The 144,179-nt window shown below is 40.7% G+C and overlaps 1 protein-coding gene across 1 annotated transcript; it reads right to left on the reverse strand.

Annotated features, from left to right (window-relative positions):
* Positions 1-24,967: 24,967 nt before the first annotated feature.
* Positions 24,968-72,831, reverse strand: ANKRD55 (ankyrin repeat domain 55). The gene is given in 12 exon segments (XM_027709359.1): positions 24,968-25,729; positions 30,907-30,969; positions 30,972-31,007; positions 36,421-37,082; positions 38,391-38,558; positions 41,118-41,302; positions 59,135-59,263; positions 60,878-60,938; positions 64,237-64,346; positions 66,432-66,562; positions 68,184-68,306; positions 72,486-72,831. Coding segments are annotated over 12 exon segments (1,962 nt in total). The 5' UTR covers positions 72,526-72,831; the 3' UTR covers positions 24,968-25,475.
* Between the last annotated feature and the right edge of the window lie 71,348 nt (positions 72,832-144,179).

A 144,179-nucleotide genomic window follows, 5' to 3' on the forward strand; every position in this document is an offset into this window, starting at 1 on the left:
TTCTTCATTCAATAACCCTGAAAAAATGACTTTTGTAAATCAGATACTAACATACCCTCTTCATTCCAGATGGCTTCCAGTTCAGGAGTGAGAAGAAACATGTTCCAGTGCCACGCCACAGACTTTGATGGTGCTGAGAGTGTCAAAGGAGGCTCGCTCTAGTCAGGAAAGCCCCAGACATCACTGATGCATGCCCGAGTTGCTTCCTGCCATACACTTTAGGCTTTTGCCCATTCACTTCTTAAATTATTTTTGGGCTTGAGTAGGATATGAGCTGTATTATATTCTTAGTTACATCTTTAAAGGAGTGGGCAGATTCGCTAGACAAATAGGGCATCTAGTTTAATACCCTGTTTCAAGCACTGGCATGAGCTGCTAATGAGAAAAGATTAAGAATTTTGGAAAAAAAAAAAGTGGAAGATAACCTATTTCTTGTGTGTTTAGTACCAGTCTGTGATTATTTTGGTTTACTTTCTGTGATGGCTTAATATCCCCAACAAAAATGTGTTGCTTACTCTGAGAATGTTGGATATTTTCTACACAACAAAGTAGAGCTGGATGGACACTTCAAAAGTCATTTAGTTCCTCTGCTTTCCTCAAGACAAAACTGTCTATACTTAAATAGTGTCTGATAGGTATTTATCCAACCTGCAGGTTAAATTTATTACTCTATGTCCCTGCTCACAGCTGATGCTCTTCCTAGTAACCTTAGATCCTATAGATGCTGCTGTTTCTCCCATTGGTGGTCTCTACACTCAGTAGTCTCGGTCCTTTCCATTTTCTCCTACAGGGCTTTTGATGTTCAGGCCCTTCTTAATGTATCAGGACAACTGACATCTGGGAATAAGTTTCACACGTTTTTCATTATGAAACAAACAATTTGTCACTTTTGCTTTCTCTTCAAATTGTGGTTGGTGTGTCTTTGATTCTGAGGATTACAGTCTGAGATTGTACAAGTATGGTTCAATTGTATAATTGGCAGATTTCAATCTGTATGGATATGCCTGCTTCAGCACCCTCAAAAATTGGTATTTGGCAACAAAGGTTTAAGTGGAACCAGGCTCTAACTAGAAGGACCGAAAAAATAATGTTGTGGGCTTTTTTTCCTCTTGTTTCGGCATGTCTTCTGTGTCTTTTAAGATCACTTGAGTTCTGCTGCTAAATAGACATTTCAGAGTAGACACTCCACTCTCCCCCCTCCCCCAGCTGACAGAAAGCCTTTTGTGACATTCTTATTCTGAAATCCTATAGCCTGAAGCCATTCCTGGTACATTGCCAAAGCTTGTAGAGTAACCCCCCCACTCCCTTTAAAACTCAGGCTTCACTTACCTACTACATGTATCGTAACTCGTCAAATAAGCAAGAGCTCTTGTATTTCACAGGCTGTTTATGAACTCGGTGTAAAACTATTTACACATAGCTGAAGTTTCACAGAAAACCAATATTATTTGTTTGCAACTGTGCTTAATTTTTTTCTGTATTGGCACAAAATATCATTTATTCAGTAACAATTTAGTTGTCAAGAATCTGACTTGTGTTCTTAGACATTAGGCATTTTCTGTTACAAGCAGGTAAAAAGTTACTATTATTGCAGCTGCCACTTTATAAAACTGGAATATTTGGGATCCCTAGAAGAGAAAAGAATTAAGCCCTTCAAGCATGTTGTGAAGTGCCTTTTCTGCACATGGACCATTTCCTAAAAGACTCTTCAGTTTGATTTACTGCTTTATAGTCTTCCCTACTGAAACACATTATACAGCTTTGTAGTGTACTGTATATGCAGCATAGTACTGGTATATAGGAAATATAAACACCAGTAATTTAAAGTTTTTAATACCCAGAGAAGTGCAAAATTCTGGCCGCATTTTAAAACGTTCCTTCAAGCTAGTGTTTCAATCTGCACATTGAATGAAGCATTATATTAAATGTTTATATATTTAATGAAATGTTTAGTCATATAATTCCTAAATATATGAGGCAAGAATAAAAAAAGGTTAATTATCAGGAATTGGACGGTCTTTGACATTAATTACTTATCTGCTTATTTAGACTGCAATTTGTGTTCCAGCACAGTGTTCAGATCAGGGCCATAGAGGATATTTCCAAGCTCCCACAATCTACAGCTAGGATATAAGTAGGTGGAGCATGCCTTCACACCCTCTGCTTTTTCAGCCCCAGGAAGAAGAGGATAGCCTGAGAGTGTGGAGGTGGGCAGTGATCCTTGGAAAACATTTAGTGATTAGCAAAGGTTTCTAGGTAGCTACTTGACTGTGGGATCAGAGATATTTTTAGAGATGCTCTTAGAGATTGCCAAGGAACAAACTTGTACTACTCTTTTTGGATATTTGAAGCAGTTTTGTAACAAGCTGTGACAAGGTTTGCAGTCAGTGCAAAATCTACTGAATCCTACAATAGATATGCCACAGAAAGGAAAATATATTTCTGGAAATTATTATTATCTTGTTATAAGGACATGAAGCATCCTACAGATGCATCAGGGGTGTGAAAAGATTCCTCAGTCTGTATACATGTGAGTTTTTTTTGAGACGGGTTGCTGTTGGGAAAGATTCCCAAAGTAAGGGAGAAGCTGAATAACAAGACCCTTCAATGGCAATGTTCTGACCCATGGCAAGTCAAAGTAATTTTCTGTGAGATGGCTGAATTGCTACATAGAATTATTTGCCTGTAAGGCTCAGTGAAACATCCAAACCTCTTGCTGCAGTGATGATGTTATCTCTCTCCTGAACTTGAACTTAGGATCTCCAGGTCTGACATTCGTTAACATGAAGAAGAGTCACTTTTTTCCCACCCTCAAGAGTGGAGAGGACTAGTCCTTTGGCCTGAGTTGTCAGAACAGTAGCAGACTGTTGTGTTGAAGCATAATCTTGAGATCATGAAGTTATGGTAAAGTCCTTTCAAAAAGTAGGGAGGAGGCAGGCTGGGGGGCAGCAGCAAGGAAAAAAATGGCTGATGTAAGTGTTGGAAATGATTTAGTGACAGTTACAGCATTTCACAGCCTTATAACTTAGCAAACATGAGCTGCTCCATGGCAGGAAAAAATAGGCTTGTTAATTCATTACTTCCTTTTGAGGCACATGGGAGTATATTTCTTTTTCTTAAGAGCAAGTAGGTGTTTGTCACCCTGTGAAAAAGGGGTAAAGTTCACTGATCCACAAGCAGCCATTATTGCAAACAAACAAATACGTACAGCTTGGTACTTGATGGCATCTGTTTCATGAGGGAATGAATGATGCATATGGCAACAGGACTGCCCTCATTCCTTAGCATCGCTATGCCCAGTAGGTTGCTAAAATCTGGGGCTTTGGACAAGATCTTGAAAAATTCAATTAGGGTCTGTAGAGTTGCAGCTAGAGTTGCAGGCTTCAGAACTTCAGGAAGATCTTGTGATTGTTGGAAAAAATTAGGAATGGGGATAGTTGACTCCTTCACATGTGATATACTTAACAGGAAAGCTTTGGGCTGTTGAAGAGGACTGGACCCAGTTCTTTGTTGTTTTTTTTCAGCAATAGAAATGGTAACATCATGAAGCTGCAGCAGGACATATGGAAAAGAAAGGGCATTAGTTATAGCCCACTTTAAATTAATGGCACATCTAACAGAGCAATGTGGAACCTAGCAACCTGTTTGTTTTTCTGGAGTGGAAATCATACAGCTAATGTCATTTTAGACCTAGGCGGTAAGCTTTGACTAATGGAACATGTTGCTGGGGGTGTTTTTTTCAAAAGGATGGTGGGCAGGACAATCCTAAAATAAGGGGTCTGGTCTTGATAAACAAGACCAAAAGTGAGACCAGAAAAAGGAAAACAAATATGAAATTTCAATGAAGATAAAATGAAAATACTGTAAAGGAATAAATTAATCAAACATAAAAGATGATTAAGTCAGAATGAGCAATACTGTTCACTGTAAAGTGCTGATTCAGAGCTAGGATGAGGTGAAGGTGTTATGACATGCTGCAGTCACTTATGCCACATGTGTGAGCTGCCCATGAATTTAGTATGCTTTTGGCAGCTATTGGAGCTAAAATGCCTTTGGAGTGATTCTGCACCCACAGACTGAATGTAGGTGTATCCTTGCACAAATGCTTAAGGCAGAACTCTTGGACGTGGGCAAGAAGACCCAATTAGGAGTAGCAGAAGATGATGAAAAAGAAGAGGAAGATGACTTCAGAGTGAGGGGAATTGTCTTTCCTAATTGGCCACAAAGATTTTCATAAGCAGTGTAGCCAATAACAAATATGCCAGAAAATGTCAGTCCTTTTTTGCCAAAGTAATCTAGTGTTTGAATGAAATAAAATGTCATGTGTGAAGAAAACTGAGCTGGGCTGGAATATTGGGCTGACAGAAGGGATACTAGCAGTAGAAAAGAGCATTCTGAAACGGAGGCTGTGGTTCAGTCTCCTCTGTTACGGGAAGCCAGTCTGTGTTATATAGATGTAACCGTGGATTCCTTTCTGGTGTTGACCTCTTAAAAACATATAAGTGGTGCTTCCTGTCCTTTCCAGTGGGTGAGGGAACAGTTCTAGTCAGCCAAATTATCATTGGCCATGGTTCTCCATGCCTTCCCCTTGCATTTTGGGCAGGCTATAACAAGGTTCAAGTCTATGCAGATCAACATCATGTGACTTGCCTCTTCAGGTTGTATGAGAACTGGCATACAAAGTGCAGAGCTACAAAAGGAGCTTGTGTTCTTTGTCCTCAACTGCAGAACACAGCAAGTACAGCACAGGGGGTGCCTGGCCCCAAACTAGACACTGTGGTTGCTCCATCAAGCAGTGGAGTCTCCAGACTAATGCTAAAACTTGTCTGTATGAGGGCTGGTCTTAGGTAGTGGAATGACTCTAAACACAAAGAGTGTGTATGAGTTAAGCTTTGTTATGGTTGGAAATGGCTTGGCTTTCGGATATTACAGCTTGTGCCTTCTCAGTGTAAGATGGTAGAGATATATTGAAGAAACTGTATATGGAGCTTACAGAGAAGAAATAATCTGCAGGCAAACTACTGACAAGTCCTTTTTGTAATTTTCCCTGCTATGCGTATTGTTCTACACTATACCACTGAAATCAGTCCAGTGAGATACCACTTGATTGCCTGGAAGAGAGCTATCAGCAATGATATATAATTTCCTTAAAGTGACACATTTTTAAAAAATGGTCTTGACAGCTTTGTGCTTGAAGTTTTCTGCTTGAGCTGTTAGAAAACACGAAATGCTGGAGCCTGTCTCACCACATGCCGTAACAACTGCTTTGCAGTCAAAATTTGGCAAACAAAAATGATGGTGGTCATGCATAAGGTATAGCCCAATCAAGCCTGGTTTCTCAATACTGAAGCTCCTCCACAGTGCCAATAGCAGCAAAAGCTTGCTTGAAGAGGTAAGCCAGATCCTTTTGAATCACAGTCTGAGAGCATCTCCTATAGTGAGCTGTAAAAATTCTCTTTAGAGCCCAGGCCCCAGTATAGAATTTGTCATTGTTACTTGGAATTCTGGTATGAATATTTGTAATCAAGCTTTAACTTCCAAGAACAGAATTTTGGAGGTTTTGTGTTTTGTATTTGGTTTTGTTGCGGCACTCAGATTTCCCAGACTCGAGTAGGAACACGTTGTCTTGCTGATGTATAAACGTATGGAAAAATGTAGACCTTCTCCAGAATCAGGGATCCTAATGGATAAAAGAAAACGGCAGACAAACATTAGTGGTAAGGGATGTAACACACACCAAACCATTATCATAATCATAGACTAATGCTCTCTCATTCTTTACATTATCATTGTCTACTCATTTCTTTTTCACTTTCCTGACTCTTTTCTTTTGCCCTTACTTTCTTCTGTCATCAAAGCCACTTGTTATTCAGTCTGTAAAGGTTGACTTGAATATATTTTGTCTATAGTTAATTAAGCAGTGGGAAAATCCTCTTGGAGAGATCTGCATACTCAAGACCAGGTTCAAGTCATGTCAATGTCAATATATCCTGAAACATGAACGGCTGCTGTTCATATTTCAAGGCTTTGTCTGAATAGATCCTTTATGGAACAATTTGCTAGTATCTGCTCCAAAGTTATAGTTTCTTGTGTTACTTGAATTTTGTTATATGACTCTCTGTGACAATCAATAGCAACTAAAAGAATAATTCATTCACCAACGATACTGTGTTGAACAAGAGGCATTAAAATTTTAACTATCCTGATGTTTAATAAGCAGTCCTTAGCAATGTGAATAAATGTATTTCAGAAATGCTTATAAATTCTTTTGTCACTCATTATGGCCTGATAAACTTGATTCAGAAGGAGTAATGAACAAATTACTTTTAATGCATTGGATTTGATGAAAATTTCTCAGGTTATGTTGACATTCTTCTGGTAGTTTCCTCTTGACAGTTCTGTACTGTGTATTACATGCATGTCACCATGTAACAGCAATAATATAAGTAGGTTCAATAAATGAAATGTTTGAAAAACATTAGTGTGAAGTTGGGTAATCTCATCTTTGGATATGTTGAGTGCACTGTTCTCCCATGAGCTGATGGTGGATAATATGAGCTTTGAGAGGAGGGTGGAACCACAGTGCCTCCAGAGCTTGTTTTCTAAATAATTTACTAAACTATTTTTCAATTCCATGGTAATCAATAACTTATCACTAATGATTGGGCTATTAGCCCATATATTGTCCAATGTGTCTACTATTTACAGGATTACTGGAATATATTCAACATGCCTTCTTATATTTTTTTTAATGATACATTTATGCCTACCTACGCTAATACAAGTTTAATTGTGTGTCACTGATAATATGAATGATTTGTAGAGACTTAGAGGACCATTAATGCCTGGAAATACAGCAATACACTCACAATAAGCAACCGTCTCCTTTGGAGCGATTCCCTGTTTAGTGTCAAGATGTATTCTGCATCTCATTTTGAAAAAAGCTGCCCTGTAGTGTTGCCACTCCTCGTGCTGGAAAAGCTTTTCAAATGTTGTGTAAGCTATGGTCTAAAGTTGCTTTACAGATTGTTTGTAGCTCAAGGTTTCTTAGAATACTCAGTGTTCTCAGGAATGACCTGGTGATCGCTGCTCTCCTGCAGTTTCAAGTGTCAGGCTGTCCTTTTCGTGCCTTGTCTTCCTCCAGATCTTCTTGCTCCACTGCATTTCTTTCCCCTGACTTTTGCATCTGGATTTGTTTGGTGTTGTCCAGAGCGTGTCTCACCATCAGGAGGCAAATTTGGTTAGGTAGGTTGGTATCACAGCCTGTGATTTATGGGAACCCTTGCTACTGACAGAAGTCCTAGAGGAGACACAGACAGGGAAGAAAAGGAAGCTGTGGTTAACAAGCTGCTGTTCTCAGTACCCGAGTTAGGACTTGATGGTGGCCTTACTTGGCACTGGTGAGGCCACACCTTGAATCTTGTTCCGGTTCTGGGCCCCTCACTACAAGATAGACATTGAGGTGCTGGAGTGTGTCCAGAGAAGGGCAGTAGAGCTGAGGAAGGGTCTAGAGAGTAAGTTATACAAGGAGTTTTGGAGGGAGCTGGAGTCTGGGGAAGAGGAGTTTCACTCTCTCCAGCTACCTGAAAGGAGGTTGTAACCAGGTGGGGGTTGGTCTCTTCTTCCAGGCAACTAGTGTCAGGACAAGATGAAATGGCCTCAAACTGCACCAGGGGAGGTTCAGGTTGGACATCAGGAGGAAGTTCTTCAAGGAATGGGATACCCAAGGAGATGGTGGAGTCACCATGCCTGGAAATGTTTAAGAAATGACTGGATGTGGTAGTTAGTGCCATCGTATAGTTGACAAGGTGGAGATCAGTCAAAGGTTTGACTCGATAATTTTGGAGGTCTTTTCCAGCCTAAATGATTCTGTGATTCTGTGAAACTAGTACCTCGTGTACAGATGAGCTATTGACTGTATGGTGATGGGATCTTGTCCCTTGGAAAGCTGCAGTTCCTGGCTCCTGCTGAGTTCCTTCCAGCAAGTTCAACCACTGAATTAGAAAAGAAAAATACAATCTGACATATAATCCTTGACAAGTTGCTGACCCTTGTATCTGAGGGATGAGAGGAAATTATTCTCTGTGTTCACGCAGTTCTTTTCTCTGTAAACAGCAATTCTTCATCCACAGCCTTAAGAAAAAAAAGAAGTCTGGGTTGAAGGCAGAAAGTTCAGTCTCATTTCTGAGTGTAAGAAGTCCCTTTTACAGATGATTGAATTCAGCCATGTCCGGAGTGAATGTAACAATTGCTTAATAATGTGAAGCCTTAAATTATATCCAGCAGATTCTGTAGGGAGATTTTGCAGGCAGGAAGAAGTTAATTATTCAAAGCTGGATCCAGATCAAGGTTTATTGGCTTATACACTGTAAACTTGGTAGCTCTAAAGTGGTAACTGACATACTTTTTTTTAATGTAATTTGTGAGCATGTGCAATGGTGTAAGAAGATGTTTTTCCAGCAGGTCAAGAAAGAACTTTTTGCTTGCTCATTAATCAATTACACTTTTCTTGAGAAAAGGCATGTAACCTAACATAATATTCCAAAGTTTACTGGAAAAAAAAATCCAAGTAGAAGCTTTTCAGGTTATGATTAAGGATTCCTTTTGCTTGTTTGTTGTTTTTTTTCCCCCTTGAAATAGTCAGAGTCAACATGACCAGTATGTTTTCAGGTAAGAGAAACCTTTACTTCAGCAGCAGCCTTCTTATCCTGTATGAGACTTTATACTGTTAATGCAGAGTATCTGTGTTAAATGAGTTTGATCTTGTTATTTTTTTTTCCATAGATAAGTCTAAAATGCAGACAAAAAAATTATACTTCCGGCAGACAGAATTAATTTTCTGCAAGGGAGTTTCATCTATTTTGCACACCAAAAATGTAATGCTGAAATAACATTTTGTGACATTGCTATGTACAAAGGCAGACTGAAAAATCGTGTTTCCATGGAAAAGTTTAATGTATAAAAGAAGAAGTAGAGGGAAATTGTGTTCTCAGTGAAGTTAATTTTTTCTCTTTTTTTTCACAAGGTCAGTTTTCATCTCAGTTTTCTAAAAATATGCTACCCAGTGAGTAAATGCAATCTAACGAAAAATGTAAAGAAAAGCCACAGTAACAGAGGTCATCTACATTTTCAGCTTTTAATGGTACCTTTCTTACAATGTGTACCTTTTCAATTACTGTTGATTTTTGAAACATACCTTGATTTTTGGAACGTTGATAACAATACTAGTGTCAATTTCTTTGTGAAATGAAGCTCCATATAATGGTGAAGTCAAATGGAAAATCAAGAAAACAAGGACAGGATGCAAACTGCTTGACTGACTGACACATGGCTTGAAAGGAAAGGACACAGAGCGAATTCGCTTCCTATTTGAATCAAACCCTAGTGCTAAAAAAAGAACCAGTGATTGGAACAGCAAAGTAAGTTACTTGAAAGGGGCCACAAGTTGTCAAGGTAAAAAGGAGGAAGATAAAAAGATTATTGGAGAGATACAGAACACATTGTGTCTCTGTCAGTGATATTTGGGGTACTGTATAAATTTTAACTATTGCAAGAAAAGAGGAACTATCTTTTATTGTTTAACTTACACAAATAATGCTTCAAATAAATTTCTTTAAGCAATAGATTGCCTTAAAACCCCACTAAAATTCAACATTTAGTCTTCTCTATTTCTAAATTTTCTATTTCTAAAACCTCTGGGGTTTCTGTTGGCTTTTGAATACATTTGCAAAATGGGTGTACAACTCACTCTTCTGTGAAATCAAACATATTTCTCTAATTATTATGAATGTGTTATATTTCCTAGGAAATATAACGCATTTGCTGATTTTTCTAAGGTATATTAGGTGACTTTCTTAGGTAGAGCAAGTGTTGTGTTGTCTAATGTAGGTATGGGAAATGCTTCCTAGCCCAGTAACTAATAACACAAGGAGGAGATTTGATAATTGTATCATCTTACTCTAATGTTGGTTGTGGTATACCAGTAGTAGAGTCACTGTTCCCCTCAGATACAAGTCTGTTAAGGCTTTTCCTACCAGCCTATATTTCCTAGACAGCAATCAACATTTAATCAAGGTCTTGCATTTAAATGAAGGGTTTGAATTTGTGAGCCAGGCTGTATAAATTTACTGTCACTAGACCTTTCAGAATCTGTACAATTTTCATTTTTTTGGAGACATCTGTTACTTTGCCAAGCCTGATCATCAAGCAAAGCCCTTTGTGTTCTTCACTAACCATGATTAGCCATCTGGCAGCTATCTGTAGATTTAGTTTCCCAAACCGTAATTTCTTTCCAGTGCTAAGCCTAGACGCATGACTAGGGGCCTCCATTGGCGTCTGCTTTTTTGTTATTTTAAAAAATTACTTCCAGTATTTCTGCCCAGTACTTAGCACCCTTGTTTACTTTAGAGTATTTCCAGCAGATGGGGAAGAATGTTCCATTTTCCTTACATTCAGCACATTTCTAAAGAATGCTGATTTCCTTTTCTTGATCTATAATGGAGCAAGATACCACTGGAATAACATGTTTCAAAAGGGGTTTCTTTCATGTTTTTACTTTTTGATGATCCTAGAGATCTCTTAGATGCCACTGTTTGTCATGTTGCCTCATGTTGCTTTGACTATGCCATAAAAGCAGAAGCATAGTCTGTAAACTGCGTCTGGTCTAAAGAAGTACTCCACTGCTTCATATAGCTCTGCATTCATGAAAACCATGCTAACTGAGAAAACAAACAGCTGCTCCAGATTACAGGAACAGGAAATTAGTGCTCAACTTTAAGATAGGAATGGGTAAAAAAACCCCAAAAAAACAAAAAAACCCCACCACCAAAAAAAAACCAACAAAAAACCAAAGCCCAATTTATCTGTAGTTTTTCTTCTGGTTTGAAAGAGTGCCAAATTTTCATGATATGGAGACTTGTAGAAGCTTTGAGTTACAAAGACTAACAATGGTTTTGGTAGTGCTTTACGCCAGTGACATGGCTTCCACACCCTCAGCTCAATATACAGGGTTTATATTCTAAGTATATTAATCAATACCACTGCAAGGCTGGAAAGCACAAACTCCTCATGCACTTAGCAGTCCTGGGAAACCAGTGAAGCTAAGTTAAAGTTATGCTGATGTGGTTTACTTTTGAGGGTGATGAGGATGGTGCTTTACTTCACCTTTGTAATGCAATGTCAGAAAAGAGAAAAACTGCTACTTTCCACTTACATATTTTGTGGCTCACTCTCAAATTTTACCTAGGTAAGATTATTTTAAAGAGTGTTCTCAGCAGACAAACTACTACATTGCATTGAAACATTCAGTTCCATGAGTACAGAAAAGAAATAATATAGAAACATTCATTTAAACTCCGTGGTTAAATAATTATTGGTAGCAGGAAGTCTGCCTTCCTATTTTTTTCATCAGCCGATTCATCTAGATCAGATCTTATATCAGTTTTGAATGGACTGAAGTCAGTGTAATTTACAAAGCTGTCAGGGTTTCTGAACCTTTTCAATCTTACGTAAAGAAAGTCTGTGGGTAGTGTAGCTGAATGATAGGCCTCTCTGTATGCACAGAAAATTATTATGCAGGACACAGAATATGCTCAAATAATGGTGGGGAAAGTCCAGGGAAGGATCGTGGGAATATATCATGGTTTCTAATCTTTTCAGGCTGCAACAGGCAGAAGCAATAGGCAGAAGCTATTTCAGAGTTTATTCTGGAAAAGAGGGTGGGGAAGGTCGTGTTCAAGGAGCTCATAATTCGGCAGGTGAATTCCCCCTTCACAAACGTGCTCATAGCCTGTAGCTCCTGACATCTTGCCTGTTTTTCTGGTTTGAAATGGGAGGGGTGAATTTCCATGTATAAAAGTCCTTCTGTCTACAGGTCACCTCAAATAGTTGGTAAAGAGCTGCCACACTTCCTAACTGGCCTTAAGCCTCAAACTCTATGACTGAGAAACTTTTTTTTCTAAAGGCATGGGGGGGACATAAAATATTTTCTTTTTAAAAAAATTAAAAAAACAACAAACATTTGAACTACATTGGAAATATTGTTCAGATACAAATTGGACTTTCTCCTAAAGATGGCAAGAAATGTCTGGGGAGAAAGATGTTTGTATTTCTGTTTTCACTTTCTACATTAAATCATTCAATGGGTGGGTGCTGATTACAGCATTTCCTCTTTACTTCTTGTAATGCTGTAATTGAAATACTCATATAAACATTGGAGCAAATAGCTCTGGCATGTATTTCTTTTTTCTTTTCACCTAAGGATTGTAAATGTGTAAAATTCTAAAAAATGCTTTATAATACTAACAAAACAGGTGCTTGTGACATGAGACAAAAAGGGTTCTGAAAGTCCTGCTGCACTTATCTACTGGTATGTTTTGCAGTCCAAGTGCATCCTAGGGCTCTATGTTTTAGAATTGACTGGAACATTTGAAGAATCACTTGCTTGATTCTGACTGGCCAAATGTTCATCTACAATGATTTCACACTTGTATATGCAAGAATTCTAACAGCTGTACTTTTCCACTGGCCTTGCAATCTTCCATTTTAGAAAATATGTTTAAATCTCTGGTTTCTAAAAATAGTAATAGGAATGAGGTGAAGGGTGAGAGATGCTCTGCAGGAAGATTAAAGACCACTCTGTAAAAGATTCTTAGAAAGACTGAAGCTCTGTAACTCTTTAAAGAACAGAGATTCCTTATTTTATATAGATTGCTGACATGATTGGAGGAGCACAGGCTCTTATTATTAATTTTTAAATAGTCAGTAGTTAGAGAAAGTCTAGGGAATTAAACTTATGTGATAATTATGTTTTATCCAATGCTAAAATGCAGCCCCTTCCTAGGGTGCAACACAGTAACTGTTAAAAGGACTTATCAATGCTACAGGGATTTTACGTGTCTGATAACCAGAGTGAGTGATATTAATGGATGACTTCAGAATACCACAATTTTCAGTCATTTTCTGCAAATGGGCATCATGTTTTCAATCTTAAAAAGCTACTAACAGTGTGTATGGCTGAATCAAGAAACCAACCAAGATATCTTTGCTGTATCACCTTGACAAAAATTGTTTCATTTTTCTGCTCTCTGTGTAGCCTGCTTACTTCAGCTATAAATTTTGGGATTATAGAGTCTACTTCTTGTAACATTTTTGAACAGTAAGAAGCACAATGAGGTTTAAATCCTCACTGGAATGCCTAGGTGCTACTATGATATGAGTAAATAAATTACACACAGTTAAATAAGTAATCACATTTTAAGATGGACTTTAGTGCAATTGGAGTCTAGTGGAACAAGAATGAATATCAAAAGATTTGCCTGCAGCTTGGGAGAGGATGGATGCAGTCTGAGACAATGCTGACTTCTGCCACAGGCTGTATTTCCAGTTATGCTGACTGCAAAGTGAAAGAATATTTTGCATAATGGAATTTGCCTTTTTTTTTCCTCTATGAGCCAACCACACAAATCACACCCTAAATTGGTCTTTTATAAATCACAGTACAAATTACTATCACGTGCTGCTCAGTGACATTCCTCTCTCTTATAAACATATTTATTGCTTACTTTCTTAAACTTCTGCTAGAGACTACTAAAAGTACTTACCAGTAAGATCTTAATTTAAACTGGATAAGTATTCCCAGAAAGTCAAACTGTTAGCATAGTCCTTGCACTATATGGCACAGCTGTATGATGCTAAACAATTTGGATGTATATAGAACACATTCCTGAGGTGGTGCCTCAGCCAGCTGTGTTGGTGCTGGCCAGTATGAATAGGTGGTGTGAAAATCAGTGTATGTTCATAGCAGAAGGTGGCCAGGAATTCAAGAGAAGGGAGAGAGTCACTGTTAGGATGACAATGGTAAGAGAAAGAATAAGGTCCTCTGGCTCTGCCTGGAAAGCAGGTCCCTGTTTTGAATACAGAAACTGGAACTGTATTCTAGTGCTTGTTTCTTTATATGTAGGAAGCGCAACCCTGCAGATATTCTTGAAAAATAATCAGATCAAGTCAGAGACCATGCTGCTTACCTTTCATGTATCTTATTTAGATTTGTTTGCTAGTCACTTTGGATCCACGCAATAGTTGTTTTCACAACTACTGTGAATACCTCCCTGAAAACTCTTGATTTAACTCAAATTGCACTGTGAGGTTCACCTTGGAAATGGGGCATGGTGTGGTTGTTCCTTGGTTCCTTCCTTTGCCCTTGCAAGAGCTTTCCAGCCTGCTTCTGTTTGGGCAAATGGGACTTAGAGTCCAACATACTGAGTTTCATTTTGTTGCTCTGCTCCTCTGTTCTGTTGAACTGGGCTCTACTATTTCCTGTTTGCAGAGGGTTGGAGTGGCAAGTGCAAGCCCCAGGAAGCAACTGCTGATTTTAAAATAATGTACCTTACTAATCCGTTGAAAAAATGAATGTAACATACCATTTTTATAAAGAAAGTGACATTTTTTTCAGAGTACACAGCAGTAATTAACTGGTGATCTGAGACAATTGTTTTTGTTTTCCTTCAGCCGACACTCCTCCACCACTAAAAACAAAACAAAAAAATACCCAACCATCTCATATCACCAAGTACTCTTATTCAATGTTTTCTTAGTCATCGTACAGGACAAGACTACACACTCTGGGAGATCTGCCCAGGAAGATTGGATAATCAGTTTAAAAATGACAAAAATGACAGACTGAGAGTTTTAGTCCAAAAACGTAGTACCTGAACAAATACTTGTCATTACAGTGAGGTGGTACACCATATGCTGATGCACTGCAACTAATTACAGCCATTTGATGTGACATGGCTGTTTGAGCAAGTTCATGTGTTATAATTTCAAATAATGCATCACAATTACTCTGTGTTGTTGGCATTAAGGAGTTACCACTCTTCATTCTACTACGTAAATAACAATTCAACAGCTGGAGGATCAGTGTGGGCTACTTTCAGGAATCACTCATACGCAAAAGAAAAAAGTACTTCCCTGGAGAATTCAGACTCTTGAAGAAATCCAAACTATTTCCAAAACAAAAATGTCATAGAATCACAGAATTTTCTAGGTTGGGAAAAAACCTTAAGATCATTAGTCTGACTGTTAGCCCAGAACTGCCAAGTCCGCCACTAAACCACGTCCGTAAGTGCCACATCTACGCGTCTTTTAAATAACCTCAGGGATGGTGACTCCACCACTTCCCTGGACAGCCTGTGCCAATGCTTGACATCTTGTTACCTGGGAGAAGAGACTGACCCCTACCTGGCTACAACCTCCCTTCAGGGAGTTGTAGAGAGCAAAAAAATCTCTCCTGAGCCTCCTTCTCTCCAGGCGAAACACCCTCAGCTCTCTCAGCCACTCCTCACAGGACTTGTGCTCCAGACTCTCCCCCAGCTCCATTGCCCTTCTATGGACTCACTTCAGACCCTCAATGTCCTTACTGGAGTGAGGGGCCCAGAACTGGATTTGAGGTGCAGCTTCACCAGTACTGAGTACAGAGGGATGATCACAGCCGTGGTCCTTCTGGCCACACTGTTGCTGATCCAAGGCAGGATGCCCTTGACCTTGCCACCTGGGCATGCTGCTGTCTCATGTTCAGACGCTGTTGACTAGCACTCCCAGGTCCTTTTCCACTGGGCAGCTTTCCAGCCATTCTTCCCACAGCCTGTAGTACTCCCTGGGATTGTTATGATCAAAGAGCAGAACCCAGCACTTGGTCTTGTTGAACCTCATAAAACTGGCTTCAGCCCATCTATCCAGCCTGTCCTGATCCCTCTGCAGAGCCTTCCTGTCCTCCAGCAGATCAACACTCTCACCCAACTTAGTATCATCTGTGAACTTAGTGAGGATGCCCTCGATCCCCTCATCCAGATCATTGATAAAGAAATTAAACAGGACTGGCTTAAATACTGAGCCCTCTGGGACACCACTAGTGACCGGCTGCCAACTGCATGTAACTCCATTCACCGTCAATCTCTGGGCCCGGCCATCCCGACAGTTTTTACCCAGTGAAGAGTGCACCTGTCAAAGCCATGTGCTGCCAGCTTCTTCAGGAGAGTGATGTGGTGTCAAAGACTTTCCTGAAGTCCGGGTAGACAGCATTCACAACTTCTCCCTGAGGAGATCAGGTGGGTCAAGCAGGACCTGCCTTTCCTAAACCCATGCTGGCTGGGCCTGATCTCCTTGTTGTCCTGCATGCGCTGAGTGATGGCACTCACACTGATCTGTTCCATGACCTTCCCAACACCAAGGTCAGGTTGGCAGGCCTGTAGTTCCCTGCATCCTCCTTTCGGCCTGTTTATATGGGGACATCACATTTGCCATCTTCCAGTCAACTGGGGCCAGCCCAGTTAGCCAGGACTGCTGGTAAATTATGAAAGTGGCCTGGTGAGCTGTTGCACCAGCTCCCTCAGTACCCTTGGGTGGATCCTATCTGGCCCCATAGACCTGTGTGTGTCTAAGTGATGTAGCAGGTAATTGACCGTCTCCCCTTGGATTATAGAGTCTTCATTCTGCCCATCTCTGTCTTCCACGTCAGTGGGCTGGGTATCCAGAGAACAACTGGTATTACTATTAAAGGCTGAGGGAAATAAGGCATTAAGTTCCTCATCTGCTTCCTCATCCCTTGTCACAATATTTCCCTCTGTATCCAGTAAAGGATAGAGATTCTCCTTTTGTTGCTGATGTATTTTTAGAAACACTTTTTCTTATCTTTTACAGCAATAGGCATATTAAGTTCTAGTTGAGTTTTGGCCCTTCACTAGGATGTTTTTCTCTGTAAAAATTCTTTTTTGAGCTGAGACATGATTTCTGTTATGAAAATATATTTAAAAATAGCCTGAAAGGCAGTTTCTCAGACTAAGACTGAAATTGTTGGTAGATGTGCTTGAAAGGAAGCAGTTCACACCTGTGGCGACTTTTTTTGTAGGGCTCTTTATTTAGAGAACATTTTGACACAGATCTGACATCTCTCAACTTCAGGCAGCTGAGGGGATTAAATTTTTTCTTAAAAAATGTTTGGAAAAAAAAATCAACTTGACTGTCAATGTAATATTTTTACACAGGTAAATAATACAATGTAATTATGCATAGCAACAAACAGACCCCCCCCCCCAAACTGTTATGTGGAAGGCAGAATTTATCACACTTTTAGAGACTGGAAATTTGCAGAAATGCATATGAATGTGAGAATTAGCTTGATGTCTGACAGCATTGAGAAGATGGGCCAGGAGATGAGTAAAGCTTCGACTCATGTTAAAGCATGTAAACCATAAACAAGTGACATTTAGTGCAGAGACAAAAGTCTACAGGCTTTATTCATGTTTTACATTAGCATATTTTAAGTCATCACTTGAAGCAATTTGTACTTGTTAGTTTGAACTGGCCCAGTTGTTGAACTTAGCCCAACATTTGGATAACTAAACTTGTATTATGGAGTTTAGAATGTTAAACAAGGGAGTTATGCTAATGTGGATTTTATTTTAATGGCTGTGTGTATTTGGTTGGCAAAACAAGAAACTTTTCAGACCAGTTTGTTGGCAGAAAAGAGTATGTCATTAAGAACTGAACTCATCCTATAGCTTTCCAGTGGCCTCTGTAGTTTGAGTTGATGATTTTGTTCAGCTCACAGAAGCCAGTTGTGTAAGCACTGTTAGCACTGGCCTTTTAAATCTTGAAGACATGACAACCCCACTGTGTCCTCATCACTTTGCTATGTTTAACCTGTAAATATAGCTCTGCATTCCCAAGTGCTGTTAACCCAGCATCTTGTTTGGGTGAAAATGATGTGCCGAGGTGCTTACCAAATGGTACTGCCCAAAAAAGGTTGTGCTGACCACATGTACCATATCCGCTGTCCCTTCATGGGTGGTACTAGAGGGCAACATTTTCATTTGGATCAGCTAGAGGATGTGAAACAAAACTGTCCTCTATGACGATGAGTATTATGTGATGAATTCAGTTAGAATTTTCAAAACCTGTCAGGAGAGCAGCTGGAACATACTCTTTATGTACTAACTTGTTTAATCTCTTTTCTGTAGTTTGGGATGTCAGAGTGCTACTGTGACTCCAAAATCTCTGCCTATTCTCTTCCATCATCTAAGAAAATTAAGGAGATGAAAGGACAAAGAGGATCAAGGAGACAAAAGTAGAGCTAATCTCAGCTGGCAGCTCTACTTTCCTAACCTGGAGAGTAATCACACAGAGTAACTGCCATGAAGAAGGCTGGTACTTCATTTTCATGAAGATAAAGGCTGTTTCTCAGTCCTTTCCTTCTGCTCTGAAGCTGCAGTTCCTGGCCAAGACTCCCAGTGCCCTGCATGAACTGTCCCTAGCCATGGATAATGTTGCCTTTCAGTCTGTCAGTGAGAGCACTGTGACTACTACACACTCCCCAGCAGAAGCCTTGCAGCTGAGCTGGCCATGGCAGATTTTTGCGAAGAATAAGCATAGTCCAGTGGCTAGGATAGACTGCTGTTAGACTCTGTGTTTACATTGAGCCCTGAGAGCAGCCACTTATAATCTTTACTTTTCAGCCCTTAATTTGCTTCCTGTGTTCCTCCACCTGATTGTCATAAATACTGAACACTCAAAACAAGTTCCTGTAAGGAGGGAAAATAGAAATATTTTGGACAGTTAACACCTGAGCAGTGAAGTTAGTCTCTGTCAGCCCCAGTTCTAAGAAACCACTATTGGTAATTTAGTGTCTCATCTTTCTGCCATATGTGCCATTGGGATAATTCTATTTACTAGCCTACTGGGAAAGTTTCAGTGATGGAATGATTACTTTTTGTTAAGTGCTAAATTTCATTAGAATGTGTAAAAATATCCTCCAGTTTGCTACAAGATCTCTGTGGATTTTAGGAAGTAGGTGCTATCCTTGCATAAAGGCTGAGAGGAGAATAAAAGCTCTGTGAAAGCAGACTATCTTCCTGTTTGCCACCTTACCAGAAAACACCAGAAGCAAGTAAAAACTGGTGCTTGCTTTTTTTCTTCCCCTCGTTTACACAAAGAACTTACCCTGGTTCCTGCCACAGTTTTATGGTATGCTTTTTACACTTGTCTGACGTGGTGATCTTATATTTACAGAATATTGAAAACTAGTGTTGAAAGATCTGACAGTCAAATGCAATTCTCCTTGTGAACAGTAAGTTAGAAAAGTATTTCTTGCTGTTTTGTGTGACAATTATCACAATTAAGAAGGTGGTGCTTGAATTATCAAAAACTACTCCAATAAAGGAGTAATATAGCTGAAAGTCCTGACATATTGATTTTTGCATTTCTGAAACTAAGTACTATGAGCTCTGCATCAGTGTAGGAGAGGCTTGACTTGTGCTTTTAAAGTGCCTATAAATGCAGCATTTGATTCACTGTATAGTAGGTGTGTATATACGAGTGAAAACAATAAAATCCTGATGTGAATTCGTCAGGCATAAAAAACCTCCAACATAACAGAAGGAAGTAGAAGGACGGCAAGGACACAAATTGCTCCTCGTGACCTATGCCACTGACAAGTCACTACATCTCAGTGGAAATTTCCATGTATATTAATTATAATGAACCCTTTTAGTGGACATGATTTTGTTTTCATGAAGAAACCTAAGCAGTGGCAAATCAGAGGCAGCTTTCATGTCTTAGAATCCACAATAAAAATAAGATGGGAATTTTTTTTACAGGAAAATCAATCTTTTCAAACTGTTTAGCTGAGAGAGAAAGACTACAGAGATAATGACAAACTTCAAGTGGCTTCAGCCTGTAGTTTCTAGGACATTATGGAAAAATGGCCCAAATCAATGATGGGAGGAAAATCTTTGCAAGGTCAACATAGTGAGCTATGGAAAAAACACTAGACACTGTAACAGGAGAGTCAAAGCACAAAAAATATTTTTAGTTTCAAGAATTAGAATTTTCAAAAACATTCAACTCCTTTCTGATAAACTCCCTACACGGAATGTCTCTTTGGGTCATCAGCTGGAGGGTGAATGAACCTTTAGGAAACTCCATACCTCCAGATCAGAAAAAAAAAATCACATCTCTTGTGTGCTAGGAGTTGGACAGAATGGGAGACAGAGCCTCCCCCTGGGTATACAGAATCATTTAATAATTTGGTTTAGCTGTTCTTACTAATAAATCTCTGCCTATTTCCTAGAGTCCAAGAGTCACTTCAAAACCAGGACAAGACTGACAAATTTTAGAAACTGAAAATGTAGTCTTTACAACTGTATATTTAGTATAGCCTTTCCGGTTAGACTTTATATTTCTTCCTTCCTCAGGTGATATTTACCCTCATCCGTTGCATATGAAAGATACAGCCCCATTTCTTTCAATTATTTAAGTGCACTGTGGGAAGGTCTCCCTTCATAGTTTTCAGAATATGTGCAAAGCTACTTTCAGCTAAGTTGGCAAGCTGAAAATATAGCTGAAGGTTTTGGCACTCTGTTTGAGCAGGGGATCTGCTTCTCCTGCCCCTTCCCCTCACTCCCCATCTTTCCAAACTCATCTTCCTGATGTAATCTTGCTAGAAAAGGCTGTGACTGTGGGGTAGTGATGATTGTGGCTACAGCCACACAAGCCTTTTCTTAGTGTGTTGATGTGTTCAGGGAGTTTCAGCCTGCTCCTGTGTGATGCATTTGTCCACCATATTCTTCTTCCAGAGTATGGAATTCCACGCACTGAGCACAGAAAGATGTGCAAAGGTGCAGGAAGGCACATGTGCATGGAGTTAAGTAATCCTCTTGGACAGGTATGGACATGCCCTTGATTCTGTGGGTTCTTCTTCATGTAGGCAGAGCAGCAGAAAGTCACACAATGATGCCAAGTGCCATAAAGCACCACCAGTGAGATGGGGAATGGAAAGTTACTGCAGGAGGCTGTGCCATGTAAGTGAGCAGGAAGGTTGAACCAGATGACCCGATGTGATCCCTTCCAACCGGACCCTGTCTGTGATTCTGTGCCCTTACCAGGCACAGCAGAACCTGCATCAGGTAAGGCCCTTGTCAGTATTGACTGTCTGGGTCATAACTGTTGGACTTTAGGATCCCAACGGGAATGGAATTCATTTTTTGGCTCTTTGTCAAGAGCTTCACATAAAGTACTACTCTTCGTCCTTGGTCAGAGGTGGCTTTGAGGCTGGACACCTGACAACCTCTGGTCTAAAGTGCCTCTGTCATAATGCTGAGCTTTTCCACCAATAGGGCCAGCACAGAAAAATCTCTGGATCTAAGGAACATAGGAAAACACAATGAAAATAATGAGAAAAAATTCCACTTTTAAAATACAAAGGCAAACAATGTATATATTCAATACTTCTTCTAAATCATTATTATAATGCAGGTGCAGAGGAGGAGTGTTAGTCATGATGACAGTATCATCAGATGAGCTCTTATAGTCCTCTTACAATTGTTTGAAAAGTTGCTATGCTTTTATGTCCCAAAGGGGTAACTATGATGCTTCTAGTGTTTTGCATTGGCAAAACATTTGGATTGTGCAGACATTTCTGTAGTGATGGTAACAATATGCAGTGTATTAAGGAGTAAAGGGACAGAGACCTCTACTTTTAGCAGTGATAGGGGCATTTAAAATGCGTTATTAGGACTGAATTTTAGAGGATATAGCTTCCTCTTTGGGTATTTATACAAGAAAATTAACCTACTGATCAGATACTCTGCTCATCAATAGAAAAGCCTGTGAAGGATCCTAATACTGGATGATCCTTTGTTTTACATATGAACATTTTTCTCTGTTTTATGGACTAATGCTAATCCCCTGCACAGTTTACTGTTTACTCAATTCAGTATAAATGTATAAGTAAATGGTCCACTGGAATAAAGGCTGCACCATTTTAAAAGCATTTTGAAATGACATTCATAAGAATGATATAAGGAATATAGAGAGTTTTCCAGTGAGGAAATATAGTTTGTTTTGGTCATAGAATATATCCTGTATGTGTATGTATTTTCTTAGCTCTCTGTGCCACGTGAAACTCCCCAGATACCCGAGTACCGCATGCTCCATGAGTAAACACTCCACTAGTGTCACAGAAGAATGTGCCAGGGATATTTAATCTAGACAAAGGGGGAAAAAAGTCTGTGTCATGACCTACTGACCAGGCATTTCTTGGCAATTGGTAATCAACTGTGTTAGCCTTTTATTGTCTCTCCTGCCATTATCTTCCAGGAAAGGTCTGAGCAAAAGGTCAGAGTAGCATAAGTAGGTATTGGTTCATTTGTTATCTTTCATGCAGTATGCTGCAGTCAACAGTGTGGTCTCCTCTGAAGGTGAAAGACTTCAGCTTAATTTACCTTGTTTATTTAGTGTAGAATTTGGCTACCAAACCCAAACAATAACAACGGTTTCTGGTGATATGAATAGTTTCTCATTTCTGAGAATAATTTTTAATTCTTTCTGTGAACATTAAATTTTAAAAGATCTGTATTTGGTAAAACATGAACTCCTTCTTTATTGACAGCCTACAGAAGAAACACATCAGAACAGTGACCTGGATCTTAGTTCAGATTACCATTCATTTAAGACTCATTCTATTCACGTAAGATCTGTATTTTATGCTTACCTCTGAACAGGCAATTGGATTTGCAATCCTTTCCCAAAAAAGTCTTTCCTAGTTGCAGGTCCACAGAAGAAAACACTCATTCCTAGAAAAAGATGAGGAAAAAGGGGCAAATGATAGGAAAAAATCATCTAGCAGCTGCATCCTCTCAATCAAATGTATTGCATAGAGAGAAGGCACTGGTAATGTGTATTTCTAGCTTCGGGTGACTGCACCCAAAATTCTGCATTTTTTTAAGGAATTTCTTTTGGAAGACAGTGTTATCTTTGATCAAAAATTGTTCATTACTCACGTTTTTCCTCCCATGCCGCATTAACAAAGCACTGCTAAACAGGAAAAACGGACAGCTGATTACTTCCTTCCTGAGAATGGAAGTGTCTAGCCTAAGGCATGGGGAAACTTGTCTTCCTTTCTTGCCTGCTGTAATACTGGAAACATTTGAAATTTTTTCAAGCCTCTGTGGGAAGCTAACACAGACTGCTCCTATATTTGTCTCCAGCATGGAAGAATAGCTGGCAACCAAATGGGCGCCACCACAGCTTTTATGATTGCCTAGGCAGCCCAGGACTCTCCTGGTCCCTGGATAGGCAGGGTAACACAAGAGATAGGAGAGATTCACCTCCTTCCTCAAAGCCAGTAGTTGCAATGAGGATCCCCTTCTATTCAGGGAAAAATGGAGTTGCAACACGTGACTTGCCTGTTTTAATAGCTAAAAGCGTGTTTTCCTTAAACACTGAAAAGGGCTTGTGTGGCAATGGAGTCACAAATGTTTGTCCCCACTGGGATTTACTTAAGCCATTTGGTCTTCCCTTCCTTCCATATGGTGTACTCATTCCCAAGCAGTGTGTTGAACTAAAGATAATTAAGCTTTGCCAAAGCGGTTACTTTGGGCTTTCACTCTGTGAAGACAAACCTCATTTTTGTGACGTCTACACAATGACACTTGGAGTTTACACAGAGGTTATTTGCCACCAGCCAGAGCTATATGAATTAGATTTTCCTTCTCCTCTGTGCAGTCTGCACCAAAACCATTGGCTTTGTACTAAGTGATAGTGGCATAAAGTCTGCACTGAAGCTTTAATATTTCTAGGAAATTACTTACGAACCACTTGTCCCTTGTGCGAGGCTACAGGGAGAGGTATAAAGGGGCATGGGTCAGAATAGTGATTTTGGGACTTGGAATATGTGGAGTTTCAAGCAGAGAAGTTCAGGGGCTCTGGAGAGCAGAGCAACTCTGGTAGTGGCCTTGTAGAGCAAATACCAGTCTGCTACACTATAGGAGAGACTGGACTTTTCAGTGAGGCTGGACTGAGCAGGACTGGTCAGGTGCAAAGAGAGCACGGCAGAATTGATTTTTCCTGTAACAGAGCACACTTCTGTCATGCAGTGTTTTTTCCATTTAGCCTCAGGGATTAGGCTACCCGCGAGGTCCAAGCACATGAGCTTTTTACTCTCATGTTTTTCATTAAGAAGCTAGATGTTTACATCACTTGTTGAATTTGAGCTTTATACCCCGACATTTGGATTAGATGTTTAAAAATAAAACGTTCTTTTATTTATGTGCAAAAGTTCCCTCTGGTGTGTTGCATGAGAGCAGCTCTTGTTGTGCTCTGCTTTTTTCTTTCTGGGACTGTCTGCGGCAGCCACCAGCTATCCTTCTATTTACAGTCATTACCACAAGGAAATTGGAAACTGCAGCTACTGGGACATGATTATCTTCTTCCTCGTGTCAGGTTTATCTTTTACTGCAACACAGCAAAAAACCTGTTTGTACAGCTAATAGAACATTTATCTAGAGATAAACAGAAGTGCTGTGTTCTGGTTGAATGAGCTGCTGATGTAGAGCTAATTTTGGACAGTCTTACTAGCAGTGGTGATACAGAAGGGTGTCAAAAGGGGACTACCTCCCCCCACCCCCCACCCACAGTAATGCCCACAGCCCTTCTATAATCTGAAGTGGGGAAGCCTCTAAAGTAATGGCAGCAAGATTTAGATAAGAATCCTGAAGCAAGCAGAGGCTGGCATCCTTGTTGGCCTCTAGAAAAGGACAGTCTTGTGAAATGTTTAGTCAAAGGCTTATAGCACTTGCCAAGGTTCTTGAGGGAATAGCAGTCTAGTTATATTTCCTTCAGTTCAGTGATCAAAGTGATGAAATAATGCCTAAAAAGTCAGGACTGTGCAATCCTTATTTTATGAAGATAATACACAATTGCATTTTTGTCACTGCAGTGTATGAAGAATTAAATGAAAGAGACATAAATCTGTCAGTGAAATGAACAGTTTTGAACAGTGCTACAGCACTGTCTGTCTCACAGGGATTAGTGTTTCATTGTACTTTTCTACCTTGTTGAATTCATAAACCCCACAAACTTAATTTAGAAAATATGTGAAAAACAAAGAGACAAAAGACCTCAATTGCTAAAACTGCCTTTTATTTTCAGATTATGGTTTTAATTTTAAAAAGATTTTTTTGATGGTACACAGCATCCAAATCAGCACCTTTGTATTTACAAACTACAGAGAAACCCTGTCAATTTATGTTTCCTAGTTCTGAGTTTTAAATCATGCAGAAAATCTTATTCTTTGTTCCTATTTTCTCTGAAAGGCTTAACAGCACATTACTGCAACAAAATCACAAAATCATGTGTTGAGGTTCCATTCACAATGTAAGTTTGCAGCACATTAAATATTTAGTGATTTCATAATAAATGAAATCTATAATGAAAATGCACATATATATGTATACATGTGTGTGTATATCTATATATAGTGCAGCTTTTGTGATGTGCTATGTTTTCTTGGGTTTTAGTGATTTACAGTCAAGTTCATAAGAGTATCATTAGCGCAAATTAATGAGATTTTGCTGTGCAGTTATCTTGTAACAGCACTTAGACTTGCACTTATTTCAACTGATTTAGGCCAGTGTGATGAGTTAATTTTCAGCATCTGGTTTGGTGAGAGATTTCTCAAGCTCTTCTGCAGGATTAGATTTCTTCTGGCTTGGGATAGCAGGTAGGACATGGCTTAGTTCCAGAGGCTCTCCTGATAGACCAGGCAAGAGAGAATAGAGGATATGACTCTGAGAATGTCCCCTTTTCTGGGATCTGGAGATTGGAGCTGGTGGGAGAATAACTGCACCAGTCCTTAGGGACTTAAACTTCCTAGCACCCTGAGGTGATAGCTGAACTAGAGGTAAAAAAAAATAAAAAAAAGAGAAAGAGTGTACAAAGTCAAAAACATAGCATTTTTACAAATAAGTTTGCTACTTTCTTTGGACTGTTGTCTCTTATTGTCTGTACTCAAAACTGTATTTGAAAAATGTGATCAAAATATTAATAAAAAATCGTATAAGCCTGGCAGGGTTAATCTTCAGCTGAAGAAAACAACTGCAGTGTTAGGTGATTTATTTTGTGTTTGGTGAAAAATAAGCCTTGACAAGTTCAAAGGTTTGCTTTTGATAAGCAGAGAATCTATAATTTGTCTGGAGGAAACTTGGTCTTTTGGAGAGATTTCCACAACACATTTTTTCATCACAAACAACAGGGTGACTGAAACAGAAATGTTTCATGGGAATATATTATTTTTACCCAAAATGCTCTATTAGCCTGGATAAATGCTGATAAATGCTGATAAAAACCTTAGGAAGATGAAATGGAAGAATGTGTCTGGGTTGATTTAGGCACAGTCATACAGGTCCACACATGCTCTGCTATTCACAGGCCACAAAAGTAGCCCATTACCCTGTGGCACAGTGAAATGCACACTCAAAGACCAAAGGCACACCTGTTGTATTCTCTATCGTAGTCTTGTAAGAATCTGTGGATTTAGATCATCTTTAATTTCCACCTCACGCTCAGCAGTGTAACATTGTTTGTGCTTTAATGTTGATATAGTTCTATATCTTCTCTAAAATTTATAGTTCTATATCTTCTCTCTTACAAACAATAGAACTAAAATATAATTCTATATCTTCTCTCTAAACTGAAATCCTTAAGCTCCTTCATTTTGACAACTCATTAATTTTCTGATTTTTCAAAAGGAGAATTGAAAACCTAAAATTGAAGACCTGTTTTTCTCTGCCTTGGAATTTACTGTGAGTTGTATTAACTTCTTTTCATTTTATTCTCCATTTTATTCACAAGCTCATTGTATACAAACAGCTCAGGTTTTTCAGTTTAAGCATATGAAGAGTTCCCTACTGGAGTTAACACTGTCTCTGTTTCAGCTGGAGAATCTTCCTTGCAACTTTTCACATTCATTTTTCCTTGACTGCATTCTCATTGCATCTGTGATTTCCTTTCATCTGCCTATTTGTGATGAATATATGGGAGGCTATTACCATTTTCCTGAAGGGTTCTAGTTTGAAATTTTGTGTTTTATTTATTTTGCCCTGTTGAAAAAAAATGTTACCTCTCTAATGTCTGCAGTAGGCCCTGACTGCATATATATTTTTTTAAAATATATTTTTTTCCAAGATTTACCAGGTGTCAACTTAGGGCAAAGCAGAATCTTTATAGAGAGGATTTAGAAACCTAGTAGATTTTTTTTCTTTTTAAGCTAATTTCAATTACTATTCAAGCTGTTATGACCTGAGCAGACAGTATTTACCAGAGCTGCCAGGCCTTTGGCAGTGTACTGCAATTTGTGAGTCATATTCAAGGTTAATTCATGTTCAGAAAGTCAGGAAATCACTTAGTTCTCCCTTCCATGAAAAAAACCCAAGCCAAACCATTAATACTTCGCTTTAGTTGGTATTCAATTTGTGTGAAACAGAGAGGGCTAAATACAATAAACAAGCCCATTTGTTTTCTGGCACATGGCAGAGTGCTTTGAATTCACTGAAATTTTGGTGAGTAAACCAGACGCATGTTGTGAGGCTCATTTGTTTCCCTTTTTGGAACATAGTCACATGTTAATATATTCGAAGTTCTCAACTGTGTGAAAAATATCCAGAACACTTTATGTACTAGATAAGCCCTTAATGAAGGGCTTAAGTAGGGCAAAAGCACTGTAGCTTAACCTCATGCCCATGACCGGGTAGCCATGATAAACCCAGTGATAAAGCCATGATAAACATCAGTGCTTTCCACCTAGTTGCACATACTGTGCTCAGTTTAGAATATTTGATTCAGGATTCAGGACTGGTACATGGATGACTTTGAAACAATACATATAATGACTAGTATTAGTACGTGTATTCAAACCCATCAGCCTGGACCCTGAACTGGGATCTGCGAGAGGCAGAGCCCTTAAGGTGGGTTGTCATACATCCAGGAGCTACATACAGCAAAAGCACCAGTAATTATTCACATGCAAAGGGCACAGTCACTCGCTGAAGACCTAGTGGTACAATACAAGCTACTAATTCAGTGAGCCTTTTCCACTCACTAGTGATATTTGAGAGGCTGCTATTACAAACTGCAGAGGTAAAAATAAGGCTATCAGAGAGGCATTGCCCAAGGAGTATATCGTCCACCAGAAGGGATGGCTTTTAGGCTCCTTTCCTTTGCAAACAGTGGACAATGGCAGCCTTCTGCAGAGATGTGGGTGCTTTGTGAAATGGTTTGCAGTTAACTTGAGAAAGAAGAAACTTCAAATCATGACCATTAACAGCAAAGCTAACTACCGATCGCCCAAAAATATTGTAAAATGACCTGTAGAAACAGATTTTTTAAATAGTTTTTTTGTTTGTTTGTGGTTTTTGTTGTTGTTGGCTTTTTGTTCAACAAGTACTAAGGTCACTTTCTCCAGAAACAATGCAGTGTCAGACCTTCTAAGCCATATGAAGAAGTGAGAGCAGCCAAGAGTTCTCTTTTTTATTGGAAAATTCTTCTGGCATTCTGTGAGGGGTGTGTAATAGTTATAAGCCTGTTTTCCAGGGCCTGTTGGGAGTGTTGCATGATGAAATAGAAAGAGTGTGCTGGGGGTGAAGCAGCAGCATGCAGAATAAGAGATGTAGTACGTGCTGAGGCTACTCAAGAAGCCATGTGAGGAACCTCTTTGACCTTGGGAATATCTTGAGTGTGAGAATTTATAAACTGTGGTATAAAGTCACTCAAGTATTCTTTTCCTAGGTTACTATTTCATTTTCCATTTTCTAATGGGTGCTTTTGAATGTTTTTGCTTAGATATTTTAAGTATTTCTTCTTTTTTTTCATTGCCCTTCCTTTTTCTGGGGACATGTTTCTTCTTTCTGTTAATCTCTGAGTAGTTTCAATTCTCTTTCTAGTTTATGCTTATTTTATTGTTCTAGCTTTTTGGTTTCTTTTCTTTTCTTTTTTTTTTAAATTTTTTTCCTTGCATGTTTTTAACATACATCTTATCTAATAAAAATATTCGAGAAACACAAATGACGATATTCATCTTTGTTGCTGGAGCACTTTGCCAGGGTAAAGGCTGTGTCCAGAATGGTAATATTTTTGGGACTGGATGGAGGATGAGTGAAATCTTGGCTCTGGAACAGCTATTTGGAAAGCTCCAGGAGCAAATGTGTCATTTGTGTTAAGAAAGAAAAAATGTAATTTATTTTGCAAATAATTTTGCTTTTCTGTTACTGGCTTGAACTAATATTCAGGCAGTAATGGCACCTGGATGAATGTGCTCTGTTAGTTAATTATTATTAGTTGTGGTAATTTTATCTTATTTGTAAAAGACATTTTTTGGCGTGAGGCTAGAACTAAATTCTTGACTATTTATATGAATTACTGCAAGATCAGCAATGATTATGAAATATTCTTTTACAACTATGTTATAACTAGAAGACACATTAGTAGAAAGCTTAAAAAAATTGAACATTTGGAGCTGGGATTTTAAAAGCACTTAGATTATCTTCTTTCCGCAGAGCAGACAGAGAATACCTCCTCAGTAATTCACATATCTGGGGACCCCTGGTGGCCTAGTGGTTAGCGTGCAGGACTCTCACCTCTGCAACCCAGGTTCAAATCCAGCCAGTCCCCCGGGCAGATGGAGTCCGTTAGCCCTGTAAGGCCATCCATCTATGAGAAGGTCACTCTAAACAAACCTGCGTCCTGAGGACCTCACTGCCATTGTCCAAGCTTGCTTGGCCCCGGCAGATGAACCTTAGGATTAAAGGGTGGGCTCAGTTCAGCGCAGGCTGTGTCTCACCTAAAAAATCCATTGCGCAGGCTGGAAAGGTAAAAGACCTTTCCCCAAATCTTCGTTCGCGAAGACTGGCCATTAATTCACATATCTATACTTTTCTTTTTCCTCTCTTATTTGCAGAGAAGCAGTAGTGCAGGATTCTGTATATCCCTACTCAGTCTGATGTTCCCTATAAGGCTACCTCTGCTGTTTCATTTTTAGTACTACTGTTATAACTTCAGAACTGCTTCTGAAACTCAGATTATAAGAGAAAAAGAGTCTTAAATTTAGCTCTGAAATGTGAGTGGTTTAGGGCCTGGCTGATCTGCAGGATGACAAACAATAAACTGTAAATCCCCATCCAGTATACACTGTGAGATTTGTCCTGTGTTGAACAGAAAAATGAGAGGGCAGGACACTGTTGGGGGTAGGGCTAGTGTTTGTATATGAAGAACACCCCAGCTACTGACTTGATCCAGCCTGGAACAATCACTAAGTCTTGACACTCTGCCAGGGCTGTGGGAGTGGGGTGAAGCTTTCCTGCTCTTTGGGACTGTATTTCAACAAGGTGAGTGTGAGCCAGCAATGTGCTCTTGAGGCTACAAGAGCCAACAGCATCTGGGGCTGCATCAGGAAAAGCATTATCAGCAGATTGTGGGAGGGGATTCTTCCCCTCTACTCAGCTTGGGTGAGACATCTGGAGTAGTGAGTCCAGTTCTGAGGCCCCAGTATAAGAGTGACATGGACATACTGAAGCAAGTCCAGTGAAAGGCAATGGGGATGACTAAAGGATTGGAGTGTCCAGCCTCAAAGTGGAGACTGAAAGAGCTGGGACTGTTCAGCCTTTAGAAAGGAAGGCAGCTCAGGGGACCTTATCAATATGTATAGATATTTAATTGGGGAGAGTAATGGAGGAGACAGATTCCTCTCACTGGTGTCTTACACAGGGAAAAGAGTCAATGGCCAAAAATAAGTAAGAAGAAACCTTTTTACTCTGAAGGTAGTCAAACACTGGAACAGTTGGCCCAGAGAAATTGTGTAGTCTGAGTCTCCATTCACAGACATATTTGAAACATAACTGGATTGATCCTGCTGTAGGAGATTTCTCTGTGCGCAGAGGGGTTTAGACAGTCTCCAGAGGTGTCTTCCAACGCCATTCTATGACGTTTTGAAAAAGGAACATGAAACTTCTCTCAAGCCTTCAGGTGCCAGTGATGAAGGCACACAGTTTGATATTGTAACTGATACTTGTGTGTACTTACTTTGGTGAGCACAGTGGTTGGGTATGGGAGCTAAGCTGTTCCATACACGAATAAGATTTTTTTTTTGTGTTGGTCTATGGACATCTGTTATAAATGTTTACCTGTGAAAGAAAAAAAAATTAAATAATACACTGTGCACTGTAAATTTTGGGCTTCTAGAAAAAAAAGAAAACTTACTTAGTAATTCTCAGAACAGTGTAATAACAAGAAACCATTGACTGAGAAGAAAAGCTGTTACTTAGTTTGCTTTATATAAATTAAAAGGAGTGATTGATTTAATATAACCTTCACATATACCCTTATCACTTCCTTTCCTCTCATATACCTAATATAGTATTAGGTCTTAAAAAAGGCACAGTCCAGTAGCTAGCTCTGCATAAGAATATTTGGACACTAAATTCATATAATTATTCAACTAGATGGATTTGATTACAGAATTGAATCTTTAGTTTGCAAAATACTCTAGTAGGGTCTCATCCTTTCTAAGTACTAGAACACAAATGGAGTTCAACTGCTGGTTGGAAAAGGAGGCTGGCTGAAGCAGTAAAGATGAGCTTTAAGAGTGTTTTGCTGCCGATGAAAATGTATGAGAATTGATATAAACTGATACTGATCCTTATTAAACTATGTTTATGGCAATTTCATTTTTACAAAGAAGAATAGATACTGAAAAATGAAAGGTTGATTGGCTAACTGTGGCATGTCACTAGTTAAGATAAAGGTCAACTTTGGTCTAATACTATTAAAATAGACAGTATGTTAGAAGATATAATGCATTTCACTAAATAAATGACATGACTAATATTGAAAAAGTAGAAACTCCAGCACCAAATCAGATTTTTCCCAGATCCTTTTCCTGAGCTGATCTTATTCTGTGATGTTTGAGTCCCTCAAATTATTTTTCTCGTTATCACCAGATTTGCAATGAGCTTTGTTGTGAGTGTCCTGCCAAACAGCTGCTCATCCATCAGGACATTGCAACATAGCTCACTGCAGAGCAAGCATATGCTCTGTCAGCACACAGGGACAAGGGGAGACACAGGGTGGATGTAACAGGACATCCTAAGCAATAGGAAGAGACAGAATGATATTCATTTCCTTTGAGACTTTGTAGTTGGTACTTGAAAATACCTATGTATTGCTGGGCTGTGCAAGATAAAGCTGCAGAAAAATAGTTGCATAGTTGTTTACTAGAGCTGCACTGAAGTAGTTGTCAAGATTGCTGTAACTCTCTTATTATTTTACTACCATACTAAATGGACTCTGTGTGAAAGGAGCTAAAGTGGTGTTTATCAGACAAACCATCACGTTATAGTGCAGCCTTCAGATCAGCATGGAAGAAGATTCTGGTCCAAAACCCACAACAGTTATAGACATTGGGTCAGTCTGCTGGATCTTGTGAGTGAAGATGATGTGTATTGAGCTAAAGCATGAAGAATCTTGTACAGGGGAGCTGTGCCTAATAGAAACAGCCTTTGGTTTCCTTTTCCTGTGTTTTACTCCTTATTTAGTCTTTAACACTTCTAGTGTCTAGTTGGTAAATTTCTTCTACAGACATTGCATTCACTTTGCACAAAGAACTAAATATATCAATTTCAATATAGCAGAGAATCATCTGTTGCTCTCATTAGTTCAATTTGAGTTATATTGGTTTAAGTGATGCTTATGCTGAGAACTAATGGATTATTGTGTGTGTACCATTATGGCTTTCATGATGGGAGGTTGTTGTTGCTATCAAGAGATATGTTCATTTCATAAATGGGGATATTTGGTAGCAAAACAACAGTACAAAGCATAATCATGTTTGCAAGGCTGCGTGAATGCTTGGAAAAGAATACTTTTTTTAAAAGTTCTGGCATCAAGTGGAAGTATTCTTCTGCTCTTCCTTCCTGTTTGTTCCACATAACATGTGAAAAAATAGTTTTTCTTTCTTTGAGACATCATCTTTGCTGTCCCCAAGAGCACACTTACGATGGCATTTATTTTTGAATGAAATGGAAAGGAAGCAATTTTATTATTATAAAATGCAGGACTGCATTTGGTTTTGTTTGCTGACATTTTTTTACAGGTTGTTCTTTTTGAACCATGTTGTGCTGTGTTTTAGGTAAAAATTGTTAATATTATGATGAATGTCCCACTGTAAATTGGTTCTTCAGTTTGAGAAAGCAACAGCCACACTGATCAGCTGTGCTCTACTCTTTCCTGGCCAAGAAATACTTCCTGTTGGACTATACCATCTTGCTTGTACCAATATAAACTTAATAATAGCCTGCTTTTCACATTACCTATTCAAGCAAATAGAAGGTACTGGGTTGCTGTAATAAAATCTGTAATAAAGTATCACCTTAAATCTGGAAGTTTAGTAATGTAAAAGATGAGTGGATGATACGCTCTCAGAGCTGCTTTATATTTGAGACAGGCTTCCTTTCTCACGTGTCACTTGGAATTTCTCTAGTTACACCATTTTTCCCTGTGGAATATAGCTGGCAGTACGTTTTGCAAAAAGAGATTATTGCGAAGCTCCTAAATACAAAATGCTTTGGATTGTTGATGGCGGCTCAGTACTGTGGCTGGGAAACACTCTTGCACTATTGACAGTAGTTTTTGGTATAGTCTATCTTTGCTCTTCTCAGTGGAGGGCAAGACAAAGCAGTAATACTGAGAGAAACCAATGGCATAATAGTAAGGTAATTCTCACTGCTACCCATAGCAACCTCTCCCCTTTGTATAAGTGCTAATGCTCAGCTAGTAAATTGACTCATCTTTTATTCCCAGGAGCACAGAAAGCAGAACAAAAAACCTCTAAAAGGTTTGGTACATGTATGTGCCAGCTCCCTTTGTAGCAGTGAGCACAAAAATTAGCTTTGACTTTAATAAGAGACATGGTCATGCAAGACAACCAACACTGTGTGTCAAGAGAGAAAATAATTTTCAAATTGAGTTCCTCTAGATTATTGATACCCATAATCCTGGCCTAAGTATTTAGTGATTAGGAAATTATATGTAGCCCCCACAGTCATGAATTGAGAAATGAAGTATTAACACTTCAATGCCTTCAAAACTCAGATGTTGTTTTTTCCACTCAGCTAAGTCTTCTGCAGAAAAAAACCCAAAACAAACCAATTGAAAAACTCCAACAAAAACCAACAAAAGATATTTTTCCTCTGAAAGAGCTGCCTGCACAGCACTGCTGGCTGGACTGGAGCCAGGCCTTCTTTGCTTCTGATCCCTTTAAGTCCTGCAGGCACAGTGCACTGGAGACCTGGAAGCCCTGGAGCTCATACAGAAAATGCAGTTCTAATTCACGGCAAGTCAGGTTGCTTTAATTACAGGGGCAGACAGATTTAAACCACATACATAGGCATGAAGAGGGATAAGCAGATCTTTTTATCGTGAAGAAGTGTTAGACAATATCTATGTTGTGCAATGTATTCCTGACAGACACTGTCTGCCTCTTTCCAGGCTTTTAATTCACATGTTTCAGAGGAAGTCCTTCTTGCCAGCTACAGGAATCTTTTTTATTGTTGGAAAATTTTGCTAAAGGGAGCTGGTACAAAGAGAACTGGGCTTAAAGCAGGCTTAGTCTTTTTATTCTCTGAGGGAGATAATAAAATTTTGGAAATAAAATTAATTACTTTTCCTTTGGACATGCAAAGGTGGCTCCCATTGCGACAATTAGAAGAATTCAAATAATTGATACGATTTTGCCCTTATTCATACATGTAGACTTCAAGTACTATACCCAGTTCCTGTTCGGATCATGGAGCACTGAGTGGATGCAGTCTGTCCTGATTCAGCTGATTGCAGCTTTTTATCATAGAAACATCTTTTCTAGGAAAACCACCTATCCTTCTGTCCAGAGCAAACAGGGATTTAAAAATTTTCTTAAGACTGTAGTATACTACATTTGATAATACATCAAATGTTTTAATAATCTAGCAAATTCCAAAACATTTCCCAGAAATAGTTGTCCTCCAGTTTGGTTTATCCAGTTTGAGTTCATTCCTCCTACTGCTGTCAACTCCAATAATCTCAAATATATTAGCTTCACTGTGCTCTGTTATATTGAGGCTGTAAAGAAGCCCTGCAGGTATTCTCATCTTCCACAAGTGAGCTGAACCTTGCAGAATTCAGCATAGAATGAGTCATGCAGAAGCAATCCTTGATAGGTGTGTGGAGAGTAGGGTTCATATGGTTGAGTGAATAGGGAAAAGTGCATTGTAAAAAAGTAGTGACACCTATAGAGCAGTTCTATTAAGCTTTTAGGAATGTGGCCTGATGTTTGGGAAGTGGAACTTTTTAAATAGGTCCTTTTTACCTGGAAAAGCTATTTTCAGCCTTTATTTGCACAATGTAGAATGGCCTGTCATTCTGAAGTTACAGTCTCTACTCTTGTCAGACATGTGCACAAAGATCTGCTTTTTTATAATTCACTTAGATGTCAGTACAGTTTGCACTATCATGCAGCTAATTGGGGGTTCTTCCCAGACAGGGTTTCTGTTCATTCCTCTTTTCACTGGAGGGTAATGGCTCACGTCTCTTGGGGTGAGCATAGATTAACTTATTGTATAATGTTTACTGCTTTTAATGATGTACTGGTAAGTTTGGGGTTGCTTGCTTCATTTTCAATTGGATATTGCAATAGTTGGAAGGCATGCTAGATGTGTTTAATTTTGGCATGGGACTAGTCCCAAAGAAGATGAAGTTGGAGACACTGATATGTTGAAGTAAACTCCTGCACGCAAGCCAGCCAGCCAGATTCATTTAAACATGGATGTGAGTCAAACAAAATAACAGATCCCAAATCCAGCCAAACCCTGGTTTCAAATTCACCTTAGAATTCTCAGGCTCTGCCTCGTTACTGTTGCATTACAATTTCCAGACCACTGCATAAAGGCATTTACTCCACCTCTGTAAATTTAGCAACCTGAATTCAGCTTTGGAGAAACCATAAGAACAGCATGTTAGACCAAAGAGCTGGCACTAACAGTGAGAAGAGTGAAAAGGGGTGCCACTGCAGCCTGGAGTCAGAATATTCATATATAGGGAAAGTGGCATGGTGTAGAGCTGTCCAGCATGGCAGTGGATGTGGTTGGATGCAGAAGCAGCTCTCAGCCCAGTTGCAGATTTGAGTGCAGTACTGTTCCCTTGCACATCTACTTCCAGGAGCAGACGTAGACACAAGGCAGCAGGTGTGGTAGTAGGTGTTAGGGTGCAATTCACAAAGCATGTATATTATCTGGAGGCACTTATTGCTCAAATACCTTACGTGCTTCCTAAATACCTGCATTTTTGCTTGCTCAACAGACCTACTCAAATCTCTTATTTCCCACACCTTCAGCTTTCAACTGATGTCCCATCTATATGTTGTCTGTAATGACTACTACATACTGGGAGAAGATACTGAAAAAATATTAAAGAAATAGAAATGTTATGGATCCCTATTTTTTTCTGAATCAGCTTGCCACAACAGTCTGTATAAGATTTGTGATAAAGAGAAGATAAAAAGATTACCTGATGGAGAACTAGGAAGTGAGGGAAGGCAGGGAGGGCACAGAAGCACATGGTGAGATCTATCAGAGTTTAAGCCATTTATCCATTTGTCTGAAGAAGTCCTAGTACAGACTTTGTAGGAGAGTAGCTGGTTAGAGTCTGCATTCCGGGGATCATCCAGCAAAGCCTGGCAGCTGCTTCTGTGGTCCAGCAAGTTGTGTTCACTCCTACTCTTTTGAGACTTGTGTGGAAAATGGTGGGTACTGGTGCTAAAAGAGAAGCTTGACATTGTGTTCTGGGAAGCAGTTAGGAAGGAATTGCCTGCAGTGATTGGGGGGAGGCTCTGCATGCTGATGGGCAGAAGTCCCTGACATGCTGGTTGCTTCTTTTCTGGTATGAGATACTTTGTGTCTGTGCTCCTTCTTTTAAAGTCATGGGTGGTCATACAATGATTTGGAATGTCTTTGCAACTTGTGTTCATAATGCAATCAAAACTGGTGATGATATCATCTGCTTCTGAGGTCTCTTCTTTAGGATATTGATCTCTGCTTCTTTCCTTCTGACTGGTTTTCTGATCTTCTTTCTTCTTTTTGCAAGAGAAGATGTGGTTCAGCACACTGAATTGTCCTTCTTTCTTTATACATCTGTTGTCCTTGGAGGGAAACTGATGAACTGACTCAGATCTACTGGAAGTACAAATCAAAATGTGATGGCAGTATTACCAAACAATTTAAAAATACTAACTGTGTTAGACCACGAAATGTGTGATATACTGTTCAGATACATTTGCAGGACTGGTTCAAGGGTGCAGAAAATTCAAACTCCAAATTTGTGGTTAACAAAGACTGAAAATGTCACTGTGTTATTTCCTCCTTTCTTATCAGTTGATTGCCTTAACATAACCCAATGCAGCTATCTGGGAAAAACGAACAAACTTTTCTGACTTCAGCATGTATCAGCTGCAAAGATCCAATGACAACAGGAAGATGCTGGGTTCAAAACAAGTGGTCTTTGTATTATGATCTATTTGGAAAGTGGTATTTACAATAATACATTCGTTGCTAACATCGTAACAAAGGCATTAGTTCACCATGACTTCCCTCCTTTTCTCCTTTCCTTTTCCCCCTTTGCCCTTTTCCCTTGCCTTGCCTTGCCTGTGTTTAAGGAGTCCAGCACAGTTTCAGATTGATCAAGATAGTTACCTATAGTGGTATTGCTGTAGTGGTTTTGAGATGGATGTCCTCTAACAGACAGAGTGCAGGAGAAAGAGGAGAGGTAATAATACCCATGTCTCACAAGTTGTAGCATAGGAAATAATACTAACTGCTGACTGGAAAGGAGGGGAAAGCACAAAGAAATGTGATGATAAATGTCAGTGCATATTTATTTACCAAAACTGAAGAATGGAAGTTAATTAAATAACAGCTGCTGAAACATGAGAAATACAAAGAGAGAGGAAGATCATGAGCAATAACTCTTTTGTTATACTTTTTAACAAAGAAGAACTCAGAAGAGTCAAACACGGTAGAGAACTAAAGAAGGCTAGGAAAATAACCTCAAACCCTTACCTTGAGGATGAAAATTTGAGATTTATTTTATTGTCTACCTGGCAAAGCTGCTTTTGTGTTCAGTCTATCTGTCTGTCTTATTACACAAACACACAGCTAGTGCATAGAGATTTCAAAAAAGTGGAAGATATATATCTGAGGGCTGAAACTATTTTGTAAGACAAATTTTCTGCATGAAGATGACTGGGCCAGAGCTACACTTCAGAACCCTCTGCTGGTTGGTAGGCTAGTAGTGTAAGCTCACTAATGAGTAATGAGTAGATGACTAATTCTGATGTTGCTACATTGGTGGAAAGCTTGAACTGAGTATTGAATGGGAATCACGAAGACATCACACAGGGCTCAAATTCTTCACTAGCATATGAAAAGCAATACATTTGTTTTTTAGTTAGTGGCAACATGTGTGCAAGGTGTGAACTTTACCTGCTCTCCTGAGACAGCAGCTTGATGCATGCTGTGTGCCCACAGTACATTGCATATGTCAGAGGAGTGTTTTCACTGATGTCTCGAGGGCTGCTGTCTATCCCCAGTTCTAGCAGTGTCTGCACACAGTCAGCTTTCCCTGCTGCTGCAGCCCAGTGCAAAGGAGTCCTACAGAAAAAAGCAGAGTATCATTAAAATAGCTGAATAGATTTACTACTAAAACTCTTGATGACATAATGAGGTGTGCATAGGATATGCTCCTTGTCCAGATTTATGACATATATTTTAAGGAATTCTCCAGCAACTTATTCCATATTGGCGTAGCTGCATTTATTTAGCTGTAGATAAAGTAGGTATGGGGCTATACTATACATGCTGTGTAATAGCATCTCCTCCACTGCTGGAATTGCAGAGTAGGAGGAGTGCCTAAAGTTTTCAGAGAAGAATTTGAAAAAAAACTTTGTAGTGTCCACTGCATAGGGACAAACTCTTCTCATCTTTAGACCAAACACAATTAGCTTTGGTTGGCACAGGGTTCTCCATCAAGTTAATAAGAGAAGAATCCTCTCCTAGGCTAATAAGAAGGACTGCACACATCTCCCAGACTGCCATTGCCACTTATCCAATTTCTGTGTTCCATGATGGGCACAGACCAAAGCACATACTTTGTTTTGAACCTGTGTAGGAGAATCAAACTGATGTTCTGCTTGGCAGAAAATTTGCATCTTGTATTGGGAAACTTTAGTCCAGTTTCCAAATTATAATATTTTGGTCTTGTGAAAAAACGGAAAGTATAATAAAGACGACAAGCAAATAGTTTAAGAATAAAAAATAAAATTGACATTTCTTTGTCTGTTTCTTTGTAATCCAAACAATTTCAGATTGGTGCACAGAAACACAATAGAATGGAAATCTATTATGTGTGTTTGTAGTGAACAGCTTATCTTTTCCCCTCTTCAAGTATAATATGTTTTGTGGAAATATCTGAGAACTTGTAATAGGTGGTCGTGTCTTAATGAACCCTGAAGTGTTAATAATCTCCTCCCTTTGCCCTTCTTTCCATAGAAATGCAGCCTTCTCAACTACATTTTACTGGTGTTTAGAAATTTCTCCAAAACTCTATTTTATTTCTGTTCTGTTTTACTGTACTTTTCCATGAAGAATTATATTATTTTAAGTACTTGAAGGCCTAAGCCAAGAAAACCTTGGCTTTTGCTTCAGTGAGCAGGCTAATCAATGTGAACAGCCAGTTGGTTCTGTTTGCATTAACTGAATTTATGAGCAAAGTTCCAAAGGAGGTAGATGTGGGTGAAAAAGAGGAAAGATGACTCTTCTGTACTTATGACATAGAGATTTCAACCCAAAAGGAATCAAATGCCTTGTCAGAACGGAAAGTGAAGATCCCCTGGTCCCATAGGAATACTGTATTATCATCGTAAATGCAACAAAGGAACACTGCCATTTCTTAAATACAAATAGCAGCAGGATCCTGGCTTGAAGTTGTAGGATCCTGTTCTATTGTTTTGAAAAGAATGTTCACTTTTGATTGAAAGAAGTCAAGTGGTGACAAAGTTCTTTCACAAATAATCTTATATTTTCCTACCAGAAATACAGAGCTTAATAGCATTCCTCATGGCTAGGCTTCGCGAACAAAGATTTGGGAAGGGCTCTACCCACGTTTCTTGCAAGCGCGTTGGTGGCTAAAAAGACCAATACGAGAAAGGCATGTCCAGTTGCAAAAGACACAGCAGAAAGACTCCTTAGGTGGTATATTCTGCGAGGCTCGATTCTTTCTGCGTTGTCTTTACTCTTCAAGGGCGAGAAAGCACGCAGGATCACGCAGGAATAGCATTCCTACTACTCAGTTATTATACTACGTATGATACATGTGAGCTGGGCTGGTTTGCAGTGTTTCTGAGCAAGCAGTTCTCTGTGGAGTGCAGTTCATTAACTAGGCCATGGCCTGTTGTCCTGGTTAGAACGGCTGGGACCAATTCATCCCTGGATGGGTGTAACCCAAAACTGTGTATTCTATAGCCTCCATGCCATTTCCCAAAAACTGCTGTCAGTAGAGGCCTGCAAGGTGGGAAGATGTTCCTGTACCCTTTTATGGAATTCCCCGCTCTGATATCCTTATATGGAATTCCCCGCTCTGATAAGAGGGACTGAGCATCCACATGCCCTTTTATGGAATTCCCTACTCTGAGAGAGGGACTGAGCACTCCCGCCTGAACTGGAGAGTATATAACTGGGAGTTTCAGAGCCTTGGGGCTCTCTCTCGTGGGACCCAGAAGAAGACAGCAGACCACCGCTGCTCCCAACCAGGCTGAGACCACCACCCTCAACTGGACTGCAATCACCACTTCTGACCAGACTACAACAGCTCTCCCACCAGCAGGTTTTATCCCCTCTCCCTTTGCTTTGGACTCGGGGCGTGGGCCAAGGTACACCACTTTTGTTCATACCCCAGGGTGCTGGGTTTGTACATTTGGGTTTTGTGGGTTAAAACCAATTGTCTGTCTGTATACCTGTACTTATTGCATTATTTTAATAAATTGTTATTCTGACTTATAAATCTCTCTTTTGAATTGAGTTCATTTTGCCTTGCTGGTTAACTTTTAAACCAGCACACCTGTGAAACAGGAACATGATTATATAATAAATAGAGGTGGTCTCAGGTTAATAGAACGGAAGAAGCTATTTCAATTTCAGAGTTTCCATAGTTACCTGTCATCCACATCCAGGGCCTGCAGGTTGCACTTTGGGACTTTGGCCAGCTCACTGATAATATCACTGTAGCCAGCAACAACAGCAATGTGCATACATGTTTTGCCATTCTCATCGTCATAGTTTATTATTGAGGGTCCCTGGCAGTGGTCCAGAATGATGGAACACAGAATCCTGTTGCCACTCTGGAAGGAAGTTCAGAGAAGAAAAGCATTTTACAATGGAGCTCACACCAAGCTGCATTTTCTCTGCTAGAGAATGCTAAATACAATAATGAGGTTTTTCTGTGTATACCAGACTCCCCAGGTATGAAGTCAAAAGCTTCCAATCTCCTGCTGGGAATTGTGTTTGCTTTATGAATTTCCTAGAACACTTTGAACACTGGAAAAATAATAAATAATGTACCACTGCAAATATCTCCAAAAGTTGCAGAGTGTAAGTTACTCAACAGAAATTACTTGGGATTTTGCTGTTTTGCTAAGCCAGACTCCAGAAAGACACAAGCTTGTATTTTCTTGTAGAAATTTAGGGCTGGAAAGAAATTTAGGGCTGAAGAGACCAATCTGCAACTGTTAGTCTTATCCAGTACACCTAGAAAAGCCATGTCAAATATTTGCTCAAGTGGTTCTTGAAAACTTTCTTGGCTAATTTGCTTCAGTGTCTTAATAGAAAGTTGACATTGTTCTCTAACTTGCAAATAAAATTGAATACTTTTTATCAACTTGGTGGAAATAGAGAAAAAAAATTCATGACTTTTTTATAACAACAGAAACATAGGGTTGGAAAGGTCTTTCTCTATCATCAAATTCAATCCCTACAGTCACTTGTAGCTATGTTACATCATCCCTTTCATAAAATTCCTGGGTCCATTAAAGGCAATTAGGTTTTTTTGCCCCCATTACTCCCAGAGGAATGTAGTTCAAGAACTTCTTTGTTCTACTGATTAGTATCTCTAATTTCTATTCATTCTCATGGCTGATTATTTCCCTTTTTTTCTATTCTAGCAGATTATTTAGATTAAATACTTATTTCCTTTAAGTGGTATTTGTTCTTCAGATGTATTTATAAGCACTCCATATCTCTTCTGAATTCTTCTTTTGCTGCTCTAATCAATCAAGGTCTTTTAAGTTTGCTTTGAAAAATGTGCTTTCTATTTCTCTCATCAACCCACTAACCCTTCTGCTTTTTTTTTAGTTGTGTTTCCTTGAAGAGGGGTGACTAAAATTGTACCTAGTCATACACAGACATTTTTCCAGATCTTTGTACAGTGACACTAGCTCTTCCCTATTTGTGTTGGAGCTAGAAATAGCTCTTTTGGTATGTCATAGAACACCACTTGCCTCATTCACAGATGTGTCCCATTAGAAGCTCCTAGTCATTTTGGAATAACCCTTTACACCTCAGTACTTGTCTTCCATAGTTGTTTCTTACCCTAGAATTTCTAGTTTTGGGGAGGACCTTCTGTTACTAGCACCCAAATGCATGACTTAAACAGTTTATCCTATTAAATTTTGTCCTGTTTGTATTACTCAAGACTTAAAAGTGATCCAGCTTCCCCTGTATGATATCCCCATTCTATTAATGTCTTCCAGTTTTTTATTATTCCTAGATTTCATCAGAAAGCCCCTGTATTTTGTGCCAAGTTATTAAGAAAATATTAAGCAAGAATGATTTCAAGTTTTATCCCTGAAAGTAATTTCCTTCCAGTCTCTATTCAACATTTAATCATCCTCTTGACTTATTGATTTTAAGATAAAACACGTGTCACTCCTCTGTATTTTTGTATTTTATTTTGTAAGATAGCTGTTTATTCTAAACATATATTTTAAAGATGGATAGACATCCATTACCTCAAGCCTCTTTTGCACACTCTTCTTCTCCAGTCTTGGTATGCACCTTCCTGCTAAAATTTGTACCATTGAGAGGATACATTCCAGGTCCCTGGAACATTCTGATCTCACAGCTACACAGTCCAGCTGAGAATTTCCTTTAATTTACCAAAACAAGTCCCCCTAAAAACAGGATTTTTATTTTGTATGTACTTTGTTTACTCAGATCTTTAATTAAAAATCTACTCTTGATCATGTCAAGTTTATTTTCTATGACCAGGCATTTTATAATGTCCTCATTAACCATGTTAAAATTGTTGTTAATTTATAGTTGCCTGATCTTCATGTTCAGGAACAGTGACACCCTATGAATAATAGTTGTTTTTATTCTCCAGTCCCTATGCCAAATATCAATATCCTCTATGCTAGTGTAATTCCCAGTTATAGTTTTTGGTCCTTAGCATCAGAGATATCTCTAATCACAGTCAGGGCTAACTGAGTTTAGAAGTGTATTATATACTTCTAGTATTACTAGAATCATCATCATGGCTAAGGATAATGAACGAAGATTCGAGAAGGATTCTATCCACGCTTGCTACAAGCGCGCTGGTGGCTAAAAAGGCCAATGCGAGATAGACATGTCGGGTTGCAAAATGCACAGCGGAAAGTCTCCTTAGGCAGTATTGGCAAGACACAGTTCTTTCTGCATTGTCTTTTTTCCTCAAGAATGGTTCTGCATGTGTTTGCAAAAGAAACAGCAGTGTTATAGACAGTGTGTCTCCATGTCTCCCGATTGGAGGCCAGAGTAGACCAATGATGATGATCGATATGGCCAAAGCTGAGATATTGTTTCAGGGAGTCCTTGTATCTCCTCTTCGGAGCTCCTCTCTTGCGGCAGCCAGTGGCAAGTTCGCCACAGAGCACGATCTTGGGGAGGTGGTGGTCCTTCATCCTTGAGACATGTCCTGCCCAATGCAGCCGTGTTCTCAGCAACATGGCCTCAATACTTGTGATTGCTGCCTGTTCAAGAACAGACACAATCACGTAATCAGTCCAATGGATTTTAGGATTGTGCGGAGACAGTGTTGATGGAAGCGTTCTAGGAGTCGCAGGTGGTGGCAGTAGATGACCCATGATTTGGATCCATATAAAAGAGTAGACAGCACTATGGCTCTGTAAACACTGATCTTTGTACTTTTCTTCAGGTGTTTATTACACCAAACTCTTTTATGGAGTTTTCCGAAAGCACTATATGCCTTTGCTAACCTGTTGTCTATCTCTCCGTCAATCTTACCGTCCGAGGAGATGATGCTTCCCAGACAATTAAACTGCTGGACTGATTTGAGCTCTGATTCGCCAATGATGATGTGGGGATGATGGAAGACTTCCTGAGGTGCAGGTTGGTAGAAAACTTCTGCCTTCTTCAGGCTGACTTCCAGCCCAAAAAGCTCAGCAGCCTCTGCAAAGCAGGATGTTAAATGCTGCAGAGCTACTTCTGTGTGGGCAACGAGGGCGGTATCGTCAGCATAAAGCAGCTCATGGACAAGATGATTTAAAGTCTTATATGGGCCTTCAGTTGCCTTAGGTTGAATAGGCTTCCATTGATACAATATCGGATGTAGATACCATTTTCTTCATCAAGGTCTGCTGTGGCCCTTTGGAGCATCATGCTGAAGAAGATTGTGAATAGAGTTGGTGCAAGAACGCAGCCTTGTTTCACACCATTAGTTATTAGAAAGGGCTCAGAAAGTGCATCGCCATATCTGACTTGGCTGTGCTGATCCTCATGAAGCAAAATGATCATTTTGAGGAACTTGGGGGGACATCCTAATCGTTCCAAAATCTGCCAAAGACCTTTTCTGCTCACAGTATCAAAAGCTTTGGCGAAATCAACAAAAGTTACATAGAGACCTTTGTTCTGTTCCCTACACTTCTCTTGCAGTTGTCTGAGAACAAATACCATGTCTGTGGTACTCCTGTTGGCTCTGAAACCGCATTGGCTTTCAAGTAGAAGTTCTTCTGCAATAGTGGGTATTAATCTGTTAAAAAGTATTCTTGCAAGGATTTTACCAGCAATGGAGAGCAGAGTAATGCCATGGTAATTTGAACAGTCTGATTTATCTCCTTTCTTCTTATATAAGGTGATGATGACTGCATCTCAAAGGTCTGATGGTAGTTCGCCTAGTTCCCAACAGCGTACCACAAACTCGTGAAATTTAGCATGGAGTGGTTGGCCCCCATGCCTCCAGACTTCAGGTGGAATTCCATCAACCCCAGCTGCCTTGCCAATTTTCACCTGCTGTATGGCCTTAAAGAGTTTCTCCCAAAGTGGGGGCAATATCCAATTCATTCTTCACCAGTTGTTGTGTACTGTACTGCATTATTGAGCCTTGAACTACATGGTTGGTACTGAAAAGAGTCTGAAAACATTCAGACCATCGATTCAGAATGGAAATTTTATCTGTCACAAGTGTTTGACCACTTGCACTGAGTGAAGGGCTTTGAACCTGGTGTGTAGGTCCGTACGCTGCTTTCAAAGCCTCGTAGAATCCTCTGTAATCACCCAAATCTGCGCATAATTGAGTTTTTTCTGCTAGATTGATCCACCACTTGTTCTGGATGTCTCGAAGTTTCTGTGAAGCTTGCTGCATGCAGGACGAAAGGCTGCTTTTCTTACGTGACAGGATGGTAGTGCAAGGTGTGCTTGGTGAGCAGATCTCTTCTTCCTCAACAATTCTGGATCTCTTGATTGTTTTCATCGAACTAGTCCTTGTTCTTCTTGAAGGAGAACCCTAAGGATTCTTCAGAGGACTGCAGGATGCTATTTTTAATATATTGCCAAAGCGCTTCGGGAGAGGGATCTATGGAATGATCTTCAAGCCTAGTTTGAAGATTTACCTGTGTAGTGGTTTGAGCCAGGTTTTTCCCCCTGAAACTAGAAAAGTGGTAACCCCCAGGGGGTGGTGACCCTTGGGGTTTGACCCAATCAGTGCTCCTGCAAAATATAAACATATCTCTGGAGACTGGAAAAGAAGCAGTGGTACTGGTTGTTGAAGAAGTGGTGGCCATGTTGTGGTGAGGCCACGAGGAAGGGGCTCGGAGCCCCTTGGGGCTTTGCCCCCCCCAGCCCCCGGTTGGGGGGCTGCAGGGACTCGGAACAGTGTTTAGACTGGGCTGAGTGCTTGTGGCTAGGAGTTGGGGGAGTTTCTCCGCGGTAGGCAGCAGTGGGAGACGCTGGGAGCAGCAGCGGAGACAGCAGCGTCCGAAGAGCAGTGGCAAAGAGCCAACAGATAAGGACCGAAAGAGCAGCAGAAGCCGGCATGCAGCCGAGGCAGACAGAGAGCTGTCTGAAGAAAAGAGAAAAGAGCCAGCAGCAGAGACAGAGTTTGTGGGGGTAAGAACTAAATAACCAAAACCCCTAAACTCACTGGAGACTCCTCTGAGAGAGAGGAGGATGATTTGACTCACTTGAAAGAGTCTTGGAGTGCAGTATGCACTACAGAGAGGAGCTAAGAAGCTCCGGCCTCCTGAGAGATAAGCCAGGACGGCCAAAGGAATGTGTGTGTGTGGGGTGATTTGGCCTTATCCTGAGTCACCTTGGTATTAGGGGCAACCTCCGTTGGCTCGGCCTGCCCCTCTGATTTGGCCTTATCCTGAGTCACCTTGGTATTAGGCATTTTGGTTTCATCTGTTCCTTTTCCCTGAAACTGCTGCACCATACTGAGCAACTTCCGGTAAGCAATGGCCAAGGCCCCACATGCAGCTGCCAACTGCCTCTCCATGGATCCATCACGACTTCTCTCTCTCACGGCTTTCATTATTTTTGTAGGGTTCAAGAGTTGTTCAAGGGTGAGCTTCCACGTTGTGGGAACTGAACAACTTTCTAAGAATTTACCCATATCCTCCCATAATCCATGCCACTCGAGGTTTTCTATCCCTGGGGCAGGCGCCTGGGTGCCCTCTCGGTAATTCTTGGCCTTGGCTGCGTATATTAGGTATATTGTGTTGGCACAAACAAGGATGGAAACCCCAACAAGTAAAACATCTCTGACATCTAAAGAGAGTTTGAACATGCTAAAGGCCGTTGTATTGTATCCAAAGGGGAATTGAATAAAGGACTGGGCAAACACATTCCCCTGTGTTTCTCCGTAGGAATGGGTGCTATTATCCTTAAAACCCCAGAGGAAACAGCTTAGGCTAGAACAGTAGCGCATCCTTGAGGACATATTTCGGATGAAAATCACAGGCGCCGAGTTTGCCGTATCATAAACCCAATGCATGATCTCAAAAGCACTTATCGCAATGTAAGTACTAGTATCTGAACTGATACACGTTGACAGGTGGGACAGATATCTTGGCATGGTTACATGCCAGAGGAAAGCAACAACCCCTAACATCATGGTGCCTACAGGTTCAAAACACACGTCGAATCACACAAGAGGTTCAAAACACGCGTAACTCACACAAAGGGTAGTTTTTCTTTTTCCACCTTTCCTCTTTCCAGGCCCCACGTTGGGCGCCAAAAGAATGTCTCAGTCTGAAAAGACTGGAAGGTTTGCTAAAGAGGATGAGTTACGGGACAAAACAAAACTCCTCTCTCTCAGCAATTGCGGATCCAAAATTTACGGGGCTTTACTCGAGGAAGTGTGGAAAACAGAAGAGATAACAACCCTTTATTAAAAGATATATGTATGTTAGCAAAACAGTTAAAAACAGTAACAGAACACAACAAAACTATACAGTGGTCCTAGAAAAGCAAAGTCTGGTAAATACTTCTCTGTCCTATTAGCGGAGTCCTAATCGTGGCCTGCAGGGGCGCCGTTGGATCGCAGAGGCGCAGAACCTGCAGTTCGTTGTTGTGGTCGGTAGGGGGCGCTGCCGGGTCACTGAAGGTGCAGGGTCTGCAGTTCACTGGTGTGGTCGGCAGGGGGCGCTGCCGGGCTCTGGCGGCCACCACGGGGGAAGAGGGGCCTGGGGCCGGTCTCAGATCACGGGAGGAGCCGAAAGGAAAATGGGGGACCCCCACCCCTCAAATGGAGGGAAAAGAGTAGGAAGGCAGTTCGCCCCCAGGGACTCACTATGGTTCCCAGGTGGTAGCGTCTCAAGAAGCTTCTCTTTCCTCCTAGCGAGCACAAAGACTCTCCGATGAAACACAGCAGATCCGGGCCGGGGCCAAGAGACAGCTCTCAGGCCAAGCTGAAATCAGCAGTCCGGGCTGGCCAGGGCAGGCAGTCAGGCAAACAGGCTTCCAGGCCTTCTCTCCAAATGCTCTGCCCGCAGACCCTGTCTCTGTCCTCCAGAGAGGGCCCAGCAGAACTGCCTCCCTCCCGTCCGAGCAGAGCCAGCCTTCCAATGGGCCATTAGCTAGAAATGTAGCCAGGCTGGCTAAATCTTTTGTTAGGCTAATCGCCTTCCCTTCCCCCTTCCCTGTTGGGTGCTCCTGTTTCTCTTACAGGGAAACAGGGAAGGAAAAATTCCTCTCTCAGATTATAATCTATAACAGTGGGGTGACCTTGGCCCCCCTTGCTGCAGCTTCAGAGAAGCTGGCAGCCATCTTTGAGTCACAGCATGGGAGCTCTGCACAGGGGCTTGGATTCCCCTGTGGATACCAGACCGTCACGAAGACCCCGGTGCTTCGTGATATGACCGTGGTGGAGCAACCTTGTCTGGGGTGAAGCAGCCCACGGAAAGACCCTTCGTTTGGCGTCGAGGGGCTGAGAGGGGCTTGGAGACCCCCCTCGTGTGCATTGGCAAGGATCCAGCTGCAACTGCTTCATGAAAGACACAGAGAGCCTGCTGCCTAGAGAGACCTGCTGCTGAGAGACTGGAAGGGGTCTTTTCTTCTTCTTCTCTCCTGGACTTCTATTTGGAGGGAGAAGAGACTTGGCCCATTGTAAATATTATTGTCATGGTAGAGATAGATATAGAGTTAAGATTGTATGCAGTGTATTATACTATTTATTTATGTGTACAGTCTTGTAATATATTCCTTCCCCCCATATTGAGTCTTGTGTTTTTGTCTGGAAAACCCATCTCACATGGGGTTGAGATGTGGGAGGGGGGCTAGGAATCAAGAATTGGATTTTGAGGCTACTCAAACCATGACAACCTGGAAGCTGTCTCTCACTGTAGCTGTTTGAAGATTGTTAACTTGGAGTCTCCTCCTTGGGTTACCGCCCCTATTAGGTTTAAACTTAAGGTGAAAGTTAAGTTTACAAAGCACAAGGCATTACCAGTATAAATGTCTATCTATTACCATCCATCTCTAAGTCAGTTTTGATACAAAAAATGGTTAACATTAGCATCTTACTATATCTGTATTCATATTATTGTGACACTGCTATTCCTCTGGCTTTATACTGTCTTGATTAGTCCAAATTTCACACCCTAAACCTACAGTTTCAGTCCCTCAGTGTTCTTGCACAACTCTTAGCATTCACATAAGACGATTCCCACTGTTCTTACTGCAATTTAAACACTTACACACTGTTCTGCCTCCCACCAATCTTCCATTTTCTAGACTAAACAACTATTTCAACCTCTCTGGGCAGGTCAATATTTCCAACCCCCTTATCATACTTGGTCCATACTTTAGGCCCGTTTCCAGTTTGTCTACAGCTTTTTTCAATCATGGCACTCCAAACAATGTAAGGAGAGGAGGGAGCTGAGGCTCCTCTCCTGACACTGAAAATGACATTGCTGCTTCCTGTAGCCCACATGTACCATACTTCTGTTAATATATTCCAGAATTATGTTAGATTTATACCAACACTATAACTTAAACTCCTACTCACTTTTGTAATCTACTAATCTATTACTCTTAATTTTGTACAAACAGCTTTAATTTTTCACATTTCTGCATGCAATGTTATTTTATTAATTTCAGGTAATTCCTAAAATTTATCAAAATAATTTTGAGTTTCATCCTGACCCATGAAGTGCTTGGTGTCCCAGTAATTTGGTTCTAACTGTGGGTCATATATGTGTTCTGTATTCTATCACCTTGTTATGGAACAAATAAAAACATTCATATGACAAATCCCTTGTTGGACTCTCTATGACATGTTCATCTCCAAAGATTATTTGAACTGTTCTGAATGTGGCTGATAGAGAGTATATGATGTGTGACAGAAGTCCCTGGTTGATTCTGATTGCATTATTCCTTATTCTTCCCCTTTGGCACACCCATCTTTTGACTGAATTCTGGTTCCATTATAGCAGGCTGTGCTTATAAAAATTGTGCTATTGATGTCATTCATTGGGACTAAACTCGCATGTACTGTTCAAACCGGAAAGGGACAAACAATTAGACTTTTAATGATCACTCTACTTGCCACACACTTAACAAGGTTTCTCTACCATGGGATGAACTTTATCTTGTTGGCACTTTTTCAGTATTTTTGTGTTGTACTACATGGGATTAAACTGAGAAACTGACATTCAAACATACTATATCTAATAGCATCTTATCTGAGGAAGCAATAATTGCTTTGAATATGGCTATGAAGTTTCTGACCCATTTTAACAATTCAATCAAACTGTTAATTCCATTTTCTAGGTAAACAAAGGATATCTGCTAATTTTTGAACCTTCTGCTGAATGAAATCTCTGGCCAACAGCTCTGTAGCTTTCCAGTTCTCTCTTCTTAGGAATGCCTTCTTATCTTTACATTCATCTTGGCTCTTTTAAATTGCACACAAAATTTTCCTAAAGTGCTTACACTGCCCTTATTCTTAGATTGATAGCTTTGAGTTGTGGTTACCAAAAATGTGGTGGTCCAGTGGTAAATTTACCACAGTACTATTGTTAGACTAGGATGTTCAGTGGTAAATTTACCATAGGAAAATTACATGTTTTCGTAACCTTACAAAACCTTTCAAATTGTTTTCAACAATGTTCTCAGAGATAATCAGTTCTTTTTGCTACCTATTTCTATACAGTTCTGCAGGGGCACCCCCCTCAGGTTTTGTTAAACTTCTGTCCCATCTCACACCTTTATCTGCTTCCACCCATTAGTAATTCTGCTTAGTGAACTTTTCTTCCTTAGATCACTTATCTCAATTAAACTTACTTTATGAAGAAGAAATATCCTAAAGCTTTGATCCACAAGCCTTTATAAGAAAAACTCTCTTTGTGCTTTATGCAACCTTTTGTCTGAGATTTGTGTCATTTCCAGACAGTGACAAACAGCAAATTCACTAACAGGGTATTTAGTTCTCACACTTGGTTATAACTCCATTTTCTATAGGTTGGTTAAAAAAAGTCAAACTTCAGACAGTTGCATCTCACTGCTTTCTAAATAAGAAAATAATACCTCAGGAAGTGTCTACTGCCTCAAGTACCATGAGGAGGACACTTTTCTGGGTTTGGCACTTCTTTCACCTATGCCTGCTCAATTTATCATCATTGTTACTACAGCTGTGGTTCTTATACTTCAGCCTTTTCTATGTCCAATTGATATTTAGAAGAAAAATTTTACTTGGCAAGTTTATTGTCACTTAGGTAACATTTTACCGTAACATTGCATTTCATTCTATCAAGTCTTCAGTCGTACGTTTTCTTTGCTCACTGCACTGTAAAGAGGGTTAATTTTTTCTGTCTTCAGAATACTCTAGTAAACTAGCTAATTTGATGTCAAAGAGGAGAGTCACGTGAAAGGAGTCTGCTAAGCCAGCTACCAGTAATGTAGAGGAGGGAAGGGAAGAGGGACAAGCTATGGACCACTTAACTGTTTTCAGGAAACCTGGCCAAAATATTTTTCTTCCAAGAAAATGCCTCTGGAGATTATGTGGCTAGGTTCTATTAGTTCTCCCATATTTCCTGTCACCTTGTATTACTGTGCAGTTTAAAGCCTTCCTGTATCTATAGCCAGCTCTGCTGGATGGAAATTCCCCACCAGCAGCTCTTGATGCTGTTTCTTATAATTAGCACTGCACTTCAGGCCTGCCTGTTTTTCCTATTCTACATTCTTTCCTCTTTCAATTGCACACCCACAAATTTGAAGCTTGACTTTCTCTTTGAGGTCCTCTGCTCTGACCCTGAATGGCTTGAGATTTTAACCATTATTCCACTCCTTTCTGCAGCAACAAACAAGTACTATTCCCATTGCATTACTCTGGGAGGTAACTCACTTTTATAAAAAAGTAAAATAAATTACTAAAGGTTAAATAACATTTGCATAAGTACTTCTGGCTTCCTCCTGGAAACCATCTATGCGCATCATTGGGTGCTGTTTGAGTTTTATTACAGAATCCAAGACCTTTTATCTTTCCTCTTATCCTTCACAGACAGACACACATAGAGTATTTTAATATGAAATTGACTGTAACGCCAGTAGGGCCATTGGAAAATAAACCAGCCAAACAAAAAAAAGATATTTTTCTCCTTGGCTGAAATAAAGTAACGATTTCAAATATTGTTTGAGCAACCCATAGCAAAATTTGAACAAATAACTTGTCTGTGGACATTTTACTTTATAACTCCAGTTGAGGCTATTACATTGGTAAATACGTATTTCCTTTCAAAGTAATTTTTTTTCCTTTTTTTTCTTGTTTCTGAAATTCAGTAGTCAGCTAAAGCAAAAGCCATTCAACATTTTTATTTTGTGGATCTGTTGGATGGGTCTTGAAAAGTCTAGATCTTTGACTAAAGGCTATGCTGGCAGAAACCGTGTGTTTAGTTACAGCTACGCTGGCAAAACTGAACTATTCCTCCAAAACAATTGTTTTCTCTTATGTGATTAATTTCACTGAAGTGCCATTTTCCTCATGTTCATGTTTCAGAACACTGAAGCAGTGTATCATGTAACTACCTTATCTGTATCAGTTATTACCTTAATTGTACATGAATCTAGAATTTCATCTTAGAATCAGAGCAAGACAAATAATGCATCAGCCATGAGGATATGTCAGGTTGGGATCAGATATTATAGCTGTATCAGAACAACATGCCCCTATCTTGCTGTAGATGCAGTCTGCTGTTTTAAAGATGGACAATGCCAAACTTAAATGCAGGGGCATAATGTTGCTCTTAGTCTGCAGCTAACAGTGCAGTGAGAAATGTCCTTAAACTGGCAGCTGGGGTTGCTGAAGAGTTTTGAACACATGGGAGCTTTCTCCCATGTGTTAAGGACTTCCAGCATCTCCCCCTCTGTACCCCAGACTAGAGAAGGCTAAGGAATGGAAACACGCTCACTCTCCCTTGACTGCTGTCATTCCCTGGCTGCTGGATGGCTGCATTAGCAGTGCAGAAGTGTGCAAATATTCAGAGCACCCTATGGTTTCTCTGCCCTGAGAGAACAGAGGCAACTGTGCTCTGTGCTGAGGAAGGAAACAATTCATGATACCATCTTCATCTTTCCTCCTGCCATGGAAACTGTGCCAAAGGTTCCCTGGATGCAGCCCAGGCATTTCCCAGGGTGTGTTTCTGATGGCAAACCAACATAAATTAACAACAACCCTACTGACGCCGCTGTAGTCATATCGGTGAGACTCAGTCAGCTCACAGAAGCTCATTTGTCTTCTCCTCTCCCTAATGCTCCAGCCTTACACACCCACCGAAACAGCTTCTGTTGCAGACTTAGAGTGTCACAGCTTGGCTTGACTCTGTGGTACTCTTGGAAAGAGAATCTGTTGTTATTTTTGTTGTACAGGATACTTTGTCTTGTGGTCCTCAGAGCACTGCTGCCTCTGGTACAGATAGAGAACAGAGTGTTTTTTTAAATATTTATCCTCTTAGCAGCCTTAGTGGGTGTCGGAAAAAGCTACCAAATGACAAAGGCAGTCATGGAAGCATGACCACCTACGGTTATCATATGTCCCTGTCTTTCTTACCTTTTGTTTGCTCAAAAAAATCACTGCCTGAAATACTAGCCAAGCCTCTCTCAGAATTTATTTCACTTGGAGTCTTCTATTGTAAGTGTGTATGATTTACTGTGTAAATGATGTGGTGGGTCTGGCTGAGCCAGAATTTATTTCCCCATAGTAGCTCTGCATTGGTAGCTAGAGGAGTGTTGATAACACACCCATGTTTTGGCTACTGCTGAGCATGGCACTGTAACATTCAATCGCAGGTAAGATCCTGGAAGGTGACACAAGTAGGCCAGCTGACCCACACTGACCAAGGGGATATTCCAGACCATATGACATCAACCCAGATATAAAAGCTGAGGCAAGGAGCAGGACTGGAGGCACTCGTCGTCTCTGATGGCTGCCTGCTGACAACCGTTACGTGTGCTGGAGCCCTGCTTCTCGGAGAAGTGGCCGTCCATCGCTGCTTATGGGACGTAGAGATTAACTGCTGGCTCCTGCTTTGTGCACATGCACGCTGCTTTTGCTTTCTTTTTTTTGCATAAATATAAACTGCCTTATCGCAACCCACGATTTGTGTTGTTTTCTTTTCCCACCTTACTCTCTCCCCTGTCTGGCTGAGGAGGGGAGGGATAGAGCAGCTGAGTGGGCACCTGATGTTCAGCCAAGGTGAACCCACCACAAATGACTATGACTAAAATTACTTGGCAACTTTCCCCTGCTATTACATTGTTGTGAGGACTGATTTCTCTGGAGGAGATGTTTACACGTTTTGAAAAAGATGTAGTTTTAAAATTCTGCAGTAGAATAAGGATCAATTTTATCAGAGAAATGGAAGCATTTGTCTTCCAGTGCCTTTTGTCAGGCACAGGAGATCAGATATACAGTGTAGATATGCAAAAAGTGTAGTGCACGTGCATTACTCACATTCTGGCATCCACTTGTGGAGTTACACATGTACTGTGTGCTGAGAAGAGGTCTTGCAATTATACTGTACTTACATACAGGCTTTGCCTGAGACAAACTCCTGCTAAGCTCAGTGGGAGTTCTTCAATTGATTATCTCAGAAATCTGATTGGCATGCATAATTACATCATCAATGGCACGTTCATACTTGAAGAGTTTACTGTTCATCATCAATTATTTCAGTAAAGGCAGTTTTTCCATGATCTGGTTGTACTGGTGAGCTTTTATATCAATACTGCTGTACCATGTAGAAATCACAAAAGGACCTTTGGCTTACAAACTCTCATAAAGTGAAGAAATAGGTTGCAGCATATAAAAAGCTAAGTAGCACTAGGGAGCATCCCTCAGTATTGGAACTCAGTTGTCTGTACCATAAAATTCTTAAAATCCTCACTGGCATTGTTTTGTCTTGGGTTAATTAACACTTTCCCTACCAGTTCCTGGAGCTAGCATGGGCCACAGACCATTTCCAGTAGGTGGTCTGCATATGACCATCCTGTTTTAGAGAAAAAAGAGTTTAGGAGTAGGGACACAGGTTGTCCCATGATGGTTGGCCTCAGTGCCAGAGCCAACACTCAGGCACATTTAATTCACTATCACAGACACTGACACAAATATTTAGGGCACTTTATGGAAAAAGCTTCTGACAGTATTGAAACAAGTTTATTTCTTACTCAAAACTATTTCCAAACTCTCTTCTTTCTTGTTTTGCTCTTGACAGCTCACTTTGTAGAGCCCTGCTGCTATGCAATGTTCCAGCCTCCATCAGCAACAGCTGTACCATTGCTGGAATGACAATATTTACGCAAGGAAGAGGTTTCTTAAAGGTATGGTTAAAAAATGCAAATTGAATCTTTTTTTGACTTGTTTGTTAACAGTCAAAATTGTTTTTAAAGCTTAGTGAACAAGGAAATCACTACTCTCCCTTTCAAGAAATCTCTAGAAAACTGCATGAAACAAGGAGAAAACAAGCATGATTTTGCAGTGAAAGAAATGCTTAGCAGATGCACCTTTTCTGGCCAATCCAACAACAGACGTATCTGCCATGGAGAAAAACCCACTAAGTTTCAACAAGTCTTTGGAAGTCTCTCTGAATTCTTCCACTGTATGCAGCCCACATTAAAAGAATGGGGTGCTGGGCAGAGAGAAGGAGAGCAGTGATCCCTCGGGAGAGATCCTGAGCCACTGCTGCCTTCCCTGGACCCTTCCTCTGCTCTGGATGTGTGGCCAGCTGTGTCTTGGAGATGCCCACCAGCAACAGAGATATTTATTCCTAGAGACCCTGACACTTAAGGGTGCTCTCTCTTTCCAAGTAATTACAGAGAAGCTGCAATGCTTGCTCAGCCAAACACAAATGAATAATTACCTATGCTTTTCTTTTATAGTGTGTTTAAAATCTACAGGTATTTCACTCTGTTCTCAGGTGGGGAATGAAATAATTGCATTGTTGCTATGGAACAGATATGTAGGTTCCTAATTTTTTTAAACTTTGTAGTACAAAGCAGCCTATTAAAAAATCAGAAGCACAGGTCCACATGGCAGAATATTATTTTTAATGGCTTCTTTTTAGTTGCTTTCTCTTCATCCCTAGAGGTTTGGATTTTTCACTTTAGAAGAAATCTTTGTTTATTCTTTATCTGAAAGCTGATATTTTTACATAATCTTATGACTTTGGGAGCCAGAGTCTTTGAGAAAGAGACAAAGAAAATTCTGGTAAAAATAATGACAACTGTCAAGGCAATGTAGGAAGCTTCCAGATCTTCTCAGGCTATTTCCAAGGTACTAATAATACTATTATAGTACAATAGTAAGTAGTATGATAGTGTATGCAGTAGAGTATATACTATATTTTACTAGGATTTTAACTATACCATTATCTAAAATGGTAAGAATGGCTTTAGACTTTGTTCCAGTATCAGTTAACAGTTTTTTGTTACAAAGGTGTGTTTCCTTTTCATTACAGTAATTAATGCTGGCTGCAGTGAAAGGAGAGAAATACCTCCCGAGACACTTCTAATAGCCATGTCTGCACCAGCTCTTAACATAATTGCATGTGTAAGAAATGTGGCATGAGATAGTCTCACTTCAAACAGTCGTGATCAGTGGTTTTGACATTGATGTGACACATTTGCTCTGAAGATGTGAATCTGAGCGGCAGGAGGTTTGAGCTTTTCAAAAGAGCAGACCTTGCTGTAGACAAGGTCTGTCTGGTTGCATGGCTGGGACTGATCAGCCCATGATGTCTGATAGAAGACAAAGCCACAAACACATGGTCTTTGAAACAGCCAGCAAGAAACAGTGATTTCATACGAAACATGCCCCATGTGCAAGAATTTGGTTTTGAATGGTGGATAACAGCTTTTATGTGGCCCTGCTCTATGTTTCAGCCCAGTTTGCATAAACTGCCTCTTTCCTGCAACTTATGAAATAAGTTTCTGTGTAGTGACTGGTCTTCCCCTTACTGCATTTTTTAAAAAATGAAATTAAACACTGGGCCCTATTCAGCTGAAAATAACCACTGCAGCTGATACTGCCTGAGCTCTGTGAGTCTCTCATTCTCTAAAGATATTTATACAATTCTTAAAGGAAAAATATCCCCTTTCCAGCTGCCATAGAGGAGGCTATTAGACATAATGATGACCCCATCCAGCAGAGCTGTTGTTCTGTTCTCCATCACAGCAGAGAAAGTCATGCCTGTCCACACTATTTAAGTCTCTAGAGTCTAATAGGGCAGCAGAGCGTGCTGGCTGAAAGTGTTTTCATTTCTTGGCCAAGCTTGAGTAAGAGAAATATTAACAGATCTATTTCATGCTCTGGGATTTGAACTGCCCTTTCTGGACCTAGAATGTGGAGAAGTATGTGGAGAGAAGAAGCAATTCATAAGGTTTCATGGCAAGAATCTCTCAAGAAAAAAAAGCGGGGGGTCATCCTGCACATTTCCTCTTGACTTCTGTGAGCATCTTAAAGGGAGAAAGAAGAGGGATTTGTGATTTGCCTCTACCTGAGGCCAAGTGGGTTTTGCACAATTTCCATTTTCTTGTTTCTCAAGAGTTATTCTGCACATCCTGTGAGAGAAAGATGGGGATGGGAGTTAATGGTGGAATTAAATAATAAAATGTACAAAATACAGAATCAGGGAAAGCTTAAGGAAGGAGGGGAACTCTAAGGGGATTGCCTTTTGTCTTTCTGTTGGAGGGACAGCTCATACCCAGGACTGTGATACAGACCACTGTCTAGCATGCAGGAGCTCTCATGAATTTAAGAGATTTCCCACTGGAGGCAGCCGGAACTGGAATAAGCCTGGTAAAAATGCACAACAGATAGAGTAGATATCTTTAGTCTCCTAAGGCAAATAGCAATTCTAATTGATTGGATTAAAGAAGATTAGGATTGATTAGGATTAAAGAACAAAAGTAGTATTGAAACAATACCTGTTGCAGAGGCCAAAATATACCTCTATTTCAGAAAAACAAAAGTTGAGCCTATTGCATATTAACCATCTGTGGGAGGCTGTGGTTGAAGGAAACATTGTTTGTTCTAGATGTCCTTATCCCTTTACAAATACAGCATGTGGGAATTCAGAGCTTTTAAATTTCTTTGTTGACACTTTTTTAAGAAGAGCAAACTTAGACCAAAAGGTGAGGATACACATATTTATTCACTGTATGAAAATGTTACTGGATTTCTGTGCAAGTTCTATTTCTGCTTATCTGTTGTGTGGGTATTTTGGACATTGATACCAGAACTTGCTACGTCAAGTCAGCAAGTAAAAACATACAATTTCATCTGGAAAGTTTTCTGCAGTAAACTAGGCAAAACGTAGCAAATTATGCTGTATTTTAGATCACTTACTACCAACTACATAGTACAGTGTTTCATATCAGATTAAACCTGTGGTTTGTTTCTCTAATGATGGCCTGAGTATTTGACAATTTTTTTTGCATAGGAGATAGAAACATACAGCTCAGTAGGAAATGCATTTAACTCCTTGTCTTCCCCACTCTCCAGAGAAGTAGGGTCTTAGCCCTTCAGCTAATTATTCCACAGCTGTAGTTGTTCAAATGTGTTTTAACTTGTGTTTACATTATTTTATTCCCAAAGGCCTTTGCCAAGACTATTTAAGCTGCTGATTTCTGCAAACCTGATTTAGTTTAAAAAAATTAGGCATGCGTTCAACATGAAGCAGGGAGATACATAATAACTTTGTTTAGGGCAATAGTGCTAAGCCTACGTTAAGTATGCCTTGCTCTCCAAAGAAGATGCTAGATCCTTGATTTGTAACTGCCTGCAAAATACTGGGGCTTAGTGGGCATTCCTAGCACCCATTTTCCTCATCTCAGAGCCAAAATTTTCTCAGGAGTATTTGGGACACCACAATAGCCAACTCAGCTCAGTAAACATCCCAGTGGCTCACCTGTACCGCCCAGTGCAGAGCTGTTTTGAAGTCCTTGTCCACCAGAGCTGGGTCTGCTCCCTTGTGCAGCAGAATCTGGGTGTGCTGGGGTCTGTTGTGGAACGCAGCCCAGTGGAGTGAAGTCATTCCCTGCAAGCCACAAGCCCAGAGGTGAAATTACTGTTGCTCACAGGAGCACCCTTCAAGTCTCTATAGATAAGCTAGGCAGTTGTGAAACCATCCAGGATGAACAGACTGTTCCCTCTCCATCTTGATTTGAAATAATTAGCAGCAGCTTCTGAATTAGGGGAGTCATAAGGGGGAACCAAGCAATGAGCTTTTTGGAGTTATTATAGAAAATAGATACAAATACAAATGCTTCCTCTGTATGTGACTATATCATGTTATAAATAGTGCTTAGTCAGGAGCACGATAGCTGGCAGACAGTTCCTCATTGCTCAGCCTGGATCCTGTGCGAAAAACCTGCTTTAGACTGGTGCTTTGATATTACACAGTGTGATGTTTATATTTGGTCTTATCTTTGATCCAAAATAAACATTGTAAGCTAGTACTGTAGCTGGCACTAGGCAGCAAGATGAAGAACTGACACAGTGATGTCAACAAAAAAGTCACAATATAAATGTCTTATATTTACTGTTTTGAGAGAAAAGAAAGTGAATGATAAGCTATTCACCTGCATTTTCATTCCATTTTAGCTGCATCCAGTCAGTCTTGGTAGATCAGAGAATTCATGGCCTGTATTTGCACCATTAGCATTGTTACACAAACCTATATTTTACTCTATATCCATAATAATTAAGATTTTCTATATAAATTTACTCATTTATTGTGTTTATTAAAAATTGCTAGTGTTTTTCAGGTGTGGTTACATTTTGTTTTGGACAGGTGTTGTTTACTCTCTCTTAGTGGGAAAAATGTATTTCAAGTGTCTTGTTTGGTTTCCAAAATGATAAAAGTGGAAAAGAAATTAAAACTTGAAATAGAACCCCATAAAGCCAATTGATAACAAATCAGGTAAATTATGAGCTATAACACATTGATACAGACAGCTTATCAGTGCATTAATAGTGGGGGTTGTTTGCAGTGATTTTCTGACTAAAAGCTTGAATGCCTTAACATTAATTTCTCTCATTCATCAGGTATCTTCTAAGTCCCCAGGTGGCTTAAGTCTGGGTGATGATGAAACAGAGTGGTTGAAGAAGAGCAGTTTTGGTTTTACTTATGGTTTGCAGAGCTTAATTATGGGGGTTAATTTGGTTTTGTAAAACCAAAATTGAGGGTAAAATCCTGCTCTAACTGAAATTAATGGGAGGTCTGCCAATGATGTCAGTAGTCCAAGATTTCAACACAAGGGACTTAGTACTGTTGACGGACACTTAGTATTTGAGTGATATGAATGAGTGATATGAGGCTTCACTTAAATGATTCCCAGGTGGGAAACTGGTACTCATTGGTGGTCCTGGAGAGTAGGAAAAATCACTGACAAAGGAGAGGCTACAGTGTACCAAGCCAGCCTTCTGTCATCTTCTCTCTCTCTCTCGATATGGACAAAAAATCAACTTTCTTTCTGTTTCTACTGTGGTAACCACCAGAATCAGCTGCAAGGAAGAGTGTAAAACTGTGGGTACGGTGCAAAGATCTCTCTAGTACGGGGACACAGCTCAAACAGGTCAGTAGCAGATGCAAAAATATAAGAAATAAGGCTTGACAGTATACTGTGACTTGGAGAACAAGCTCACTCACCTCATTGTCCTGATGATTAATTTCACTAAGATTTGACTGCTGCAGAAGCTCGCTCAGAAGCCTGTGGAAGCAACGACACAGTCAGTTTGCTGTACTCCTGACTAAACTTGAAAAACTGACAGTTTTTTAAAAAACAAAATGTGCAATTTTGTGAAAAATCAGTATCAGTGATGGGCACAGGTCAGAATCTTTGGTCTAAGCTTTGTCATGTGAGAAAAACAAACAGGACTATGTAGCTTACTGTAACAATGAAAGTTTAGTGCTGGGAATTAAAAGCAGATCCACTAGGAATAATTCTTGTGCTGATTGCCAGGGTAGAATCAGGGTGTGTAATACTATTCATGTGTGCAGTTTTTGGTAGCTTAGCAATTTACTGTCAACCTATTTTATAATGTCTTAAACTACAGAAATGCCAGCTTCTGCAAGGATTTTTCACTCTATTTAATTCTTGGAGTAATGTGATGTAGTGTATACATTTGTGTGTATGTGTGTGTGTATACATGCTTACGGTATATTTACAAACACAAACCCTAGTATTTTACAAGGCCTCACAGTATGTCTCTGGAACAAGGCCATTATTATGGTATAAAACATAGCAATGCATGGGCTCACATTTTGTTGAATATCGAACTACAAACACTCCCCTCTGGTGGAGGGAACAGTTACAATAAAGTAGTTACATGAAATATTATTCAAGTTCAATAATATTTTTAACACTTCATGGATTTTACTTTTCTCTTCCTTTTGGTATCCTGTGAAGATGTTCTGAAACCACTACAGGTTTGGCAAAGATGGTTGTGCTTTATAGTAGGATGCTAAGTGTTTGGATCATGTATGTGGCTGGACCATGGAAATGGAAAACACCATACTGTTACAGGCTGTAACAAAGCCAAATAGCACACATCCTAACATGAATGTACAGTTCTTATGATTCTAGCAAGAGGAGGGATATATCCTAGGGGATCATTGTGCAATTCTGTGGCTCATCCGGAGGTTGTGAATTTGCTAGAAATCTTCAAAACATGGACATTAAAAAAGCATGCTCTTTTGCAAGGAAATTAAGATGATAAGCTGTAAAGGAAAGAAGTCTGATAAATATACAGAGAACACACAGACTAATGTATACAACCCTTCATTTATTCCCATGCATAGGAGACTCAATGAAAAACTCTGCTGCTTTTCCTCAGGTCAATCTTCAACAACTTTCAGTATACTTTCTGGATTGAACTGTGCTCAGGTGTGTGGATCAGATCAAGTTGAGAATGTTGCATGTCAAATTTGTTCTCCCCCACCAGTAAGAAAGAACTAGATATGTAAATTATTCAAAAGAATAAGCTGCCATTCTGCAGCTGAAAAGCTTCTTCACTGTTAACACCTTCTTTGGGTGCCAAAAGTCCAAAGTCAGGCTTTTTTAATGCAGAAAATACCTAAAGAGTGATCATTGGGTAGATCCTGGTGTAGGGGTTTTGCTTTGATTTCAAATACTTCTGCATATGGATATAAATAATTGTAGAAAAGAGATGTCACACCTCCTTTTCTGAATGGAGTCATAGTATAGGAACCTCTGAAAAGGACAACACTTTTGGATTGCTGTGATTAGTTTGGTAAATGTTTGTAAAAGGGAAGAGAGATTTTGTGGTCATTTAGCACAATTGCTCAGAATCTCAGAAATTCAGTGCCTGAAAACAGGCCCTGGTAAAAATGGACTACTGAGCAGAAAGAGAGATAACCATAATATGCTTGTAAAACCCATTTATCACATAGTTTTAGAATCTGATACAGGGCTCAATGGTCCAACACCAGATATGATCAATGAAACCACTGTATGTGAAGGAAATCTAATTCTTTGAATGTAGAACCTTCATCAACAACAAACTTTGGCTCACTTACATTGTAAAACCATTATGGCAACATAAGTGCTGCCATTTAAATATGTAGACACCCAAGCATGCAGCTGAGATTTCTCTGATATCTGCTCTTAAAGGCATAGATCAGGAACGGATTCTCTTTCCACCTTGCCTGTTAGGCTCTGTGGGATGCACTGAAGCACATAAATCAATTATCAAATCAACACAAAAGTTGTCTCTTTCTTTCCATGTAGTTCACATGCTGCCTCCAGCACATAAGGTTGGACTGCCAGCTTTCAGACTTGGCTGAAAAAGCATTTCATAGCTGACCACTGCATGTTCCCTTTTGGCAATGACGTAGGATTCAAGAGAGTGACAGTGACCACAATGGAAAAGCCCTACCCTTTGGTGCTCCATGTATGTGTTCTGGGCATTGGGCAAACCAGTGAGAAGACAGAGGAAAAGGAATTTATCAACTGGTAAACTCCTATGTAGAGCAAAGAAAGGTCTTCCTGTACCCACGAAGAATGTGAAAAACATTTAGGGAACCCAATGTGCTGCTGGGAAAGCAGATTACGGTTCCCTTTCAAGTAGCAACATGTGCCATGTTGTACAAACATTGCCTTCTTTCTGTGTTGGCTTTGTTTAATGATAGTGATCTGTACTTTTGCAGAAATCTCAAACTGTTCTCTCCAAGTGATGCATGAAAAGGAATGATAATGTGGAAAATTAATAAAGCTAGTAAAAAAGGCTGGAGAGCAGATCAGCAGAAATGCCCAGGGTCTGGGCTGGCATGATATGGTGACAGCAGCTAAACTGTAGACTCAGTGATTATGTCGCATGAACATTTTGCATCTACCAAATGTTTTACCTGTCTCTAATGTCTTCCCATCCCTCTTTACTTAGGAGAGTTTTTTGAGTGAATTTATTCAGATGTACAACTCAAAATTTGTTAAACTTTCCTATTGTCACAGGCTGGAATGAGACAAAGAGAATCTTTAAGAGTTCTTGTGAAGACACTCTGTATTTTTACTCCATCTTCAGTAAAAGTAGTTAAAAATGAGCCAGACCACTAATCCTCAACTTCCCCTTTATAGAAGGGGCTCTCAAAGAGGTTGTGGTGTGGAAAATTTCTCTCATGTTTGCCGTTCTACTCAGAGGAGAAGTCCAGAGAAGTAGCTTTTTGTAATATTTCATGTGAGGAGGTAGCAGAAAGGTAGTTAGGTGGGGGAAACTCAGGGTTTCAACCTCTGTTATAATATTTTTACCCCCCTCCAGCTACTGTGATCTTAAACCAGGCTCCTCACTTTACTTGGCCATCAATCTCTGGTACACAAGTGTGGCACAATGTTTTTCCTCCTCTCTACCCTCTTCATGATAACCACTGAACAAAGCAGCAAGTCACACACAAGTGTAGCTGTCACAGCTATTCCTCATGACGTGGGCTCTCCTTGGGTTGCTGACTACCTATTGAGATTCAACCAGCAAAAGCTATGGGAGCCTGGGACATACCTCACATCAGGCTCTGCAGTTGCAGCCTGTAGTGGCAACCTCCCATTTTTGTCAGGTATGTTCTGCTTAGCACTGCTCCTGAGCAAGCTGACACAGCCTTCCAGCCAGCCCTAAAAAGGAAGAGCATGTCAAAGAGGAAAGGGAAATGCATCAGGCCAAATCTTTTCTTGTTGGTGCTGGCATTTGTGTGTGACTGCAGCCATTTCTGACAGCAGAGGAACTGGCCTTTTTTTCCCCCAGTTGAGGTTTCTCAGCACTAAGAGTGGTTCCCTTTAGAGCCCAGGTCTCAAACTAGCTTGGTCATTCATTTCTCTGATAAGGTGAGGTGTTTCATTTACACTGTACTTTGTTTTTTTCTGCAGCTGCGGCAAGTACTGACTGCCTAAACAATGATTAAAACACTGCTAATTCCTGTATCACTAGCAAATGCTACACATATTCTTGCATGGGAATACAATTATGCTAGGTTAAACCAACAACATGCAGATTTAATCTCATTTCTTTTGTGAGATCTTAGCAGGGATGGCAAATCACTAGTTAAAACCTCAGTATCGTGTCTTATGAACGTTGTTGCAAAAGTTTGTGTTTGTGACAATGTTAGACTGAAAGCAGCACCAAAACAGACGGGATGAATCAGTTCTTGGACTAAAACCATCTATTGATCACCCCAGCATAAAAGCAAGTAAACAGTCTGGTTGTAAGTTGTAACTGCATAAATCTTTCAGTCCCAGGGAAATCAAGCATCAGTTGGAGTGTTTTGCTAAAATCTCCACAGGCAGTCAGTAAAGACCATACCCTCCTATATGAGCTATACTGGATTGGCATTACTAGCCTTTTTATGGAAAAGGTGGGGAATGGTGCAATCAGTACATGCCTGTTGGAGCTCTTAGTGGAAGTACAAGACCACCAAATTCTGCATGTAATTGTGACTGTGCAGCTCTGCTGAATTCAGTTCTGGACTGACATGTCAGTATGGACAGACATCACAGCCAAATGCTCCCTAGATCTCTGGTTATATCCATCACAGAAACAGAAATGGCAACTTCTAAGCCTGGGTGGTTAAAATCTTTTCCAGTAATTTCTTTTTTTCCAAAGAATATTTTTTCTCCTCCAGGAATGGAGGAAGAAAAAAAGGAGCATGACACTAATTATGGAATTTTTTGGAAGTATCTTGCATAGGAAGTGTTTTTTCTCAAGTAAGTGCAGCATGCTCCTTGCACTGGATGAGACTGCTTGTTTTGCTATTTTCTATGGTTATTTTCAGGCTAAGCATTGCAAAGCTAAGCAGAAGCATTGTTTTTATCCACAATTTTCAGGAAGAAACTAGATGCAAGGGATGTCATTTAATTAGGCTGCCACAGTATCTGTTTAAATGGGTTGGCAGTCATCCAGCCATAACTCATACTATGCAGCATGGGTGTAAATTCCTTCTTCCTGTCCAAATAAAAATGGAAGCCCACTCTGCTTACCTAACGTGGTCCCCATTCTCTCTCTGAAACCTGAATTACCTCCTGCAAGGAGTAAAAGACTAAGGAGAAGAGGACCATCCTTGTTGCTTCAGACAGGTGTGCCACATCTCCCTTCCCAAATGTTTCAGTGAGGTGTCTGCCCCTACTGTCACTTGCATGTAGGTTGATCAGGGGATTGGATTGCTTATGATCTGAATATTTGGCACTTGCAGCACCCTGAACTTCAGTTCTCAACCTGGCCACGCAAAGTCCAGCACTACAGTGAAAAGAAGTAATGCCCTGGCTTATGTGGTGTGCAGGAACACCAGCCTGCTGACCACCAGAATTTGAGACAGGAATGCCCTCACTGGAGCATAAATATCTGCTGCTGACTGTGAGAATGAAAGAAGTTAATCTGCATAGTAAGAACAAGAGGGGACTTTCCAGTGCACAGAAAATAAGTGATTTTCTTGTAACCACACAGAGGACCCTGGATCCTACTGAGATCCTCATATCATGCACTGATTTTACAGCCTGAAAGAGAAAGAACACTCTGACAGGAGTCCTGATCCTCTTCTAATAATCATTGCTCCAGCTTTGCATCATAGTAAAGTTTCAAAAACAATTCCACTGTTGTCTAGAGCCAAATGTTTTGCACTTTTTTTCCTTCTGTAGTATAAACAGAAATCTTTTTTGGTCTGCATATTTACTCCCTTTACTACATCCTTCTCCCCCAAGTCTTGGTACCAGATAAGTTGCCAGAGATAAACTGGTATGTCCATAGGCATCTTGAGTATTAATATTGGCTCCCATCTTCAACAGAAGCTTCACTGTATCAACCTGGCATCCTGATACAGCATGCATCAAAGAGGTGCAACCTGGGGAAGAAAGCCAAATTTTTTTACAATTTTTATTTTGTCAAAACCATAAGATACAGTTTCTTATTTGCTAATGTTAACACTGGCAAATTAACAAATTCTTCCTCTGGCAACTGTCCAACAGTTGTACTCAGGTTTTCATAAGCAGGAAGTAACTGCTATGCCACTTACTGACCACCAAGTTTAAAAAGAGTGTGACTTCATTAGCAAAAGCTTTGCCTTTAACTCTTCCTCTGGAGGAAAAAGTGCTTTTCTGTTGACAAGTTCCCAAAATGAGCTTTTGGTTTTGTAGACCATTTCGGATGCTGATAGTCTTCAGAATGACTAGTAGCCAGATATGGTGCTTTTTCTATGCTGTAAAAAACCTGAAATCCACATTCAAACCTAATACTTGACTTTCATCACAAAGTATTATGATGTCATTTAATTGCCTCCTCTTCCTTCCAGTCTGTTAACTGCTGAAAAACAGCAAGAGATTTTCCTGCAGAATCTAACAAACCAATTTAAAATTACTAAGCTGGGAATAAAGAAGTTAACATGAGAATTAGAAATTATAAGACTATTAGAAACTTCAGACACAACTGAAGAATAATTATTCTTACTGGATTCAATGAGACTGCTGAGGAAAGGACTACTCAACCTGAGGTCACACAGACTCTGACAGACGTGCAGGATATGAGCTGTGTGTTTTGCATTGCGCAACTCGTCTTTAGTTACATTTGTATGTACAGCGCAGCAAACAAGTTAATTCTAGAGATGAAATACTTCATTTGCTAATCAGCCCATCTCCACCCACTCCACCCACCCTTTGTATCTAGTCCCTCTCCCTTTAAAGATCCAGACTGAGAGTATTTTATCTTGATTAAGCTTTTCCCTACTGACCAGTAAATGTTTTAAAGATAACAGAATGTTTGCTTTAAAGTGTAAAAAAAAGGTAGCTTAGTAAAAACTGTTTGAGATTAGAACAGACAGTGTTCATATATAAGAGACTGCAATTAAAAAAATACTTTTGATAAACAAAATCTTCCTTGAGAACAGCTTTCAGGGATCTGTGGCTCTAATTCACTTGGGAAACAGATGCATATAAACCTCAGCCAATGTACAACAACTAAGCATTAAAATAGTAACCTGAACACAAAATGAGCATAGTCTCACAGATAAAACAGATTATGTAGATGATTGCACATTGTACAACCAACTCTTTGGCAAAAAATTACTTGACAAAAACATTCAAGCTGTGACTGTACACATATTTTTTAAGTGCAAAAGACTGTAATCTTCTACTTCAGAAATGTGTAGAATGTATGGCTTTTTGCTTTGATAAAAATATTCTTTTTCCTTCCCTAAAATGACAACAATTTCTCAGCACCTCCCTAAATAAGATAAACTAATGGTACTGTCTATTTATAGCAAAACAGTTTATTTGTATCCATATAAAAATTGCAATTACAATTACATGGAGAAAGAAATATCCAAACTGTACATTTCCAGTGGAATAACTCAAATTTATTCTACTACTAAATATAATCTTCTGCACAAAAAAATCAGGATAAAAAATTGGAAAATTTAATTGCAAGCTGAAGCAACAAGTCTCCTGAGAACAAACCCAGCCTGAATTTACCCTCTCTGTCACAACACTCAAGGATAGAAGGATCTTCCCGAATCACTGCAGTCAGTGTGTTCACATCACCATTGGCTGCTGCTTGGTAAACCACAGTCAAGTCAATCTCTTCTGCTGCATCAGCTGCAGAAAAGGAGCATGTCCATGAGTAAACAGAGAGCAAGTACAAAAATGATAAACAGTGAAAATAATGACACATCTTACTGAGTTTTAATGACTATGTAACTTGGGGTGGAACAAAGTGTATCTAAACATCACTGTGGGTTTTATTAGTCATCTGGAACTTGATTGTCACCATAACTTCTTCCAAAAACTTTCAGACACTGACACTGAAAGGACTTAAGAAAACTTCTGGAAAGTTTCTACCTCTTATAAGAAATTATACTAACATTAATGTAACATGACATGAGAAACAACGAAGTAATAACTGAACCAGCTTATATATTGTTGTATCTTCCTGTTGTGAGTCAGGAGCAGAGAAATCCAACCACAAAATGAAAATCTCTATCTCCTGAGCATAGCAGTTGTTTACCTGGAGGTGGTATGGCAGGAAGATGAGGACATGGATGCACACCTTCACGTGGGTCTCTGACTGCCTCTGCCCTTTATCATCTAGGTAAAACCGAAAATACCTCCCCTGTGCCTTTGCTTGTGCTAGGCTGAATCTGCTTTCCCCAGAGCAATTATCCTTCTGTATGAGGAGAGGAAGCAAAACACTAAATGAATGGATGGACGGATGAATGAATGAATGAGTACAGTTTTCCCCATGCCTGATCTTGCAGAACACAGGCTCCACCATTCCTTAACAGGAATGGTGGCATGAAGCCACAAGGGTTCACATTTCTCCTCCAAGTCCTAGCTGTCAGAGCAAGGAGAGTCAGGTGGACTAGGCTGCCACCCTGCTGGCAAGTGAGCCTGGGCCAGGAGGAATTGATGAGTGCCCATATTATGCATCTGATATAAAGTAGACTGATTTCTAATTTCACTAATGCCACAATTTCCAGTGGGTGTCTTTAACATGACCCATATGGCTTTGCATGGTGGGTGAGGAGGAAGACATGTATAGTCTTCTGATGCTTCACATGATAGAGAGCAGAAAATGCCAGGAGGATCTGGATGCACTTGGTTCCAGGTGACACAACATCTACCATTTCATCTTCCTCCAGCTTACCTTGTCAAGGAAGGAAAGAATATAGGCACAAAGCTCACAGGCCATTTCTTTTAGAAGTCACCTCCCTGGACAGAAGAGGAGTGGTTCGGAAAGTGGGCATTTTGCAGAAGGCAACAGTTAGGTACTGAGTGCTTACGTCCCCCGCTCCCTCTGTGAGCTTACCCTGCCAGGGGGCTTGGCTGTGGCTGGGGCACCAGCACGACGTGGTATAAAGGGATTGTGAACAGCCAAATGCCTGATCCTCCATCTTCAAATATGCTAGAGTTACTCCATTACTATCTTGCAGTTCTATAAATGCCAGTCCCATTTCAGATACATTTTACATTGTATTTTGGAAAATTGCTGTGCTACTGGTGAAAGGAAGCTGTCAGTCAGCTTCAGAAAAGCAGAATGTCCAACTAAGAGCCTGCATAGAGAAAGGGAGAAACAGCAGGCTGACACAACAGCAGTGTAGAAAGGTCTGGAAGGAAAGACCAAATGACATATGGGGTTGTGACATCTTTCGTAGCTAAAATCCTGGGAAAGAATCAAAGTTAAAAGCCAATCTATCTGGAATAAGCTGCAGTGTTTTAAAAGTGTGTCATTTCTTCAAGACAAAGTAGCTGTCTTTTGGTCAGAAAAGGGGGTATACAAAGAGAGACACAATGATCACAGGATTCAGAACAATGAAATTGGAAACTGTAACTCATTCTTTAATATTATGGATTTATGGAATTTTTAACAAAGTAATAATCCCTGTCTGTGCCTGGCTGTGCATGTACCAGTGCAGGCCTTTGTCTAGCTTCTCTGTTTAACTGGTAAACACTTGAAGCCAGGAACAGCACGCATTTATTTAAATGCACTGAGCAGTATACAGAGGGAAGGGGTTTCTGGTTTGGGTGCTGCTTGCCTACTGTAAGTCCCATGTTGCTGTTACTATTGTTAAGTATTATAAGATATTAATGAGCAGTACTATAGGATGTGTTGCAAAGAGACAGTATGATTTTCAAGCCTGGAATGCTGTTTTTTTTTAATCTGTTGCAAGGAGATTTTTCTGATGTGTGTGGTGGAGAAAAAAAGGTTTGTGGTTTGAAGGGTTGAATTATTTTTTTGGACCAACAGATATCAATCTAGTATGTTTGAAAGCTAGTTAGTATTATTCCATTGTTATAAATTGCTCCAATGAAAGACATTCCCCTTCCCCTTGCTAAAAAATTATGTCTGCTTAAATCAGTATTGTGCCACAAAATTAAGATGGTATTTAGATAAAATCCACCATACACTGTTAATTTTGAACAGAACACTATTTGCATGATAACCAATGAGTTCAACGTCCCACTGCTGTGTGTTTTATGCTCCTGCTCCCCATCCACCTCCCACACAGCGAGCTGGGAAGGCAAGCAGTAAGCCACTAATCACCTAATGAGCAAGCATTCCTGCAGTGGTAGTGGAGGGGATACGGTGAATTTATCTGGAGGATTTGCCATGAGTAGAGTGTGACATGGACTGGAGATGATGCTGGACAGGAATTAGAATGGGTCAGTGTGAAGAGTGGCCTGGCAGGAGGAGAGGCTGAGGATTAGGAGAAAAGGCAACAGGCAGATGTTGCCTCTCAGCTCTCTCACTTCTATCTGGATAAGCTGGTTAGAGTAAGTAGTCTCCTGCATTCCTCTCTGTCCCCTAACTATCTGGAGACTTGACTTCTCCTTCCCCAGGCCTGCTGATATTCCAGCCTCATTTCTCGCATGACTTCCATAGCTCCCTGGCAGCCATCCCCATGGCAATGAGCATGCAGGGTTTCCTCTCTGCCTCCCCAGTCTGAGCCCTGCTGGGTCAGCATGTGGCACAGGGAGTACTCCTAGTGCTGCACAAGTAGAGGCTGAGAATGGCTGTTTGCAGCTGCAGAAGCTCAGTCAGTTCCACACCTATGTCCTGCTGGGGAAAATGCTCCTTATGTCATTCACACACTTAGGAGCACCTGTCTCTGTTCCTGCAGTACACCTTCCACCATTGCACTTCCCTGTCTCCTTTATACTTGCTGATAGTACGTTTTTATCTCTTGTCACTCAGTTTTGCTTCCCACCCTCCCCCTCACTACATGGGGGTGGGGTCCCAGCTGGATTGGTGTAAACCAGTACTCCCGAGATTCGCTCAGGCTTAAGTGCTGCTGTGGCTGAAAGGTAGCCACAAACCCACCACTTTACGAGGGCTGTATTTACTTTGGGTTCACCAAAGAAGTGTAGGCAAGCACAAAAGTACAACCTGTGGGACCTGGCTGCCTAGAGGGCACCACAGTGTCTGTCTTCCTCCTGCCCTGCACCTTTGTTCCACAGCCAGCACCCTCACTGTGGGGCCAGTGTGGTCATGTCAGCTTGGACATTCTGCAGGTGCGCAGTGGAAACTTTGCCCATTACACACACAATATTTGGCAAGTTGACTTAAAAGAGAATTTGTGGCAACATGGATGATCAAACAATGACAGCCTCATGCTTTCAGAACATAAAAAGAATGCCACTACACTTGTAATAGATCAAGCCATAAAACATAAAAGCTTATACTGGCAAATAAAGACACAACACTTACCATTTAACTTCAAAACAGACAACAAAGATACATTTGTATTTCCATAGCAACCTTACAATGTAGAAAATCTTCACGTTAGGGGGTTTAATGATATACAAAATTCACAATTATGGTAATACTCACCTATACAGCTTAGATCCGCCAAAACAAAGTTGATCACTTGTCAGCACCTAATCCTTTTAGTGTAGACTTATGAATATCAGCTATTGTTAAATTTTTACTCAATTTTAAACTGCTGTTTGCTAGTACTGCAATAACTTTTAATATATATCCATAAGAGGATTAATATACAATATAAAAATATATACACATCCATCTCTCAGTGCTAAGCATAAGAGTATTCACATGCTGTTGCTATTCTGCTGAAAATTTTATTTTTAAAATTCACTGTAGACAATAGACTGAAATATCTGTCTGAAACTGATGGAAAAATTCCTTTATGTGCAAACAAAATAAAACTGTTCTTCTCCAAAAATTTATGTTATTCATTCTGTCAAGTAATCTTAGTACATTTGCATGGGACGCATGGGAGGATCAAAGGATTTTGAAATTAGTAGAAGGTGACTTACCTTTGTGCTGATCAAACACGTACGATGAACTGAAATCCATTGTGATCTATCTCATTATTTACAACCAGACTAGACAAATGCCATCTCCAGGGTTTTCAGGCAAGAATCTCATGTATTACAGTACACAGTGCAACGACAGCTGTTGCCAGTCTTCTCATCAGAGAATTAAATTCGCTTTACGGCTGCAGGTTGTAGACAAGGCAAGAGCCTGATGGAAAAACTGTATGCTGTCATGGACCTTCTTAAAAGGACGTCCCTGGAAGCTAACTGAGATTCTGAAAAATGTCAGGTCTTCAGCAAGCGGCACTGCCTACGAGTAACCGAGAGATTCTGCTGCTCCCCAAGCTCCAGCTGCCGAGGGCTGGGTGAGTGGGCTGACAGACAGGGCATGTGCGGAGCTCCAGCGCAGGTCGGGTGCAGACATTCATCCTGCCTCCACGTGCTCCACGGATGGACAGCCCTGCGGGCGGACTGCCTGTGCAGTCACTCTCAGGATGTGGCTGAGGATGGTTTGTGAAATGATGCTTTCAGACATCGCCTGATTTAGCACCTTCACACAGAACACAAATTAGCAAATTTAGAGTTAGTTAAAGTACAATGAAGGGATAATAACTGACAGCACATTACTGTGGCTGGAGTGGACAGTGTTAGCTACAACTGCACAGGACGACATACAACACTGCACAGCTGTGCTGGTTTTAGCTGGAGTAGAGTTAATTTTCTTCAAAGCACCTGGTTCGTGTATGGCTGTGTTTTGGGTTTGCTGAAAACACTGTTGATAACACAGGGATGTTTTAGCTATCACTGAGTAGTGCTCACACAGGGTCTTTTCTGCTCCTCACCTCACCCCACCAGGGAAGAGGCTTGAGAGCACAAGTAGCTGGGAGGGGACACCGCCAAGACATCGGATCCTAGCTAGCCACAGGGATATCCCATCCCATATGGTGACATTCTCAGCATGTAAAGCTGGGGAAAGAAGGAGGAAGGTGGATATGTTCAGAGTGATTGTGTTTGTCTTCCCAAGTCACCATTACATGTGATGGAGTCCTACTGTCCAGAGGAGTGGCTGAACACCTGCCTGCTCAGGGAAAGTGGTGAAAGAATCCCTTTTTTTACTTTCCTTGTGCACACAGCTTTTGCTTTCACTATTAAACTATTTCTATCTCAACCCATGAGTTCACTCACTCTTACTCCTCCAATCCTCTCTCCTGTTCCACTGTGGGGGAGTGAGTGAGTGGCTGCGTGGCGCTGAGTTGTCAGCTGGGGTTAAACAACAGGGAATGCTTCAAACCCAGTGTCTGCCAAACTGACAGTAGATCCATGTCTACTGGGTGGCTCCGGTTGTGGCACTGGCAGATGAAGTCCAGTCCATCCAAGTCTAAAATCCTGACTCTGTTCAAAGAGCTGCCATGGCTACTGACTTCATAGAGGAGACACTGGAGACAACAGTGTCTCCTGACCAGTATCTCTGGTCAGAAATTTTGAACTGCAATTCATCACCCCTGGTGCTCTTTGAAGACCACAAAAGTGGCTTTTGCTTTCTGCATGTGACAAGAGGCCCTGTGTCCTCTGTGTACACAGGATTTCTGACCCTGGGCACTGCTACAGTGCAGGTTACACAGGTGTTCCATTGTCCTCTACTTAAGCCAGTCAATTAAATGCTCACAGTTTTACCTGCCCATTTGCCATTACTGGGTCCTTGTCTTTTATTCTGCTCCTGAAATGTAGGCAATGGACCTTGGGGAATACTACTCACTCTTGCAGTGCATTAGCCTGGGGATGAGGTGCATTGCAGGTATGCAGCCAGGGAAACTGGGGGAGGAACACCTGGAAGCTGATGGCTTGAAGGTCCCACATGTGGACAACATTGGCTACAGCACTGTGTATGTTTGCCAGGGACTCAGATGGCCTTCAGCTACAGGAAAGTGAGGCACCTCCTCTGAGACAGGTGTCCACAGATACAGAGTTATGATTAAGAGTTGGCAACTTCTTCCCTCTACATCCATCAGAAGAGAAGCAAGGCCAATGCTTTAGCAAAACACCTTCTCCCATGCAGATGCAAGCACCAGGTGAATACAGTTCTGTGCCTCGGCTGTGGTAGACATACCACAACTCAGAGGCTGCCAGAAAAGCTGAGATTTAGGAGCTGAGCTTAAGTCACTGACTTCCCTATATTGCCTCTTTAGAAGAAGGAAATACCTCCAAATTCCTCAGGACATCCTGGGCTCAGTGGCTATGAAAGCAACCCTGGCTAAGGTCAACAAAGCAACAGAAGTATTAGAAGTTAGTATAGACAGTAAATAAAGATGGTAGCTTTAATATTGTTAATTTACATTATTCCTCAATTTAAGCAAATTTTTCTTGACTTTTTATGCTGTCAGCAGTAGTTGGGTTTTTTTGGATTTTTTGGGGGGGGGAAGGGGGAAGAAAGCCCTGGTACTGAAAAGTGAAGAAGAGAGAGTAGAAGAAACACAGAGTTTTTTTTTTTATTATTATTTTTTTTTTCCCCCACATTTGTTGTGTATCAGCATTTAGCTGTATACAGGGTGGTAAACTCTCCTTCTCCTTCTAATTATTGTTCATTGGGTGAATGCAAAAGTTGCAGTGAAATCACAGGGAGTGAGTGAAACATAAATTCAAATGCTATGTAAATGTTATTTACTCGGCTGCAGAGCAGGGCTGAAGACTGGCAGTGCAGAGACTGGGAGCTCTTTGGTGCTTACTGCTGACAACTCCTGCTCTGTGCCACATTGCCATCATGATCAGGGACAGCTTACAGATCTTCTCTTCTGCTGCCCCTGCAGAGAACACTGGCAAGTAGGCAAGGGTTTTGCATTCATTTGATGCAATGACACAGTCAGTGCGTTGGAGGAAGGATGAGCCTCTTCCCTTGCACAGCGCCTGGAGCAGCAGTGCCCTCATCTGTAAGGAGCACTGCCAGCAGCCACCACTGAAGAGGCAGCAGCTCCAGCAGTGAAGTGCTTCCCTGCTTTCTTCACAAGCCTGACTGTTTGCACCCTCAGTATTGCTTGGTAAGCATGCAATCTAGGGAATTGAAGCCATAATTAACAGAGGGATACCATCAACCTTCACTTCCAGTTTCTAATGAATTTTATTAGTAATAATTTGATTGTAAAGTATTTGAAGTACCGTGCTATATATAAACTAACTCTTCATTGAATTTGGAGCTCCATCTGCAATGTTTGGAATGTTAGCACCAAGCTCAGACGTGTGAAGAAGTCAGACCACTAGCCAGGCAGCAGGAGTCAGCTCTGCTCACTGGTTGGGACTGATTTGGGATCCACCCAAATAAACAAAACCTCCCTTGAAAAGTCAGCAGATAAACAGTGACTGGAGAAAGGAGAATAAAGTCACAACACATGTTAGAGATTCCCACGTGGAGTATAGGACAGAGTGAGGACCTACTCTGCTCCTTGCTTTATAAAGCCAAATACATCTTCTGCTCAGTCAGTATAACCTTTTGCTCTTGACTTCAGTGGGATCAGGGCATCTCTTATGGTATGATTTATTGGCATATCAGTAGAAACCTGTGAAACAAATTTAGTGAGAAGTCAATATGCCTTAAAGTCCATTCTGTAACTAGAGTAGGGCTGTTAAATAGTTACTGGGTTTATGGGTATTGTTTTCCCAAATGATAATCTGTTTGTAAGTAACGAACTCAAACTTAAATTTTTTTCTGTGTGATTGTTGTGCCCACTTCGGAAGGAGTGGAGAGTCTCTCACTGAGTTTTTCACCCTTACCATGCTTTCTCTTGTTAACTTCCAAAAGCTTCCCTATGATATTCCAGGTCTAAAACTGCCTCTGGCATGGTGTAAGGCTGGTTTGATGAGCCTGTCGCAGTGTGTGAGCCAGATGTGCCTATGGTGGAGCAGATGGGGTGGGTATAGAGAACTCCTGAGTCAGGAGAGTCAAGGTGCAGGTATGTCTGTCCTGGGTACACACGCTGTCTGAGACACAAAGGAGCCAGAGATGGGACATGTCACTTTTGTGGTATTACACTGTTAAAGAGAAATTTCTGGGCAAACCCTCACTTCAAAATTGATTTTTAAAAAAATCTGCTATTGTTCTACAGGATAATATAAAGAAAAAAAGGCAAGTATCTGTTCCAGGTCAGATCAAAGGTTCACCTGGCCTGGTCACCAGAATGTCTGAATAGCACTCACCAGCAGCTGTCTGGCGACCTATAGGACCTGTGTGCAGTGAGTAACATTTCGTCTGAGCACTCCCCCGGTCTCCAGTCCTTTTAATACTCCCGCAGAATGGTCTCCAAGGCAGTGCTGCGATGCTACTGAGTTCCAGAAGGTGGTGGGCTAGGATCAGCACTTGACTCCATGAACCAGCAGGAGCAACTCTTGAGTAGAGTAGAGAGCACTTACATTGCTTTTATTAAATCCTTTTAAGCATTGGAAGAAAAGTTTATCTGTGGGGAACCAGTAATCTCTGACATTATGTAGTGCATTAAGAATGCCTGAAAATTAATGAAGTCCCATTCCACATATCAAATAACGGTACAGAGCATGACTCTGTGAATGGTGAGCTCTGAGAACCTTGATGTAAACCTTTGTGATAGTAGGTTTGCATTGGTAAAATACAGGAAAATCTTAACATATGTTTTTACCCCTTTGACTCTCAAAAGCTCTATCTTAAACAAGGAAAGCTAGGAATTTAAAGATAGATAGCAAATTACAGGTGGATTGGAAACAGTATTGAGAAGAATGGATCAAAAAGACAAAACAGAGTGACTGGAAATTTAAAAGGCAAAGGGAGAGAATCATCCATTGCAGCATTGCCTCAGGAGAAGGGCTTGTTCCCAGTGGATGAGGTTGTATGCAGCAGAAACTGAGGTCTTGCTGGGACAGCCAGGTCAACTCATCTTTGTACTGGATCCAGAGTAATAACACCCAGTGGATGTCTGAATGTTTTTGCAAGCCTATTTGCACCATTCCGCTTTTGTGTGGTTGCCATACCAGTTTTCCTATGGTACACACAAGACTGGGCTGGTGAGAGAGTGTTAGCTGCTCTGGGAGCACTACCTGCCATACCAATGGCTGTGTTCAGACTCTACAATGGAACACGTGGATGACACTGGCGGTGTAAAAAATCCAAACAGGCACAACTAGACAGAGAACAGGAAATCTAAGTGAGAAGTAAATTCTTAGAGGAACAGCTTAAAAAGATTGCTACTTCATCACCTGCTTCTGAGCACTTTTATATTATATGAAAGCCAAATATGAAGCGTCCAGTCCAATTAGCTGGGGTTGTAGAAACAACAGGAATCTATTTATGGTGTTGTAGAATTATTATGTCACACAGATCTTCTCTGTTCCTCATTAATGCTTACAATATACTGATACCAGTCAGCCACACTTTGTATGTTTTTCTGTAGCAAGCCATGGAAGCACATGCCTTCTTTCTAGTTCTGTTTCTCTGAATTTATTTCTCTGCCTCTTCATGCAGAAATCAGAGGACAATAACAAGACTAAATTGCACACCTGTGTCTTTGTGTTGTGTTCTTTTTAATGTCTTCATCTTCATATAATAATGGATGTTTCTGTACCAGGGTAAGTGCATGTCTTTGGGCTGCTGGCTCCTCCTGTCTGACCTGTGAAAACCCTAACATAGCTTACAGCCCTTATCCTGACAACTTACCACTTGGCCGGGGAGGTAGCATGGCACAGGGAAGCTGACTGGCACAGTGAGGAAGTTGTCAAGGCATGGCTACAGTCAGTGACAAAACAGATTTACACATAAGAAAAGTGGCTGCTGGAAAAAGTAGTAACATCAACAGAAGTGTTTTGGTGTGATCACATTGCAATGGCAGATGTTATTACGAAGTTGACAACTAGAATTTACACAGTGCCAGAAGAATAACTTTTTGCTTCCTCCATTCGTGTCTTGTTATTGATTTGTGTAATTTTTCTATTTACAACAACAACCTGGAAGCAGTTTACTTTTTCAACTGCTGACCATTTTTCTACTGTATATTAACTCCATCCCATGCAGGCAAAAGTAAGTACAATGCAATGACATGTGGCAGAATGTTACTTGTGCAGCTTCAGGAATGACCAGAACAGTCCAGATGTAAACAGATAAGTAATGCAGCTGCATAATATTGCATCAAAAGCTGCTCCTCTGACTCTCTTTAGTGTGATTATAGTGAGGTGTGTAATATGGAGTGAATGAGCTGATGAATTCTTTTTTGTATTTGGGATAGTTGAAGGTATTAAAGTCTTTGATTAGCCATATTTAGCATTTCATTGCCAACCTATGTCAAAGTCACAGATATGAGAAACAAACAAAAAAGGTGTCAGTAACATGCAAACTATAAATTATGGCACAAAGGATTTAATCCTGCATTCCTGGAATACCTGGGACCCCTCTTGATATCTTATCCCAGATTATGAGCTTTACTTCAGGTTTGCAAGGTGACAAGTGCATTAGTAGTGATGGAGCACATAGGTCTGCGGTTTGGCATTGTTACACTTACACAGAAGTGGCAATTTAATCATATGCCAATGAAACTCAAACAAAACTGCAAACATTTAACTGGTATCTCACCATATGTAGTGCACTCACTGTCAGAATTTGAAGTTAAGCAGCTGAGTAGGCCATAGCACCAGGGGCAGGTTCAGAGGAAAGCCAAACACACCAAGCTAAACAACATGATCCTTTACAAGACTTACGCTGTTCTGACAGTCCAAAGCGCATCAGATTTGCAGTCCATCAGGTCTCTGGATTGCAGCAGCATATATCATTGCTTTCATGTAGCCAGAATAGTTCCCAGACTTAGAAGACCTATTTATGGATGCCCCCTTCACCTGCACAATTACTACTATAATTATGGTGAAATTATGGTGATATTGGGAGGGCTAAGCAGGCACTGTGCTCCCATGGTGTCATGCAGGACTGAAACCCAACGTTAAACTCATTTGAGGTCCCAAGATTTTCCAATCTGCCTAGAGAAGACATAAAAAGGTTAGGAAAAGTCACTGAGGTCAAGTACATTGTAGAGAACACTTGGAATGCCATAGCAGGGTCACACACCTGGCTGGCAGTTCTGGGACTACCAAAGAGCTTCCAAATGGCCATGGAAGGTGAGTGCTGGGTCACTTGATATCCTGGTTTTGGAGCAAGGATGGCCTTACTGATTAAATACTAAATTGTAAAAGTGTTGTGGCCTGCTGCAGTCTGCCCGCACAGGCTCTGCTGTTTCAGTTTACTAGAAATAATAATATTGTAATAATATTCATTGGTTATTCATAGAATGCAAAAGGTTTGTCAACAGCACTGATATAGTTTTAAATACTGGAGTCAATGTTTGCAGGAGGGCTGTTGTAAAGTTTGCTCATTTCTCACTGTGATCTCTAGAATGAGTGTGCAACAGAAATTTAGAAAACCTATTTTGCTACTGAGGAGTGGCTTTTATGTGAAGTAATTTTTGAACTTCACAGGACCTTTCCTGAGATTACAAAACCATTCAAGTGGGTCAAAGCATGGCCTTAAAATATGTGTATACTTTAATTGGCAAAAGAAACTGGAAGCTCTTTGGGACCACTTGAAAACTCTGTGTGTGCTTAATCTATTTGTCCACTATATCCCACATATATGCATGGGAAAATTAAGTACAAAGAGGAACTCTTGCTCTACAAATGTAACTGAAACCTCCAGATATGTTGGTCATGAGTGATTAATGGATTACACATGTAGATGTGGTGCAGGAACAGGAACACGAGAACGGACGAGATGAGGTGCTGCAGCTGAAAGGGATGCAGCACTCACACAGGATGCTGTGACACATGGCTTGGACTGCAGTGCAGAGCTATGTCTCACGCCAGGTTTTCCGTGGCACAAAACCCCATGGCTTTGTCCCTGCCCTGTGGAACCCATTCTAAGTGCGTCTCCCCAAAGGTTAAATGAGCGCAGTTCTTCCTGGTGAAATTGCCCTACTTCAGATGTTTCTCATTGAGAGGGAGATGTTTTTCAGTCTGGTTAGTCAGGCTTACAGCAAAAAAAAAAAAAAAAAAAAAATTCCTAGAATATAGTGAAAGCAGACATTAGCTAAGGGAACATGCACAGCTTCTTGGGAGACATAGCTTGTGGGGAAATGACTTTGCTTCATCTCAGGTGGTTTAGAAGACAGCTTTCATGGCAGAAACTGTCAGTGGTGACAACGCCATGTTTGCAGGTCCAGCCTGGCCTGGGCACCCCAGTGGCTGCAGGGGGACTGGCAGCTGTGAGGTGGCAGGGAGGGTCTGTGCCTGTGGCAGCTGCATGGCTGTGCAGCACCCTGAGGCCCATATGGCTCCTTAGTTGGCCAGGTCTCCCAGCAAGCTCCCATCGAGCTTACATGCCTCTGGGCTTACCCTCATCCTGAGTGTAAGCCTGGGGGTGTGCTGAAGTGTGATTTTTGTGATGGGGCCATAGAATCAGCTGTGGTTTTGTGTCTGCCCAAGCTATTTTGCATAGGTGAGGTGTCTACAGCAAATTCAGGACAGCAGGGGAGAATATACAGGGAAGAAAGTGTTGCCCGTGCCCTCATGAATTCTGTTTTTTCTCGCTATCTGACTGTGTGCCTTTTGATTGCGTTCCTTGCTCACTCCTCCTCAGGCCTGCTGTACTTGCTGGTGGCTGGTGGGTGGGACGAGAGCACATCCCCATCCTGCCCCTGGGCTCCATACCATATGCTGCCCTGCCTCCTGGGAGCAGCTGCTGGTGCAGGCAGGACTCACCCAGGCAGCCTTCAGGCAGCCCTGCAGTGCTTGGCAGCAGTGTGTGGTGGGAAGTGCACGGGGGTGGTGACAGCTGTTTTTCCACTAAACTCGGCATTTAAAATTAACAGCCTACAGACCCATCCCTTCATCCCTTCTGGGCTCTTTGCAAAACAACTTGAATAACATGCAAGACTCCAAAAATGGTTTTGTGATTTGCTGTATGACTGAGTTGAGGAAGAAGCATTTTAAAGTTCTTTGAGCACATTTTTGTTCTTGAAATATTTTGAAATTATAGCACTTTCACCTGTTGTATAGTTCTTTCTTTTTCAAAGTATCTGGAGTACTTTGGCAGTTTGTATGTCCTAAGCTATTTATTATAACATTATCAGGAGTTGATAGGGCTGCATACAAGTAAATATAACAAGTACTTTCATTTTTTGAAAATGTGAGTCTTATGGAATAGGCTGAGATATTTTTAAGTATGTGAAAATATATGCTGAGTTTTTTGTGCTAGCATTCAAGTTGACTTAATAGTAAAGAAAGTACTTTGCAATTATTTTTCTATTTCACAACTGGTGACTTGTGAGGTTATAATCCACAACTGTCTGGGCAGCTGCATGAATATGAAATTGTTGTGTCTGCAAATTATGAAGATGTCATGACTCTCTCTGTAGATGAGTGAGAAATTTTATCTGGCCTTTGTTATTCTGCTTTTATAAAATATCATTCATTAGCTACTCTTCTGAGGGTTTTATGCTTTTTGCTTTCCCCCAAAAAGTGATAAGTATGCATAAATCTTTAGGACAATTCTGACACTGCAGGGATTTAAATCTATGCAAACAAGGCTGGAGCTTTATAATCTCCAGAAACCATTTTAGCGTATTATGTTATACATAATGCTCATAAATGACCATTCAAACAAAAAGAACACTAAATAGTTTACAGTCATTTGCCTACTGAGATTTACAAAGCCATACACATGCAGACACAGACACTCACAACACATTGAATTTTCACACAAACATACTCTAGGGCCTTTACCAGTCTTTACCTGGAAGCTGAAACAGATTATAGAAGATCACCAAAAAGGTATTGCAAAGGGCTCAGACGCAGGGGGAAAAAAAAGGAAATCTGTACAAAATAAAGCCAGGTAACAGACAACCTTTTACTGAGCTTGCTTAATCCAGGAGGGGATTTGCTAATGGATGGTGGGAAGGGGTCAGGAGACTGTCCCTGCTCCTCCTAGAGGCATATACTTCATGTCACATGCATGGGGAGCAGCTGTTCAGCCTCTCCAATCCACTCCCTGGCTGTAGTGAGCTCTGTATAATCCATGGCAGATTTATAACTCACCCAAGGCGGGGCCATGTGGAATCACTCCATCAAAATTCTACAACAAAGTTACATGATGCCAAAGACACTGTGGACCTTTATCTTCAAAGATACTACAGGATCTCCAATATTTATGAGACGAGTAGGCATCTGCTTGAGTGTCTTCTGCAAAAACCATGAGCAGCAGGTGCTTTCAAGTGTAGGAACTCTATCAGTGGTGCATAGGGATCTACATTTCTCTGAGGTTCTGGGTCTAGTTCCTTTTATGCAGATGCTGCTTAAGCCAGTAGCTAGTGCAGATATTTTGAGTTTGGTGGATATCTGTCGTGGTGAAGAGCAGCAAAATGGCAATTTCTTCCAGTAGGAAAAAATGCATTTACTTGCTTAGATTTTTGCAGCTGAGCACCATGAAATGAAATAAATGGAATGAAATTATGAAAAACCTTCCTGCAACAAATGCCCAAGTATCAGAGCTAATAAGATGCAGATATTTCTATGGTCATTTTCTAAGGACAACATTGTCAATATAGAGCTGATCCAGAGCCTGTACAGCAGCCACTTAAACTTGGGGGATAAATTTCTATGGGAGGGCCTGCTGCTGAATCAATGGAGTTTCAGCAGCAGTGAATTAGTAGCAGCAGTAATTACTAAACCAGATTAAATATAGCAGACAGAGGTTATAGTACAAAATACCTGCCAGTAGTATTTGTCATGACACCAGAAAGGCTTCTGAAGTATCTTACAGCAGGTTTGCTTTTCTTCTAGTAGTAGGGTACTCAAGAGAGGAAAGACAATAATGTTCTTAGACTGTAAAGAGACTAGAAAGCTTAAAATTGCTTAGCAAACACTGGCAAACCTGGCTTATAGTAAGGCCATTTCTATTGCAGTCTGCTGCTATGTTTTACTTTGAGCAGGGAAGACAGTATTTCACAGAGCTGTTATCAGAGGTGGAGCAAATATAGCTCCAGGAGTCTCTGGGCCGTACACTGTGCAGTAGAAAGTGTATGTTCAGAATGCCAAAAAAAGTAAGAGTGACAAGAGGAGAAGGGGACAGGGTATAGCAGTTGTTTTGTGGGATTCCGCATTCCACTCTTTGGTTCTTCTACTTGTACAAAAGATGCAACTGATTTAGTCTTCCTATCTGTATTTCTCTCTGTTGGATGCTAAATGTCCCATAAACACAGCAGCCAGTTTACATATATGTATTTTTGAATATATGTATATACCCCCATCCCTGTGCACATTTACGCACACATATATAGTGGCCTAATATATATGTACAATTGATGTTTGTTGTGATATGCTTATTTGAAATGCTACTGATGGTGCCGTTCCCTAAAAACTATTGTGAAGTCTCCTGTTTCTTTTTAGGTAATCCTATTTGTAAAAAGCCTTCAGAAGTAGAACACAGTATTTTATTATTTGAGGACAATTGAAAATGAAGATTTTCTTTGGATCCACATTTTTACTCATTCCATTAAATATTCATCACCTGGACGTTTTAATCAGGATTATGCTCTCTAATAAGATTAATTAGATAGCACTTGTTAATTAGGGTGGTTGTCTACTAGACTTTTTCTGAACAGCATGTAGATTCATGAAACAGAATGCTTTGGAGGACAAGGGACTGTGTGAGACCAAGATTGGAGGCAGGATGGTGCAGGATATATGACAGTGCAAACATGAGTGTTAGCATAGAAGTGCTTTTTAAACTAGTCTATTAAAAGATACTAGGATAATAGGAAAAAAGCATGACAGACATACTTTTATAGGAGTAATAATGTCTGTTCAACTGCTATTCAATTGCTATTCAAATGTATTTTTTGAATTTGGATAGATGATGTGGGCAGACTGCAGTTAAAAAAATTACAATGAGAAAGCTTATTTTGAAGAAATATTAGAAAAGAGCTAACTAATTTCTTGCTCTCAATAGTTCTGAGGTGGAGATATTTGCATGATGCTGGGCACTGTGATCATTTGAGAGAGTTTCAATTGGATGCACTTGAGTCCCACTTACATTTTCTGTCCAGAATTCTTTGCACTTTGCAAGAAAACAGTACACAAAGAAGTCCTGATACTTTACTTAGACGGAAGGACAACAATTCAAAACTGTGAGATGAAACAAAACATAGTAAAAAGTAGGCTGAATATCCAGATAGATGTCATGATAGTAAGATAAATTAGACTGTAAAAGAGTCTGATGAAAGCCTGAGGGTCATTTAAACTAGAAAGAACAAAGCTGCCTGACATATATCTGTCCAGAACAACCCTATGCTCATGGGAAGAGAAAACATGATATCGTAGGTCTTTCTATCATTTATTTTCTAGTGTCTATAGTCTGTGATAAAGCATACTTTTCTGGAGAGAGGCCAATATTTTTAAGCCTAGCACTGACATTTGGATCTAGTTTAAAGAAGTATATCAGTCAGAGGGAGCCTTTTCAAAACTCCAAGACATGATGCAAGAGGATCTGAGATGTTACTGTGTTGAATTAACAGACTGTTTGAAAAAGCAGGGCCTGCCTAGGAGCACACATCTGTATAGAGGTTAGTCTTACAGTGCTCCATGTGCCGTTGACTCCTACATATTGCTAGAACAAAAATTATAATGGTTAATAACAGAGTACAGGCTTTGTGATGCCAGTACCTGAATACAAAACCTCAGGACAAACCTGCATATGGATCTTACAAAGCATAGTATGGTTTTGGAATATACAGGAAAAAATAATTGATAGTACTTGAGTTTTATCCCTTCCACATAATGCAGCATATCCATTGTTTTCCCTAGCATCTTAAAAACTAAGACCAAGAGCTTACCTTGAAAGATATGTACTCTGACTATGCACAGTGGGTGTAATTGTACCATTAGCTGCTGGCATCGAATATGCAACATACATGAAAATAAGAATATGTAAGAGCATTATAGCTTTTGTGCTCATAATATTACAGCAATATTTTCCTCTCAGCATTACAAACATGGCAATTACAAATACAAAAGGTATATGTATATATATATATATATATATATATATATATATATAGTAACTACACAGAAGATTTCCTTAATGCTCTTTACATTGACTCTTTTTTTTAAAATAAAACCTAACATGTATGAGGAGAACATAAATAAAGACAAGTATATTTGTCTTACCTAAAACTAACTGATCCTGTAAAGTCTATTTGAAGAATGACTAAGAAAAAATTATGATTAAGCATAACCTCAGCCAGTCAAAGAAATGAAAATTTCCAAGTTATATAATTACAGTAGAAGAAGATGACACAGTGATGGGGTGGAGTCTTACAAAGCATTCAGTCCATGTTCAGCCAGCTGGGTAAGCCCAAAGTCTGCCCAAATCCTTGCCAATGCTTCCAGCATTGCAGTAGGCTGCCGAGGGAAGTTGTAGAATCACCATCCCTCAAGGTGTTCAAATGATGTGTTCAAATGATGTGTGAATGTAACACTTGGGGACATGATTGTGCTGGGTTAATGGTTGAACTCAGTAATCTTAGCAAATATTTTCATCCTTAATGATTCTGTGATTCAATTTGTTGGCTTCAGCTCTTCAGAAACAACTACCCAATAGTAAATAGAAATCTGAGAAACTTAAATGAATGTACAACTCATCAGTGGGAGAAGAGAGAGGTCCAAATTCAATTGGTCAAAATTGCATTTAAGAGGCAGTCATAGAATACATTTTTTTAAATCTCATTCATGGAAGACAGGTAATGCATGTCTGTTCTTTTTTTTTTCCTGAAATATGAGCTCTGGACCCTGAGGAGACAGTATGAATGACCAGCAGTGTTGCCAAGCATGGCATTCATGGGAGGGTCATGTCATCCATCATCAGTTCTAGATAAATCCTCTGCTGTATGATGCAATGTCATGAGTAATAAGTTACTTTCTGAAACAGGCTAGCCATTTTCACCTATAGCTGGGTATTTCATTTTATTTTCAACTTCGTGAACTACATGTGCAAAGTGGTTGGTTAGCATTTCTCTGTCTCCAAAGAACCTGATAAAAACCTACCTAATAAAAACTACAAAACTACATTACTAAAAATAACCTGAAATAACAGAAAAGAGTGAGTCTCATCACCTCCTAGTCATTTAAAGTGTGTTTGTAGATCTTCAGCATGTTTTATTTTGAGTCTGTGAGTTACCTTAAAAATTATGTTATAATTAAAAAATTATATGCTGATTTGTAGTTACTTTTCCAGTAAAAGAGTAGTTCCAGAATCAAATGCATTCTTATATTAATGGAATTTACAGGTGTTTTCCTAGTTGATCTGTCACAGCATAGCCAGACACAAAATATATGCATTTCAGTTGATCATTGCTGGAGAAACATTTAGCAGTGTCCATATTTTTGAGTGGAAAATCCCGAAGTTCCCCCAGGAGTTGCAGCTGATAGAGAATACAGATAAGTTAATAATGCCAGACTTGGGTGCATTTAACAAAAAAAATTGCAGATGTGAAGCCTGGACTGAGTTATACCTGTTTCTTGGAAGCCTTTCAAATGTTGATTATAACCTGAAGAGGCTCATGCAGTAGACTTTGAGAGGTGCTTGAATGTCAGTATATACTGGTGGCCTTAGGTCTTTTCAGCTTTTTGCTGAGGAAGGTGAGAAATATTTTAGCTTAATTTGGTAGGGAGGGGCAATACTTTTCCTATGTTTGCTGATATGGTTTGCGCCATGTTTTTGGAATATGGCTCACACAGTCAGAGTCAAGGGCAATTTCAAGATATCATGATACAACAGCAAAAGTAATTAGAGAAAGAATGTGAGCTGGCACTTGGATTAATACTGCCTAGTAATTAATAGCATAGCTCAATCTTACTGGCTCCTGCAAAAATCTGCAGGCTTGACCCAGAGCTTCTGCTTTCATTTCTGCCTGCTTGACCTTGAGTAACTGTGGCATCCCACCCTTCTGAGCAGTTGTGGAGGAGACTATTTTGGCTGGCATTAGACTGCCCCAGATGGTACTCTTAATGCTCAACACCTGCTACGACTCCTTCACTTGTTGTTATCTCTGCCACAGCTTTTATATGTGCCTTTTTGCAGTTTGTTTAGTGGAACAGGGAGAGGGAAGGGAAGAAGAGGAGCGAGGGAGAGAAGGAAGGAAGGAGGGAGACTCACTGTTCCATACAAGGTGAATGCAGAGAAGTGGTATTTGCTTGGTGCTTCATTCACACACCAGTTTCAGCACAGTGAGTGTGAGGATCCTGCAAGCCATGGGCAGCAGTAACTCCATTCACTGAGTCATCTCTCTTGTGTGCTGATCTAGGAGAGTCCGAACGCTCACATCTCAGCAAAAATATGTTATCTGGCTACTGTGGCTCTTCCAAAACTGAAAGAGTTTTCATGGAGGTTTTCCCTTTTCCCTTCATGACTACAGAAATTGAAGACATTGTGAGCCACCATTCCTGAGGAAGTGCCAAAACTGTATTTGTGAAACAACTCCATATTTACATTAATAAAATTACCTCATCTGTAGATATTGCTAGTGCACAACTAATCTCATCCTAAAGCAAATGTGAAAAGCAGGTCAGATGAGTGGCATTCTTAACATGTAGGACACAAGAAATGCATGAAATTGAAATACATTTGGAAAAAACAGAAAGAGTTCATGTGCTTGTTTTGCATGACTTCGAGGTGAAATGAAATCAGGCCATTCTGCACTGTCAGCACTAAAGCACTGGTGGTCCTCCAGGGTCTGCACTCACAGTGTTGGTGTTTCCATACACTCTTGCACTAAGACATGGATCCTACAAACTTCTATGGGAATTCCCATTGTTAAGAACTGACATTGGTGTAACTGCTGACAAATTACAATGACATTATCCAGGTCTGCTGAAACATAAAAATGTCTTCCATTTATACAGACTTTTGGTTAAACATGTTTCAATCATGTGCTGTTCCAGTTTGTGTGACAAAGAAATCCATGATGATGAGAAATACAGGTTTACCTTTCAATCAGATTAAATCAGTTGAGCAAGGTTAAGATTACTGGAAAGATTAACACACTTGAAGGCATGTTTTCTGTAATCATTGAAGTCACATGCAAAATGCAAGCAGCTCCTGTAAAGTCTTTGTGAATTCCCAGAACAGCTTGATAAAAGTTACCTTATGTTTAGCTTCCAATCCAAACCAAGATAACCCTCTCTCTCTGGATGTATTTCTTTTCCCACTCCTATATGTACTTCACCTTTTTGCTTTGTCACGAATTCAGTTAGTGCAAGGACCTCAATACCCAAAGACAACTCCACAATGTCAGTAATCTATTTGTTGTCATGTAAAACAAAAAATTCATCACAGGCTAACCTTGAGGGGTAGTTTGGCCTAGGCCTTCCTTGGTGACCAGCTTGTAACCAAGGAAGTGCCCAGATTTACCCGGTATTCCCTACGATTTTTACGTAAGCTGGGGTATAAGAAGAAAGGAGGAGACGCCTTCGCTCTCTTTCCTTCTGGCAGCTTTGGAGGTGCAGATCTCCCTGTGTTGAGTCTGTCGGCTTGGAGAGTGAGGCCTGGTAAGGCCTTGTTGACCTTGGGAGGCAGAGGCTGCCGGCAGTCACCCCAGCGTGACTCTCCCTTGTCCCAAGGAGAGTAGTAAGATATTCTTTGCTAATTCTTTTAGTTGATAGACCTTGGGCTACTGATCGGGATAATATATATATATATATTATTTTGGTTTTTTTGTTCTTCCCTTCCCCTTTCCCTTTTCCCTGTGAAATTGTATATATATTTCAACTGTACATAACTGTAAATATAAGTGTAAATATATTTACATATATTGCTTTGTCTCTCTCTCGTTTTCGGTTCTTTTGGTTTTTTTCCCTCTTCTCCCTTGGTTTGGGGTGTGGGGGGGGACTTCTTGTGGTGAGGTTTGGAGATTTGGCAGGGAGCCAGCTCCAAACCATATCACCTTGGAACTTCTGTTAAAGTTTGTTCATTTGCATAATTTCATCACATTTTTGGCACGTGTTCTTAGTATTTGTAATAAATATTGTCTTTATAATTACAGTATTATTATTTTCACTGAAGAATGACTTCAGATTTCTCAAATTTTTTAATTTTTTTTTTTAAATCAACTGAAGTCATACCAAAACCAGATTGCTTACTTCTTCCTTACTGGTATGTCTGCTAGTAAGCTTATTGTGATGCACTCTCATCATCATGAAGAAATATTTCTTATTTCTTCTGTGTCTTATGCTAGCAGTCTATTTTATCAAAATGTTTATTGGACTAGATTTTGCTAGATACCACTGACAACCTCAATGTGTCCATATAATATGTTTCTATTGTTGTTTTCCTGCCAAGTTCTGTACATCTTTATTTGCGCTTTCTGTTCTTCCCTGACTTTGGGGGTGATGAAAGAAGCCATATCTATAACTTCACTCAATAAATTGTTTAGTGGGAATGTGTTTTAGGGATGCTGGATGAGGCACCCTGGGAAGTGTAGTCCCAAATCTACTCCAATACACATGGGCAGTGGCAAATCCCATGGTGGTTGGTAAAGAGAATCCTGTGTTGTTTCAAAGTGCATATAGAAGACGCTCTTCACTTCCAATAAACAGATTTGGTTGCTGGGATCCCAACCACGCAGGTCATGTGGGTTTATTTATTTATTATATTAATAAAGCCACAAATGTTTATTGAATTTTGCTGGCATGTCTTTCTCTAATCCTCTTCTGTTTGTCATGAGCTGCTGCTCATTTACTGTCTTCAAAGAATTCCATGAAAGCCATCATGAAAGAGAATATTTAGATTATCTAATCGTGGTGGGGCAATTCCTGAAATGCCTCCCAAGTCCATAAAACTGCTATTTTTTAATCTTCACCTCAATATATTCTCCTCAATCACAATACCTTCTGAATTTACCCATTAAGACATTAACAGCTTGCACATTTGCATACATAAATACAGGCTGGTTGTATGTGTGCTCCAGTGAATAATCTCAAATGCTCTAGTGATTGCAGTACCGAAAGACAGCCCATCTGCTTTTAATTAATAGACTGAAGTTCCTGGAAGGACATTGAAATAACTGAATAGATAAAGAAAGAAACTTATAAACAGAGAAAAAGAGTGAGTCTTTCGAAAGGGAAGAACATATAGCAAGTGCACCAATTGATCACAAATAGTTGTCTCACTCAAATACTTCTAACACAATGAATGACTTCTTGTAGATCACAAAATAACTATGTCACAGACATATACACTGTATTCACTTTTCACTGAACTTGGCTGGCACTTAGATGTTTGGTTCCAGCTCAGGATCTATCGTCTTCAGATTAAAGAGCTGTTATAACTCACTGTTTGTTTGGAAACAAATTAATGATTTCCCCCCTGTTTTATCAGACACAGACTTTATTCTGTCTAGTGTGAATGAGTAAAAATGCTGCCCAGGATGCCTTAGCTGAAAGATCAAAGGTGTAAAATCAGCCAACTTTGACATAAAACAGATGACATATTTTAGCTAAGGTTACATTTGATATAGGTTCATTATCTATGTAGTTCTACTGATAAAGTCACAGTATGTCAGAGATAAGAAAAATAAAATGGCTGTAACTTTTGCACCGACTGAACTATACTCTCTGTTGAGACAGCTATTTGACATAGTGGAAAACAGCAAAGTAAACAGGGAAAACAGACAATTTAAAAAAAAAAATCCCAATTAGCTGCTTGTCTCTTTTTCACCTCTGGCAAACAATAGATTAAATGTAAAGATTACTGGAGATACTGGCGTATAATTTTTTTGTCTGTTACTGCCATACTGCATGATCATTGTCATCGTGACCATCCTTGTAATGCTTCCCAGTTTATGCCTGTTATCCTTCATCATCTATGAATAGTTTTATGTTGACTTTTCCCAACAGTTGCCTGGAGTCGGTATCAGTGATCTAGCAGGTCTGCTTTGGCTTAGCCTCTTGTGAGACTACATCTATGCTTGTGAATAAAGCACGGCTGGAGAATGCCTGACTAGCCATGTTTGTACTACATAGCTTTTGACCCTGGCATCCTCTGTGTCCCATGCAGTTCTTCTTGCCCACAGGAAGTGTGCTTTTTTGGTTTTCATTTCATGGTATCTGAAATAAAGTGATTACTTTTTTGCGAAGTACCATTAGCATCACCAGTATGAAGCAGAGGTGTGGCTACAAAAGTAACCAGGATATAGGACTGGAAGGCATAGGGTGAAGAAAGCCAAACCTTGTACAGTGCCGACCCTACTGCCTCATGGATTCCTACAGTACAGTGCTGTGGATGTTAACTTATTCTGTGCTCTTTTTCTCCTGGAGGCTTTGTCCAAACACTTATTGAACTCAGGTTTGGTGTTGTATCCACTTCCCTGGGGAGCCTGTTTCAGTGCCCAACCACCCTCTGGCTGAAGAATCTTTTCCTAATATCCAACCTAAACCTCCCCTGACACAACTTCATGCACTTCCCTGGGGACCTGTCATTGGTCACCAGAGAGAAGAGATCAGTGCCTACCCCTCCACTTTCCCCCATGAGGAAGCTGTAGACTGCTACAAGTTCTACCCTCAGTCTCCTCCAGACTATACAGAAAATTTTTCTGGTCTATGCATCCAGTAATGAGATTCTACCTGCCATGAGCTAGCTCCTCTCTCTGGCTAAAACCATCTCCACTCCAGAGCTGTTGAGCTTCAGTGGGATCTTGGACAGATCACTCCATGGCTCCCTCTCTGACCTAGTAGTATGTGTCAACAAATAAATGTTTAAGAAAACTATGAGCAACATGTTCCTTAATCTGTTGTAAGGCTGCCATCAGTGCCAGTAATTATCTGCATACAAAGTGAAGACAGTCAAACTTTAAGGATCACATCTTCAAGGTGCTTTCAACTGACCACTAAATCCCAATGCTGAAGTATTTAGTGCCAGAAACTTTTATCTTTGCTTTCTAACACACTGAGCTCTTTGTGCTTATGAGACAGGATATCATTGCTGTCAAATGGTCTCAAAAATATATGCATTTATAATCGGAGTAGACTTTTTTTCTGGCTGAAAGCAGAATAATAAAGCAGAATCTGAAACTTTAGTTTTGAATAACTTTAAATTATTTTACTGTCAGTTCTGGGCTGAATCTGTATAGGTCAAGAAGTATATCCTGGTGTCACACATGTGAACTGCATGTACTTTCAAATGTTTTCACTGTATTGTGGGGGATGCACTGGTAGTTCTTTGAATTGTTCATAAGGTCAAATCATATAAAAATCATATGCAATCATTTATGAGATACTAAAAATGCAAAGTATCTCTCATTTTACCATGTAAAATAAATGTAGAAAAAGCCTTATATATGAGATATTTTTAAAAACTGTCTGAAATAGATCATCATCCAAGCTGAAGGGACATCAATGAAAGAGATTTGGCAGATTATTAGAGATGACAGGTGGAGAGAGACCAAGAGAAAAGGAATTGATTGGTTATAAGTGAAATGTGACTGACAAGTATCCATGACATCTCTGTTGAATACCCTTCAACTGAGGTTTGTCTTGCTTAATTGATTAAGCCTCACATACACATCTACTTATTCTGTAGAAATAGGCCTGCCAGAAGAATTTGCACAAGGAATAAATGCATCTCTCCCTCCATGCATGTACACATATATGTGTGGAATTAAATACCATTTTACACCAGAAAGCCAGGAATCACAAGAAACTCAACTGCAATCCACTTATTCTCTTATTCCAGTTTTTCTCCTTTTTTCCCCACTTCCCACATAGTCCTAAGCTTGATGTCTAGCTTCTCTAAGATTTGTGTGGATGTGTGTATTTCGTCCAGCTGACTTGGAATTCATTTCCTGTGCCAGCTCTCACAAGTGCTGTGCTTTGCATTGGTAGCTAGAAAGGTGGGAAAACTGTTAAGTATGTATGAAGCTATTGGTCTTAAGTGGTAAGATTCCATTATAAACAAACATGCAAAATATAAACATTGAATTTTTTTAAAATGGAGGCACTAATGGTCTCTAAACTGTATTAAGGTTTACTTGTCATAACACAATTGGAAGAGAATGCCCTATTTCTCAGAGAAAGTGCACATATGTGCAGAAAGCAAAAGGAAAAAAGTTGAAATGTGCTGCTCCTCACAACACTTTGCATCAATCTTTCACAGGTTCATGCTCCTCTGTATTATTACCCCAACTCCACCTATACTGTTTACAATAAAACATAGCTGCCAGAAAATATGATGAAATATAAAGTATAATTTTAAAGTAGTTCTGCAAATGCCTGTCTATATTTCCTGTCAGATCATTTTTCAGAAGAAAACAAAACAACCCCCCCAAAAACCCAACAAAACCCTCACCTTGCAATAAACTGTAAAATGTGGTCCTTTTGCTGACATATGAACACTGCATGCTTTCTTTAACCTCTTAGTTCCTGAATTCAGAGTTTTTCTGATTATGATATCTGGGATGTTGTAAATCTGCTGAACCGTGCTGTGCTGTATCAAGCATTACCAACCCTGGAGAAAAGAGGCTGAAAATCATTGTTATGTGAGTATTTTCTGGATTTAAAATTTTTCTGTCTTAGTCTGTCATATGCAGTTAATAAAAAAGCAATATCAAAACCAAAGTGAACTTTATGTTTTCTCCTGCAAATTTATCATTTTAATCCCACCTAAAGCAGCACTACCCAGAAAATGGCTGTAGGTTCACCTCAGTTCCTAGGGATTGAAACTGTCATCTTTTCTCTCTTTCCCAGGCATTTCTTTAATCATTAGCTGGAAAATAATTGAGGAAAGGAAGGGAAAAAATTAACTTCCATCATTCCCACAGAGGTTACTGACCCTTGTGAAAATGATTTTCAGACATCATTTTCACAGAAGGCAGAGAGACTCAGGCTTAGATGATACAATGTTGTTTGGGCTCCTGTACTAGCCCTGCTTGGCATGCTGCATGCTCCGGGACTGTGGGATGTAGCCTCACCATCTGTCTAGGTGGCCCTGCACTTATGAGAAGTGTAGAGAAAGGAGTCTTGGAGAGATTAGGGGAAGGCTTTGGCTGCAACTCTCTTGTCATATTAAGCTTACAGTATTTTCCTCAGCAAAAACATGTTCTCTATGTTTGAAGAACCATTCAGTGACTCTGATATTTGGACTGATAGTTTACCCTGTACACAGTACTGTTGGGGCAGATTTGCACAGAGTAATAGAATGGATTGTGTTTGAAAGCACTTATGTTCAGGTTAGAGATTCATGTGGCTTTTCCAAAAATTTGACCCTATTTAATATGTCCAGGGCCTGGCCAAAGTCTTACACCTGCACCTGCTTTTAATTCTGAATTTTGATGCTACACTCTAAGAAAAAAATAGCATGTGACCCATAATGGGTAAAAATTATCATCAGAAAAGAATTAATGAGCTGAAATCAGAACTGTATTTTAAATATAAAAAGCAAACACGGTGCTTATAATGAAGAATTTAGCATGCCTAATTTCAGTTCAGAGTAAGTTCGTGTATTAATGTTTGAGTTGATTGTGAACACTAAAATATGTGTATCTACATCTGTGTGCAGAGCTATGATGAAGGAGGATCAATATACCCAGAAAGCTGCAACGGATACAACTATATAATTTGTTGGATGCTTGTCAGAAAAAGCCAAGTTGTTTTCTGGCTTTATTCTGGATTAACCATGAATATGAGAAATGACCTGGTATGGTATAAATCCTCAGGAAAGATCTACGGAGTGCAGACATTCAGTTAATATAACATCCAGTTAATGTAATCAGTCATCAGAGGTTACTTTTGCTGTGTGCAAACAAGATAGAGAGAATATTTGTCTGTCAATGAACCCCACAGTTTTATAGAGCCACTCTTATGTGCCAGTTATCAGTTTCTCTTTTATCTCCCCCCCCCCCCACTGAAGTTATCTTCCCAGGAACACCTCCCTGAACATATGTTGCTCATTTGTACTTATTTGTCACTGACTGCTGCTCAAAAAGGATACCAAATTTTTCAGAAACAAGGGTTGTTTATTAAATCCAGAAAATGTCTGAGCACATGCATAGTATTTATTGTGCAGCTGTTCTGTAACAGAGAATTCCAACAACATCACTTGAGAAAGGATTTTTAATTATTTCGGCCGCTCATAATTAGTTTAATGATCTGAGCTTTCTTGGTTGATTAGGCTGTGGTAAATTGGTCTAAGAAGTTCTGGCCTCTGCATTGATTTTTAAAGTATTCCATGTAATGTTAATATTTGACAAGCAATTACTCAGAGCCTTCACGATGTGACGAGAGATATTCACATCCCTTGGCTACCTCTGTATGCATATTTTAGTTAACATATCCCATAGCAGCATCACAGTTCAGAAAGTTTCTGTTGCAAGTCTCCCACTTTTTATCTTTATTGTGAAGGAGGTGAAACACAGTGTTACACTGGAAAAAAAAAGGGCTTTCTTATTATGTAATTCTTCTATTTATGAGATAACAGAAGCAATTGGTTCTGTTAGCTGCATTGCATTCATAGCCATGCATTCAATAATGTGCTACAAACTGAATTGGCGGACACTTTAACTTTCTTTTTCAACACCTGAACAAATGTTAAAGAACATTCCGTTGATTCAGTTGGGAGAGAGAAGGGTAGGAAAGGAAACAGAGTATATCAACATTATGCACAATTGCCACCATCCTCACACAAGCCAGTTTTCCTAGTCATGAAACATCAGTGGGGCAGGTCTGTCCATCTGTCCCTTTGTCCACATAGTACACAAACCAGCTCAGAGCTCCTGCTCATCTGAACTTTCCCTGATCCTACCCGATGACTTTTTGTACCCTCGTTGGGGGAAAAATTAAATTAGGTCCACTTTGATTTGATTAAAATACATAGCTGCCAAATGACTGAGATATTTTGATAGGTTTAGGACCTATGTCTTTTCCCACTTGGCTGGTTGTGGAGCTCTAGATTTCTTCTAGCCCACTCGCAAAAAGCTTTGCATTCAGTTCTTCTGTGTAGTGTTATAAGTAATACTTATTTAGACTGCAACACAGACTTAGTTCCAGATGCTTCCTGTAGTGGGGAAACTTCCTGTTCAAAAGCAATATTTCACATGCATTTTATACACAAGCATGCTGTGTGTGCTATATTTGCATCATATCTGAGTACTGCAAAACAGCAGGTTCACTTCTAAGGACACAGGTCCTTCTCCAGTACACCAGCCTTCAGCCTTTTCTGCAGCCCCTGGCTTTAGGTGCTTCATGACAGGCTTTCAGGAGAGTTTGATTATTTTCTGATACTAAATACACCAGTGGCAGCAGCCTTCTTTATGGTAGCTGTTATAACACTTTCAGTTCTTCTTAGAAAGCAGAAACAAGAAGAAAAAGGCATATTCATTGATTTCACAACTTCTATTTTCTCTTTCAACATATTTTCATGTGAAGAATTTTTCATCTCCTATTTTATGCTGACTTTTTGCCAAGTCCTGCCATTTGTACATATATGTTTCAGACCTTCTAAATTGCAGGGATCTGAGGTAAACAGATAGTAAGGCCATATGCACAAAACTGTATGTACCACTGAACATTATGCACCTGAGATTTGTGACCTTTGCCTCAGTACCTGCCTAAATCTATGTGGGCCCTAAGTTCAAGATGGAAAATCACATATTCAGCGATCCTCAAGTTCCCATTCTGCATCAGTGTCAAAACCACTCAATCTCGGAGAGTCTAAACAGCTTAATCCTGATACTCCACTAGTCTGCCACTGTGTTGTACAAATATAAGTTCATCTGCTGTTACTAGAAAGAAGCTTCAGAGCACATGTGATGAGTATTAGTAAGATTAGGCTCTACATAAAACACAGTGGTAGAAAGTGCTTTTATTTAATATTAAAAGACAGGAGGACCTACAATACAGTCACTAATCTAGCAGTTATGCTTTTGAAATACAGTCAGATGCACTAGAGACTGATTTGTGTCCTGTAAGTGTTTAGTGTATAAAATTTATATTTATACAACTGTATAAATATATACTTATTGTATAAATATAAATTCATTGTTATTAATACTGGAGGAGTCCAGAGAACTTCCTTGTGTAAGCTAGCTAGCTTCTTGCAAGTCATTCTTCTACTACTAAACTAAATAATTTGTATTAGGACAGTTTCCAGTTTATGTACTGCCTTCCAAAACACACAGTCGTTGGAGGGACAAGCAGAATGGTCATATGAGGCTGCGTGTGTGGACTAATAGTCTTCTTGCTGACATCCAGAAGGTTTTTGGGCCAAAGGAACTCAAAATAATTTCAGTCTAGATTCCTGCAGGCCCTATACTCAGTGGCTGTGATCAACTGTCAAGGCAGGGGGATGACTCCTTTTTTTGAAAGGTGTGTTCAAACTGCTTTTCGCCTGCGGAAAACATAACAAACACTAAACTGAGTGGGTAGGCCTCTTCTGTTTTCTGGTTAGCAAATTCCCTCTGGTGCTGTAGTTATTCCAAAACATTTGTATAATTTTCTTCCAGTGCCATCATATCTATGGCCCTTGTTAAAGCCCCTATAATAGGGTCAGAGCATTAGGAGAACTAGCTGCTTTAATTAGAGAAGTAAGAGAAGTAACCTGTCAGAAACAAAATAGAGGAAGATGGCTTGAAATACCTTCCTGAGGCCTGGTTTTGGTCTGGTGTTTTTCTGGATGGCAGCAGACTCCTGTCTGGATGCCAAGGAAGCCATTTCCCTCCTGCCACCACTGAAATTTGGCATTTTGCCTCTTAGCTTCAGCATGTGTCCTGCTGCCCATGCTGAGCTCTCCCCATCACATCCTGTCTGCCAGGCTGGTCCCCTGCTCTGGGGATGCTGACTGGGAGCCATCCCCCCTGTCCCCCACCCAACACAGCTCCCTGACACTGCAGGTGGGGCAGGGAGCCCTCCACCTCTGCTGCTGCTCCAGCAAAGGATCCTAACAAATGGAACACAGGAAGGAAAGGGCAGACCACAAGGCAAGGCAACAGCAGTGTGGTCAGCAGCCAGACTTTAGGTCTTTAGCCAATAAAAACATTAGTAATAGTAGATTAGGGACGGTTAAGCAAGCAGGCAGGCCTGGAATGTGGCTGCAAGGCAGTGAGGAGCCAGGAATGTGAGAGAACAGAGACAGGGACCAGGCTTGGGAGGCAGTGGCATGATAGATGGGCCACCTTCTTCTTGTCCTAACCTCCATCACCCAGGTATTACAGGCTTTTTGCTTTCTTGATCTTGTCTGACCACATTTTCATCTTGCCCATGTGCTGTCAAGACAAGCTGACTGTGTTCCTGTGGCTGAGCAGCAGCCTCTTCAGATCATCCCACTTCCCAGCATTCTGACCATCAGGCCAAAACATCCACATTCTGGACAAAATTTCTGGGGAAGCAGAGTGTCCTGAAGCAAGTAGTGGGCTACATTTGTGTAGTAGACAAAGTCATATGACATCTGTGTGACCTGCTGTGAACACCTGGTTGGTGTGTGGAAAAGGGTTGTTCCGGCCTGATGTGATCTGTGATTCAGCTTCTGGGCTAGACATTACTGTGGCTAGTGGATGTTCCTATGGATTCAGTAGGCGTTTGTCGATTAAGGGCTGGAGAAGCTTTGGTAGCTTTGAGCACATTGAAGAGAAGCAATGTGAATCTCTTTCTCTGGGTCTAGCATCTTTCCAAGCTATTGAAAACACAGAAAAGGCACAGGAGAATTTCCCAGACCTTCAGAGCCCTGGGCATGGAACTTACTGTCATTGTGCTGTCTAATGAAATTGTCATAAAAAAGTGAGACTAACCAAACCAGATCAATCCAGAGTTCCTGCTACCCAAGTGCCCTATCTCCAAAAGTGGCTCACAATTAGAAAGAAACAAGAATAAAACCAGACTTGTGGTAATAATTCCTCAAAATGTTCCTCCAGCTTCCAGCATGCTGTGTGGCAGGTGGGGGAATGCATTGAGATGGAGAGAGAAGTTTAGATTCCCTCACGCTGCCTTCCATCCACACGAGACATAGTTTTATCCCACATTGCAAAAATATCACAAAAGGGACAGGGAAGTGGCAGCTATTTTGATCGTGACCTGTGGCATTCCTGAAACTAGGGATGGATGGTGACAGTGATGAATAAGGGCCAAAAAATGTTCCAGGATTTTCTAAAGAGAAGAATGAGATGCATAAATCAGGAGGTATTGTCCCATGGCGGTCTTTTCATGTTAATGTCTTCTACTGCTGCTTTGAAAATATGAACTGACCTCATATATTTCCTCAAAGTAAGTAAACTTCAGGTACTATAGGAATTTACAGGTGCTGATAAGCAATACATGTAAACAGTGATTATTCATTAATAAGGTGGTATTTGTCAGAGTTTTGCAAATGTCTGCAAGTTACTGCAGTTCCTCTCTGTACTTAGAATAGAAAATAACTATGGTGACTGTGGCCTCTGTTGTCAAACACTGATTTTTGGAGTACTGCCTCTTGTGCATTGGCGTCTCCAGTGGATATATCTATATGTGCTCCCTGTAATAAATAAGCAGGGAAACAACTTACAGAAAACATTCCAGTCAGGACTGCAAGGGGACTGCAAAGTTCATGACCATTAATTTTTTCTCCCCAAATATTTCTTGTCTCTATTTAACTCAGACAATCCTATGAAGAGTTAATAACAAGCCCTTGCTGGAAGGTAAAAATAAAATGCAAAGCCTCTTTTGATCCATGTGAAGTGTCCCTGCTCATGTGAAAGCTGTTTACTCACAACATGGTTTGCAAGGTCAAAAGCATTAAAACATAGAAAAATAATGAAAAATTGAATGAAGTGATGACCCAAGGGGAGGGCTTTTGAAAAGCTTATCAGGAATAAATATTTAGAAAACTTTGCTATTATAGCATAATTCCTGACAAGTTTATGTTAAAAAAACTCTTGCTTTATACTATCTTCCAGCCCAGAACTTGCAGAAAAATGGACATTTTAAGTGGCTTCATCTGAAACATGTTCAGGCTTCCATATGTGTTTCTAATGTTTCCCTAGATACCACTTTGAACTATTTAGGAAATCTCAAGGGCAGTGTTTGTTTAAGATTGGTGAACAGAATGGCACTGCAGCCTGGGAACTACACAAGCAAAAGAGAAATATTGTCCTCATGAAATATGCTGTGGATGCCTTGAATTGCTTTGTATTATAGCTGATGCTAAAATTATCATTGCAGTGTTATTTTTGTGGGAGCACAGGGAGTGTCCTGTAGCACAAGCAGAGCGCTAGTGGCAGCACCCCGGCCTGGACAGGATGGGAACTCCCACTGTTCTCCTGCCTGAAAATGCCATGTTTCTCTTACATTTCTCAATTTAAAAAAAGTATTACTTTCACCCTGGGCTGAAAATATAAAGTGCTTCAATTTTTTTTTTTCTTTGAGCACATGAAAAAGTCATCATTGTTTTTCTGTGTTTTAATGCTTTTGTCCTTGCAAACCATGTTGTGAGTAAACAGCTGTCACATGAGGGGACACTTCACATGGATCAAAAGAGGCTTTGCATTTTATTTTTACCTTCCAGCAAGGGCTTGTTATTAACTCTTCATAGGATTGTCTGAGTTAAATAGAGACAAACAATGAAAGTTTTCTTGCATGTTGTCCTGACTGTTTATTTGTTCATGTTTTGTCACTCTAAAATAAAGAAAACTGTGGCTAGAACTTTCAGCCCAAACACATGTTCCTACTTCTAGCTGTGCTCCAGCCCTCCTATGCTCATATGTCCTCAGACTCATTGGGAATGTGGAAACAGATTTTTTTACTTAAGGAAACAGGAAAATGATCAGGAGAAGCTTGATCATGCTCCCTGTGTTTTTATACATGAAAAAGAACAGGACAAAAAATGCAACTATAGCTTTGCCCATTGTCTGGAAACGAATAATAAATGCCTAGCTTTATACTTCAGGCATCCCAGTCATATTTCCAGTTCTTTCTTACTCCAGTTTTACTCACAGACTTAGGTAGGAGCACGGCTGACCCTCCATTATACCTATTTACCTGCTTTGACATCCTCTGTATCAGCTCTTTATGCAGGTTCTCCTGTTCAATTCTGTAATCTCTCCTGTGTGGGCAGACACATTTTCACTATTACTGGTCAGGATTGGTCATGCTATGAAATCAGCTTCAGATCAGCCCTGCTCTTGGGTCTCAGGCTCTTTCTGGGCAGAGAGTACATACAGTGTAGGGAACCTAGTCAGAGCAGGGCATACTCTTCACAGGGAGCAGGTAGCCATCACTGTGCCACATTGATTCAGAGCATGCCAGGGAAAACAGAAGTATTTGCTAAGGAGAATGTTTGTGAACCACTTTGAGACATCGCATGTAGAGTAGAGCAAATCTTGCTTAGGATTTTAGTCCCTTTTACCAACATGTTGCCCTGTCCTTATCCCAGGTAGCAGCAGATGTAGCTGGGCTTGCAAACTATGATGCAAGTGAATGAAAAATCAGTTAAGAAGAACTTGAGTGTTTTTCAGTATAGATCATAGTATTTACATATCTCCAATAATGCAGCAGAAGTTAAGCAGCCAAGCAGAAGATCTTTCCTTTCAGGAACCTCCCCTTAGCATTATACTGCTGCAGGAAAACAGCTTTCACTTAAAAATCATTTGAGTAAGAGATGTTTTGAATCACATGCATGCAGAACAGCTCTGATGCATTTTCAACTACATTTTAAAATTCTGCCCTTCCCCTTGGCCCCCCAAAACTGTCTATTTCTCTTGTCTGACAGAGATTGCCACTAGCACTTCACACACGCATGTCAGGTCCAACCTGCTTTACGCCTGCTACAAATATACAGATGCTGGCTGGAGGCAGCAGCACACAATAGGTCTGCTTTTTGTGCTACTAGATCTCCAGGGGTTGCACAAATATTTGCTTTGCTCTGCAGTATCATGGCACTCTCTATGTTTCTTCTCTGAATGGGCCCAAAAGTCTTATACTGAGGTCAAGTGAAACTGCCATTTTTCAGGTGGTTTTGCACTGAAACCTTATCAAGATACATCATCGCTATTTCACAGAGCATTGTGGAAAGGTATATTTAGAAAAGTTAAAAGGGCAGTAAGACTTCATCAAACTGTGATATTTAGAGCCACTTTACACTGAATGGTGGATACAGAGCTCTTGCACATTAAGGTGAGCTAAAATACATACTGTCCATAATAATTCATCAATATTTCCAAGAAATGCTTTTTCATCCCACACCATTTAACTCAAAGATGTGAAACCATCAGATGAGGTCCCGACTCACCTTCATTCCTGTCAGTCCAAACACCTGACTGCAGAGCCAGCCATCCCCCTTCCTAGAGCAGGACTGGGGCCACAGCTGAAACTCAGGCTTGACATTAATGTTACGGGAGAGTATTACATGGGAGGAAGTGTTGCCGATGACAAGCTACAATTATGTTTGCTGAAGCACCGGAGCTGGAAACAATTACAGAAAAGAACAAGATTAACAGCACAGAGTGGTCAGATTAGCACTTGCCAGGCTGCTATAGCTCAAAGATGCTAAATCCCCCCTCTATCCACAGTACAAACCCAACTGTCAGTAACTTGACTTAAGGGTGTCCACTCCTATCACCTCAGGTGAGCTCAGAGACTGTCTGCATTGCTTGCACTGGGGCAAACCTACATTTCAATTACAATGGTTGTGTTTTTCGTAAACCCTTAAATTTTTGCTCACAAACCTCAATCCCTCTTTTCAGCAGTGAGCAGAGTTCATGAAGGCTTTAAAATCCTCCTGAAAACGGAATATATATGTTAAGGCATTGGTAGAGCACTGATTATCAGTAATGTTGTTATTCTAGTTGCTGAATAATAATACTTTAGAAGCATTAGGTGACACATCTGTAAATAATTTGATTTTTCTTTAGAGAGGGCTGTCATAAGTAGAAATAAAACAAAAACACAGGTAAAGATGGGACAGTAAACCGCCTTTTTTTTTTTTTTAATCAAACAAACAGACAAAAAGGAGAGAAAACAAGCCTACACAAAGCTCATCTTAAAAGATGTCCTGAACTGCTAATACCTCAAGACACATGTTGGTGATTCAGGCTTGTGTTGACGTTTGAATCAGGACAGGAGTAAGGGTCACATTTCAGTTATGTCTTTATCCATTTGGGATCACTGAAGACTGATGCTATGGTTCAGCACTATTAGGTTGTGCTTTCAAAGGGGTAGTGTTGGTATAGTGGAGTTGTACACAATGGCTCAAACTGGGCAGCAAAGCAGATGCAGTACAGCCAGGAGACAACAGTTAGGCAATCCTTGCTGGTGCATGCTGCATTTTGGGTAATTATAACAGGGTTTTTTTTTCTCCAGATGAATTAAAATCTCCCATTTGTATTTATTCAGTAGGCCCAGCAACTTGCTGTTGAAGAGAGGATCAGAAGATGATAGCAGCTGGATTCTTTCCCCATCCCACACTTCACACTGCTCCAAGCTACACTCAGTCACACACTTGGGGATAGATTCAAGTTTCAGTGTGACTTCTGGTTTGTGACACTGCAGATTGTGGTGACTGGCTGCTATTTTTCATCCATCTGCTTCATCCAAGTAAGGATTTCTTGTCTGGAACCACTTCCTTGTTTGTATTCCACACAAAGATCTACAACAGACTACAAGAAATAAAGAAAGAGATAAAAGGGTAGGAAGAAGAAGGGGGAAGGCAGAAAAAAAGAGTGAAAAATAATTCAGAAATGTGTCTGTTTTTTCCGTTCAAGCCACTGTACAGAAACTATGCTTCTATTGTGGGACAAAGACCTTTGAGCACAGTGAGATGTGTTTATGCTGCTCCTATCAAAGAGCCTTTCATCTCTACAAAGCAAATTATTAACACATTCCACTGAAGATCTGGGGGTGGAGGCCGGGCCTTGGAAAAAAAGCTGGCCAAAAATGAACAATTTTTTTATAAACACTTCTAATGATAGTGAATGGCGCCTTGCCAAGACCTTCATGCCCAGTGAAGCACTGCAGGCTGATTGTTTGTCTGGAGAAGTCCCGTGGGCTGAGTCTTTTGTGCTGAGGAATTTCTCATTTGAAAGGCAGTGGTGTGGGAGGTATGGGCTTTCCAGGTTCATCGAGTTAAGGCTTGCGCTGCCACTTGCCTTAAACCTGCACCAGAGACTAATTTACATTGGATGAATGAACACCCGCCTCTGTTTCAGGCAGTAAATCTTGTTCTTTCAGAAGAAGCTCAAAACAAGAGGAGTAACCCACACAAAATATGCAGAACAGCTCTGTTAATAAACTACTCCCTATGCATTCCCAGCATCCTGCACAGATTTCTGGATACCTAGAAAATTTTTTGCTTACAACAGTAAGCAAATGAATGAGTAAATATTAAATATTTTATGGTTTCTCCCTTAAGGGGTGGATCAATATTATCTTCCCTAGAAACAAAGCTTATTTTTAGTAAATGAAGACCTGAAGTCAGTTTAACAATAAATCTGATAAAAATTGGTTTTATTTTTCTCACTAGTTTTTTTTCTGTTTCATTTGAAAATAATGCTGTTATTTGCATGAGATTCATATTTCTTCTTTATATATATGTGTATATATATATATATATATATATATATATATATATATAAATGAAATGCAATGAGCTTGATGGGTTTGTATGATTCAAAGGACAGCTGCTGTCCTTGAAAGACAATATGTTTCTTCTAGGGCAGCATTTCAGTAGGGCTCAAGAGACTTCCTGTAAGAGGAGCACCCAGGCTCTTTTGCACTGAAGATTTGACCTTTGGGCAGCTATGGATCCCAGGGTGGAATGGGAGTTTCTATGTGCTTTAGTTGCTATGTGCTTGTGCATCTCTGATATTTATGTCTTTGTGTTAGCTGATTCCCAGTTAAGATACTTAAGGAGACCCTTCTTCAAATGTTTTTCCCAAGATGCAAATGTTCATATCCAACACTGGGCAGTAGCTCTAGAGTTTGAATGAACTCACTTGCCCGTACCAGTTTACAATGCACAGATAAGATGATAAACATTTTCAGCTTCCTGCTGTAAAAACAGGCATTTCATGCTTGAGAAAGGAATCAGAACTGGGTGGAAGAAAAACACTTCCAATTTGTGGAAGATATCAATATTAAAAAAAGTTAATCTTGTTCTGATCTCCAACAAAACCAAGAGCTAAAAAGTAGTCTCCAAAAAGAGGGAAGATACTAGTTTATAGCACTATAGTACAGAGGCTGCAGGAGCCCCATAGTCTTAACTTGAAGGCAGCTGAGACCTAAGGACTTAACAAATCCTGAGAAATCCCAATGGCTCATCAGCTGGGAAGACAGAACTCCTGGGTCCTTGGTCACCCTTCGACCTAGGTGGACAAATGAGGAGAAATAAGGAAAAATGTCTATAGAAAAATCACCGTGTTATTGGAACTGTTGCATTTTTATGCAAGTTGGCAATTTCAAATTGAAAAATTCTTCTCCAAAATTTTTCAGCAATCTTGATTTGAGTGAGTGCTGAGTTAGGTGCAGCCTAGCAATATATCAAGGGTTGGTAAACCAGCATAATGTTTCATACACACAAGTATTCTGGTCCCTAGACAAAAACAGTTTCACTCAATGAGTTTTTCTCTGTGTGTATACATGCACACAGATGTATAACACATGTACACTCTCTGTACATTACTATGATATTGATAAATTCAAGACTCATTATTTTTGAAGCCTACATGGGAAGGTTTTGTCAAAGATGAAGTGTCCCTTACCAACAACTTGGCGGGTTTAGCTGAACTTTAGCAGAAACAATTGTAATGCCCATTATAGCATTTCAACTCAAAAGGAAATAAAGTTTCTTCCTTTCTTTATAAAAATTTCTTTACACTTATGTGTCTTTATACTTCATTCAAATGATGAATTTTCAAAACCTTTGCATGGCAAATTTTTAAACTCCCAGAGCACATACTGTTTGTAAGGTGTATATCATCTCTGAAGCCAGTGGTTAAAGCCTGGCTCCCCTGCAGCCAAAAGCAAAGCTCCTGATTGATTGTGGCAATACCAGGATTTCACACGGCCAGCTTCACTGACAAGCACATTTCTCCATTCACTCCTAGCCTCTTTTTAGCTTTTCTCCTCCAGAAATTCAGTTGTTTGGCATTATTTTTTTCCTCAGTCAGCTCTTCTCTGTTCTGCTGGAGGACAGCTGAGTCCAAGAGATCAAAAGACTCCCAGACTTTTAATCTACCCTTACTTAGAGGAGTTTGTTTTGTTTTGTTGTTTGCTTGCTTTTCCACTGAAAGCTGTTTCACTGCTCTACTTACCCTGTGTGAGAAAGTCTGAGTAGAAATAATCCTGAAAAGACTATCTCTGCAATATCTGTGATCAGAGGCATTCTTTCACTAAGCTAATGGAAAGCTATTGTTCAGTGAGAACAGGTTTTGGGATTCACACTGCTGAACCCGTCAGGATGTCACTTTCTTAGCCCTGGGTGCAGTGCAAGCAGGCACATGGGAACAGCCTACTTCAGAAATCTTGCCTGTCTAGTCTACCGGTTTAGGTATTAGGCCATAATACTAGTTTATTATGTATCTTATAGACAGAGTTTTAGAAGCTTTTAAGGATTAAGACAAGTAAGACTCAGTTTTTTCCCAATCTGGGTAACTACATTGCAACCAGTATGTTATTAAGGCTATAAACACAAGTAAAGAGCAATTAAACTGTAAAGTGCTTGGTAACCACAGTGGATGTGTGCTTAAGGTTAAAGTTAGAATCCATCCTCCTGTTCCTAAGTAAAATCAGAATAAATTTAAGAACCTCCTAGGACTTCATAGTGCTTCAAGAGGCTCATCTGCTAACTTTAATTCATATTTCCTACATGGTCAAATCAATGAGGGTCCAATGACTTTGGGGATCCCATGATTCTTTGGAAATTGCTGTCTCTTTAGAAGTAGCTGCCCCTCAACGTGCATTTGTCAAAAAAGCTCTAGGCAATACAGTTCAGTTTGTTGCTTAGACTTCTTGTCTCAACTCTGCTTGCTTAGCCTGCAGTGGTCCGATGTTTGATTTGAATGTAATACTAAATACCAGATCTCTACTTATTTTGGACTCTTGATTTATTTTTAGTCAGCGCTACACTGTCACTTGCAAATATGGAGGTATGCATAAATCATGTCTCTTCAGCCATATAGTTTCAAAAATATAAAATAAGTGTCTGTTTTCTGATATCCTAAACCCAAAATACATAATCACAAATGCCTTGCTTGCTGTATGTTGAGTTGCATGACAGGTCAGTGCTGTGATGAGTCACAGGTACTTGACACATTGATGTGCTGCATGTCATGGCTATACTTCTGGGGTCCTGCATGGAAATTTTCAAGACCTTCTCAGAGTTTTGGTGTTCCTCATGCTTTATTTTAGTCCAGTGTGCATTTGCCATTTCTGAAGCACTAGATTAAGGGTTCATAACATTTCATATTCCTTATTATAAACATCAGCATTTTGCCTTTGTCCATTTGAAATGGGACTTTTGTTTCTAGCTCTCTGTTTTTCTACATATTTGTCCTCTCTAGCCCTCAGGTATGAGGTATGAGTGCTAGAGTCCTACGCAGTTTGTGATGTTTAACCTAGTCAGACTTGGCTTTTCAAGTTATATTTGTTTTTCTTTGGCAGCAAAATTTAGTTTACAATGTGGCAGACTCTAGTATTGTCTAGGCAGATATAAATTCCATGTTTCCCTTATATTTTAACAGGAACAGGACTAAGGTAAGTAAGTCTAGCTTTGTATAAATTCACACATGAGTGAGTGAAGCAGACATTATCATCTGACCATGACTGGTGTGTCAGTCTGCCTTTGCTCCTGTTTGTAGGACACTGAAAGAGGGAAGTGCAGTGGTTGGAAACATTGCCTGTTAATCAACTGCAAAGATTGCATTCCAAGACCAGCAACTGTGTGGCTGACTTTTTGCAGCAGGTTATCTGAGAGATGATGGTTAAGGATGCAATCTCATTAATGAGTAATGTCTGTGCAAGTTTATTTTAAGTACCTTCCTCCTTACAAGGGCTCAAGGACAGACAGATTTCACCTAAAGACAGTGAAAAACACCAGCTCGTTGTAATGTTCTCCCAATCTGTGTCTTAGCTGAAAGCTTAGTTTCCAATTTCACTTTGATTCTTTTCTTTGTCACTACTGCAGGCAGCTGACTTCCCTGATGGGAGGCAGAAAGCTGCTAACGGGGAATCACCTTTCTCTGTGTTTGTTGATTTTTCATCAAGGGGATACTTCCTAGGATAGGAAACTGTCAAAGGAAGTGAGTATTTTAGGAGGATGGGAGGAAATGGAGAAAGAGGGAGTCCTAGATCATTTGCCAACAGCATTGCAGCTGCTCCAGCCTTTCCACAGTTAAGATTTTAGAATGGAGGTGAAGCCAAAACTTTAGTCAATCAAACAAGTTGGGGAAAAAGCTCTGCCAAAAGTGAGCAATGGTCTTGGTGACATTAGTGAAAAGAAATTGAGATGTGAGGAGGGAGACAGCTATATCCTCACAAGGGGAGCAGAAACTGGTAAATACGGGGAGAGCGGCTCTTTCCTCAATGAGAGTGGGAGAGTGCCCCAGAAAATCCTCCCAACTCCTGGGGTTGCCCCTGTTTAAAAAAGCACTTGCACTCACATAAAAGCTATGTGTATATTTATAAACACATGTGTTATATTACTATCAATCTTGGCCTTATTGATAGCTTTATCTTGACTCTTCTTTTCACGAATAAAGATGAGGCTCTTTGAAAGCAGTCAGGTACAGTGCAGGTGCATGGGTGAACCCATACTTAACTCTGACTTTACACCTTCACTGCATACAAAGTCTACATGGAGAAGTCTAGCTTGCCACTTGCTAATGCTGTATGATTTAGACATGTCAAAACAATCAATGCTGGCAAAAAAGAGAGAAATTTGGATATGAAAGCAAACTAGCTATCCCATGCCATTCAAGAAGGGAAAAAATCACGAAGTTGTTTAGCAAAAGGCATTTCCCTTCTAGCTGAGCTAAAAGAAACCCTTCCTGGACTGAAGCTACCAAAGGTGATGAAGAAAGAACAAACACAGCAGCCAGTAGAGAATAACAAGATGTGCAGAGTAAGTCTTGGCCGTTGCATGTTCCCTGAGTCAGTCTTTGGTATAAGTCATTAATACTGATCTATGAGATAGGATTTCAGCTGTTCCTTTTGAAAAGGGAGGAATTATGCAAACCACACATTTTGCTATTTAAGAATTTGTTGGGAACAACTAAACTGTTCTTAAATATGTCCTCATCATGGCTAGGCTTTGCGAACGAAGATTTGGGAAGGGGTCTACCAACGTTTGTTACAAGTGCGCTGGTAGCTAAAAAGGCCAATACGAGAAAGGCACGTCTGGTTGCAAAAGACACAGCAGAAAGACTCCTTAGATGGTATATTCTGCAAGGCACGATTCTTTCTGCGTTGTCTTTTCTCCTCAAGGGTGATCCTGCGTGCTTTCTCAAAAGCATCAGCAGTGTTATAGATGGTGTGTCTCCAGGCCTCCCGATTGGAGGCCAGCGTAGACCAGTCTTAGATATGTAAATGTCAAGAAAACGCATCTAGTTTTTTTTTTTTTATTTCTGTACTGAAATTCCTTTAGAAATGAGGAAGTAAAGAATTCACAGACATCAAGTATCTGAAAAAAATAGCAAGCATTAAAGGATTTATTTATATAAATGTTTTTAAAAATATATTTTGATTTATAGGTAACTGCCTAGCTGGGTTAATTTTAGATCAGTAGTGTCACATGGCTTCATGGGATGTGAAGTACATTGTATTATTTTTAGTCCAGGGTAAACCAGCAAGTTAATAAAATCACTGTGGGCTTCCCACTCTGGCACACAGCAGCTCCAGCTTCAGAGAGGAATAGAGAGAGGAACAGATGCAAAGTGTTTGTCACAGTTTTTTCCAGCCATTATGTCCCTCCCTGGGCTTTGATAGTGGAGTAGCAAGGGAGTCCACAAGGCCTGTGGACCTGTTCCTGACAATATACAGCAGCCACAGCTTGCAGAAGGACTTGTGTCATTGTTTTCCTTAGGGATCTCCAGAAAGCAGTCAGAGTGCTGAGTCAGTACAGGCACAGATGCCCAGAAGTGCTTACAATGGTGTCTCCATGTCGTCTTACCTTGTGCCTCCTCATCATAACCTGGAAAACAAAGCTCCCTGGGCTGCTCCGTGTGGACGGAGATCGTTTCTGGGCAGCACCGAAGCAACACTCCCTACTGCTTTGACCCTGTTATTGTTTGATAACACAGGCTACTGCTTCGCTGGCATTTATCCATCATGTTATGTCTGGAAACTGGGTCAGAGAAGACTAGCTTTTTGACATACACTTTATAATCATCACTCTTCATTGTGAGCTGCAAGGTCACACAATTCAGTGGCCTGAGGAGAGAGATAGATGCACTGAACCACTGCCAGAGCAGCTGAAAAAGAGCTCCTATTCATTGCAGATTACATGTTTTGACCTAACTCTGACAGAAAAGCATACCTGTCAGCTCCATGGCAGGCTGATTAGGTTAATTAAGTCCTTGCCTATGAGTAAAATAATTAGAACTGTCAGTTATTTAAATGATGACATATGAAAGGCAAGATTCAAGGAGAAGCACTGAAGTTTGGAAGTATTAACAATATAGGAGGGAATCCATAGCAGGCAGTGATTTAACACTTCTCTTCAGGCAACCTCATTTATGAATAATTCTGTGGGGAAAAGAAAAGTGTGTCCAGAGCAGCTTATTTTGTTTTTCACTTAAAGTAATGAGAATTGAGATGGTCAATAAGTTTATAAATCAGATTTATAGGCTGCAGGCTTAACTGTAGCCTAGGCATAACCTTGGAAAACTTCACTCTTTTCACAGGGAAGGTTTGCAGAACAAGAAGAATAGTGCATATTTTCTCATCCTCTCAAGAAAGGTTTGAGAAGCCATCTCGTGTATTCTTGTAGCTTTGGATTTGTCAGTACATGCCATGCACCAGGGTGATAAGTTATAGTAGTAGCATGGTTAGTAGCACAATATGGGATGAAATGGAAGCTGAAAGAAACAAACCCAGGAGATCCATATGTAAGGCCAGAAAATATGACTGCTTAGTGCTGGGAAGGCTCTTAGGAAGTTTGATTTTTGTGCTTGTGGTTTGAGATATAAATTTGCAGGAGACCAGAAAAAAGAGAATGAAAGAACAGTGCATCTGGAAAACCTAACTTGCTTGGAGCAGAATTGGGTTTTCTTAGTTCAAAACAAAGAGGAGACTGTGGAGGAAAAGAGAATGATGATGGTAACACCCTTCCAGTGTGGTAAGTGAAAGTGATGTTCATTGAATCACATGGCAACCGAGTGAAGGACAGGAAGAAATCACCTTACGTTACAACAGGAAAGAGTATGGTGGAAAGAAAACTTTTTAAGTGTCAACATGGTAAGATATTAGAGGAGGCTAAGAGTGTGGTGAAAATACTTGAAAGTATTAAGAAGATGACAGGTAAACATTTATTTGCATTAGTGGAGGAAGATATCTTGCCACCTTTTAGAGTTCTATCTACTGGTGACTCTGTAGAGGATTATGATTTAGACGTGTTCAGGTTAAGATGCCAGGAAAGCATCTCCTAGAGAAAGTCATGGAAAAAATATAAATAAGGGTGGAACAGAATGGAAGGAAAATGATTACGAGCTGCAAGTCAAATATGGGAACTGAGACTAAGAGGAGGTTTGGAACTATGGGTAGATCAAATTATGCAAGGAAAAGTGTAGAGCAGCTTGATAAAGAGTCCAAAGTCTCAAAAAAGCAATGCAGATACCCCAACAAAGGCTGTTGTAAAGACAGACAGAGAGTAGAAATAAAAAGGTAGAGAGAAAAGTAACAGAGACTGGCCACTTTCTGTAGAAGGGAGTATCACTAACAGCACAACCGATGAAGAATAGAATGAACAGAGGCCTGGAGACCTGTCTATGAGGTCATTGAAATGTCAGTCATGAAAGGACTAAGGTCCTAGGTACAAGGAAGTCTTTATGCTAATTCTGCAGCATTAAAATCAGATTAAAAGAATGTAACTGTGTCTTTCTTAAGGAACGCATCTGCCCCCAATTTTTTAGCATGCACACATACGCCACAAAAAAATCACATAAGCCAAGCAATAATTAGAAAAACCTTCCAGAAAACATTACTGACTTAACTTCGTGGAGCTGAACAGTCTCTCATCCTACTAGCTCAATCTGTTAACAAGTCTGTGTACAGATTGATTTGGACGTGGCTTGAGGAAGGAGAGGTAACACACAGATGAGAAGTTCTCAACCATTTCCTCATATTGCTGTAATGCACAGAACATTTCATAAGTGTGGCAGCGATAACAACCTCATTTTTGACTGACACTACCTAAGTTTTCTGGGTGATTGCCATCAGATGCTAGAAGAAGCTTGTGGTTATATCCATCTTGAGAAGAAGTGCCAGAGCCAATCCCTTTCCCACCAGCAGGAACAGTTGATGTGCATTAGTAGTTTTACCAAGTTAAGAAATTTACTGATTAACACCAATGATTCCTCGGGGTAAGGATTGCTGGTGTTGTTTTGTGTTAAGCAGAGGCAGCTCCAGCCAGCACTGTAAGTCACGCTACCTGTCTGCTGCTAGGTATTAAATGCCAGCTATTGAGGAAACTTCACTGCAGCTTTTTTTTTCTACAGGAGAGAGGTAAACAGTATTTAAATGGCACAATGTACTGCTCTGCTCTCTGTCTATGGTGAAACTCAAGTGCTTTAGTTGTGGACCTAAAGATGAAAATCAGGGGTTTCTGACAACTATGGCATTTTATTATTCAATCCCTTCCCTTCTTGTGCAGTGCTTATTCCTGGGCCTTACACAGGCACCTATCTCCTCTACTCTTCTTGATGAATACAGAGGCAACTGTGGGAGCCTCTGCTTTAAAATAATTCAGAAATTACCAGAGAGTAAATCTCCAAATCACAGTAATACCCTGAAATCAGCTTAGAAAGAGAATGTTGCTGTTTACCACCCTTTCAGTGCTATTTAGCTTAAGGGAGTCAGGAATGTCCATGCTACTGAACCAGATGGAAGGCACAACAATTTTAATTTGAAACACTTTTTTTGCTACAGATCTACATGTGTAGAATGTTGTCACATTCCAAATCCTAAAATCAGACTAGTGGCTGCCTCACACAATATTTTACAAACTGAAAGTGCTTTATAAATAAAAGTCTTCAACACACAATGGGATCATGAGTCCACAGGATCATGAGTCCTCACTTTTCAACAGGCAGAGTGCTTGTATGTGGTCTCATCCTACTGCAAGTGTGCAAGAGTCAAGACAGCTATGTTTCACAATGAAACAGGTAGAAGACCCTCTGCATTTACTGTGGGGAAAGGGCTTCATTGCAAGCAGCTCACAATCACTGAACATGATGTTTTAACTAATTTAAGGGCTGAATTTTTCCAGATCACTCAGCAAGAGAAAAAAAAAATCAGCAGTAACTATAGGAAATCTTGACTAACTGAGCTACATCTCTTTTAATATTACAGATTCTGAAACCCTGTAAAAACTCTTAAATTTTTGCCCTACGTTGTGCTCTTAAATCCCTGTTTTGAGATATCTGCATAAAAAAGGTATGGATTTGCTGAGAAGTGAAGCCTGGAGAGGTGATGTGAGCAGAGCAGTGCAGTGGCTGTAGGCTGGAACTGGTTGGCATGGGTACCCAAGGGCAGCCATCCAGCCCTCATGCTGCACAGTGCAAACAGATAGACACTTGCATACCTGCTGGACCCTGTAGGATTTTTTTGTGGGTTTTGTATGCTTTTATGTGGACTTCCTCTGTGCAAGACTGCTGCTTTTGAACTCACCAGAGGTAACAGACCTGGTAACATTCACCCAATTAAAAAGTACTTCACTGCAGAGTTCATCCAGAGGGATTTTGTCTGGCAAATGATAATTTCAGGGAGGACCCTGTGGTATTCTGAAAGCATTGGATACCCAGAAGAGACAGGATTGGTAATTTGATGACTTCTTGTTCTGGATTTACAAAGTAATTGTAGTCAGCAAGGTATAATGACCAGTACAAGAGAAAAATAATATAGAACAAATCTTATGCTGAGGAGGTAAAGGCTGATGGAATTGTCTTAGGGGCTTTGAGCACATATATTTCATAGTCTGATGAGGATGTCAACATTTATCTAGTGTAACACATACAAGATGAAGATGACATGAATGAAAAAGTGAGGGTTAACTGGAGGCTGACTTGTAAAAAAACAAATAATAAGAAGAACCAGAAAAATCAAGAAGTCACACCTCAGATAATAATGACTGGCTTTAGCTGCAAGATGGATATCAAGACCAAGGACTTTAACCCTTCCTGAATTAGAGACTGTTTGGATGTGTGGTTTTATTTCAGGCAGAACTTTATTTATAAATAACAAAAGGGTCTTCATGCAACCTGCCAATTTATGCAGATGGACAAAGACAGCTTTGGAGGCTTAATAAATGACTTTTTTTGTTTCACAATACTACATCTGTTTTAGATAATAAAGGAATGCTGTTTAATAAGATCTTTCATATATGGTTCCAGTTTAATATCTCTCCATAATCACTTCAGCTACTCATATCAGAGAAATTAAACTAGACAAATGGTACAATGACAAGAGTCAGATCTGAGCAAAGACATAAACCAATGAAGCAGATTAAATCTGTAGAAATGTCCTGGTCAACAAACTAATAAAGTTTTCTTTTCTTACCCCTTGACAAAGACTACATTTTATTAAGCAAGCCCCTTCTGACAGCTATGTTAATACAGTTAGATGATGTTGCTGAGAAACTAATCAGAGAAACATTGGGACATAGATGAGGTCTCCTCTTTGACTTAAAAGCAGAATGAAGCTTGAAATACGACCATTTAAAAATAGATTCAGCCTCTGATCTGCCATTGTGAATAACTTGAAACTCATTTTTCGACTAAAATCTGACAACTCAGACAGAGTTTTGACAAGACTGCAAAACCAACCATGTTCTTTCTTGTCTGGCATCACAGTTGTTCTTAACAGCATTCAAGATTTCATCTGATTCTATTATCAGGAAAAATCCAGAAGAGTAAAGTTTAGAATGAACCTCAACTGATGTAAGCTCATGTAGCCTCTTTTACAACAGTTAACCCAAGAAGAGTGTGTGCCCATTAAAAATGTTTCTGCATCCTAAATCCAGTAAGGCTAAATCTTTACTTTCATGACTATTCTAAGTGCTGGATTTTAAAGATCATTATCAAATATATTTAATTTTGCCTATATTGGGTGCACCCACTCCCTGCCTCCCCTGACTAAGTTTGGAATGGAAAAAAGGTGGAGGCAGAGATTGCCCATGAACATCAGAAGTAGAAGTGGATGTCTGTCTTGCTGTCCCAGACATTGCTGCAGTCTGGTGCCAAAAATATTTTCTCATTGTGCTAATTCCTTAATAGTAGTGTACTAGCATGCTGCAATAGCCAGTTCTGTGCTTTACATGGCTTGACAGAGGCTTTTTGTTAGCATTGATCGCTGGAGAAAGTTGCTCAGGTCCACCAAGATCTGCCCAGTCAGTTGTCAGACACTGCAGCCTGGGCTGCAGTAGGGGAAAACCAGTCATATTTGGCTCCACCATGGGGATCCTAGAGACCAGCACCAGCCTCTGGCTGGCAGAGCATATTCCCTCTTTGATGCTTTGTCTCCAAAGGCTGCCATAGCAGCAGCAGCTCCTCCCAGATGTCTGGGCCGTGGAGTGGCTGTGGGTGGGGGTGAAGGGAGTCCTGCCCGAGTGCAGGATCTGAGAGGGCTGCCATTCGCATGGTCCAGCTTGGCCCCAGTCTCGACAGCACATTTGGCACACAGTGACACTGTAGCCTCTGTTTGTATCAGTCACTCTTTCAGCCAGCATGTGCTTGGAAAGCCAGCTTGCTTCATAGAGAGCCTCTTTGGCTGGGGCCACTTGGGTGTCCTGTCTGGGGAAATTCCCTCCTCCCTCACAGTCATTTGCAGGCATCATGGTCCTAGTGCTGTGTTGGTGATACCTTAGGTCACCTGAGTGCTCCTCATGAAGTAGAAGCAAGGCAGGACATATGTGTGCTTGTGCGTGCCACACGTATATCAAACCGAAATTGCATGGAAAAGACCATGAAGTCTGTGAAATCAGGGATTTTAAATGTAAAAACCCAAAAAATCTAAACTGAACATGGGCAGGGTGAAAGAGCTAAGGCCAGTGCAGTGACAGCCATGAAAATGAGAGCCCAGGAAGGAGCTTTTTGTGACATCTCACAGTGATGGAGCTTTTTGTGACATCTCACAATGATGACATTGCCAGCCCTGCTCTGCCCATTCTCCGTCCCCTCTCCCACCTTGTCCACTGTCCATCCCAGGCATCTTACTCCTCTCAGCTGCTACAAGCACAGCCTTGGGCTCTGTTGCCAGGATGCCCTTGGAGTAGTGGCTGCTGAAGGTGCCTTCCCAGTCCCTGTGTCCCTGAGCTGCACTTGACAGCATGGTTTGCAGCAGGTCCTGACAGCAGACAAAGGATGTACTGGCTGATGGAGGCTGTGAGGGTCAGGGGACCAAGCCCTGGCATCTGCCAGAGGGGGAAATCTCCTCCGTGCAGGAAATCAGCAGAAACCAACAATGCCCTGACACGAGCATAGTACTTTTGTTCTCCCGCATGGTGATGGATCTTGACCAATGTGGGTAATCATTAAAGATGTTTTATTCATCGTTAATGCATTCATGTTGCATGCTATTCTGAGAGTCTGACTTAGTACTGCTTTTATATGTGTGACATAACATAAATACAGCCAAGTTTGAAGTATTTTTCTCTAGGTTTTCCTGATCATAAGATAGATGCATTTCTGAAGTGTTGTTCCACAAACAATTTTAGGCTCTATTTTAGACTAGCTACCTTACCTGCTGTTATAATTTACTTAGATTCTGTGAGAAAGTTAACAAGTGAGAGGGTTTTCTGATGAAATCCAGTTCCAACCCTTTTGATTAAACAGCAAGTGTTTAATGTCTCCTGTTACTACATTTTAATATGCATTTAATAAAACTTCTTAAAAACAAAGACCCAAATCCTTATCTGCAGAACCATTGCCTGATGCAGAGGGCCCTTGTTTCACAGTTTGCTTTCCTCACTGCAATGATGGTCTGTGGTCTGTTGAAGCAGCAGCTCCCAGTCTGACATGGGAACTGCTAATATGAAATTAAAGGTCCTGATTTTGCTCTATTTCTTGTTGTCTTGCCGTCACTTGCTCCAGCTGGATGTCATAGGAAGCAGCTACGTTTTCTTCTCTTTCTTCCTCAGTGTGGCCATGACCAAAGTTATGTTGATAGAAACACCTCTGAAGAGTACAAAGAGAGTACCGAGAAGCTGATCTCTCTGCATACCAGTCGGGGTGAACTGTTGCTGACCAGTTGAACAGGCTTAAAGTCTCCATGGGACTTCAAATGTATCCCTCTGCTGGTACAAATGAAGGAGGAAATCAAACCTGAGGATGACTGTTTGGATAGGAATGGAGAAGCAGAGGCTGACATCTCAGGAAGCAAAGTCTTGATCACCCGATATTTAAGTTTACCATTTGGGTAAATCACTCTCCCTATCTGTAAGTCTCTGGCTGTGTTGAGTTGGCCACCATGGTGATAAGCAGGTGTTGCAGTCCTGGCCACCCATGGCAGTGGAGTTCCTGCATGTGGTTTCAAATCCCGTGGGAAAATAATTGCTATTGTGGGCATCTCACACATGTAATACACATGTAATCATTAAAGCATGACGTCATGTTCAGTTCCTGCAAACTGTTACTGTTGCAGTGGATTCTTATATGGCAGACTGCAATACATTAATTTTTTCTTATTAAAAAGTCAAGGGAATAAAACATGCTTTCTCTGATTAACAAAGAAACCAGATGTTCAGTATAATTATTGAAGCACAAGCAAATTCAAAGCCAAATAAAGCAAGTATGCCTGGATACAGACTCTTCAAGATCTGCTTTCTCTCCCTTCAGTCCCTCAGCATGAAAAAATAAAAATCTTGCTGAGTGATAACACAAAAGTGGATGATTAATTGTATAACTTTCTCTCTGGGGTATTTAATTGCTGGGAACCATGTCACACACAGCCCTCAACTGATTACAAATCTTATCCATATGCAGTAAAATATTATAAAGATTTCTCCCTATATGCAACTGCTCTTATGATCTAAATAATGTCAAGGGTTCAATTGTCCTTCCTTATTTAGAATTCAGGAATTATATTTGAAGGACCTTACTGGCTACATTTTCAACATGAAAGGCAGAGAGTTGTGGATCAAGGGTTGGACTTGATGATCTCAGAGGTCCTTTCCAACCCGGTTGATTCTATGATTCTATGATTCTACGACATAGCAAACTTACTCATGACCACATTGAATGGGTTATTACTTTGTGTGAACATTTTTGAGAAGTGCAGGTGTTTGGTGAACAATGTGCTTATTTGTATATGCAAACATGGTAACTGGGCTTCCACAATAGAGAATTTCTACTGTATATAGTTTTGTATAGGCTCTATAGAACAATCAGCTCTTCTGTCCAGTAGTCAACACAAGGCAAGCGTGAATTCCTCAGGATGTTGGTTTGTGCCTTTTACACAATGAAAACATATTCACCTTTCTAAGTCTAGGAACCTTTCCATAAAATAAATTCATCCAGATTATCAGTTTGGGGGTATACAATCGTCAGTCCTTTACAATGTTTTAGTATATATCTTCCTTGACGTACTACTTGGGCATGCATTGGACACTGAAATACATGCAGATGCATATACATTGCACAGCACTACAGGAAGATACTTATTTTAATGTAGAACTAATTTCTTCTTGTGAGCTTGGTTTTGGTTTTGTTCTGTTTCTTTGGCTTTGCTTAGGTCCCTAAAAGATAATTTAGGAATACAAGTAACTTAGAGAAGCTTTGTAAGATGTCAACTTTGGAAAGCAGCATGATTCATTATAGCAATATCTACTGTTGTTGAGCATTAATTTCTTAATAATGAAGTCTTTCAAATCAAACACTACTGACTCAACAGCACACTTGAATTTAGTGATTTGACTGAACAAAAGATAGGGATCATTACCTTTGTCCTTTTGTCCAGTGTATTAACTTTGATCTCTATGTATGGGCAATTCTCATTACACTTTACTTTTTTAAATATATGAACTTTCTACACACATATCTCGTGTATATTTTGGGCTATTCACTCTGTCTACCACAAAAAAAAAAGGAAGGCTGTTCAACTAGATGTGGATTCTTTTATGCTAAAAGAGGTCAGGACAAACTGTGCTTTCCTTTGTATATCACAATTGAAATCTTATCACAAATAATTTTTCATTAATCAACAAAATATTGCAGCAGAAGTAAAAAGCTGATATCTTTGATGGATCTCCATTTGTAAATAAAGTACAAAGAGACCATCATTTTACAGCTCCATACACCTTTTTAACTTGTAGAAATGAACTGTGTTTTCCAAGTGTTGCTAGAGGAAAAAGGTTGCAGGCTTATCCCTCACAAGCTGGAATGAAGCTTGACCACTACTGTGGAGCCCCAGTTTTTGGGCACTGAGGATATACATTCTCCCTGTGTGCAGTTTTATACAGTGCTAAAAGCAGCAGAGATGCCAGTATAGCAGTGAATACTCAGCATTTATTCCAATTGGGCCTGAAATTCTCAAGCCAGGCACTGAAGATCATACCATCTGGTAGATGTTAAGATAAAGCAATTTTACTCCATGACAAAGACAAGGAAAAATCTGTTTTCAACAATGACTCCAGAGTCAACCCCAACCGAGCAAGTATCCTGTGGGGAAACTGTATGTATCATAGAATCATAGAATCATAGAATAGGTTGGGTCGGAAAAGACCTCCAAGATCAACCCCTGATCCAACTCCAATTACTATATCATGGCACTAAGGGCCACATCCAATCTCTTTTTAAAAACCTCCAGGGATGGTGAATCCACCACCTCTCTGGGTAGGCCGTTCCAATGCCTGATAACCCTCTCTGTAAAGAATTTCTTCCTAACATCTAACCTAAACCTCCCCTGGCAGAGCTTGAGCCCATGTCCCCTTGTCCTATTGTTGGTTGCCCCGGAGAAGAGACCAACCCCCGCCTGGCTATAACCTCCCTTCAGGTAGCTGAAGAGAGTGATGAGGTCGCCTCTAAGCCTTCTCTTCTCCAGGCTAAACAACCCCAGCTCCCTCAGCCTCTCCTCATAGGACTTGTGCTCGAGTCCCTTCACCAGCCTCGTTGCTCTTCTCTGGACCCGCTCCAGCACCTCAATATCCTTCCTGAACTGAGGGGCCCAGAGCTGTACACAATACTCAAGGTGTGGCCTCACCAATGTAGAGTACAGGGCAAGAATCACTTCCCTGCTCCTGCTGGCCACACTGTTCCTGATGCAGGCCAGGATGCCATTGGCCTTCTTGGCCACCTGGGCACACTGCTGGCTCATGTTCAGCCTCCTGTCGATCAGCACCCCAAGTCCCTTTCCGCCTGGCTGCTCTCCAGCCACTCTGTCCCCAGCCTGTAGCACTGCAGGGGGTTGTTATGGCCAAAGTGCAGGACCCGGCACTTGGCCTTGTTGAACTTCATTCCATTGGAGTTAGCCCATCTCTCCAGTAGTCAGTAACTGAGGAGTCTATCCTGTGTTGAGGTGGGATTGGGGAAGAATAGAAGTTAATGCCTCATAGGCTGTTTGAGCATCTCAGTTTTTGAGTATTTAACCTGCTCTTCTAATGTAACTCTGTGTGTAAAAGTTCTGTGAAAACAAACTGAAAAAAACCCAATATGTAGAAATACCGCCACCCAGCACAGCATTCCTGTCACATAGTGTCAGGGTAGGTAACACAGGTCTCATGGCCCTGGCTTCTGCCACATGAGCTGCTGCGGTTCTGGTCAGCCATACTGGTATCACTCACTGCCTCAACGCTCAGTTTGTTTTAGATACATAGCATATTTTCACTGTTGCTAGGCCAGCCCAATCTCTAGAGACAATCTTTCATCCTAGCCTGCTCAGTGTAGAACAGGTTCTGCACAAAAGGCACTGACCAGCAATGCCTTGATCAGAGCTAACTACAAGTCATGGGAGCATGTAGAGTCCTGATCTGGTCTCTTGGCCCTGAGAGGGAAGGGACAAGAGCACATGCTGCTCCTTCCCAGTGTCACCCTTCTCTGTTGTCACTCTCCACTTGTCTTCAACCTTCTTCCCTTCCAAGCACTTGTAAATGGTAGATTTGAAAGGGTGGTAGTTTTGCCAAAAGATCACAGGCCTCACACAAAGCATTTTTGCCTTATCTCAACAAAAATTCAAGTGTTGCTCTTCCAGAGTTTCCAGAGTTTAAACATCTTGAGAGAACATGTCAGTCACAGCACAACTGTGTTTGGATACACTCAAAATAGTTTTCCTGAGAGCCAGGCTTCTAGGAGTAAAAATGGCCCAGGGTGAGGTAAAGTCCAAAGCATGGAAAATTTCTGCCCAACATTTACAGTTTGACAAAACTCTCTGCAACAGAAAAGTCATGCCAAGTCATGCATCTGAAATAATTAATTCATGGAAAAACAACTGCAGGAGCTGCTGGATGCCCATGGAAGCACTGCACAGCCGTTTCAGTACCAAACAAGCTACTCCCCTGGGAAAGTAGGAAGAGATTAGGCGAGCAGGCAGAATTTGAGCAGGAATGCACGGGGGTTAACACACACTTTTCCTTTTTCCTTCCTTTTTTTTCCAGAGGAGGAGCGGTACGGGCTCTGTCTCTGGCCAGCAGAGGTCAGGGCCTCCCAGCCCAGCCCCGCCGAGCACCCGTCCCGTACAGCAGAGGCCCCGAGGGCAGCGCCCGGACACCCTGCGCTGCGTTTGGGAGCCAATCTGACAAAGCACAGCCCTCGGGGACATGATTCCCGTCTGCACAGGGACCGCTCTGTCCCTCCTAGCAGCCGAGAAGGGGCTAATACTCTGCTTCGTATCGAAGGGTTCCCGGGGACCTCAGCTGAGCCCCTAAAAACAGTGGCAAACTCTACCATGGGAAGCCTCCAAAATCTTGCCAAAAAGGAAAAGAGAGAGGTGTAGTAACTATTTCAGTGTCACACAGTAAGTTAGTAGAAGAATGTCACATCTTCTGACACCACCTTTGGGAAACTACCCTGTTCTATGTGTCTGAGGAATTCAGAAACCTTCGAAGCTGATCTTCCAATAATGCTACATTTGGCTGATGGTACTGAGAATCTTCACCAATTTTAGGTAAACAGGCCTCTACTTCAAACATAAATTTGTCAAAAATCCAGTGCTATGACTCTTTTCCTCCTTCCCATCATCCGCTTGCTGTTCAGGAGTATTCCCTTCTTGCTACCTTCCTCACACTGGACAACTGTTGCAGTCTCCCACCCCCTTTAGCTGTGATGTGCACAAAGCAGAGGAGCACCATCGTTCCTGAGACAATTACTGTTATATTTATACAAAAGCTGTACAACCATATTCTGGGAAGCTGTTTTCAACATGAAAGGAACACCCTTCCCCTAAATCATGTAATATTTTAAGATATCCCTTCCAATACTAAAACCTGTTAAGTTTCAAGTTATTGCTAACCTATCTCTGTTCTGACGTGAGACTACTTTTGTGCTTTAAAGTTCAAGTTAGCCAACCTAATACAAAAAACTTTTTCAGTGTTAAAAGTTTGTTTGGTCCTAATGTATTGTTGTTGACTCCTAGGCAAATAATAAATAATTCATAGAACTTTCTTTTGTGTTGCAATTTCACTGGGTATTCATTTACATGTACTCATAAACCAGATCATAAAATAAATCTGATTATATATATTGCACCCTATAATAGCTGGACCCTCTTCCTAGATATCTATAGAATACACTCATTTAAACTGAAAAAAGAGTCTTAAAAAGAAGTAATGTCTTAACTTTTCTGCATTTTTCATATTTTATATTCCTAATATAAAAGTTATTAGAAGTAAAGTTGTAGTAACGTTACAGTAAAGTTATTTAAATGCAGGGCTTTCCTACTCAGGCTAAAATCCAGCCATAACCTTCAAAAGTTTTACACAGCTCTTGTATATTGGAATGAAAATAGAGTAGAAACTTGATCCTGGCCTATAATTGACTGCAGTGGGAGAAAATATTTGAATTCAGGAGGATCTGTAATCAAGTAAAGCAGCAGATTAAGCCTAATGATTCAGAGGTCAGTCTGAAGAAACTAGAAACCAACGGATGTTTGTAAAATCAGAAGTGTCTGGAGCAGCATATCAAAGGATGTAGGAGGAAAGCAGGCAGTTTTAAAAATGTCTGTATCTGCCAAAGATGGGCAGGGGACATCATCATGCACCTCTGGGTCTCATGAACAACTGCCACCACCTGGACTCCCCAGATCCTCATGGAGGGTGCTGTGACACCTGCTGTAGTTGCCTAATGTGGGCCTTTGGATGCCAGAGGAGCACAGCTCTGTCTCTGTTTCCAGCCAAAGTATGGGTGGGAATCCCCCAAAGGTGAATATAACAAACAGGAAACAAGAAAACATGTGCAGTTAATCAGCTCCAGTGAACTGGCATTTTCTCATTAAAATGTGTTCAGTTGGGCCCAAAAAGTGGAGAATTGTTGCCCTCCCTAAAATTATATCCTGGTTCGCACACGGTCAATTTATTCAGGAAACGAAACTGGATGATGCATCCTCTCAGCTTCTACATGAATTCCTGGTTCTTGTTTACATTTGTGGCGAGTCTGGATGGTTTCTTGACTTCATTAGAAAGCAAGAAGCAGCTCTTCAATTTACAGTGACCCGTGCTCAAAAATGCTTTGCTAAAGGCCTCAGTTGTGAAAATATCAGGATGATTTTGTGTTGAAAATAGCAAGTCCAATTACACTTCTTCAGTAGCTGTATCACTTCTTTAGCAGCTGTATCACTTCTTTAGCAGCTGTATCATTTAAATAAGATTTTAGTACATTTTCTGTCTTCAGAGTTAAATATTCAGGTCAGGGATTTGCTGATTTGACCTCTACTTCAGTGAAAAGAGAACATATTTTTGTATTATTAATCCATACACATTTTACTATCAAAATCAATAAGGAAAATAAGATAAACTGTGTGTGTGAAACAGCTGGATTAATTGTTGTCAGATGGTAAGTTGAGTTAATGGAAGTACACCAGTTGCTTTAACACAGAAGTAGAGCAGTTTGGAAGGAGAATATTTCCACGGGAGAAGACCAGAATTTAGTTTCCAACAAGCTCAACACAAGAAGTAAATTTAATTTTAAATAAGTGATCCACAAACTACTAAGGAAGAAAATACGATTCTGAAGGATCTGCACAACACTAAGAGATATATTTCAAACAGATTTGGATATTAGTTTTTGGACTTATTTTTCTTGTTTACTAGAGTCGTCTTTAGTCCTAAATTTATGCTAGCTAGTGTGAAAGCAATCTGTGCCATATCTCTACCCCAAACAGCAGCATAAAACCAAAACTTCACAGCCAAGGTATCTCATGCATCATAGAATCATGGAATAGAATCATAGAATTGTTAAGGGAAAGGATTTTGTTGCAGGACATGGATGAGGGGGATTAGAGTTGCTGTAATGCTGGGGCTGCAGGACAAGGTGGGAGGCAATTATTCCCATGTTCCCATTTTGTAAGCAAACCATTTACCCTGAGTGGCCAAATGTGGAAGTCCTGAGGTTATGCCTCATGGGTCAGCAGCTGTGTGGGCACATCTGACTTTGGTTTACAAGGGTATGCTGGGGTAATCCTGCATGGAACTGCAGCAATTTCTTCTGTCTCATTTGTGTCAGAAGGAAAATCTCAGATTTCATGACACCAGCTCTCTTTCATTTGCCCAAGCACAGCATGGTCTACCTGACACTCCATGCTCTCAGAAATGGCTTCACTTCCAGGGCAATCTGCACTGGGTCTTGGGAGCTGCATAAGTCCAAACTGCACCCCTAAGGACACCTGGGCTTCAGTCTCCCCTGCGTGCTCTGGATGCCTTTCTTCAGACTTGCTCAGCTAGCCAGGCAACTGTGTCCTCTGTGTGCCAGCACAGAGGCAAGATGCACTCCAGATTTGCAGCATTCATGGGCAAACAAAGACCTGATGCTTTCTCTGCTCTGTATCACTATGTTTTACACCAGGCACCACCTCTAGTGGTTTCAGCACAGACCACTATCATGCCTTTATCCAGTCTCTCTGCTTTCAGTGCTTCCAACACTATTCCCATTTTTTGTTTTAGGCAATACTGACAAGTGTCAGTCGCATGTGAGTAAATTTATGCCTCAATCATATCAGTGTCACCAAAACACCATTAGCATTGTGCTGAGCACTTTGTAAAGCCCGGGCTCAACTATGGCCTCGCTGAGACTGATGGAAATTGCGTGTTACTTTGTGGTATTTGTCATAGCTTCATTAGTGTCAAACTTGTGCAAAACATGTGAAAGCACAGCCTCTGATTTTACACAGAGCTGTAATAAAGCAATTTCTAATATTTTCCTTCTGTGAGCTCAATTGATATGGTAAAATCTCTCCTGACTGAAAAAAAACCCTCGAGAAATGCTTTGTGTTTCCAGATGGGCACCTTCAGTGCCAGTAGCTGCCTTAGTGCTTGTTCAGCTCATCAGAAGTGGCAGTGCTGCCTTTGAGCGCTGAGCTGTGCAGTCCCATTGAAAATACATTTTTTTTAAAATGTCTATGCTTAGCAGTTAAGGGGCAGTTTGCTTGGAGAAAATAAAACTTAGGAGGTGTCAAATGAAACATCAGGTTTCAAGGTGCTGTTTCTGATAGGACACAACACTTCTGCTGTATCAGTTGTTAACATCTACAAGCTGGGTTGTTATCTCGACAGGCAATCTGCTCCTTTAGCTACAGATCCTCACTCTTTAGTGATGACTCTTTAAGGTAATTGGCAATATGGTTCCTTTTTATTTTGACCAGAGTTCAAACATCTGTTTCTGACAACTGTAGTGAAAGTAAAAGCATAATCATATTCATAACCACAAACTGTGCATGATGAAAAAGTCACATGAAGTTTTTCCTGCAAGGCATTTAGTCCTGATGTGCTGCTTTAACTGCTAAGCTGCTCTTACATATACAGCTAAGAACAAGCCCTCTTGTCATGCATTTGTGCACAGACATCCCATATTACCTCCTGTAACAACAGCCACATTATGCGTCCTTGCACAAAACCAGCTGTCAGTTTAGATTTCCTTAATCCTGCCAGATTCCAACTCAGCCAGCTAGCAACCATTATCTATGGGAAACCCTTCTGTGAAATAAAGCAATGTCCTTACAGAAATGACATGTCATAAAAATTAGTTTGGTCACCAATCCGACAACATACTTTGTTTAAGTTTGATAACTACTGGTGGTAGTAGACTGGTGGTATCATGTTCCCTGGTGCTATAGATCTCAGAAATGATGAGCAGGGCAGCACAGCATGCAGGACCAGATCCCCACTTGCCCTAATCATATAACACACTTAAACAGTACAATTATGTTTTGCAAGTTGTTGCTATGTAGACAGTGTGCTTATATGGGCAATGGTACAATACTCTCTGGCATAACCTTTCCAAACTCCATCAGTATAAACTCAGAATGTGAACCATGAGGATTTTGACCTGGCAGCGTTAGGATGGCTCATTTGAAAGCAACCTGCTATCACCACTGAAAGAGTTAAAGGGGATAATTGTTCCCCTGAAGGACATGGTAATGGTTTTTATGAGCTTTTCAGAACAAGGCTAAGGAGAAGACATATGATGCATGCATACTACAGAGATTATTCCTGCTTGTGGTAAACAGGAGGCAGAAGAAAACCAGGCTGTGTTTCCTGACCCTGGACACAGAATACCATATAGATCAGATCGATGAATGGCCATAAGCATCTTCAATGCAGTGGTCCTCAGCCTTCTTAGCCTACAGTGAACCCTGCAAATCCTTTATGCTTCCCCACCTACCTGGCTCACTGGGCAGGAAGAGGGAGGAAGGTTGGGTACAAGCTCAGCCCATAAGGACTATACCTTGTTACCTGAGAAAGGGAAGCCAATCTGAAGTCAAGTCAAACAGTTCAAATGTGATTCCATTGCCAGGTCTATAAGCACATGACACTTTGACAAGAATTGCAGCTTCTCAGGACACCAACTGGGGAAAGCTGAATGTTTCCTCCAGGTTTTTCTGTTTTGCCATTGTTTTTGTGCATTTGTAACATAAATGGTTTGCAAAGTTGCTAACCACAGTCAGTTTAAAGCCAGGAGTCACTTTCCAACATATCAGTAGATTGTCTTAAAAAGAAAATTCAAAGCTATGGGATTTTTTGTGTTATTTTTAGGTGTCATTAAAAGCATCTAAGGAGATATTTTCTGCCTTTTTTTTTTTCCACTCAGCCATGTCCAGCAATAAGGTAGAAATCTGTTTTTTTCTTTGCAATGAAACCTTAGACCTTTATCTCTTTACAAGATTTGGCACCAGGGACTTTCAGAAAAAAAATTATATAATGGGACTTATGATAAAATACCAAGAGCTGCCAATCCATACAGAATCTGATAATCCTTTTACATCCTGATCATGAAAGACAGCAAAGTTTTTAGTGTGTTTAAATGTGATTTTCTTCACGACATTTCAAGCCACAGACCAGATTTGGTTTTCAGTTCACAAAATAGAATACAGCCCACAGCTGTTCTGTAATCACACAAATAAAAACATGTACTTCCTTTTTTGGGAGGAATATCATGCCCTTTTGAAGATAAAGGTTTTTATGTGGATAAGGAAGAGGGATGGGTATCTTTTCCAAAAAATGCAGTAACCACCATTTAATGAGCTTTTCTTTAAAATTTTGCTTTTTCTAAATGAAAACTATGCTTCTTTATTAATAGTTATTTCCAACCTAATTATTTTGGTTCTATTAAGTTCAAACAGCTATTTAGAGAGGAAAAAAAACAACCACTGTGGCCTGTTCTCTGTAGGTTAATGGAGACCTCTAGGTAATCAAAATAATCAGAGCGCTGTCTCAGGGTCAGCCTGATCCCTGCAGAGGTCTCTGCAGAGGCTGCAGCTGAGCTCTTCACATCATGTTTGGAAGTTGTGCACATTTTATGCAAAAGGTGACAGGCACAAGCCTGCTAGAAAGGTGTTTTAACAGAACAGAGGTGCAAACCTCTTTTCAAAACTCAGTATTAAATCACAAATAGCAGCTGTATTTTTGGAAACAGAAAAAAACCCCCAAACCAAACCAAACTCACAGCCATAAAAAACTTCCTTAAAGCATTGTTTCTAGACTGAGAGCAAACAATAAAAGGATGGTCTCGTGATAAACAGTGAGAGAAAATCTGAGGGTACAAATCTGTTTCTGCTACAGACTTCCAATGTGATTTTATGGTATTGTCTGTACTTATATTTGTTTCTTCTGCTGCTGAAGGAAGACAGCAGTACACCCATTCTGGACCCCTTTATCTGTCCAGTCGATTTAGACTTAAGTGCGCAGTGGCAGACATTCTCTCCTTCTCAGCGGCTGAGCAGTGTCCTGCATAATGAAACCCTAATCTCTGCTGAAGCTCAGCGATGTTGCAATAGCAATGGTAAGAACGAAGCAGAAAGTGCAGTATTTAAAGGCAGCAGAAGAACATGGTTAGGCAAGATCACCTCAGATGAAACCTTTCTGACTGAGTAATTACTGGGTGATGATTCTACCCCGGACTTCCTCAGGGCAGATTTTGGCCTACTCACAAAAGTGGTTCAGAGGGCACCTTGGGAAACAGCCCCTGAAAACAAAGGGGTCCAGGAGGGATGGTCATGTTTCAAGAAGCAAGTCTTGAACGCACAGGAGCAGGCTGTCCCAGTGTGCCGGAAGGCGAGCTGGCAGGGAGGATGTCCAGCCTGACTGAACAGGAAGATTTTGAGGGAAATTAGGGGAAAAAAGAGAGCTAAAAGACTACGGAAAAAAGGGCTGGCTACTCAGGAAGAGTTTAGGAATATAGTTAGGTCATGCAGAAAGAATATTAGAGAGACAAAAGCACAATTTGAACTCAATCTAGCCACTTCTGTTAGGGATAACAAGAAGTGCCTCTACAAATACATCAATAGCAAAGGGAGGGGCAAGGAAAACCTCCATTCTTTGTTGGACATGGAGGGGGGAACATAGTCACCAAAGACGAGGAAAAGGTTGAGGTACTTAACACCTTCTTTGCCTCAGTTTTCAACAGTAAGACATGTTGTCCTCAGGACAACTGGCCTCCAGAGCTGGTAGACAGAGACAGGAAGCCAAATAGCCCCCCTGTAATCCTGGAGGAAACAGTTAGTGACCTGCTGAGCCACCTGGATCCTCACAAGTCCATGGGACCAGATGGAATCCATCCAAGGGTGATGAGGGAACTGGTGGAAGAGCTCACCAAGTCACTCTCCATCATTTACCAACAGTCCTGGCTCTCTGGGGAGGTCCCAAATGATTGGAAGTTGGCGAATGTCACACCCATCCACAAAAGGGCTGCAAGGAGGACTTGGGAAACTATAGGCCTGTCAGCCTGACCTCAGTGCCTGGCAGGGTTATGGAGCAGATCATCCTAAGTGCAATCACACAGCACCTACAGGATGGACAAAGGATCAGACTCAGCCAGCACAGGTTTAGGAAGGGCAGGTCCTGTCTGACCAACTTGATCTCCTTTTATGATCAGGTGACCCACCTGGTGGATGAGGGGAAGGCTGTGGATATGGTCTGTCTGGACTTCAGCAAAGCCTTTGACACCGTCTCCCATAGCATGCTCCTAAAAAAGCTGGCAGCCCACAGCTTGGACAGGGGCACTCTGTGCTGGGTTAGGAACTGGAGGGCCAGGCCCAGAGAGTGGTGGTGAACGGTGCTGCATCCAGTTGGCAGCCAGTCACTAGTGGCGTCCCCCAGGGATCAGTGCTGGGCTCAGTTCTGTTTAATACCTTCATTGATGATCTGGATGAGAGGATCAAGTGTACCATTAGCAAATTTGCAGATGACACTAAGTTGGGGGGGAGTATTGATCTGCTGGAAGGCAGGAGGGTTTTTCAGAGGGACCTGGACAGGCTGGAGAGATGGTCTGATTCCAGTGGGATGAGGTTCAACAAGGCCAAGTGCAGGGTCCTGCACTTTGGCCACAACAACCCCATGGAGCGCTACAGGCTGGGCACAGAGTGGTTGGGGAGCAGCCAGGCAGAAAGGGACCTGGGAGTTTGGATTGACGGGAAGCTGAACATGAGCCAGCAGTGTGCCCAGGTGGCCAAGAAGGCCAATGGCATCCTGGCCTGCATCAGGAACAGTGTGGCCAGCAGGAGCAGGGAAGTGATTCTTGCCCTGTACTCAGTGCTGGGGAGGCCACACCTTGAGTACTGTGTCCAGTTCTGGGTCCCTCAGTTCAGGAAGGATATTGAGGTGCTGGAGCGGGTCCAGAGAAGAGCAACGAGGCTGGTGAAGGGACTCGAGCACAAGTCCTATGAGGAGAGGCTGAGGCAGCTGGGATTGTTTAGCCTGGAGAAGAGGAGGCTCAGGGGAGACCTCATCATGCTCTACAACTACCTGAAAGGTAGCCTCTGTCAGGTAGGGAATATAAACATGTCAGGCAAAGCACTTTTCTTGCCTTTCTTCACTGAGAAACAGAGCAGGAACTCTTTTACCTGGAAGAGTTTCACCATTATGCATTATTTACTTATAGTTATTATGTATAAACTATATATATATATACATATTTATATGCTATATAGTATTTAATATATAATACATACATATATAATGTACATATAAATTGTATCTATGGATTTCAGGGGATGGTTTCAGGGAATACCCTATCACTCTCTACAATTACCTGAAAGGAGGTTGTAGTAAGGTGGAGATCAGCCTCTTCCAGGCAGCTAGGGACAGTACAAGAGGAAATGGCCTCAAGCTGCACCAGGTGACGTTCAGCCTGGATATCAAAAAGATTTTTTTCACAAGAAGCGTGTTTAAGCATTGGAATGATCTGCCCAGGTAAGTGGTGGAGTCATCATCCCTGGAGGTGTTCAAGAAATGCCAGGATGTGGCACTCAGTACCACGGTTCTAGTTGACAAGGTGGTGTTTGGTCAAAGGTTGGACTTAATGATCTTGGAGGTCTTTTCCAGCTTTAACAATTCTGTGATTCTATGATTTGTATGTGTTATAAATGAGAAAGCTTGAGCTTTTAAGTCTATTGAGAATTTTTCTTGCCCTTCATTTAGTAGAGGACATGACTTATTGATGAAAATGGAAAAAAAAAATATGTGAAAGGTAACAACATGTTAAAGTGTTGATCTTTTCAGTTTCTAGGGACCCAAGAGATAACAGATCCTGTACAACTGCAAAAGTATCTCTGAGGGATGTTTACATGCAGTAATTTACATGAGCAACATTTACAGCAGATGAGGTTTGCTTAACAGAATACAAAATGAAGATAAGCATAGGGAGAAATTTGTAGGAAGTCTGATGGAAAAAGAGTGCTGTGGTTTGTAGTTTGTTACAAATAAAGAATGTGGCAGGACGATGCACATAGGAAAGACCTGCTAGTACAGATAAGATACCATCTCTGTACTGTCACTTCTGGGCAAAGTAGGAGTCTCTGAAGTTGCTCTCTTGTCACACGTGCCATATTGCTCTGTCTCAAGGGCAGAACAAGTCAAGAGAAAGGAACATCTTGATCCTGAAATGTAAGACAACATTGTGCAGTGTGAAGCACGCAGCCAGAGAGAGTTCACTTGATATAATTTGTAACAAGAAATCATACAGAAACAGACACCATATTTGCAAAAAGCCTATAGTATTTCCATTCATAAGGACAATTAATCACAGACATTGTCTGCTGACAGGTCGGAATTAAATAGCAATCAGTAGAAGTCCAAGTCAAATAAGTCCAAAGAAACATAGTTGTCAGTTCTGTTGGAAATTGACCAGTTTCTCAAAGGAAGAGGATCCCCAGGGAGGGCAGATCACAGGGCAGCCACATTGGCAGCTGACTTGCAGAGAAACAGTCTCTTCCTGCCCCCTAAGATAGCTTTGCCTTCCTCAAGGAGCTTTCTCCCTCTGCATTGAAAGGACACTGAGTGTGGCAAAGACACTTACTGCCAAGTGCTAAAGCTTTATGAGCAAAACTTATTCTTGACAGTGTCCAGAAGAAAATCCACAGAATAAAGCAGAAGTGCACAGACTAAAGGAATGCCCACTCCTGGTGGGAGTTTGAAATGTTATCTATGATAGAAGAGGACGACACTGCAGAAGCTACTTGAGTTTCAATTTGTGCCCTAATTTATCAGCTGGGTGGAAATTTTTTGCAGACGTGACTGCAGCTGACAAGACAGAGGAAGGCAGCACTTCCTGCAGTCCCTAGTGCAGCCCAGGCCTTCTGTAGCATGGAGAGGCAGTGATGTCAATTACATCCATGGCCACTGTGGTCAGCTCAGATTCCCAGGATGCATTATGCATTACACATCCTTGCATTGTGGTCAGGTGAAAGTGTTCACGTGTGGGGGTTAGTTTAGCACCCACACTTGGAGGAGTTTGCTCTGAGGTCTGCACCAGGGCTCTGCCAACCTGTGACTGCATTTTTGCTGTGTTTTACATAGATGAACATTGCCTGGTGGCATTTGTTATTAGTCATAATGAAAACATTTCTTGAGATTAAAAAATCATATTATTTGGAGCATGGTCACATAGAAACTATTTCCCTGGACAGACATAACCTGGATAACCTGGAATGCAGTGTTCTGTTTATTACACTAGGGTGATACATATATTCAGAGGTTGTCCTATTCTTATTCTAAAAGACTACAGAGGTTGATCAGACAAGTAACTGTCCTCTCAAGCCAGAGTAAAGTCAGGACTCTGACAGTCAGCATATTTTAGATATTATGTGCTCCACTATAAATCTTCCAAGCCTAGACAGAGGCTGAGAAATCACATTACAAATAATGAAATATTAATGCACATTATTTATTTTCTTCAGAGAAAGAAGATCTTATAAAATGATGCTAAGAGTTGAATTACACTGGGTTTTGACTTAATACATGCCCTTTAATGGGTGGATGCAACTACCATAATGCTGCCTTCTGTTCATTTATTTTTCAGAATAAAATAATAGCAAAGCACAGCACAGATGGTCCAACGTCATCTTATGCATTTAATCTCAGGCAAAAATGCAGGAGGCCATTTAGGAAGCAATGGGCAAGCTTTGTTCACATTATAGATCTTTGAAGAAGTGCAAATATCTAGTTGAGTGGTATACTTTAAATTTTGTAATAATAGACAAATTGATTTAAATGGAAAAATCTTTAATCTGGAGAAAGTTGAGTTATATATTTGAATCAACTTTAGAAACAAGGCCTAGCTCTGGATAATAAATTATCCCACCTGTTAAGTAAAATACGTCTCCAAGCAAGGAAGTGTAAATCCAAATAAGGATTTTTTCTTTTTCAGTCATGAGTTTTGTAGGATGGAGCTGAATCAGATTTCATCATGAATATGATATAGCTCTACTAGCAAGATAGTACCAACAATTAAGCCATCAATACTTGCAAAATTAGCTAATAGAAAGGAAAAGTGAGCTGACCTGTTCGGATTCCAGACAACTGCCTGAACATGCCATTGCATCTCAGAAAATTAATGCTCCCTTGCAGCTCATATCCAAGAGATGGCTCTGGTGCAGGTGGTGGTACAGGATTGTCCAATGAAGAAGAGGACTTTTGGGGTTGCAGGAACAACTGGCAGCACTGTGGTCAGCAGAGACAAGACTGCCAAGTTCCTGTGTAAAGCAAACAGAAAACTCATCCTGTTCCCCTTGCCCTTCTGCAACCACTTCCTATTTTTAGACTGGATTTTGTTGCTGACTAAAAGAATGCAGTAATAACCTGAAATGACAAAATTCCTCATTCAATGGGTATGTGCAAGCTTTGAAAAGCTGCTTAGGTCCCTAATTCCATCTGGCATGGATGGAGTGAGGTACCTGAATGCCCCTTATCAGAACCCAAAGTTTTCTCTTGCTGTTGTAACAGTTTCTCTTCCCTAGCTACCCCAGGTAATCCCCTTGTGGATTCCAAGAGAGGGGCTTAGACAGTATGGCAAGGGTTTTTTGCTCATCAGGACGGGCTGATATGATGGACACAGCAGGTACCTCATCACTAATTCTCCAAAGCCTCTGTCTCCTGCCCACAGGAGGGGGTCTGCCTAGGGGGGGACCTTGCTCTTGGATGCATGTGTGTCTCCTATGTGGCTGCGAATGAGCATCTCTCGCCTGCTATGTGTGACAAAGAATTTGCAGCAATGCTTGGTGCTTGTTGACCATGAGGCTGTTGCCTGTGCACTCATGTAACAAGTTTTAAAAGAAACATCCTTTCCTCACATTTAATGAGTTATCTTTATTTTGGTGATTGCCATCATGAGGCCTACCCAGTTATTTGCTCTTTGCGTATGGTTTGTCTTGGTCATCTCCTGGGCCCTGTGATATAACAGCCTGTCATATGAAATGTAAGCACAATAATGAACCTGTAGCTGTAAATCAGGGAAATTAGTGAGAGACCTGTTCTCTCTTACACCATGCTTCACTTGAAATCCATCCTGCATTGAGCAAGGCATTGCTTGGAAGACCATATGCAATTGCTCCTTCCCATGGCTGAAAGTGACCGAGTGCTGTTCCGTCAGCCATTCCCACGCACAGAAACCTTGCACAGCCCTGTCTGTCCCCTCTCCTAGGAGGGAAGGCTGGTGCCCTCCCTGCTAGTTGCTCTTGTTTGCTTAGTCTGGCCTCTGGGCGGTATTCCCTCAGCTAATTCCAGCTGAAGTCACCTCCTGAGCTGACAAAGCTGGCCAGTGGACTGCCCTGCCCAGACTGCTGTCATTGCTCATTCCTCTTGCCAGAAAAATATTTTTTTTTTTAAATTTTCAGATTTGGCCAACCAATAAGTAAAACTTTGTCTCCCAAGCAGAGGTGAGGTCATGCAGATACCAAGCAGATCTGGGAGTCTGAATGAGCTAGTTATGTCAGCCAGTTAATAACTTCACTGTTGTCATTTATTTGTCATTCATCCAGAAGAATCCAAAAGTGCTTGGCATTCTTTACAACCAGATTATAACTCTTCTTGCTAACAGGGTTGCTTCATGCCCCACTGAGAGCCCATCATTCCTTGGGAGCAGTGCAGAGCTCCTCGGTGGTGCCCTGCCACTCTCCCCTGAAGCAAAGACTAAGGGGGTAACTGCAGTAGCTGGGGAGTTTGGTGCTCTGCCCAGGTGACTACTTGGATATTGTCCCACAGCCCAGGGCTAAAGCTTCCCATCAACACAGAGCACTGTGGAAATGGACCATGGTGTCAGGGCCACCATGCCTATGGGACAGAGCCTTCCGATGCTGCCAGGGGACCCTGACCTGCACTGCCTGCACTTCTCAGTAACCTGGGTATGTGCTCAGGGACTTGGCTGTTTCTCAGTGATGTTATGGAAAATATTACATATGAGTTCAGTGCCCAGAATCACTTCCTTCTCTTGTTAAAGAGGGAAAATATCACTGGCTGGGATACCTCAGAAATAGTTTGTATGGAGGAATTAATTCAGTTTTCCATGGTGTTTTGAGAAAGGCTCAGAACAAAAAATAGTGCTTGCCCTGCCATGGCTCATGTTACTTCACTGCACTGAGAGAGAGAGAAGCTGCATGAGCAAGTGCACAGTATGCTAATCTCCCAAACCAAATCTCATCACATAGTTGTTAAAAAAATTTTGTGTCCCTCTCTCCTGGCACCTCTGCTCCAGGAATGGGTTGCAATATTTTCAGATACTTTGGTAGTCCAACCCATGCTTCTTTTCAACATTTGACTAAGTACAGTCTTTTCTATGATACACACTGTTTGGGCTTTTTTTGGTTTGGGTTTTTTCCTCCGTCTGAATGGCTTATTAAGCGAATCAAAGCAGTGAACACTTGCCTAAAGTTTTCACACTGCTTATTTTTTCCCTGAGAGCTGGGAAATTGCTTAGTACAGCTCCATGGCATGTCTGTGTGTGGGTCTCAGTTTGCTCTGAGACTAGAGCAAACTGTGTTCCCTGGAACTTTCTGAGGCCTTGAGGGGAAAGGGATGCTAAAGGGAGGAATAGGGACATTCCGATTTGCCCTGCACTCTCTGAGGCCATGCTGACCACTTTGGGCTAGCTTCCTACCCAGCACAGAGGCCTTCCCTGACACCGCCACTGTCCCACCTTAGCTTTTCTGTGGGGGGAAGCCCCACAATTAAAGTTTGAGGTAGTGCAAAAGTGAGGCCATGTTCCATGGGAGCAGTGGAGCTGGTTAGATGGTTTCCATGGACGCGGCCTTGGGTTGCAGGGAGTACAAGGTTAAGACGGTTTGATAATGTGCAGGTGCTTGGATTCCTGGGTGTTGTTGTGGGAATATGTTTGTGTTGTGTGTGAAGTTGGCAAACTCAATAAAGGCTGCCTGCTGCGCTGAGCAGGCAGACATCTCTTGTCTCACCATCCTCGTGTGTCTTGTGTGTCCTTCTTTTCCCCTCGGACCAAGACCTCACGACAGGTACCCCACGACACTTTTCTCCTGCCTTCACACATGTTCCAGTTCACTACTACTGTTTTTTTCCAGCTCCTTGCCCCTTGGGAAGCCCTCTAACACTCCAACACCTATTCCACCTTTCACAAGTTTTCTTGCAGCTCTCTCACTAAGATACCCTTCTGCCTCCAAAAGCAGTTTTGATCACACCACTGTGAAGTTCTCAGTCTACAATTCATAAATGGTTCAACAGTTGAAGTTTACCCCCTCCCCATAAAATTTAGAGTAACTTGCAAATGTAAATACCCTTGGACAACAGCTACAGAGCACATAGCTACTCTGTGTTTCTGCTGTTCATGGAAGGCAAGTCCAGCTCCTCTGTAATCTGGAACAAAATAGCCAGAAGGAATCAAAGCAAGTTTGACAACCACCTGCTCATGATTCCTTCCTGAAGGAAGGCCTATATTAACTAGATGTGTTTGTGAAATCCTTTTCAAAATCAATAATGCCTAAGGAACTATAGTTACCGTCCGTTTCCTTTGGGGGTTTTTTTGTTTGTTTATTTGATTTTTTTTTAGTTTAGTTTAGTTGTTTTGATTTTTTTCTCTCACTTTTCAGGCTAATGGAAGTGCTCTAGATATTTAAATATTGTACTCTTCTCTTTTTTTGTTTTGCTTTGTTTTGTCTTGTTTTAAGGAAAGTAAATACTGACATTTTTTGGCTGACACAAAATTATGTGTCTTGGAAAATGAATCTTGCATTCCCTTTTGATTTTACAGCCTGGACTCTTCTGACATATTGTATTACCTGTGCTGCCTTTCCTGATGGGAAATGAGTTGTTGTGATGAGATCACAGTTGCAAGGGAGGTGGGAGATGATCTATAATATAACAGACACACATTTAATCAAAGCTCTTTTCAATGAAAATTTATTTTCAAAGGAACATTTAAGGATTTATAACTAATATAATTAATCCCATGGGTCCTGTTTCCATTTCTGAGAGTGGCTGGGAAAGAACAAATGTTATACTTTGAGTTTCTTCAAGTAGCTTCAAGCAAATACTTGGGGTAAAATAACTAATACTCAGGGAAGTATAGGAGTAGGAAGAATTTTGGTGAAGTGGAAAATGTGTAGATTCTTCCTATTTTGCTACAGTTTCCACTGTTTCAATTTAATTTCCTGCTCCTTTGCTGCCAGTCTCTAACACAAGAACCAGACAGACTGAGATACTGATGTCACAGGTTTGAGAGGAATCCCTGTCACTCTTGTGCTTCAGGTTCTACCACCCGTCTCAGCCAGTAAATATGTCATTCAACCCCTCCATGAAATTTGGTGAAATTAAGAATACAGCTATTGCTGGGGGTTAGGGTATCTGTTATTTCCCTCTAGTTCAATATATTTATTGTGGTTTAATCTGGAGGAAGAATGCCCTGCATCAGCACATATTTCAGCCCTGTTCTGTTGCAGAGTTTTGGCTTGTCACTGCAGAGCAGCTGCTGAAATCACAGCTACTTCCCAAACCTGCTGCTAAAAGCCACCTTAGATGGCCACCTATGACAGTATTATTTCCAGCTCTCCACATGCAGAACATCCAGTGGCTATTCCTCTGTACCAAAGGGTAACAAACAATGGCTTGGCAGCTTGTTGCAAGCAGAGTATGCTGAAGATTGATACTGGGACTATTACTGTTCAATGTCTTTATCAGTGACCTAGGAAATGACACTGAGCATACCCTCTGCAAACTGGAGATGACACTAGACATGGAGCATGGCTGAGACACTGAAAGACAGACTTCACCCCAGAGACACCAGGAGAAATGTTTCACTGGGTACACTGCAGCCTTGTGAAGTTCAGCCAGGAGAAGCGTGAAGTTCTGGAGCTGGGGTGGAATGACCTGGTGCATCAGTACAGGTTGGGCAATGACAGGCTCAACAACACCCGGATGAAAAGGACCAAGAAGTTATAGTGCATGCCAGAGTCAATGGTAGCCAGCTGTGCTCCTGCCATGGAGAAGACAAGTTGGGCCTTCTATTCAAAGGGATGCAGAAAAACTGGGGAAAACACAATGAAGGGCTCCAAAATACTGGAACCTAAGGCATAGAACCTGTAAGGAGGGAGCTGGGCTTGTTTAATCTGATGAAGAGGAGATGAAGAACTGATCTGATAGCAACCCACAAGTTCTTAAAAAGAAGTTAATAAGACTGAATCCAAATTATTCCTAGCTGTGATAGATGATAAGACAAGAGGAAAGGGCAACAACCTGTAGCACAGATTGTCCGGGATGGGCATTGAGAAAATCACTTTCACCAGGAGGATGGCACAACAGTGGAGTGGGTTACCCAGGACGGTTTTCAATCACCACCCTTGAAGGTTTCCACAACCTGGCTAAATAAAGCCACAGTTGACCTGATCTCATCCTGGTGATATGCCTCTTTGAGATGGAGATCAGACTAGAGAACCCCCAGAGGTCCAAAGGATATTTCTATTGTTCTTTGATTCTTTCAGAAGCTCAATTTTGGAGTCAAAAGTCCATTCTCTCATGCACACATGTGGGAGAAATCTCTGGGCTTCCTACCTCCATCTGTAGCAGTGCTCTCCTTCTCCTGCCCTGGGCCAGCAACACCTGATATTCATTTGATGATGTGCCACATAAGATCTATGATTACCTCTGGATCAAAGATTAATTTGGTGACAGTCATCAGTTGCTCCCAGAATTTGCTACCTACAAAGTTTTCTCTTGGTTAGATCTCTTATGCATCCTTGCCTAGTGGAAATGAGCAGCTTATTTCTCTTAATTCCTATTTCAGGCCTGGCTTCTCAAAATGAATATGAAGTTTTTCTGATCAGTCTAGATAATAGTTGCTGACTGCAGGTGTAGTAATCTCCAAGTTCTCTGAAACAGATGGGAGAAGTTGTATGTGAATGGGTTTGATGCAGGAAAGTGATGAAGAGTGCTCATTCCACGTGCTTTGTAATTAATGTTATGTCAGTGCATGACGAATGTACAAAAGGGCAACACCATTCTAAAATGCTCCCAAAAATGAAACTGGTATGGCCATTGATTTTTCCTTCTTAATGTTTCCAAGATGCTTTTAACTACTTTAACTACAGGAAGCCACCTGTGCCTATCCATTATCAGAAAATCTTCTTGTGACAGTGCCCTTTTCATTGGGCTTTAATATGTGAAAAGGGTGTTATTATTTTTTTATTTTATTTAAATAGATAAAGCTTCAAACAGCTCCTCCAGATGACCTGCAGACCCTGCAGCCTCGGCAAATTTCCTCATGTAATTTACTAAGAGTAGTATTACCTGCGCCACTGATAAAGTTCTCACTTCCAAACTGTTGTTAGTTAGTCTGTCTTTAAATTCCTGCCAACATCTGCTATTGAAAGACTGCCTTTCTGTGATCTCTCCCTTGGCATACCCAAGAATAATGAATAAAAAAATCTTTTACTTCAGCTGCTATAAACTGTGAACTGCATTTTCTTAATAAATTAAATCAAAACCCGGCATTTCAGTAGTAAAATCTGCATTCTTCAGCATCCTATCTACAGTCCATTTTTCATTTTACAATCAGGAAATAAAAACCTAGTATCTGATTTAGTTTTGAGAAACAGCAAGGTATTTTGCTGCAAAACCCTGAGTCCTCCACTTGCTTCTGAGTATGACCTATCATGTGAAAAGAAAATTAATCTAGATTAATTATGAAAAATACTTTCTGCATATGAACGCTCCATACATTGTACACTTCCCTTCCTAGGTGTAACATATTTTCAGGCTGAGTTTGGAAAATAAAGACTGATTCACTGATCAGTGAACACTGACATGATGGTGAGATGTAAAAAGCCATAATAACCATCTTGATTTGAGAGGCCTAATTCTGCTTCCATTTAACCCCATTAGGAAATAGATCACACTCATCAAGACACTTATCAAGCCAAAACCAGACAATAGACTAAGTATCCAGTTCAGTGTGCAGCAGGATGAATCTGTCTGTGTCTTTATGCCTTGTTTGTAATAATGCCTAATGCCTTATTGATAGATAAAACAAATCAAGAGAATTATTGCTCTGATTTCATTAGATAGTGGTGTCTGTGAATAGCAACTCGTAGCATGTAATATGAACCCTACAGCAACTGATAGGTTTCTTTTTTTTTTTTTGACTTTGAATATCTGGTGTCAGATGTAATATAGGTCACAAATTAAGGGATTTTCTTGTAAACCAGTAGTTCTCAAAGGTTTTGCATGAATCTCCTTCCCATTTTGTGCAATGTTTGTGCTCGGCCTCCCCAGGGTGAGCAGTGGCTCAGTGCCATGAAGCCAGGGGGGATCAAGAGAGCCTCATGCTCCTACCATGCAGGTGTCTGCTGGCTGGTCTGTTACCAACAGTTAGCATCAACTAGCTGGTCCTTGGCTAGTCCAAGTTGTGATTAAAATCAATAAATAGTCACTAGTTTTCTTCAATCTATCAGTTTTTATAGTAAGGTAAAGAATCAGAAACTGATTTTTTTTTGGTATAAAGCTGTAGAAGGATGAGAGCTAGAAATGAGGGAAGCAACTCTTTCCCATGCATCTTTTCAAACGGAAGATGCCTTACCTGGGAGCAAAGCGTGGCTCAAGGAACAAGAATGTGCATTTGGTTTGCACATCATGGGGCAAACCAAAGTTTCTGAGAAGACTCCTCAGTCAGCTTTTTATTTTGGTTACACAATTACTCAAGAAGTTCATTGCCATTAGCTGCTTCCATTCACTTTCTTTTCAAAAATTTTGTTATAAGAAATACATAGAAAAAATGAGCTGAAAAGGGAACAACCTTGACCATGACAAAAACTACATTTAACTAAGCAAGCAAGGGGAAAGAAGCCTTTCATCACTTCACTAAGCTTGTTAACAACCAAAGGTGGAATTTGGATCTTAGTAGTTTATTCAGTTCCAAAAGTTTGTAGAGGTAGGTGGTTTCTCTAATTGAATTGGTCTTTGCTGCCTCTCAAGCATGGGATGGTGTTTGTTTATCAGTCTTTTCAGGCTGAGGATTGCCTTTCAAATGAGACAATAACAGTGGTAATAAAATACTTTTCACTTCTAAATGTCCTTTCATCTGAGATGCACACGTACTTTGCACAAATTAAATACTATACCAAAATGTAGGTATGGAATATTATCCCAGTGGCAGCAGAATCAGAACATAGGAAAGTGATTTGCTATGTGACAAAAAACCACGAGTTGCTCCACAAATCAAACATGGTTCACCTGCAAATCTGCTGTCCTTTGTGTGTCAGTGCTGAGATGAAGCTTAGCTTTTTTTCTGTCTTGACCAGTACACCAGTTGCAGTTTTTATTTTTGTGATGTTGAGCATTCAAGGGCAAATACAACTTTCATAGGAAATACCTCTTTTCCAAACAGCAAAGGGTGAGGGGGAAAACAAAAATGCTGATGGCAAATAAAAATAATTTGAATTTCCATCTCAAAGAGACAAGTGCATCTTATTCTAATAAGCAGGGACACGCATGCTCCTGGTAATTTGGGATAGGTGCATGCAAGCTGGGTAAGAAGGTACTTGAAAGAAAAGGCATATTTTCTCTCTCCTCCTTCTCCTCCACTCACATCTACCTCTCATGAGAACTGCCAGCTGCCCACATACTTTAAGTCTACCACAACTGGGATTTTAGACTAGTGAAATATCAAAAGAGTCATCATAGCCTGAACTGGTATTGCAGTCACTGCCTAAACTGTGATTTTCAATGCAAATCAAGGTAAACTGAACATACCCTAAAGGACTCAATCTAGTGACACTGGATAGACTGAGAAGCCTCTCTGCAGACACCCTCACTATTGTGTGCTGCTTTGATGGTGGAGCATAGGGTTTCAACCAAGCTCAGCAAGAACAATTGGACAGCACAGATCATGCTGCACCACGCTGTGAAGTGGGCTGGGGAAGACGCATCACCATGCCAGAGATCCTTCTGTCCCTAATCCCCATGCTGTCTGTCCACATTACTGCTTACACTGGGCTGCAGGCAGGGCTCAAAGCTTGCAGGGATGTGGTGTGCTTGGCTCTGCCTTGCATCTACCCAGATTATATGAAAATGCAGGTTGGAGCCTACGAGGCACAGAACACGCTCTGGTCTGCTGTCTCTAGAGCCTGCTGGAGTTTAAACCATGGTGAACTCTTGTGTCTGAAGAGATGGATCAGAGACAGTGAGCAAGCCTAGTCTCGAGAAAAGCCTCAAACCATGCCCAATATACCAAGTGAGAAACTTGCTCTGTGTCACAGTACCTTGAAGTAACTGAGAATACAACTCTGACAGTGCAGCTGATACTAGTGTCCTTATTCCAGGTAAGCTTTGCATTTCTCACTCCGCATTTCAGTTTTTTCAGTTTTTTTTGAGAGTCCCAGGTTTTCCTGCAGTTTATTCAAAGCTGCAGACTATTTTCTGGCCTTCAGCACGGTGGGGTGTTCTCTTGTGTGGTTTTTTTTGTTTGTTTTGTTTTAATTATTTAACAATAAAAGGTAGGAAAAGTGGCGAAGAGCTTAACTACTCAGTTGTTTGCTATTACTGTTCAGCAGGTATGAAGAAATCCATCTGGATTTTCTGCTGACTGAAAAACACCCTGTTTCCTAGTGTCGTCAGGATACTTTCAGATTTTCTATTCGGCAGTTATCTCACTGGAACAGCAGTTTCCCTCCTCCCATCTGTGCTCTGCACTGAAACAAAGAGGAAAGTGGTGTCTGCTTGTTTTACACAGCTTGACCCCCAGCCTGCAATTTTTATGATTTGCATGGCAGTGAAAGGCAAAGAAAGGGGAAAAAAGCAATAATCCAGGGAAGACAAGGAGAAAGAAGCTTCATTTTTCCCAAGTTGCCCTAGGACTGACCGCAACACAGCTAGGGCTGATTTGTAGCCATCGAGTAAGCGAACACAAAAGCATCAGGGAAAAGGCACAAAAGGCTCTCCTTAGAGATTGACAGCTTGTTAAGGACCATTATTAATACAAGTTCAACTTAAATGACAGGGTCACCTATATGAGGCTGTTTGGGCTCCCTGCCCTGGTCGAATAGCATTTTGCTACATTTTTATTCAGAGGGTTTATCTGATAAACACATAACCCTGAATTCACCAACCTTTATCCTCAGTTACCTGAT

The sequence above is a fragment of the Neopelma chrysocephalum genome, unplaced genomic scaffold (assembly GCF_003984885.1).
Source record: "Neopelma chrysocephalum unplaced genomic scaffold, ASM398488v2 Primary Assembly neopelma1_96770, whole genome shotgun sequence".
NCBI lineage: Eukaryota > Metazoa > Chordata > Aves > Passeriformes > Pipridae > Neopelma > Neopelma chrysocephalum.